Below are 144,179 nucleotides of genomic sequence, written 5' to 3'. Positions count from 1 at the left end.
AATGAAACAGAACAGATAACCCAGAAACAGACCTAAGACATTATGCTCAATTAATATTTGACAAAGGAGGCAAAAGCATACAATGGAGTCTCTTCAATAATGGTGTTGGGAAAATTTGACACATAGATGCAAAACAAAAAAAAAAGAAAAGGAAAGGAAAGGAAAGGAAAGGAAGAAAGGAAAGGAAAGGAAGAAAGGAAGGAAGAAAGGAAGGAAGAAAGAAAGAAAGAAAGAAAGAAAGAAAGAAAGAAAGAAAGAAAGAAAGAAAGAAAGAAAGAAAGAAAGAAAGAAAGAAAGAAAATTGGCCACCAACTTACACCATACACAACATACACAAGAATAAACTCAAAATGGATAAAGGACTTAAATGTAAGATGGAACACCATAAACATCCTAGGAGAAACCATAGGCAGCAAAATATCAGATATGTGACGTAGCAATATCTTTACTGATACAGCTCCTAGGACAATGGAAACTAAGGAGAAAATAAACACAAAGAAAGTTTCTTAAGTATTCTTTGCCTCAGATCTCTCATCCCCCCCGCCACCACCATTGACCATTTTTCCCTGCACCTGCCCCTCCCAAGCCTTTGCCATATTCTCATCTTTTTTAAAAATGTATTTTTATTGATTTTTAGATAGAGAGGAAGGGAGAGGGAGAGAAACATTGATTGGGGATCAGCCTGGCAACTGAACAGGTATCAAATAGGCAACCTTTGGTGCACAAGAGGATGCCCAATTAACTGAGCCACATGGGCCAGGATTCAAGTGTGTCATCTTTAAACACTTGTTTCCTACACATACAAACTCTTGCAGATTTAATCCCTAAACTGAATGACTTAAGATAAAGTACACCAAGGGCAATCACGAAACCCAGTAGAAGAATGTATGCGTGTGCATGAACTCTTTGTGCAATCAATTGGACATAACATTCTTCCTCTTTAGAAAGAAGGAAAAAGCTTATTCATCTTCATTCAGTGTAGGCCTTTAAGTTAGTGTCTGTTAGTCTAAGAATAATTTCTTTTAGGAGTAAAGCCAAAGTTATTACGCTGTAGTAGCATGTTTTAGTGTGCCTGTGTGTTTAAGTAGATACTAGTTAGCATTACAAGTGAGTTGACAAAGTTCATTTCTTCCTGTTGGTTTTAAGAAGATCCACACTCAATGAATTGTATCTATATATCATCTACTGTGTACTCTGTATTATCTGGGAATGATGTTTTACATTTCACAGGTGATCTTTCCTTCAAGATGACAGCAGTCTAGTCCAGAGGTAGGTAAATTCCTGCCCAGGGACGAAATGGAGCTCACTACCTGTTTTTATATAGCTTATAATCTAAAAATGTTTATTTTTCTCAATGCCTATGGTTTTGTTTATTAGCAATTTATTTATATAGTTATTTGTTTATTTATATATTTTTTTCCTTTTACCTGTATCTCCCTGCCCTTTAGCAATCATCAACTTATTCTCTGTACCTATGGGTCTGTTTCTATTTTGTTTAATTTTTTCCTTTATTTTTTTAGATTCCACATACAAGTGGAATAATGTGGTATTTGTCCTTCTCTATCTGATTTATTTTCCTTAGCATACCCTCTAGGTCCATCCATGTTATCACAAATGACAAGATTTCACTCTTTTTTTTATTGCTGAGTAATATTTCTTTATATATATATATTATATCTATTTACCTATCAATAGACACCTAGGTTGCTTCCATATCTTGTCTGAGAGCCATGAGAGTTCTCTGGGTTCTGCAGGAATTCTTCAGGATCAAAAACAGTGAATGCCACTGTTTACATTGGCCTCTGCCTTGATAGGGCAGGTAGGAACTCTGTCCAGTTGCTCTGATCTACCTGCAAGGCTATGGCAGCTCCTTTCCGGCCATATTGCCTGGAACCTATTTCATCTTCAAATAAAGGTGTGAGCAGGATCAGCAGGGCATTGCTACACATGATTGGCCTCCACATTCAGAGGCGCTCAGTCCTGCAGGCTGGTGCCTTACACTCCAAAGGCACCTGCTTGACTCCAACCCACCTGCCAAAACCATCTGGCACACAGTCTACACAGAGGCTGTTTTTACATAAGGCCACTTTTATAAGACTTGGAAAAATAGCTATTTTTTCTAATTTATGTTAAACATAGGAAGTCAAATAAAATGAGAAGGCATGAAACATAGGAAGTAAAATAAAATGAAGGAACATAAAAAATCCCCAGGAGAAAAACTCTAATAAAATAGAGATAAGTAATTTTCCTGATAAAGAATTCAAAATAACTATCCATAAGAATGCTCATCAAACTTGAGAGTGGAATAGAAGAAACTGGGGAGAACTTCACCAAGGAGTTAGAAAGTATAGTAAAGAATCAAGTATAACTGAAGATACAATAATGAAATGAAAAATACTCTAGAACAGGGGCAGGGAATGTCAAGCCCAGCAGTTGCCAACCTTTCAGACTCACAGACCAACAGTGGCCTGCAGACCACCGGTTGGCGACTGCTGCTCCAAAGGTTTCCTTAAACCAGTAGTTGCCAACCTTTCGGACCTCATGGACCACTGGTTGGCGACCGCTGGTCTAGCCCATAGGCTGTATAAAACCTGCAAAGTTCATTTGGTCTGGCCCTGCCAAGGCATTAGGGGTAAGTTAATTAAATAGTTTACCAACTATAGCAGGCTAATTTTTAGGTTGATAATTTTGTATGTCCCGCCAATGATATTATAAATATCCAAATGGCTCTTGGCAGTAAAAAGATTCCACACCCCTGCTCCACATCAAATTAACTAATACAGAAGAATGGATAAGCAACCTGGAAGACCGACCGTGGAAAATATAAATCAGAACAGCAAGGAAGCAAAAAGTTTTAAAAATGAAGATAGTTTAAGGGAATTTTGGGACAGCATCAAACACGTAAACATTTTTTGTTGTTGTTGCTATTAACCCTCACTGGAGGATATTTTTTCCATTGATTTTTAGAGAGAGTAGAAGGGAGGGGGAGAGGCAGAGAGAAAAACATCATTGATAGAGAGACACATCGATTGGTTGCCTCCCACATGCACCCCAGCCTCTTGACGTGAATAGACTTTTCAGTCTGTGGCTGATGATCTAACCACTGAGAAAAATGGGCTAGGGCAAGCACACAAACATTTTTACTATAGACATAGAATAAGGAGACAGAGGAGGAGGAGGAGGAGGAGACAGATGAGGAGAAAGAGGAGGAGGTGGTGGTGGTGGAGGAGGAGGAGGAGGAGGAGGAGGAGGAGGAGGAGGAGGAGAAGGAGAAGGAGAAGGAGAAGGAGAAGGAGAAGGAGAAGGAGAAGGAGAAGGAGAAGGAGAAGGAGAAGGAGAAGGAAGAGAAGGTGAAGTAGGGAGTAAAAATGTAATTCTTTTACAATATATTTGAACTTAAATGACTACCAGCTTAAAACAGATTGCTGTAGATACAGAATGATATACATAAGCCTCACAGTAACCACAAACCCAAAAGATACAAAAGATACAAAAGAATAAAGAGAAAGGAAACCAAACAAAATACTAAAGCAAACCACAAGAGAAGAGATCAAAGAAAGAGGAAAGGAACAAAGAAGAATGGTTTTGATTAAATGGGTAGAAAAAAATTTAAAGAATAATATTTTCTGACACATGAAAATTATATTAAATTAAAATTTAAGTATCCATTAAAAAAGTGTTATTGGAATACAGCCATGCTCATTCCTTTGCATATTGTCTGTTGTCATGGCTGCTTTTGTGCTACAATAGCAGAGTTGAGTAGTTGGGCAGAAATTATACAGCCTATAAAACCTGTAATATTTTGTATCTGTCCCTTTAAGGAAATCTGTCTCACCCACCCCCCGCCCCCCCACTAGCCTTAAGCTAACAAGATCATAGCCAAGATTCAACTAAGCAGAGGATAAGCTGGGATTTATCTGATGACTGTAGAATAATCTTCCGCTTCAAGACAAGAGAGAAGAAAAAGAAGACCAGTTCTTTACCAACTAAGAAACTGCACTCAAGGAATTCTCATCATAAGATTTTTCCCAACTGTCTTATAGTAGTAGTTTGATCCTAATTATACTAAGTGAAGACTTATTTTGGTTATTCCATTATAATATTATACAAGCCACAGTCAGAAATTCAGGCCGTTGAGACCAAACCCAAGCCCACCCCATAGGCAGCTGATGACTTGTTAAACATTTGCCAGGTTCACACCTCTTCTGAGGAAGTGGTGTGGAGAACTCCTCCCACGGGAGGCACTGCCATGTGGGGTATCATTGAACATTCATCAACTCACCTCCCACTCTGTTCTAGACATTGCTCTCAGTTCTGGGGAGACAGGGATGAGCAGGGAAGCAATGTCCTTGGTCTCGTGGAAATTGAAATGCAATGGAGGAGACAAGCAATAGACAAATGAATAGATAAGGAAATGCTGAAAAGTGCTACAAAAACACAAGATATCAAATACTGTATGATGCCACTTAAACGGGGTACATAGAGTAGTCAAATTCATAGAGACAAAACAAAAAAAAAAGTGGCTTCCAGGGCCAGGAGGGGCAATGGAGAGTTATTATGTAACGGATACATAGAGTTTTAGTTTTGCAAAATGAAGAGAATTCTGGGGGTGGGTGGTGGTGATGGCTGCACAACAATATGAATGTACCTAATATGACTGAACTGTATACTTAAAATAGTTAAGATGATAAATCATATGCCATTGTATTTTACCAGAATTTTTAAAATTGGGGGTGGGGGAGACCAGTAGAGATAAAGAGAATATCCTAAAAACTTCCATAGAGGGATGGGGAAAAAAACAGGTCACCTACAATCAACAACAAAGGAGCATTCAATTTCTCATCAGGAACACTGACTACTAGGAAAAAAATGAAGAAAAATGTATTCAAAATTCTGTGTTGACATTATTTTCACCTTAGACTCCTATGCTCAAACACATTTTTAACTAACCATGAAGGTAAAAAAGAGTCATTTTCAGACCAGCATACATATATACACACACACAAGGGATAGTGATGGTGATTGGCTAAGTGACGACTATTAATGTATTTTCATTTTTAAAACATATATTTTGAGTAGGTAATTAATTCATGTGGTTTAAAATCAGACTAAATAAAAATAAAAATGTTAAAGCTCCCCCTCCCATGCTCATGTCCATATTCTCAGATTGGTCTCACTGTTCCTTCTCAGAAGTAAGCACTGTTACTGGATTCTCATGTAACTTCCAGAGTATCCCTAGGCATACATAAGCGGATTTGAATATAGATTCTTTTCTTCTCTTCCCTTCCTTTAAATGGTTGGTTTAAATGGGCTGGTTAGGTCTGAGTAGCAGGAAGATTGAGCCATGTGAAGATTTAGAAGAACAGTCCATGAAGAAGAGATACTAGAGAATCCATGGCAGGAACCGATGCCATGTATGTAAGGATCAGAAGGAAGGTCAAAGTGATGGATGTAGAGTGAATGAAGGAGCATATGACAGGAGAAAAAGCAGAAAGGGAAAAGGGGGCCAGTGACTCCACATAGAATAAGAGCTGTCCAACCCTATCTTCATTGATAAACTGCCTAGTATGTTAGCCATCCCTGCCCATCCCCCATACGAACCATTACGTTAGTTTAACTTTAAAAAAAGGGTCCCTCGGACACCTGTTTGTTCCAGGAAATGGTAAGCTACAGAACACCTCCACCCCTCACACCCACACTTCTTCCTCTTTTGAAATGCCCTCAAACAGCTCACTTGCCCCCTTGAAGCCAACCAAGGAATGTGGCTTAAATCCAGAGAGGCTCTCCCACTTCCAAAACTCCACCTTAATAGAATGCTTGCCAGTCAGAGACCTTTTACTCTCTTAACTTATTCTCCTTCTTACCCTTAGAACTCCTGCTGAAATCAAAGTGATGACCAGTGGGTGCCCTTGCCCAGTATCTGAATAAACAGCCTTTGCTCATTTTGTCTCTAACACAGTTTTGCCTTTGACATTGTAAAACTGCTACACCTTTGGCCTCAGTGCAGGGCCCTACCTTACCCCAGCTCCTAAGATGGAGAGGGAATAGGGGAGAGAAAATTCAGAGATGCTTATTTTATTTTATTTTAGTATTATTCATACTTCTCCAATTCGGTCTGCTAATACTGCTTCCAAATACTTGTTTTAGCTCCAAGTTTGGGATTTAGAGGAGTTAGTCCTTGTTGTTGCTGTTGTTGTTTTATACTGAAGACCTCTATTTAGTCCAATATATGCACAGACACAACTCATGAGACTCTCCAAGCTTTGTGTAAATAGTTCTCTAATGTGGTTTCCATAAAGCAATATTATGACTCAGTGTGCATATTTAGAGAAATTATGATTTCTTTTAAAATTGTAATTATGGTTTAAATGACCTAATTGCCATTCAAAATCAGGTACAATATACACTCAATTCAATATATTTCTTTCAACTATTGCCAAGGATTAAAATAAATTCTAATGTATAGTGTATAATTTCACCTTAATTAAGTATTTCTGTGATTGGTTTCCAGATTTACTATTTATCTTTATAAATCATCTTCCTTCTTCCCAGTATTTTTGGCTTGATGGAGGGATAATGCTGAAAAGATGAGTCTCTTTAATTTTTTACATGTTTTCATTATATAAGTAATGTATACTTACAAAACTTTAAAACGGTATGAAAGGTGGTAAAGTAGGAGTTGAAATTCGTCCCTATGAAGAATTCTACTCCTATGAAGCAATCAAGATATAATATGTGTGTATTTGCATGCACATATGTGTGTATTAAAAAAACAACAACAGTAAAAAATGGATCTCTGTGAAGAGGTTAGCCAACTGCAAAATTAGAGGGCAAACAGTCCACACAAGACTTGCTGCTAGTTAATAGCCTCTGCCCTTGTGCAAAGAGTGATAGAAGAGGCCATAGCTAGAAGTATGATTAAGAGGACGGGCCTGGCAAAGATGTTCTCTAGGAAGGCAAGGGACTGTGCAAGGTCACCATAAATCCAGTCAAGGATACAGAATCCTGTAGAGCAGTGGTTCTCAACCTTCCTAATGCCGCGACCCTTTAACACAGTTCCTCATGTTGTGATGATCCCCAATTTCATTGTTACAAATTGAACATAATTAAAGCATAGTGATTAATCACAAAAACAAATTATATATGTGTTTTCCGATGGTCTTAGGCAACCCCTGTGAAAGGGTCTTTCGACCCCCAAAGGGGTCACGACCCACAGGTTGAGAACCGCTGCTGTAGAGAGTTTTTTAGAATCATGGTTTAGATCAGCAAGCCAAGTCCAATGTGTTGGGAAGTCCTAGAAAGTAGAAAATAGAGAAAAGTTCTCTAAAGTTGACAATCAAGTAGACTCCAGACTTTAAAAGCATGGAGGATTCAAAAGGCATGGAGGATTCTAAAATAGATCATAGGGATGATGCCAATTGGAATTTGACTTGAAGCACAGCTTTGCTTTGATGCTTAATTTTTTAGTTTCACTTTCTCCAACAATACAATGAGAATAGTTACCCATTGTGTTGGATTGTTGTTAGCATTATAGATATTGCATATAAAATATCTGGCACAAAATAAAAGTCAAGTATGAATTATTGTAATAATGAGACTGGTATCAACAGAGTTAAACCACTAATCTTAGGATAGATGTTTGCTCTCTGGACTGCTGGCTGCAGATGGAACATCAGACACAAGTAAGTTAGAGCCTCCAGTGGTTTAGTAGGTCCTCATTATAAGATAGAGATGTATCTTACAAAAGTTTATGAAGCAGCTTCACACTAGTTTAGGGAAATAGTCCTGGGCTTTTAAAAGAAATCTAAAATGATGTTACTCATTGGAAAGGATGACAGATGGACAGTGTGATACCCGGTAATTCCTTTTAGTTGTGGAAATAGCAGTCTATGGAGGAATTAAGCCTGTTGATGTCACACTGCCAACTGGACAGATTTCAAACTTACAAGGACAACTTGTGTGTCTGACAAAGTAGTTCAAATTTTTATGCTTTTTTCCATAAAGTCCTTTCTGCCAAACGGAGGGTAAAGATTCAAGGGCACTTGTTGGTTTGAAAAAACTTAGATTTAACTTTTAAAAATGTTTTAGTAATTACCTCACCTTTTGAGAGTAAACGAGAATTCAATCAATACCTCCATAATAAAAAAAAAAATTGGTCAATTTAAAACTACTTTTACATCATAAAGAAAGAAATTTAAAATACAACACCAAGTATTAACTATTAATCTTACAGAATGCCAATATTTTGAAATCAATTGTGCTCCATATAATGTGAAAGTGAGGGATAGGACCATCTTTTACTCCTTAAAATTCTATTTTTTATTAGTTTTGTGTACATTAATGATAAAAGTCTAACATCCTTTCCAGAAATTGTGTCTTTCTATTTAAGTAACTCAGTTGTGTTAGTGAAAGGGGGAAAAGTCTGATTTTTGGAACTCAATGTACCAAAAAAAGAAAATCAAGTCTGAACCTGTCATTTGCCTCTTGTAAAATGAAATGCACAGGCTTGGCATATAATGTGCTTTCCTTCAGGTTTTCACTGGCCCTCGACTTGGGTGGAAGTAGGTATGATGTTAACAAGAGAAATGTGACATCTACAAGGCAGATTGGGACCTAGTAATTTTAGGGAGCAGGTAACAAGGTTAGATCCTGGCCTCAAGAAATTAATAAGGATATTGACTGGACAGAGATAGGCCAATATTATGGGGGTGAGGTCCTAGTTTTCTGATTGCTTGTTTGCTTGATGAGGTGAGGATTTAGCATCAGAGCAGGAATCATTTAAACCAGTATTTCCAAAAATATAGCACTTTGTACTGGTATTAAACATATAAAGTTAGATCATATATACATGATATGCTAATATTTTTAATTACCTTGACTATAACAAGTGATACTAGTTTACATTAATGATATAGAGTTTGGTTCTACATTTATTTGGTTAAATAGAAAAGTTTTAATAAAAAATAATGGTAAAGTTTTATGAAACACTAGAGGCCCGATACACGAAATTCATACAAGAGTAAACCTTCCTTCCCCTGGCTGCTGGCACTGGCTTCCCTCTGGCACCCGGGACCTGGGCTTCCCCCGCATCCCCAGCTTCGTCCGGAGGGTTGTCCAGAAGGACGTCTGGTCTAATTAGTATATTATGCTTTTGATATTATAGATGCCAAGAATTGTGAAGGTTGTATGTGAATGATTGGTTTGTGAAACATTCATTTTAAGCAAAACAGCAGACATGTTTTTAACTGAAGCAGCCCTAATCCTGAGAGCCAGTGGCTATGTGAGTTGGCATTCTGAGACTATCTAATCCACTGGATTGGGGTGGGGGGAGGATTTTAATTGTTTCCTTTGTGTGTTTTTAATTTCAAGTCCTATAAATATAGCCTAACAGATAATAAATGAAAAAAGATACCATTTTCCCAACTTCCAGGATGAAGAGGAATAATGTGGAGAATCAGAAAATATCAGTTCCACTGTGAGAACTTTGAATGTTAGCCAGAAAAAGATATAAAAGTCAGCTATCATATGAAACACTGAAATTTTGGTGTTTGCTTGACACATATCTTATAAACTGAGAATTATACCTATAATAATACAATCCCTAATTAAAAATTATGTTTACTTTAATTATGTTCATCTTATTTGAAAGATAAATGTGATGGTTGGAGACACAAACAACAGCATAGAATTTCTAAGAGGTGGTTGAGGGCATTGACATAAAGGAAAGATATGATAAATACAGCGATGTACAACCTGTAGGCAGTGCGGTCCATGCTAGAGATGGACTGCAAAGTTGGATATGAGCTTCCTAAGAGCCAAAACAAATATAAAGGTCATTAGTTACTACAGTGGCAAACTATGGCGCTTGGGCCAAATTTAATATGCCACCTGGTTTGTAAATAAAGTTTCACTGGAGCATAGCCATGCTCATTTGTTTCTACATTGTCTGTGGCTCTTGCTTTTTAAAAAATTTATCTTTATTGCTGAAAGTATTATAGACAACCCCTTCCCCCCGCCCCGCCCCCCCCATTGACTCCTTCTAGCCCGCACCTGCCTCCTGCCCTAGGCCTTCATCACACTATTGTCTGTGTACATAGGTTATGCATATATGTATACAAGTTCTTTGGTTAAACTCTTCCCACTGTCCCTCCCTCCGTCCCCTTGTGAGACTCATCAGTCTGTTCCATGTTTCTATGTCTCTGAATCTAATTTGTTCATCAATTTATTTTGTTCTTTAGATTCCACACATGAGTGAGATCATGTGATAATTGTCTTTCACTGACTGGCTTATTTCACTTAGCATAATGCTCTCCAAGTCTTTCCATGCTGTCTCAAAGGGTAAGAGATCCTTCCTTTTTACTGTTGCATCATATTCCACGGTGTAAATGTACCACAGCTTTTTTTTTATCCACTCATCTACTGAAGGGCACTTGGTTTCTTCATTATAATGGCAGAACTGAGTAGTTGCAAAAGGGACCCTGTGGCCTGCAAAGATGAAAACATTTGCTATCTGGCCCTTTACAGAAAGAATTTGCCAAACCCTTGTGTTACAATATTACAGGATCTAAAAGACTTTTAAAAATTCACTAGCTCAGTGAATTTTAAAGAACACAACTCTTTTAAAGAATACAACTTTTTTTTAGTTTTAAAAGTTATGATTTTTAAAAAAATCCTCATCTAAGTATATGTTTATTGATTTGAGAGAGGGAGAAAAGGAAAGATACATAGAGAGAAACATCATTGTGAGAAATATGGATCAGTTGCCTCCTGTAGGCACCCCCAACCTGGGATCAAACCCACAACCTTTTGGTGTACAGGGGGATGCTCCAATCAACTGTGCCACCTGGCCAGGGCTAAAAGCTATTGATTTTGATTTAAATGTTTATCAATATTGATAGGATATTTTTGCTTTCAAGTTTATGATTCTATTCTCATCGATTAGCAGAGTAAATTACATTGTAAATTTCAGTTAGTCAAAGTGAACTCTTGTATAAATAAAATAGCATATATTCGATATCTCCTTGAATTGTAAGTCTAAAAAGTGACTCCCTCTACAAGCCCAGATCTGAAACAGGTCCATTACGGGACAGCTATTCTTTAGACAGAATTTTTAGATATAGTCTTCTGCCTTTTAAGGTGCATCACATTATCATTGATTTCAGAGGAAAAGCAATTTCTTAATAAAAGACATTTCCTTCTGCTCAGTCTTAAGTACAGGTCAACAGCAACTGTCATATACCAGTAATGGATGTAGAGCAATTCACTGAAAGAAAAAGATGAGAATGTCAGTGAAAGTTCTTTAAAAATCTCTCCTTTGCTTGGACTTCAGAGAAGGGAGGGAAAGAAAGAAAACGAAGGGAGGCAGACCTTACCGTGAGTGAAGTGTCCCTTCTAGTGTTCACTTCGAGCAGCCTAAATTTGAAGCCCACTCTTACTACCTGGCCATACCTGCTTGATCCAGCAGTGGATCTGATATAGGTTGGAAAATTAGATTCTCTCTCCAGAGAAGTGGGAAGAGGCTGGGTGTGGGCACTGAGGCCATGAATGGTGGCACCCAGAGAAGGAAGCCTCAGCAAGTAAGCATCTGAAAAGATGCTGCACATCATATATCATTAGGAAAATGCAAATTAAAATAACAATGAGCTATCACCACACACTCATTGGAATGCTGACAATAGCAAAGCTTTAGAGGAACAGAAACTCTCATTCTTTGGGTAGGAATGCAAAATGATACAACCACTTTGGAAGATAATTTTGTGGTTTCTTTCAAAACTAAATATACTTTTAAAAAATTTTTGTATTGATTTCAGAGAGAAAAAGAGGAGAGAGAGTAAGAAATATCAATGATGAGAATCATTGATCAGCTGCCTTCTGCACGCCCCACTCTGGGGATTGAGCCCACAACCCAGGCATGTGCCCTGACCAGGAATCAAACCATGACCTCCTGGTTCATAGTTCAATGCTCAACCACTGAGCCACACCGGCCAGGCAAAACTAAATATACTTTTACTCTATAATCAAGCAGTTGTGCTCCTTACCCAAAGCAAAATTCATGTTCACATAAATACCTGCACATGCATATTTATAACAGCTTTATTTACAATGATCAAAACATGGAAGAAAACAAGATGTCCTTTAGTAGGTGAATGGATAAATAAATTATGGTATATCCAGACAATGGGATATTATTTGGCACTAAAGAGAAAGCAGCTATCAAACCATGAAAAGACAGAGGAAACTGAAATGCATATCTACACTAATAAAAGAGAAACATGGTAATTGGCGTACCACCGCTACCCTTTTCATTGGCTAATCAGCGAGATATGCAAATTAACTGTCAGCCAAGATGGCGGCCGGCAGCCAGGCAGCTTGAAACTAACATGAGGCTTGGTTGCCTCAGTGACGGAGGAAACCAACATTCCCCGCCTGTGGCTGCAGGCCTCTGAGCCTGCAGTTTCAAACATTGTAACAAATACCGCCGGACTTCAGCCAGCAGGATGGCAACATTGTATGCAAAGGCCAGAAACCTACTTTCAGCCGGAGGCCTAAGAGCTGGAGCCAAGCCTCAAGCTAAAGCTGGCCCAGAATAAAAAAAAAAAAAAGGAAAAAAGAAGCGTTTGGGAGTTCAGTCACCCCCAGCCTGAAAACAGCCATCATCCCCTCACCCAGGCTGTCCAGGCACCCCAGTGGGGACCCCCACCCTGATCCAGGACACCCTTCAGGGCAAACCAGCTGGCACCCACCCATGCACCAGGCCTCTACCCTATATAGTAAAAGGGTAATATGCCTCCCGGCACCAGGATCAGCGTGACAGGGGGCAGCGCCCAAACCCCCTGATCGGCCCTGCTCTGTGTGTGACAGGGTGCGGCGCCCCAACCCCCCCCCCCTCTGGCCCCCCCACGGGCCCTGCTCTGTGTGTGACGGGGTGGAGCCATAACCTCCCCATCAGCCCTGCCCTGAGTGTGACAGTGGCGGTGCCCCAATCCCCTGATTGGCCCTGCTCTGTGGGTGATAGAGGGCGGCACCCCAACCCACTGATCCGCCCTGCTGTGTGTGACAGGGGACGGTGCCCCAACTCCCCTATCAGACCTACTCTGTGAGTGACAGGGGGGAGCTCCTCAACCCCCTGATGGGCCCTGCTCTGTGCGTGACAGGAGGGAGCTCCCCAACCCCCTGATGGGCCCTGCTCTGTGCATGACAGGGTACGGAGCCCCAACCCCCCTGATGGGCCCTGCTCTGTGTGTGACAGGGGGCAGTGCCCCAACCCCCGGATTGGCCCTGCTCTGTGCGTGACAGGGGGTCGCGCCGCAACCTCCCCATCGACCCTGCCTTGAGTGTGACAGGGGGTGGTGCCTCAATCCCCCAATCGGCCCTGCTCTGAGCCCAACCAGGGGCTGCACCTAGGGATTGGGCCTGCCCTCTGCCACCCGGGAGCAGGCCTAAGCCAGCAGGTCGTTATCTCCGGAGGGGTCCCAGACTGCTAGAGGGCACAGGCCGGGCTGAGGGACCCCCTCTTCCCCCCGAGTGCACAAATATTTGTGCACCGGGCCTCTAGTTATTAAATGAAAGAAGTCAATCTGGATCCCTGGCCAGGTAGCTCAGTTGGTATGTCCTGATACACCAAGGTTGTGGGTTCGGTCCAGGGTCAGGGAACATACAAGAATCAACCAATGAATGCATGGATGGCTGAAGCTACAAATCAATGTTTCTCTCTTTCTCCCTACCTCTATCTCAAATATATATATATATATATATATATATATATATATATATATATATATATATATATATATATATCTCAATAACAAATAAGTCAATCTGAAAGGATATATACTATATGATCCCAACCATATGACATTTTGAAAAAGGCAAAATTATGGAGACAGTAAAAAGATAAGTTTAGATTCTTTCATAAGTATTCCATTTCTGTGTTCTGTGTTGTTAAGAAAGGTAAAAAAGCAAATATAGTAAAAATAGAATTATAAATTATGTTGCAGCACATAATGAACTACTACAGACTTTTATATAATGATTTTGGAAAATACATAGTGACATAAGCAAAATATTCATGATAAGACAAATAAAAAAATAAGGATCCAGATGATACAATATGATCTAATTTTATAGTATATTTAACATGTATAAATGATGTATATTATATAGTATATAATAACTATACTTTCCTATGTTTCATTAGTCTATAAAGCTAATTGCTATTTATGTTACACATAAACATATATAATACAGTATATATACATAAATATTTCTGAATTCAAGTAATTCAAGTATATTTCATATAACATATTCAAGTTCTTATCTATATTTAAGAAATTTCAAGTATTTCTGAAATATAAACTTTTTGTATTATCCAGCCCCCTCAAAGCTGTCCCTAAGTATTTCTAAAAGTATCTAGCAGTGTACATGACTATGTTATTTAAGACACAACTATGTACTCCTTCGCCATGTTTTCTTTGCCTCTGCTCTTCTGAACATTGCAGTCTTCTGTTAAGAGTAAAAATAAGTCAAGAAGAATAAAAATTGAAAAGAGGTCATTGATAAATAGAAGGTCTTGGTACCTTTAGCAAGAAGTAGATTCTAAAGAGGGACTGGTGTGGAAATTAGATTGCAATGAATTGAGGAGAGAGTGGAAAGTAAATAGTGGTAATAAATATAGACTAGATTTTAAGAAATCTGGTTTTCAATGAAGAGAGATTATTATTTCATATGCAAATTCTCTTTGAAAAAAAAATGCTACATTAGAGGTTAATATCCTAGGTCAGTATAAAGCACTTAATCTAACGAATTGCAGAAAGTGAAGATTTATGATTAAAAATAGAGGAGAAAAATGTTGTTGCAACACTTGTAATAAAACAAAGCCAGAATAATTATATTTTAATAATAAATTGTTTTTTATGTCTTAATTGCTGATAGCTGGGGGAGATAGGTTTTATTAAAGGATTCATGAGTTGGCAGATAGTTTTTATATAAAGGTTTTGGTGTAAACATCCAGAAATTTTTAAGGTTTTCATTTTATTTCTTTGGGCATAATTTCACTTTTAAACAAATTACTGTATTTTATTTGAGTCATCTCTGTCGCTGGCATTAGTCTCATAGTTTCCAGCTGTATGTAGAGTTGTTTGGACAATAAAAACATGAGAGAGGAAGATTAAAAAAATGAAAAATGTATAAAGAAGCCAGACTCAAGATTAGTGTGGAGAAAGGCAGTCTCGGTGATTCAAAGGCATTTATTATTTTTTTAAGTACATTCATATCCAAGGTGATCAAAAAGCACAGAACTATGTGCTTTTTTTTTTTTTCCTTAAAAGGAAAAGGCAGAAAAGGCAAAATGGTGAAAAAGAAGGTAAAAGTTGCCAAGGGTCAACAGTGAAGAAAGAGTAAGAAGGAAATTTGGCAGCATTCAGCTGACCAACAAAGTAAATTAATTTTCCAGAATAGGTGAGTCCCATAAGCTCTTACTATGCTGCCCCAATAAAATACTGGACTACCTCTATTCTCTTTCTAATTCTTCTGTGAATCTAAAACTTCTACAAAATAAACTTTAAAAAGTTAATTTCAATGTTTCCATGTTCATTGTTAGATATGTAATTGACTTTCTGTTTATCTTGTATCTTATGATTTTGCTCATCTCTCTTACCAGTTCTAGACAATCTATTATCTGCAAATAGAAATAATTTAATTTCTTCCTTTCCAATCTATTTGTCTTTTATTTCTTCTTCTTGTCTTCTTTCAGTGACTAGAACTTTAGTAATATGTTGAATAAGAGTGATAAAGTAATTAATATAGGTATTAATTATGTTATAGCAAAAGAGTTAGAATTCTTGTGTTGTAGGCAGTTAGACATGAGAAGAACAAGGACTATGGGCCAGGTACAAAAGGTCACCAGGTGCCTAGCAACTGGACAATCAATTGTAGGGTGGGACCTTGCCCCCCAGGGTGACTTTTCCTCCCCAGCATATCTGTAGTCACTGGGTTTGGACCCCCTTGACCTTTCCTCCCTAGAGATAACATCTATGGCTCAGTAGTATTTCAGCTCCAGAACCAGATAAGCAACAAAAGGCTGACGTCAGGACCAGCTGTGTTGAAAAATGACCCACCCCCCTGGCACAGACCAATCAATCAGGGGAAACCACAACCCTGAAAGGACACACCTGGAAAACTGCTAAACATTCGATTGAGATCTTCCCCTGGGACCTCCCCTAAAACCTCCACCCTTAAAAGCTTTAGGACAGAGGAGAACAGTGTCCTCTCCCTCTCAGGAATGTACTGTGCCTTTCCCTTCTCCTTCCTCTCCCTGCCCCAGGCACATTACCTTTAGCTTCCTCACTCCCAAGCTCCAAGTGCCCCTCCCTTGCCTCCATAACTTGTTTTCTAAGCCCATTTCTTCTAGGAATTACTTTTCTACCTCTGTAATTTAACAAGTAAATGTTCTCTTATAGTTTGGGTCTTGGCTCTGAATTCTTTCTTAGCCAGAACCCAGGTTGCTGAACCCAGGTTTGGTCTGACCCCACCAGTGAGACACCTGGTGACATGCCCACTCCGCACCCCCCCCCCCCACGGCCCACCCCTCAATCCTGCTCCCCCCCCCTCCCCCCGCAACTCCCACCTACAACACTTGGACATCTGGGTTTATGGACTAGTGACTAAAACTGATAATATTTTAAGCCATCTCTAAATTCTGAAATCCTGTTCTCATCCATTCAAAATCCTCCAGTTTCCCACTAGATGGCGACCATTATCTGGAGTTCTTTACTTCTGGCTTGCTGCAGGATTGTTCTCCCCAGTGACCCATGGTGTCTTGTTTGCATTTGGCAGAGGTCTTTTCAGACTATTTTACTAGACTGCTACATGTTTTCTTCTTATGCAAAACTACTGGGATTTCCCCCTCTAATCTTTCCCAGGCTACCTCTGCAACAACTGAGAAAAAAGACTGAAGAATCTAGCTTCAGTTTATTTAAATTCCAGAGCAGTCACAGTAAACGTATTCATTTTACTTAATAAAAAGGTTTTTTGGACAAGGACTTTGTAGTACTTTTCTTCATATATTTCTCAGGTCTGTCTCACTTTATGCTCCCCAATCCTATTTCTCCATTAGGAGTAATATTCTATTTTAACTGAAATACTTTTAAAAGTTTTCTGTTTAGAATTGTTTGAATTTTGGACTAGAACATAAAAAAAAAAAAACAAAAAAAAAAAACAGCTATGAAGAATTCCAAAGCAACTAGAAAAAAAAACTTAAAAAAACCAAGCTTCTCAAAATGCAATTTAAAAAAGTTGAACAGTATCATATTTTTACCCTCTGTAAAAACAAAACTGAAAGAAAAGTTTCAGTTGCTTGAAGGTGAATAAGTGAGAGACTAAAAAGACTAGTGGAAAATCCTGGGAAGAAGAGAATGAAAAATAAACGCTTAAATATGTTTAATTTTTCTGGCCTGAGCCCTGGGAGAACATGCAGATGAAAGCACGGAGTGGTTGCCAACGAGCTTTCTGGAATCGTGTTGTTTCTGTGGGGTCTTGTCCTCATTGCAATCCACACAGTCTGCTGAGTCATTGTCCTGGGCAATTGATGTTACCCACAGATTCCAGTACCTGAAGGCTGTTTCCTGTTGATTCCCCAGCCATATCTACAGCCCAGAACTTACTCACCAGATACAGACATACAGACAACCTATTGTATATCTATCTCTACCTGGATGTCTCCCAAGGAACTAAAATTCAGTAGGCCCAAAGTTTGACTCTACCACCACCATCCTCATCCCCCTATAGTCCTTATTTGAACATTAACATCACCATCCACCCAAGACAGAAACCTGGGAATTTCCTTCAAATCTTCCTCTTTCTCACCTCACACACAACTAATCACCCAGTCTTGTCACTTGTATCTACTTGACATCTCTCATTTTTTCTCTGTTCCTAATATCCTTCCCCTGGTTTAAGCCCTCATCATTTCTCACTAGGCCTAATATTGCAAGCCCTATCCACTCTCCAACTCATCATCTAATGTCCCCAGATTGTTCTTTCCAAACTACAAGTGTGATCATGCAAGCAACTCTTCTGTGTAAAACCCTGTTCTGTCTCTAGAATGAAAGCCCAAACTCAGGAAGGCCCTGAGTCAGCCCCTGCAGCCTGTGAGGTCATCCACCACTGCTCCTGCCCCCAGCCTGCATCCAGTCTTCAAAACTACTTACACTCACAAAGGGGCCCTGCTCTTTCATGTCACAAACTTTTGTTAGTGCTCATATTACATCCTTTCTCTGGAATGCCCTCTTTCTCCCTTTCCCATATTCATCTGGAAAATTCCTGATCATTCTTCAAGACTCAAATCACCCTCCAAATTGGTCATTCCATCCTCTGTCCTGTCCTGGTAACCTGTATATAAACCTTCTAGCACAGGGGTTCTCAATCTGTGGGTCGCGACCCCTTTGGGGATTGAATGACCCTTTCACAGGGGTCGCCTAAGGCCATCGGAAAAACACATATATAATTACATATTGTTTTTGTGATTAATCACTATGCTTTAATTATGTTCAATTTTTAACAATGAAAATACATCCTGCATATCAGATATTTACATTACGATTCATAACAGTAGCAAAATTACAGTGATGAAGTAGCAACGAAAATAATTTTATGGTTGGGGGTCACCACAACATGAGGAACTGTATTAAAGGGTCATGGCATTAGGAAGGTTGAGAACCACTGTTCTAGAGTGTCATCATATTTTAATGCCAAGACTCTGAGTTTCCTGATAGCAGGGACTGCCTTCTCTTTTTGTGTTCTTTAGCGATAAGCACTATGCCTGCCTGGTCATACTAGTACTTAGACTAGTTCAGTGAATGAATGAAGAGGCGGGATATTAATTACCTAAATTTACTGACTGCTTAATGAGACAAATACTGTGCTAACACTTCATAAACATTATCTCATTTAATCCAACAGCCCAATGAGATAAGTTCTATAATTATTCTATTTTGAGATGTTAAGTTTCAGGAAGTTGAGGAATATATGCAATATCAATACATGCAAATAAGGGGCTCAGATTCTTAGTTGCTTTGCCTGACCAAAGCTCAATCTCAACTTCAAATTTATGCAACTTCCCCAAAGACTAGTTACAAAGAAATACTATTTTAACTTAGAAAAAAAAATATCATGGATTCTGCAAACGAATCACCTGAGGGTTTGATACTGATTCCAGGAAGAAAACAAGAGTGACTCTCAAGCATGACTCTTGTGAGCACTTAGTGAGGGGCATCTTACTAATACCCTTGGACATTACCAGGCGACAAGATGCTTTATCTAAGATCAAGCAATTTCAAACCCACTTTCTTCCCTTCTGGGAGACAGAATTACATGACAGAAAAAACAGGGAACTAGGGTAGGAGTTTGTGACTCCCCAACATCCTCAGAGACACTGCCCGACTGGGTGGCATCCATGCCATTTTGGGTGTCAACCCCATCAGGGGTGACTGCTATTAGGTCTAAGCCAGTGTTTCGACAAGCACAGGTATGTTGGATTACCATCTGCAATGCTTGACAAAAATTAATTTCCCCTTTTCATACCCAGAGGTTCTGAATCAGTAGGTCTAGGGGCCCAGGAATCCGTCCCCAGGGGAATCTGATAAAGTTGGCCAGAGCCAGACTTCAGAAACATTTGTCCAAACCCATCATGAGTGCCTTCCCTTTGCCAGAAGCCTAGTGACAGTTCCCGGTCTAGATTTAACCACAAAGGAAGCTGACTGCGGGCCACATGAGGCAGAAGAACACGCTGCCAAAGCAGAACAGTCACACCCCCTAGCTGTGCCCTGCTGGGATCCCTTCCTACTTCAATGCAGTAAAAAATGTCCTTATGGTTTGTTCCAGGATAATATAGAGTTCCACCTTGTATGCAAAAACATCCATAACCCAGTGGTCAGCAAACTGCGGCTCTTGAGCTACATGCGGCTCTTTGGCCCCTTGAGTGTGGCTCTTCCACAAAATACCACATGCGGGAGATTGAAACTTCGTGGCCCATGCACAGAAGTTGGTATTTTGTGGAAGAGCCACACTCAAGGGGCCAAAGAGCCACATGTGGCTCGCGAGCTGCAGTTTGCCGACCACTGTCCTAACCAATGCAGTTTGGCAAATCAGGATGTTAGGAAGAGATATGACAAAGTCCCTTTCAGGCAAATGAAGATGTGGACTGGAAAACAGGACATTTGGGTAAACCTGTCAATTCTGAGTGTGCACAAGGAATTCTTCTGGGTTCTGTCTTATTAAAAGTCATGGGGGAAAGTGTGTGAAAATCTGAATCAATATGTACAATATTCTTCGAAAGCTGGCACAATGGCCTCAATCTAACAAGATGAAATTTAATAGCCATAAATGCAAAGCTCTACTTTCAGGCCCAAAACAGCAATTAATTTCACAGGTACAAGATGGGAGAAACATGGCTTAAGAGCAGTGTGTGTGAAAGATTTAGGGATTTTGGTTGACTGTAAGCTCTATATAAGCCAAGGGTGTGATGTGGTTGCCAAAAATGCTAATGCAATTGTAGGCTGCCTTACTAGGAATGTAACAAAGATTTCCCTCAGGCCACCCCAGTCACAATAACCTTTTACAAAACGGAGTTTCTCTGCCTCTACATCCACCTGTGTTCTCCTGTTCAGCCCGTGGGAATTTTAGATACCCTCCCCTCCCCCCTCTCTTCCTGGACTCCTTTGGAGTCTTATTGTGAGCTTGTTCCTCTCTTCTTTCTTTTTGGAAATTATCTCAACCGTGGATTAAGCTAGCTGTCTGCTTTTCTCATTCTCATATTCAAACTACTAAAAACAGGAGAAAATCAAATAAATGACAGCACTACAAACATCACTATTTCCATCGAGGCCATCCACACCATTCAGCAATCTTTCATTATCCCACGACAGGGCTCTATCCTCTTTCCCCTTGATTTTCACGTTTCTCCTCAAGACCCACACCTCATTTCTCCCTGTGGATGACCTCACCTCTTTCTTCATGAAAATGTAATCTAAATTAGCCCTTGCCTTCATCTGCTCCCTCAAGAGCTCAGACCCATGATTTTCTAAACACCACCAAAAGGTCCACCCCAAATTGATATCTGAGACCTCTGGAGGCCAACAGGCACCTCCAGCTGGGCATCCTCTGAGGACTTCCATGTTCTTCATGAGTCCCTTTGGTGCCAGGCCTCTGTCACTGCAGTACAAGCAACCAAATCAGGTGGAGCTGTGTTTCAGCTAATGCCGTTACCTGGTGCCCGCTGGTGCCTCCATATCTCAATAAAAACAGCTCCTTCAGCCTTTGCTGATGGCTTCCTTTTAGAGGGGTTGGAAGTTATTGCCTCTTCTCATGTTTACCATCCCCACCTTCACAAATCTCCACACTATACCTGCCTTGAGCAACCAAAACATTCTTTATCATTTCACCATATAATAAACCAAATCATATAACTGCTCCACAGGATCTGTTGCTCCAATTTACTCATCATGCCTCAGCCTGGCCATGAACACAACCCAGGCCCAAGATGAGTTTTCTCCACCTGGAAACTAGACAATGGTCAGGGCATCAAATTCCCAACTTAGCACGTCTGAGCCCCTCTTCCAGCTCTCCCAACTCCTCAGATGGCTCTCTCCCTCAACTTCACCACTGCTCTGTGTCTGATACCTCTCACTCCTTCACAGCTTATTTCTGTCCATAAACTTTCCTTGGGGGCTTTTTCTCTTCTCTTCTTTTCTTTTCTTTTCTTTTCTTTTCTTTTCTTTTCTTTTCTTTTCTTTTCTTTTCTTTCCTTTCCTTTTCTTTTCTTTTCTTTTCTTTTCTTTTCTCTTCTTTTCTTTTCTTTCCTTTTCCTTTCTTTCCTTTTTGTATACATACATAATCAGGTCTTGCCAAACCCTCTAAGTAATAAGATTTTTTTTAAAAAAACTCTCTTGACCCAGTGGCATAAACTAATAAAAATGTGCCTCAGAGAAGAATCGAATGTGAAGCCTTCTCCATAAATGAGCTCACATCTGTCTTCCTTCCTTCCTTCCTTTTTTTCCTTTTCTTTTCTTCCTTTTTTTTTTTTTGAGTATTATAAGTGGAATTGGCTGAGTAACAAGTCTTTGTGGGGCATGGGAGGGGGGAATGTTGATGTGAGTAGAATAGTGAAGTGAGCAGAGTTAGATTCCAAGTATTTAGTTTCCTCCATCTCCACCTCCTTCTACTAAAGAAGTATTGCTGTTGAATTACTAAAGAAGAGAAAGTGGGGTCAGTTTTCTGAGCCTGAGGGACTGCAGCACAGGGTGGGCCTAAGCCACCAAGGTTGGACAGCCCCTTCTGTCTATTCCTGTGGTGGTTCAGTATTGACACATCTTTGTTCTCTTTAGTTCTAGATCCTGGGCCTCATCCCAGCAAGCCCCCTGATTCCCAGCCTCTTTGCCCTCAGCTTAGTTTTACCATTGTCACCACATTGTATCCCTCATTAGGTCTTGTTCAGCTTCCCAATGCCCCCATCCCTTCTCCCCTTAACCAATTTTATGTTCTACCCCTTACCCTGATCTATGGGAACCTCTCTCACTGAGGTCCCCAATGTCCACCTTAATGTTAAATTCAATTAACATTTTCCAGATCCTTTATTACTGGAATTTCCCACAATATTTTTTGTTGGTTTTTACCTATCTTTTCTTGAAAGTTTTCTTCCTTGGCTCACAGAAAATCATTTGCTTTGGACCCTCTTCTACTTCCCAGGGCATTTAATCTTAGTCTCCTTAGTTGCCATCTCTTATTTACTTAAAAATAGTGTTTTCTAAGATTTTGGTTTTTTTCCTCTGGTCTCGTCCCTCCACCCTCTGATGGTTATACTCACTCCCATGGTCTCAACTACCACTTATAGTCTGCCAACTCTCAAAACTACATCTTAATACCAATCTCTCTTCTGAGTACCTAGCCCATTTTCCCTCTAAATATATATTAAATATCCAACAAGAGACTTCAAAGTCAACATGCTCAAAATTTAACCCCAGTCCTGCCTGCCATGGCTCCATGGTTGAGCATTGACCTATGAACCAGGAGGTCATGGTTCAATTCTGGTCAGGGCACATGCCCGGGTTGCAGGCTTGGATTCCCCGTGTGGGGCATGCAGGAGGCAGCTAATCAGTGATTCTCATCATTGATATTTCTATCTCCCTCTCCCTCTCCATTCCTCTCTCTGAAATCAATAAAAAATATTTTTTTAAAAATTTAACCCCAAATCACATTCCCTCTACCAACTTTAGGCCTTCTCCTCTTCTTGGGATCTGTACCTCTATTAATGTTACTATGTTCACAGACCTGGGCACTGTCTGCAATTTCTCCCTTTCCACTACTCCTCCATGTCTCTGTAGCTTAAAAACTCATATATTCTCTAGAGGCCCAACTTCCCCTGACTTAATTTAGGCCTTTATCATTGCCTATATGAGGCCCTCCTAAAAGCTCTCCTTACCTCTGTCTAATGCCCCACCCACTTCCCACTACCTGTCTTTTCTTTAAGACTTCAAGACAAATGCCCAATCCCTTACCATGAACTACAGACTATTATTATCTGCTCTTTCCAGCCTCTTTATCAGCACTCTCCAAATCAGTCCCCACACTATAGCGACAGAGATTATCATTCTCAGAATATTCTAGTACTGTAAAATAATACATACATGAATTAAAAGGAGATAGCAAAGCCTTCCTTTCCTTAAAAATCATTAGTTTAACTCCAAGCCTCATGGTATTTCTCCCATGATGTATCTCCCAGCATTAGGTTGTGTGATCCCTGAAGGCAGTAGTGAATTTTTTTCTTCATATTTTTATCTCTAATGCTTAGTATAGTACTTGGACTACTATATTGTTCAATAAATAGATGGAAGCAAACAACTTGGAAAAAAAGGGAAAATAAATGAGAAATAGAAAAATACAAGAGAAATAAAGAAAAAAGATAATAAAGAGAGCCGGAAAGAAAAAGAAAAGTGGGAGGAAAGGCTGTTCTTAATGACACTATTTTACAGTCTCTTTCAAGTCATATTCTATTGGCCAGTCTCTGTCTTACAAACACAGGCAGCCCCTAAAGCTTACCACATAATTTTTTAATCAAGAAACCTAATAAAATAATTTTATTTGAGATACAGAGAGAATATTTACCCTAAAGCACCTAAGAATCCTGCTGGAGAGTGGGAATCTAAGCATCTGCAGACAGCTGGGGATTTTTTTGAAGAAAAGGTGAAATGTTAGGAATTGAGAAGAATTATTAACTTTGTGTCTCATTAATATTTAACCATAGGTATATCTTTAGCAAACAAGAGAGAGAATATTGAAGTTTCCTTGTCTTCTCATTGAATATTCTAAATATTCTAGACTCCCAAGTTAGGCAAAATCAGAAGCCTGAAGTAACACAGCTGCAAGATTAAATATTAGATTTCTTTCTTCCTGTTTCCTTAACTACAACTCACACCACCTTTGTCTCAATTGTTTCCCCTTTCTCCCAGCTGTTACGGGGTACCTAGGATACCCTGGGGAACGGCCCCATCAGGTGAGGCTGGACATCGGGATGGGATCTGAGTGCCCAGATGTCCAGGAAAATTTCCCAGGGCCAAAAGGACAGTCATAAGATGCCATCAGTTCATATAATGATCAGAGGGCTTTCCCAGGACAAATTCCATGGGCTAAGGTGGAAAGCTGTGGAATCAAGATAATATATACTCTCTCCCAAACAGCAGCCATATGATTTGGGAGTTCATGAGCTGATGTTGAAGGAGAAAATATTACATATTTAACCTTAAAGGCTTTGTCCGGAAATATATACTTTCAAGATGTTTGATTCATTGCCTTGCTTATCTCTGATCTGTGAAGAAGAAATAGAAAGTTCATGAATGGCTCAATAAACTCCAATCAATGTCGTGGATCATGACTGAAACTGCACGTAAGTCAAGGAGGGGAAAGGTTGGCAGGAGTCAGGGTATCTTCACTGGGATGGTGAGAAATTTTGGACTTGATTCTGTGAGGCAATGAGAACCCCTTAATGGAAAAGTTTTAATCTCAAATGTGAAACAAATCTGGCTTTAGAAGGGGGGTTCTGGCAGCAGCTAGAAGACAGAGAATGGATACGAGGAGATAGTTTAGGAGGTTTAGGCAAGAATCCAGACTATATATGGTAGAGTCCAAATTTAGGCAGCAGAAATGAAGAGTAGTGGTAAAAATATCAATGAGGGCAAGGGAGAAGCTAAGTAAGAGAAAAGGGAATGGGGTAGGAGGAGCCCTTATCCCCTTGCTCACCTGACTTCAATCAGGTCATCTGATTTACTAGCTGCTCCCTAACCTGATGATCACACAGGGTAGGACATCTTTGTTGTGTTCTCTACAAATCTGAGCATTTAAAGCAGAACCTCTCAGCAGCATTGCCCATTGCAGCACCCATGGAGCCTTTTAACATTAATGATTCCTGTGCATACCACCATACTCCCCTTGTTGCAAATTCTGTTGGGTGCTCTTCGTCAACAAAATCATTGCTTTAAAGTAAAATCTCATTGATAAGTACATGCTCTAGAAAAACACAAGCATTCCTTAACTGTTCAGAGGCCTCACCACACCATGCATTTTTAAATTGCCCCAACACAAAAGTAAGCAACGTAGTTGTCTGTTTGAATATTTGAAATGCAGTTCTTGTTTTATGGTTGTTTGTAGTGTTCTATCAGCTGCTTACAACACTTTCTTTTGGATATAATGAAATTAGGATCAGTGAAAAATAATGGAAAACATAAAGTTGCAAGATTAATAAAATAATTTGTGATAAAATAATATATATTTGTAGTCATTTTCTCACCTGATGTCATAAGAATTATATCTGGTGAGTGTTAAACATTCACCTTCTGGGATCTGCCTCTTGGAATTCTCATGCAGGAGGATTAGAGAAGGAGCCAGAAACGGAATTGTATTTAGCTTCCCCAGGTCACTGTGATATGATGTGGGTGGCCCATGGCCTATGCTTTGGGAAACAGGCACTCTCTCTTTTGCCCTAGGTTCACAGCGAATCAGTAAAACGTGTTCAACACTTGCCTCATCTACAAAGACTCCTTCACTGAATCCAGGTGTCACAACTAGTTTGGAAATCCAGATCATCAACTTATCAAGAAAAATCACTGGACATTTTACTTACCTTGGGGGAGAAAATACCTCTTTTACTGTGGGTAGGGTGTAGACCAGTTATAGATCAGGGGAGCCTGCTCTCTGGCTGCTTGAATGCTAACCTCTCCCGTGTAGGCTAGCTCTGGCATCAGCGTGCGGCGATTTAAAGGAAAAGCTCTCCAAGTTCTAAACAGGTTACAAGAGTTCAGCATTTATTGTTGGACTTAGTTCAGGACCCAAGAGGTAACAAGTTGTGATTCTTGACCAGAGTGGCTCTCAGGTCCATGGAAGAAAGTTGGATCAGGAACCAGATGAATGGTCAGATGATACAAACATTTAAAAGGGGAACCAAGCACAAGAGAGCGATAAGAGCCATGAGTGGACATGAGGATCACCTGCAGAGTGTAAACAGGAACAACAACAAATAGCTTGGTCTCATCCCAGATGAACTAAATCAGGAACTCTGGCAGGGGACCCAGGCATCGGTATTCTAAAAGCTCTCCAGGTTATTCTCTGTGAAGCCAAAGTTGAGATCCACTCCTCTACATACCTCCTTTCTCTGAAGAGTCTTGACTGATGTTCACTGGCACATTTGCAAATGAAAAAGCTCAAATTCTAGTATCTTTGGCCAATGACTATTGCTCTTTTATGTCCAATATTATGACCAGAATAATGTCTTTCCTGATCCCCATCCCAACCTCTTTCTTCCTGGTGCTCTATTGCACACTGTGTATATGTGGTTTTGTCATAGCACATGTAAATTTCATGCGATATTTGTCTTTTCCACTGGGCTTCCGGAGAGCATGATTTATGTCTTTATATCCCCATCCCTCTTGGCATATAGCCTGGCAAGTGACAGACACTCAAAAAATGTCTATTGAATCCTTAAGAACTCCATAAATATTTGTTTTTTCTTAAATACATATTTAACTACCATGTAACTTGTTTTCAACATTTATACAAGGAATCGGTTGAACTATATTGTCTCTAAATCTTAATCTCTTTGAAATCTACAATTCTGTGATGTTTTTTTCTCCCTGAACCACCCAAAAAAAAGTATATTTATGTCCTGGAAATCATGCTTTAGGCCTGTGCTTCTTAAACTTTTATATGCAAGCTGCTTACCTGGGGAATCTTATTCAAAGGCAAATTGTACTTTGGTAGGTCTGGGGTGAGGCCTGAGATTCTGGTTTTTAATAAGCTCCCAGGTCATGTTGGTGCATCTGGTGAAGGACAACCAACTGTGCTTTGAGAAGCACAATTTTAGGAGGTGGAGATTGACCCTAGCTCTCACTGAGTTCACATCAGACATTAAAAGGAGATAAGGTCTCCTTAGCAACAGACTGCCTGGGTTCAGGTTCTGGACCCTGATACTCCTGAGAGACAAGGAGTCATCTTATCATATTTGTTATCCAAGCCACTTAACACACACACACACACACACACACACACACACACACACACACGTGTGCCTCAACTTCCGCATCTGTAACAGAGGTTTTTGTGAAATAAACAAGTTAATTCAAGTGTAATCCTTCCATGAATTGTGGTTCACATATAATAAGGACAATAAATGTAAACACTCCTGTTTCACTCCTTTTTAGTCAGCTTGCTTCAGCAGTGATCAGTTTTATATACTTAAGAGCCCTGATTTATTTTTTTAAATCTTGAAATTAGCATGGAGAAGATATTTTTCCTTTCTTACATTAAGAAAGCAAATACTGGATACCTAGACCAAGAAAGGAAAAGAAGAGAGATAAAGACATTTTACTTGTCATTCTCCAGTATCATCATTCCTCTGACATTGCATCTCACCACTGCCCCCACTGCAACGCTGAAAATACCTTTCCAGAAAAAGGTAAAATGAAGGGATTAAAATGCATAATAAAAGGAAACTCTGGCCAGAGAATACAAATTGACACTCAGTACAGCATACATATCAGTACAAAAACCACAATTTCCCTTTAATAATAAAAAGCAAGGTTTAGTTCCTGACACAAAGATACCAGTTCTTTGGCAAGCCAATTGCTCTGTTGTTGCTGTTCCATCTATTTATGCATTTGTTGGTTTATTCTTGCATGTGACCTTGTTATCATTGTAATTAGCTAGTTTATTAATATTAATGACAGAAAGAGAGCAAAAGGGAGGCCATATGGTCACCTGGGAAGCTTCCCCAGGAAGCTACAGCTTCACACAGCATTGCTCCGCCAAGGGGGTTAACACCCCTCCATTCCCCACCTGGAACTGGATTACTGGGGGGAAGAAGGGGTCGCTGGGTGTATGCCTAGTGAAGTTGGGAAGGTGCTTGCCTGTCAGTCTATCCTGGGAAATAATGGATTCGCTAAGGGGAGGACCCCATCAGAAGCCCATGAAATCTTGGAGAGTTAATTGGTTAGTTTGAAAACACTCCTGGTTAAGATCCCCAAAGAGTTCCCTCTCTCTCATTTGCTCTTGTTCTCTGTTGCTCCATGACCCACACTTGCCCCGTGCACTCACCGGTTCTCTCTCCATAGCTATGTGGCCTTAAGCAGCCGCATGGCCCATGGCCATGAGGACTCCACATGCAGGATGCTGGACTGGACTGGACTTTAATATGGAGCAGAAATTCTGGGCAGTGGCCTTAATTCTGACCCTGCTGAAGACAAGATGGACAGAAATAGTACCTTGAAGGGCAAGCCCCTTAATTTTACATCAACAATAAAGCTTTCCACAAAACCCCATTCTCCTGTGCAGGCCTCAGAAAATTATTTTCTTTGCGGCACCCCCAAAATTCCACTATTACCATAACACCCTGATTGGGGATCAAACCCACAACCCTGATGTACGGGACTATGCTCTAAACAATTGAGTAACCCAGCCAGGGCAAGCCAATTGCTTGCTTTTTTAAAAAATATATTTTATTGATTTTTTACAGAGAGGAAGGGAGAGGAAGAGAGCTAGAGAGTTAGAAACATCGATGAGAGAGAAACATCGATCAGCTGCCTCCTGCACACCCCCTACTGGAGATGTGCCCTCAACCAAGGTACATGCTCTTGACTGAAATCAAACTGGGACCCTTCAGTCCTCAGGCCGATGCTCTATCTGCTGAGCCAAACTGGTTAGGGCGCCAATTGCTTTTTAATAAGAAATATCAAACACTTAGGAAGTTGTCAAAATGCAAGGAGGATTGCTCCAACCTAAAATAATTAAAGAGCAAGCACAGGACTCAGTTGCAGACAAGGAGGAAAAGATTAGAATCAAAGAGTAAAAAATAAACAAAGAAAGAAAAATCTAACATTATTAGGAGCCTTGTATTACCTTAAGAAGGAAAAGAAGAAAAAGCGGGGGTGGGGGGTGGGGGGTGGGGGTGGGAGGCTCAGAACAATCATTGAGTCCTTACTATGTGCCGAGTGCTTCAAGTATATCTGAGTTTTAAACATCCAGTAACACTCTCTGGGGACAGCATTATGAACCTCATTTTATAGATGAAGAACCTGAGAGTAGGGGGGTTGGTCTACTTGCCAGACCTAGATTAGACAGAGCTGGGATTGGAATCTACTATTAGAGACTTGACTCTATTCAATACCATCCTATCTAATAAAGAGGGAATATGCTAATTAACCCCCACACTGTCACAAAAATGGAGGCGCCCATAGCCAATAAGGAGGGAATATGCTAATTGACTGTCACACCCTCAAAGATGGCAGCACCCACAGCCAATAAGGAGGGAATATGCTAATTGACTGCCACACCCTCAAAGACTGTGGTGCCCACAGCCACAAGATGGCAGTGCCCAGTCCCCTTAGCCCCGCCGGTGCGCCTGCCTCCGGAGTCCCCCAGTCTTCTCAGCCCCCCAGCTGCCCAGGGCAGGCCCGGGGTGCAGGCAAGCCTCAGATGTTGGCTGCCCAGCCGCCCAGGGCCACCCGAGGCTCAGGTAACCAGGGCTGGCTGAGGCTTATGCTGCCAGCAGTGGCAGCAGCAGAGATGTGATGGGGCATCGCCTTCCCCTGATCCCCAGGTTGCCTCCCACTCCTGAGGACTCCCAGACTGTGAGAGGGTGCAGGCCAGGCTGAGGGACCACCCTCCAGTGCATGAATTTTCATGTACCAGGACTCTAGTCTCCTATAACAAACTTTGAAGAACTTCCAGATCTGAGCTTTCTCAAATTTAAATCAGCTTTAGGGTCATATAACAAATAACAAGCCAGGAAAAAAATAAAGTAGAAATGAATACATAAAACAGCTGTGCCAAAGTCACATTCCAACTTTTAATAGTTTTCATTGAAAGAGTAAATTCTGGGACCCAAACAAGTTAGTCGAGCTTGTTACCAGTCCTATATGGCTTACATTTCCCCTGGATTCCTGCCAGGTACAACATGGTGTGTACTAGCTGGCCCTTATTTTTTGCTGTAAGGTATATTTCAAGAAGAAGGTCTGGCCTGCTGGGTGGTGCAAAGTGCAAAACACTCACCAGTAGCTTAAATGCTGCCTCTGGCTTCTTCTTGTGTTGAAACCAAGGCTGCTTGAGTTGCCAGCCCTGCTTTGATTGGTGTAAATTCCACTGGGCCTCTGAGCCCTTGTTAAGGGGAGGAGACTAATCCCACGGGAAAAATGAATCAAGGGGCTTGAAAGATGGTTGGTTTAACACCAAGGATTTAGTTTATCCAAAGGTTGACCTATTTACTTACTCATTTCTAAGCAAAACACATAGCCAACCTGACCTATTGATTTAATCTCTATCTCATGATGTTGCAAGATTCTTTTCATATCCTGACTCATATACATTCACTGATTACATTACCTACTTTTAATGTTGAACCTAATATCTTTCACTTGGTTTGACTACAGTGAAAAACAACATCTTATACCTATTTAAATATTGATGTTTCTCTCCTTTTCTCTCTCTCTCTCAAATCAATTAAAATAATTTTCAGAGTGTCTATTTTTCTTATCCTATATAATGAAAGCCTAATATGCTAAGTGTCCAGTCATCTGGTTCAACCAATTAAAGCGTAATATGCTAATGATATGCTAAGGTCACTCAACCACTCACTATGACGTGCACTGACCACCAGGGGGCAGATAGTCGACCGGTCGACCAGTTGCTATGATGTGCACTGACCACCAGGGGCCAGACGCTCCAACCAGTAGGTTAACTTGCTGCTGGGGTTTGGCCAATCAGGACTGAGCGAGATGGGCTGGACACACCCTGGAGGACCCCCCCCGCCCCCCCCCCCCCCGTGATCCCTCCCCAGCTGACCAACCTCCCATATCCCTCCCCAGCCCCGATCATGCACCGGCAAGGTCCCTCGGCCTGGACTGCACCCTCTCACAATCCGGGCTGAGGGACTCCTCCCCCCCTCCGCCCCCCCAACCACCCAGTGCATGATTTCGTGCAGCAGGCCTCTAGTTCAATATAAGATCCCTTGTTAGAGGAATAGTTTCACTAACAATGAAACTATTTAGGGATCAAATGACTTGGCAATGTTTCTTCATTTTGGTTTTTCTTAAACAGAAAACTATCCAAATCTTTTTTATTTTAATTTTGTTTGCCACAGGATATATGAATAAAAGGAAAATAAATGTTAGTTACAATCTATAATAATGTCAGAAAATTTCAACTTGCAGTAAAGAAGTACTTGAAGTGGAAAATTAACACCAATTCTAGGTTTTAAAACAGCCTGTCAATATATAGAGGATTATTGTCTATATTGTATATTGATTACATATTTTCAAAAACATAATATTTTTAACACTGAAGTGACTTGGAAAATACAATTTAATAGTTTTTGGTAAATCAGAAGTTATTTAAAGTCTTATATATTTTCAAAGTCATCATCATAAACCGCAATTAACATAATTTAACTTGTTACTGCCAAAATATAAACGTCCTTAGTGTGTGTGTGTGTGTGTGTTCCAATAAAACTTTTTTACAAAAACAGGTAGTAGTAGGCCAGATTTGGCCCATGGACTATACTTTCCACAAATGTCATTATTAAGAGAAATGCTAGTTTAATAGAGTGACCAATATTTTGACAAATATATTTTTGACAAATAGAGTGGCAAAAATATTTTGGAAAATATATTCTCTTTGTATTTTCATTTAAAGCATATTATTAAAAAATAACAATGTTAGTGCTCATGAACCTCACACCCTATAGCTAATCAAAATGTAATTGCATGTGACTTCTTGCCCCGCTGCATGCTGTCATTACAAAAGTGGGATTTGGCATGACAAACATATTCCTCACTGAAATCCTCTGTGACATTAAGTGCTAAACAAGTTAAAAGCCACATTTCAAATACACAAAAGCAAATATAAGAGATTTAGTGTTTCCTCATAATTTTCAATGTTTTTAAGCAGAGGAAACCTCCCATTCAACTTTTAATTTTTAAGGAATTAACCAACGTTTCTATATAAACTGGAAACAAAAGTACAGAGATAGCTTTAAGACTATTTGAAGTCATTATGAGTCTTGAGAGAAATGTACTTTTGCAATAATAAAAAGGAGCCTTAACTTTCTCATTTGAGAGAATTTGGAGGATTTATCTGGTAAATAATATTGATATGTTGACGACACAGCACAGGTATTTTGTAATGGACAGCACTCATGCGATCGGTAGCAATCACTGGATGCATTAAACACTCACCAAACTTTAAAATAGAAATATTGACTAGACCATATGCATCCATTATGTTCAGAAAAAAGCAGACATATTCTTAACATTTGAGTCACAGAGAGATTTCTAAAATGTTAAATTCCTTTGTAATAAACAATAACTGGATGGGAAGCTGATGAGGGTGGAGAATAATATAGACATTCTGCATATCAAGTGGGTCAAAGGAAAAATTCTGAGAAACTACAGCTTCTTAATAAAGGAACAATGATGACAAAAATCAGAACTGGCACAGAATCATGGAAGAACTTCCCGGAACCAGTTATCTGAGAAGTGGTTTTATAACTGCGCTGTCAGCAAGGTCTTATATGTATGCTAGTTATGATTCATCACCCCATTGTCATATAAGCACATATTTTTATATTGGTTTCCTGAAGCCCACCTTTAAAATGCATCATTTATAAAGGGTGTTTATAATTTCAAAAATCATCTTCTAAGGGTATAATGATGTTTATCAATTTGAAAAGATACATTAGTTAATCAAAAGTTAAAAATAAAATATATTAATATTACCATATTCCTTATTGCCTGCTCATAGTTTTAGTTTTGAACTAGAGGCCCAATGCATGGATCCGTGCACTGGAGGGGTCCCTTGGCCTGGCCTGCAGTGATCAGGCCAAAACCAGCTCTCTGACATCCCCTGAGGGGTCCCAAATTGCAAGAGGGCCCAGGCCGAGCCGAGGAGGGTCTCCATCAATGCACGATTAGCGATGCATGATCAGGGCCTGAGAGGGACCATGGGAGGGCTCCTGGGGCATGTCCAGCTCCTCTTGCCCAGTCCTGATCTGCCAGACCCCAGCAGCAAGCCAATATACAGGTCGGAGTGTCTGCCCCTTGGTGGTCAGCGCACGTCATAGTGACTGGTCCAACGGTCAAACTAACAGTTGGACACTTAGCATATTAGGCTTTTATTATATAGGATAGGTAATTCATTCACTTAGTACAAAATTCAGAAGCTAATCATTTAAAAAACTTCTATATATGTTATTGAGAGACATGATTATGCCCCAAGAAAGTTCTAAAAATAGTAAACTTCTATTAATATCATGTGTAGCTTCTCTTCCATGTCCTGTTACAAGATTTTAGTCCTCGCATTTTAACTCTTATATGCATCTTCATTATTATGAGGCATTGTTTTACAATATACAGAATTTCACTATGACATGCTTTATAAACTGTGTAGCACTTACATTTATACTTATTGTTTTGTGCCATCTCTGTATTCTAATGCGTTACCCTTTCTAAGCACCAAAATGACTATTAAAATAAGTTACTTCTGCAACTCATATAAGGAATGTGAATAAGGAATGCAATAAAAATAGTGTAGTAGGATTCATTAAAAAAAGGTGTGATAATATTAAGGAACATACCCAGTATGTTTCTTATAACAAAAATTCTTATAACAAAAAAGTTTGCCTTTAAAGTTTTATAAGCAAAAAAATCATACTCTGAAGAAACAAATTAAAAACAAATTTACAAAGCACTAAATCCAGCATGTAGTCCAAACCCACCCTGTGATAAATGAGGGGATTTAGGCCCAGAGAAATTAAGCAGGCTGCTTAAGTTAATGTAGCTAATTAATTACAAATCTGAGATTAGAACCAAATCTCTGAACCCCCAATTCTGCGCTCATTTTTCTGTCAAATTTATTCCCTTTAATGCACATTGCCTTTGAATTTCCTGCAAAGGTGGTATATATTCAAGTTATGAATAGGGGGTTCTTCCAGATCTTTGTGGGGGAAAGTAAGCAAATAGGATTATGAAAGAATTAGATAAATTCATGGATGATAGACTTACAGTAACTTAAGGAAGGCAATTAGGTATCTTTGCAGAATAGCTTCAAAATTTCCCCCTAGATATGGCTGCTCCATGTTGTTGAAAATTAACTCTTGAGTGATGGCCTGCCTTAGTGTTCACCTCAGGGTTGACTGTCATTCAAGGCTCCACCAGGGGTGGGCAAACTTTTTGACTCGAGGGCCACAATGGGTTCTTAAACTGGACGGGAGGGCCAGAACAAAAGCATGGATGGAGTGTTTGTGTGAACTAATATAAATTGAAAGTAAACATCATTACATAAAAGGGTACGGTCTTTTTCTTTTTTAGTTTTATTCATTTCAAACAGGCCGGATCCGCGGGCCGTAGTTTGCCCACGGCTGCTCCAGACCCTACCTTCTGCAACACTACCTTGTCTGGACCATCTTTGTGATTCCCTTTCTAGCCTCACTCCCTCTCTGTTTCTGTCATTACTGCCCTTCCTTAAGGCCCTCTGCTACTCATTTGAACTTCTCTTTCACTGTTATCCATTAATTTTTACTATATTTTTCTCTGTAGATCAGTGGTTCTCAAACTTCCTAATGCCACGACCCTTTAATACAGTTCCTCATGTTGTGGTGACCCCCAACCATAAAATTATTTTCATTGGTACTTCATTACTGTAATTTTGCTACTGTTATGAATCGTATTGTAAATATCTGATATACAGGATGTATTTTCATTGTTACAAATTGAACATAATTAAAACATAGTGATGAATCACAAAAACAATATGTAATTATATATGTGTTTTCCGATGGTCTTGGGCGACCCCTGTGAAAGGGTCGTACAGCCCCCAAAGGGGTCGTGACCCACAGGTTGAGAACCACTGCTGTGGATGCTTCCCAGATTTCTATCCCCTGTTCTGTTGACCTTCATCCTGGGGCATATTTCCAACTGCCCATGGAAAAATCTCCATTTGCATGTCCTGCTTGTACCTCAAATTCATGGGAAAAGCCAGTGCCAAAGGGTTTGAGTAGAACAATAGATACTCAGTTCTGGGGCACAAATAATCTGATGGAAAACAAGCCACCTGCACAGAGGTTATGATAATACATTGTGTAAGGGTTAAAATAGAAATGAAAGCACAATACTGGGCTGGCTCCAACAGCTCTCTAACCTTCTCAAACTTGCCCTCGGGTTTATACAGTATATCTCTCAAACCTGCCCCATTAAGTTGTGGCCAAGGAATAAAATGAGGTACTAACCAAATAATTTAAACATTATTAAAAATTATAAATAGGATAAGCAAAGGAGAAGTGTATGAGGGTGCTCATAACTAAAAAAAAAACACAAACTCATCTACAATGCCAATTAAATTTAAAGTGAGACCTGAAGGGAATATAGGACAAAAGGAAATAGGGGAGAGAAGAAAGATCTAGACACAAAATAAAGAGCCTGTGCAAGGCCCTCGGGCAGGAAGACATCCAGAAAAGGCCCTGAGAAGTTCCCCAGGAGCCTGAGGCTGAGGGTGTCCCCGGCCCAATGCACAGGGGGCTCCAGTTAGAACCCAAAAGAAGTAAAAGTGAACCTGTGCCCATCGGGGAATTCCTATCAGGCCACAGAGCTGGGGACTGAGGTTTGACAAAACTTCTGTTCCTGTCTTAATGTGTTTTCAGGACTTTTTATATTCTTTCCAATGCCATAATCATTGGGAGATATGACAGAGCTAAAAGCTTCTCATTCTCTCCCTAAAAATAGGGTTTTATGAGCTGACATCTGAGGGAAATCAGTCCACTTGATTCATGCTTGAGAAGTCAGAAGTGCTATGAAATTGTGTTTAATTCTTGATTACTTGCCTTGATATTAAGATTAAACACACACACACACACACACACACACACACAAACACACACAAACACATACACACACACACCCCAGCACAAAACTGAGGGAAAGTTAGTCCTCTCCCTCAGACCCACCAGGAAACCTAAGAATAGAGTGAAAGAAAAATCAATAAATTTTCCCAACTTCTAATTAATTAAATCTGACAGGAAAAGTCACGGCAATGCTGCCACAGTTATTTACTTTTTAATTTGCGCCTTCTGCACTCACAAAATCAATGGGAAAATCTCTCACGGCTGCACTGCTGTGATCACAGCAAAAAGCAGTTTCTATTTTTGAGTTCCTGCTTCCTTTTATTCAGACACACTTTGGGATTTTCTTTTTCTCCACAACTGAAACGTTGGTTGCTGCCCTGTTACTTAGCCAACAGTGCCCGATTTTAATTGAGTGTGGCTGTATCTAGGAGGGAAAGGGCACCAACTTTGTAAAGCAAATATCATACGAGTCTGGCTCAAGCCTTGCTGTTTGTTTTCCTGGTTGAATTAAGATTTCTACAGATGTTGGAAACGGAATCATTATGGAATCAAAGTCTGCATTAAAAATGCTCTATTTGTCATGCTGAATCAATAGAATGCAGTCAGTTAATACTGGTTTCTCAACGCAATGAGTCAATGGAATATTTTAAAGTTATATATTTAATTCCTTGCTCAGTTGTAGTGTGGGTTTGTCCAACGATTGCATAACCCCTTGATTAATCTACTATTCTGGGTCCAGAACTCCTGGGATGCTCTCCAACACCGTTTTCTACCCCATCAAGATAGTTTATTACTAATAGATTATATAACCTAACAGCTTAAGTAATAATGGAAACAAATTTCTTCTCCATGGAATTTAAAGTCTAGCAGTATTTAAAATACTAATTTTTTCTCTAAAGACTGTGAAGCAATGCTAGCTATAACTCTAATACAGTTAATAGTAAAATAGTGACAAACAGACATATAGGTGTCCCAAGAAAATGTACACACACACTTTGAATAATTATAAAGGCTTATTAAAATACATTTCATGTTCAAAATTGAGCCATCAGCTGTTAAAGTGTGAATACATTTTTTGGGACACCCTGTATACTGTGCACAATTCCAGACTCTGCTATTTAAAAGCCTTTCTCTTATTCTTCTTTGCCAACAGAAACCTTTTTGGGGGGGCTGACAATGAGCCTAAAAGTACACACCTTGTCAGACTCTCTTGCATTTGGGGGAAACTGTGTGACCCAATTCTAGGCAGTTAAATATAGTGAAATTCTTGGGGCAGTTTCTAGGAAAGCTATTGTTTTCCTGAGTGGGGACAGAGAGAGGAAGAACAGGAGAAGGGAGAGCGGGAGGGAGGGAGGCAGGGAGGGAAAAAGGAAAGACTTTCCCTTCATGCCTAGAGCTCAGAAGTGGTGCTGGCTTGGCTGTGAAGCAGCCATTCTGTAACAGCAAGATGAAAACCTCCTATTACAGAGGTGAAGACAAGATCGTCTGCGTTCTTTACGATTCCTTTTGAGCAGCTGTGCATCAGTTCTGGACTGTTTACTCTTGATTTATTATAATCTGAGAAACAAGAAACCCAACACCTCTGTGTTCAAAAAGGAGTGCTCAGGAGTGAGACATGTGGCTGCAAGAGATCCTAACTGATCACATACCTCCTCTATGCATCCAGTGCAGTTGTGTTTCACACATTGAGGGAGCACCAGCTACCTGTGTCCTGTACAACCATGAGACCCTGAAGCTTTGCTAAGAGAATTCTGGGGGCTCAAAAATGAGTGAAATGCCCAGCTGGTATGGCTCAGTGGTTGAGCATCAACCCATAAACCAAGAAGTCATTGTTCGATTCCCAGTCAGGGCACATGCCCAGGTTGCGGGCTCTATCCTGGGTAGGGGGCATGCAGGAGGTGTGCAGGAGGCAGCTGATCAGTGATTCTCATCATTGATGTTTCAATTTCTCCACCCCTCTCCCTTCCTCTCTCTAAAATCAATAAAAAACATTAAAAAAAGTTTTTTTGTGTTTTTTTTAATGAGTAAACTATGGATTCTGCCTTTTAGGAGCTTACAACCTAATGAGAAATTTGTAAACAAATAGCTACAATGTAATTTATATCTGTGAAGTTCAGGGTTTCACCAAGTGTGTTCCCTGGGATAGCACGTATGTTAAAACATGGTCTGCCATCATACGTTTGGGGATCTTACTTATTACAACCTCACAATGTACTTTGGCACATTCAAGCCTCTGAGGAGTCCTGTAACAACAACAAAAAAGGCTATTTAACTTTTAAAAAATTATTTGTCTTTAAAAATGCTATTAATTTCCTACTTTATTTTATATCCTAGCACTTCTATACAGCCCATAATTCACAGTGCTGTTGTTTGCATTCAAATACCAGTTAAAATCTGAACCTTTATCCTCTGTCCCTAAGTTGGACATAGCAACTGGTATAAGATGTTATTGGGAAAAGGTACTTTTGTGATAATTTTAAATTCTCAATGAATTTTTGAAAATATGACTTACTTAACAATTACCTGTTCAATGTTTAGAAACATTGGGCATTGGCGTAACAGGAGCCAGGCTGCCACTGTATTCAATAGAGATAGCTTAGGATTTATGCTGTAGAAGCTGTCTTATCCAGCTTTCTTTCTTTTCCTTAAGAGACAACTTGACATCCCATGTAATAAAGAGGTAATATGCAAATTGACCATCACACCCTCGCACAAGATGGCCACCACAAGATGGCCGGCAGGGGAGGGCAGTTAGGGGCAACAAGGCTGGCAGGGGAGGTCAATTAGGGGTGACCAGGCCATCAGGGGAGGGCAGTTGGGGGGGACCGGGCCTGCATGGGAGGACAGTTGGTGGTGACCAGGCCGGCAGGGGAGAGCAGTTGGGAGCAATCAGGCCAGCAGGGGAGTGGTTAGGGGGTGATCAGGCTGGCAGGCAGGCAAGCAGTTGGGAGCCAGCAGTCCTGGATTGTGAGAGGGATGTCTGATTGCTGGTTTAGACCCGATCCCCACAGGGGTCCCAGATTGGAGAGGGTGCGGGCTGGGCTGAGGGACACCCCCCCCCCACAGTGCACAAATTTTGTGCACCAGGCCTCTAGTTAGAAATCATAAAAGAAGAGTTTTTAAAACCAGGAAATCCTATATAATAAAAGGCTAATATGCAAATTGACTGAATGGCAGAATGACCGGTTGCTATGTTGCTCAATGCGAAAGCAAGGCTCACGGCTGGCAAGCGCAGTGGTGGTAGCGGGAGCCTCTCTTGCCTCCACGGCAGTGCTAAGGATGTCCAATTGACGGCTTAGGCCCACTCCCATGATGAGCGGGCCTAAGCCGTCAGTCAGACATCCCCTGAGGGCTCCCGGACTGCAAGAGGGCACAGGCTGGGCTGAGGGACCCCCAAGTGCATGAATTTCGTGCACTAGGCCTCTAGTATAAATATAAAATCATTTATATTTATGTCTAATTTTCTTTAACCTACTATTTCATAAAACTATTTAATAATAAAACCCTTTCTCACCAGGCAGTACCTCTTAATATTCGGCATATCAGTGCTAAAACAAAACTTGAGAAAATGGTGTACTGAGTGATTTAATGCATTACCTGTGGAAATAATTCAGCCATAATTAAATTATTCACAATTAGTCCCCTCTCCCCCTTTTACCACTTGTTATGGATTGAACTATATCTTTCCAAAGATATGTTGATGTCCTAACCCCTGGTTACCCGTGTTTGTGACCTCATTTGGAAATAGGGCCCTTTATGAATTAAGATAAAGTCATACTGAATTAGGGGGAGCTCTAAATCCAATCCTTGGTGTCCTTATAAGAAGAACAAAGGATACATGGACATGCAGAGCAAAAAGCCAGGTAAAGACAGAGGTAGAGATGGGAGGAATCCAGCTGCAAGCTAAGGAATGCTAAGGATTACTGACCGCCTGGGAAGCTAGGAGTGGGGCTATAGTACAGATTCTTCCTCTGAGCCACCAAGAAAGAACTGACCCTGCTGACACCTTAGTTTTGGACTCTGGACTCCAGACTGTGAAAGAATAAATTTCTGTTGTCTTAAGTCATCCAGGCTGTGGTACTTTGTTACCTCCCCTATTGGTGTTACCAGGAAACGAATACACCATCTTACTCCTACTTGGCTTCTTATCAATTTTCTATGTTCTTAAAATTTTTCTTGGCACTTTCTCTCCAGTCTAGCAACTGTGGATTGGGAAAGGAGGGGTTTGAAGTCCAAAAGTGTTTGAGCCTTGACAGCCTATTTTAACTCTTTGAATTTAGGCAAGTTACCCAGATGTTCTGAGTCCCTATTTTCTCAATTATAAAATAAGGAGAGAAACGTTCATTGATTCATCCTTTCAGTGACAAGTACTGATTGAACTGTAACTATTTGCCGCACACGCCTTGTGCAGGGCACACAGACAGGTATTAAGTAGGCAGCTATTAAATCCTGCAAAGGAAAAGCAGATGCTCATAGAGGGCATAAGCTGACCATGTAAGCTACTCTTGGAGGTGGTAGTGAGGATTAAATGAGAAGACCGTCACTGTGTTTAATAATGTAGATCTCAAAAAAAGGTATTATTATAAACAGGATCAGATGGATTCATGAGAGCAAATGTCTCTGTTACCTCTGGTTAACCTGGTAATTATTAGGTTAAAAAAATTATTGGTGGGGTTTCAGAAGACTGATAGGGTAAACTGTTGGAGGGTCATTAGAGGGAACAGAAAGCTATGTGGGGTTTGTAAATTTATTCCCAAGCATTCAACAAAGTGAACTTGGTCATGCTCCTCACAAAGTTTAGCCAAAGGCCAAGCATTATGTATTGTAATTGGCTAAACTATGTTTATAATTGTTCTTTTTTCTCTCCAAAAGGAGATAAAATGGATATTTATGTTGACTCATTAAATGATACATAAAGGAAATATCAGAATATCAATAACAGGAAGGCAAAGTAGCAATTGGTGTTATATTGGCAAAATATGTACTAAAACAGAAGAGAATGAATTATCTTACATTAAATATCTCTGAAGTCATGCAGATGTCATAACTTGAAAGTTCAAGTCACTGATACCTGCATGATGAAGGTACAAAAAAATCCTCCTCAATAAATCTGCCAGGGGTGGGGGTGGTCATCATCTGATTTCTATGGAAACCACGCAGCCCTTGGAAAGACCCTTTCCTTGGCATTCTGAAGACTTGGCTTTTCCACTCCCATAAAGTAAGCAGCCAAGAGATTTTCTTGCAAGGACCAGTACTGTCCTATTAAAATCTTATGAAGTGACCTAGAGTCCTCTTCTTTCAGAGACCAGCCATGCAGCTACTCTACATTAAAATTCCCAACATGGAGGTCCAGCCTCTACATAAAGACTAGACTGGATTTCAGAAAGAGTCAGAGAGAGGGAGATCAGGAGTCAATGAACAGTCCATCTACGGCCCAACTCTTCTACTTTCTGGTTTCATGGGTCCATAACTTTCCTCCTCACTTTTTCCTCCCAAAGTAAAAAGCAATTGGCATGAAAATAAATACTGAAGTAATGATAATATGTGTTTGTGTAAATAAATACACAAAAGGATATATTTCTGCCTATTGCAAAAATGTTGGGGGCTACTTTTTAAAATATTGTTTATAATAAAAAAAAAGATATTCTGCTATTACAGGGCTTATATCAAGTCCTATAATATATTGCAGGTTTTATTAAGTAAGTTACATTTTTAATATAATACATTAAGGTTTTAACATCACAACTAACGTTTTTTCATGGTAGGAATTTAATTTTTATAAAACCAACTCAGATTGGATTTCTTTCATCTATTCAAGATTCAAAGAATGATTGCCCCAAACCTTGCCAGCAGTAGTTCCAAATTAACTACCTAATCAGCAAGAGGAGATTTGCTTCATAGACTCCGAGGTAATTCTGGCCAACAAACTTCACGGTTTACGAGCATCAAAAAATTGTGAGGAAAATATAGTGGCATAAATAGTAGTTGAGTTATAATTATATCTACCTAGAACCATCTCAATGATATTCATTAATTATTATAAAATCACCCACATTTTCAAAGCTTTCCTGCCATCATATCCTGACCTTTAAATTCCTTTTCTTTGATGCTCCATGGCAGTTCTCACAGGGTTGACTTGTCCAGCTAAAACTGGAGTGGGTCCATGTGGTTTGAATAAGCTTGAACAATAAGAGACAATTTGAGGACTATAGTTTACTCAGAGATGGCAAATGTATATGGACATTGAGAAAAATCAAAAAGAATCACAACAGGATCTAGGAGAAATTGGACACATATGCATATTCACATGCACACACATATGTCAAGGCAGTTAAGAAGAGATGTAAATATCACATCAAATTATTTGTTCCAAACACCTAACTTCAATTATAAAATGTGAGTGTTGAAAAAGGCACCAAAGAGCATCCATCTCATTTTTCTTATTCTGCAGTCATCTTAGTAATTTCTGGCTGACTTGATAAACTACCATAAATTGGGTAGTTGCGTAAACAACCCACATTTCTCACAGTCATGACGGCTGGGAGGTCCAAGATCAAGGTGCCGGCAGATTCAGTTCTGGTGAGAGTGTGTTCATCTGGTTTGCAGTCTACATCCTTCTCCCTGTGTCCTCACGTGACAAAGTGGGAAGGCTCTGGGCTCTCTATTTGTCCTTATAAGGGCACCAGCACGATTGGATTAGGGCCTCACCCTTTTGAAATGATTTAATCTCCACAAAGCACTATCTCTAGATATAGTTACAAGGGGGGCTAGGACTCAACATATGAACTTATGGGGATACAAACATTCACTCCATAACAGCAGGCATGAAACCAAAGGCAGGAGAGGCAAAATGCTTATTCAAGGTCACAGAGTGTGCAGAGTCCGTTGGAGATGGGCAAGCCAGAACCTGAAGAGACCGTAGTCAGGACAGAAACCTGGATGTGGGTGAGCTTGCAGAGGAGGAACCTGGCCTGGAAAGATTATGCTCCTGGAGAAAACCCTCCCCCTTTTCTCTTCTTTCTGTGCTCCAGGTGCTCAACAGCTTGTACATCGCCAGTCACCTAGGTGCACCTCACAGTGCTCTCACTGACTGTCAAAGGGTTCACGTTTGCTTCTATTTATTGGAAACCAGCAGATCAACAAACAGAAATTCCCAGCAATTCTTTACTCATCTGTGTACCTCCCACAGTTGTGAAGACATGCTTATTTTACTTATTTGATTGCATGATGAGAATGCAGAGTCGTTGTTTCCCCCCCACCCCCACTTATTTTAATTACTTTTTTCTCTTGTGCCTTAAAATGCTGCATTCTTCAAGGGGAAATGTAATTGAAATGTATATAAATAAACTAAAGTTTTGATGTAAATGCCACCATTAAGGATTTTTTCTATCCTCTAACCAGCGCTGTTTTCTGTGTTGTTTTTTAACTCAATATCAATATAATAAAATAAAGACAGAGGGCTGGAGTGTTTAGGGGCCCTTTGGCCTGAAAGGTGTCTTGTCTCACTACTTTTCCTCCTGAGGCCTGGGCTTTGCAGAGAACAAAGTAGATCTGGAGTTTCTCCTCCTTCCCCAGAGTCATTATTATCTGAAGAGCAAAGAAAATCAAGCAGAATATTGCTTCACCACAGCATGTCTCAATCTTTCATGCTTGTTTCATCTTGTGTGTGGCAGTGGTGGCGTCATTCCAGGCTATGGGGAAAAATGGGCTTTTACCTGGAGCGCTTAAGTAAAGAGTAACTAGTGGATACCAACACCAGTGAGTGCATAGGAACCAAAAATCAATAAATCAATAAATCAATAAATAAACCAACTAAAGGAAGAAGCCCTGTGGTGTGCTCCTAACAATAAAGTTATTACTCCCTTCAGGGCCACCCTAGGAAACATCTCTCTCAGGTGCTTGTCTCTGAAATCCCACACCTTCTACAGCTACTTCTCCCAGCCCCGGGTTACTCTTCCACGAAGCAGCCTGTCTCTGGTCAGCTACCACAGAAGATTAGAATCAGAAGCACAGAAGATGTGTTATTTCATGAACTCACATCAGACATAATTGCTCCCATTTAAAGATGATCAAATTTGAAACTGGTTTAGCTTCAGGCTGGCCATACAAAGTCAATATAAAAATGCCTGTCTGCTGACTTGTTTCCTTTCAGTCACCAAGGGGAAAGAATGAGCCCAGCTCTTTTATTTATTTTTTCTCAGATGTCAGACAATTACCCTTTTAACATTTTTTTTATTAGGATACATTTTAAGTGGAAATCTTTCTAGAGTGCATAACAAGGTTTCATGACTCTACTGATAGGGCAAACAAAGCATAATTTAATTTGTTACTGATCTCAGGATATCAAAGTGGGCCCTGGTCTTCCAGACGAAGACTTTTAAATTTTTTTTTTTTTTTTTTTTTTTTTTTTGTCAAAGAGCAACGTGGCTTCTCCTCAGTGAACTGTGGCAAGCCAGGCAGTTCCTAGGTGGAAAGGGCTCCTCTAAATCTGGGCCAGTGGTCATCAGACACTAGGCACCAGAATCTTCAACTCAGGTCCTGACATGACTGTTCTCAGAAGTTCTGGGCAAGAGTTCTATTTAACTGCTGCAGAGTAAAGACTTGGCATGCAGCACAGCTCCACCCAGGATTACAGATGGGGCTGTCTTGTGATTCTTTAGGAAGTTTGCTTCTTTCCTTGGCTTGTGCTGCACAGTGTGTCATTTTCTGCCCACAACTCGATGAAAGAGAACCTTTCTGAGCTCCTTTCTGAGCAGGTGCGTGCCATATAAAAGCAAGGCTTCCAAGTGCCAAATATAACTGGATAAAAGGATAGAGAATAAGATGATCTTTTTTTCTAAGTATATTTTGAGTAAGACAATCCAAAGACTGCATTCTACCTTCAAGCCTATAGCTATTTCAAGTAAATGTAATCATCACTATCCTTGAATAAAATGGATAATTATAGGTTATAAACATATTTTAAAATACTAAAGACTAATTCAAACTCAGTCATAGTAATGACTGTTCTATGATTTGTGCAAAGGGTTAACGTTTGAAGAATACAGATACCATAAACAATGAAAAACTAAGAAAATGGCCAATTAAAACCCCTTCACATACCCCTTCATATAATTGGCTAGAAATATGTTTTGTTGACAGATGCTGATAATGATATTTGAGGAAACATTATGAACAAGAGATTTGCAAAGGTGTCTGCATTATATACCAGCTTCAATTTTCTTTTGAAGATACTAGGAGTATTTTACAATACTTCGATCCTTTTCAAAATCCTGTTATGGCTCCCTTTCACTAATGAAGCCCATATGTATTATTTTAGTATTTTAAAATTTATCCACTCTTCAGTCCCAATTTGTCTTTTGAATTTAGTTTCTAATCCTCAATATACATGAATCAATACTTTCATATTATTAGACAGCTCATCATTCCTTGAGAAAGCTTTGCACTGTCCTTGGGCCATTTCTAATGTCCCTTCTCCATGAAACCTCTGTGAGCCCTCCAAACAAAAGAGATGGGCCCTTAATCTGATCTTGTGCAATCCTTTGTGCTTCCCATGTGGCATTCATCATGTATTGTATTATTATCTGCATATATCTTCTCTCTCTTACTAGACTTTCATGTAAGTTGAGGGCAGACTGTGTCATCTGCCCATATGGGCATCACATACAATATCTTACAGAGTGACTTGCTTACTAGTATACAAAATATAAGATAATCATATGATATTACATATATATGATTCAGGTCTCTTTCAGGAGCAAAATAACAGAAACCCAGTTCAAACTAGCTTAGCTACTAAAAGGGAAATTTATGGACTCAAATAACTGGTCTAATCAGGGATACAGCTTACCTCAAGTGTAAAAGGACTGAGGAACTCAAAGAATGTTATTAGAGTTCTCTCTCTTCATCTCTCTGCTCTTTCTACATCTTTTTGTCTTCATTTCTGAGGAAGATATTTCTCACATGGTGGTCAAGAAAGGCACCAGCAGCCTCAAGTCACATGTTCAGGGGAGACAACCATTGTTTCTGCATGGGTTTCATAAAATCACACTAGATATAGAATGAAAACAGTTTCCTAATGAAACTCAAAAGCGAATGATAAGAGTGCTTTATAGTAAACACAACTTCAAAATTACACTATGAATTATAAATTAATTTAAGAATCTTACAGATTAATATAAGGGTTAACTTTATCATTTTCAAATTTTAGTGAACATATCAAATCAAAAAGCATATATTAGATATAATACAAATGATATAAAGAGAGCCAAAGTATCAATCACTGAGGAATCATAGTCTAATTGATGGTTGATTAAATTTGATGCATGACAAATGAGTGAATATAAGACATGATATTAACCAAGAGTTAAATATTGCTGCATAGATTATAACCTTAGTAATAACTCAGAAAAGATAGGGAGATTGTGAAGTAAAAGAATCACTGAAGAATTTTTGGAGGTGGTGAAATGTTTTGTTTAATGATTGATGAATAGGTTTTGAATTGTTGGAAGACAGTACAAAGGAATGAAGTTGAAAGAAAAAAGAACAAAATGGTGCAGAGGTCGACATTCTATTTATAGAGACATAATTGTAGACAGTAGCTCACAAGCAGCAATCAGAGTGGTCTGACTCACACAGACCTATGGCATTGGCTGCTTGAAGTAGATAAGAAGCCTATTCAAATCTTACACACTTTATACCAGCAGAAAATTTGTGGGTCAAGTAGACAAAATCCTAACCTGAGTCATAAAAACAGAGTCATGGCCTTTCAACCAATTCCCAAACTTGAATCAGTTTTCAGGTACAGAACTCCTTAAATAGAGCAGAGACTGGGACCCTTTGAGGGTAGAACCATGTATACTGCCAAGAATTATACCGTTAACCTTTGTCCAAGCCTTTGCCAAAAGATCAATAGCATTTTCCCAGGGTAAGGAGATCCAAACTGTCATTTTGGTCCACCATTCAAGGAAGGGACTTATGCAAGTCAGGGAGTCTGGAAATTTTAGCTCAGGTCCCTCTCACAGTGAGCCCAGAGGTTCCTTGGATACATCTGTGGTTATTTTTCCAGTTCTTGGAATGCATAATTGGCATTGATATAATCAACAGTGAGCAGAATACACACATTGGCTCCTTAACCTGTGGAATGAGGACTATTATGGTGGGAAAGGCCAGATGGAAGCCACAAGAACTGCCTTAACTAGGAAAGTAGTAAACCAAAAGCAATGCCATATTCCTGGAGAGACTGCAGACATTAGTGCCGCCATCAAGGACTTGAAAGATGCAGAGTGGTGAGTCCCTACAACATCCCCATCCAATTCACCTATTTGTTTAGAAGACAGATAGATCTTGGATAATAGAAGCATTGTTTTTTTTGTGTGTGTTGTTTTTTTTTAGCTTAACTAGGTGGTGACTCTAGTTGTGACTTTTGTACCAGATGTGGTTTCATTGCTTGAGCAAATTAGCACAGCCCCTGGTATCTGGTGTGCAGCTATTGACCTGGCAAACGAGTTTTCCTGATACTCACTAGTGAAGACCACTGCAACCAGTGTGCTCTGCTGGAAAAGCAAGCAATACACCTTCACTGTCCTACTTCAGGGATGCATCAGCTCTCCAGCCTTATGTCCTGATTTAGTTTGTAGGGAACTTGACATCTTCCCCTTCCACAATATATCATACTGGCCCCTTACATCGATGACAATATGCTCACTGGACCTAGGAACTAGAAGTAGCAGTTTCTCCAGACTTATTAGTAAGACATTTGTGTATCAGGAGATTGAAAAACAAATCTGAGAAAGAGTCAGAAGCCTTCTATCTCAGTGAAATGTCTAGAGGTCCAGTGGTATGGGGCACATAAAGGTAAACATTCTAAGATGAAGGCTAAGTTGTTGCATCTGGCCTCCCCTACAGACAAAAAAGAGGCACAGTGTCTAGTGCAGCGGTTCTCAACCTGTGGGTCGCGACCCCTTTGGGGGTCGAATGACCCTTTCACAGGGGTCGCTTAAGACCATCGGAAAACACATATATCATTACATATTGTTTTTGTGATTCATCACTATGCTTTAATAATGTTCAATTTGTAACAATGAAAATACATCCTGCATATCAGATATTTACATTACGATTCACAACAGTAGCAAAATTACAGTTATGAAGTAGCAACGAAAATAATTTTATGGTTGGGGATCACCACAACATGAGGAACTGTATTAAAGGGTCACGGCATTAGGAAGGTTGAGAACCACTGGTCTAGTGGGTTTCTGAATTTTGAGGCCACATATTCCTCATTTGGGTGTGTTATTCTGGCTCATTAACTGAGCAACCCCCAAAGCTTCTAGTTTTAAGTGGAGCCCAGAACAAGAGAAGGCTCTGCAACAGGTCCAGGCCACTGCACAAGCTGATCTGTCACTGGGGCCATATGGCCCGGCAGACCCAATGTACCTACAGCGGCTACTGAGCAGCTGCACCCTGCCTCTGTACTCACAGCCTCACATAGCAGCAGCAGCACCCGAGCTCTCCGCTCTTGCCTCTCTGGCCTCTCCCCTCTCTCCAGCCTTTTCCTGCACACACAGTAGCTACATCCTCTTAGCCTGCCTTTTCTCCCCAGCTTCTCTTCAGAAAGGTATGGTATACGTGTGCAGTAGACCATGAACCTGTTATCCTTGCACCTGCATGTGGTATCTTAGCCTTGAACATGCTGGTTAAGATTCCCATGTTCAGAGTGGCCTTGGCTGTCCAGCGTACCATCAACAAGGCCTTTCACACTCTGAGTTACCTTGGCTATCTGGTGACTCTGACATGATTCCCACACAGACCCTTCTTTGTTCCTTCGAATCTCTATTTAAATGTAGCACTTTATATCTGTAACTTATCCCTCTCTACTAGCTCCTTTCCAAAAATTCTTAAGTCTATGCTAACCTAAATACAGAAACTAAAACAAAATCCTAAAACCAAACTTTCTCTCAATCTAGAGCAGCGGTTCTCAACCTGGGAGTGAACGACCCTTTCACAGGGGTCGCCTAAGACCATCGGAAAACACATATATAATTACATATTGTTTACAGTAGCAAAATTACAGTTATGAAGTAGCAACGAAAATAATTTTATGGTTGGGGGTCACCACAACATGAAGAACTGTATTAAAGGGTTGCGGCATTAGGAAGGTTGAGAACCACTGATCTAGAGTCTTCCTCAAGCTACACTCAATCTATTGTATTTCTCAGCCAAACATATTAAAAGCAGGGCCCACCTTTCTCCTCTTCTTCCCTTATTTACCTATTACCTATTTATTCCCCAGTCTACTGCATGCTTCCATCTCACTCCTAATCAGTTAATCCTTCAGTCTTGTTTTAAGCTTTATTTTTACTTGCCATCTCTGTAGTTCTATCAATAATACTCACCTCTCTATTCAAAGCACTCTCTTCCCCTACCTTTGATTTCCCTATTACTTCTTTCACACACCTTTTATTGATCACATACTTTTCTTTTACCTCTCTGTTGGTTTGAATGTATGGTAGAAACCCTTAACTCCAGTTAACCAACTTAGTGGAGTTAGTTAGGGGCAGCTGTTCCTCTCTCTGTAAATCAGTCCCCACCCCCACCCCTGCCACACTCAGTGTGAAAACCCTTGGCACATAAATGAACCTCTAATTGGCCTGGGCATGCCTACTGACCTGTGTGCTTTAGTAGAGACAGGTGATTTGTTCTAAAATTTGCTTTGCAATTGCACTTGATACTTTAATTATGTAATTTTTTAAAATTTCTTGATTGATTTTATTTATGCATGCATGCATTGGTTGTTTCTTTTTTTTTTAAATATATTTTATTGATTTTTTACAGAGAGGAAGGGAGAGAGATAGTTAGAAACATCGATGAGAGAGAAACATCGACCAGCTGCCTCCTGCACATCTCCTACTGGGGATATGCCCGCAACCAAGGCACATGCCCTTGACCGGAATCGAACCTGGGACCTTTCAGTCCACAGGCCGACGCTCTATCCACTGAGCCAAACCGGTTTCGGCCATTGGTTGTTTCTTTATGTGCCCTGACTGGGGATTGAACCCACAACCTCGGTGTATTAGGATGATGCTCTAACCAACTGAGCTACCCGGTCAGGGCCTAATTATGTAATTTTTAAAAATCAAATAGTGCGTAAATTGATGAACTATGAAGGTGGAAAAAGGAGTTGTTTCCATAAAAATTAAGATAAGTACTATGTAAAGGCTCCATATTGGCTGGTACTCTTAAAAAACAATTGCGGTCAAATTAGGTGAACAAGGCCAGGGGGAAAAGTTCCTCAAATCTAGACCTGTTTTTACATTGAATTACCTGTCCATGCAGGTGTCTTTAAGTTCTTGCACCATTCAACCAAGCTGAAACGGGAATCTGAATGATGCTCCTGGTGAAAAAAAAAAAAAAAAAAAAAAAAAAAAGCTGAGCTCCAACTAGGAACAGATCCACACACAAAGCAAAGACCTTGTCCTGACATCAAAAGAAAATTCAAGGAAAGTACGTTTATATGTCTTAAGGTGTCTATGCATTGCTTTTAGTTTTTATACTTGATCTTAGCCAAAAGGCCGAGAAGCGATGCTTTTAGTTTTTGTAGCCTTAACTGATGCTACAGATGAACCAATCCCAATTGCCTTGTCTATAAAGCCTCCTTCTCTAGAAGTATTTTGATTACATCATAGGGCTTCTTTCCTTGCTCTGCTCTCTCTTTGATAAAATTCATTTCCAACCAAAGCTTTAATTTAATAAACAAATAAGGATCAAATCTTTAAGCTCTTTGCAGGGAGGGTCCATGGTTCATTCCTTACCACCTCCCCCATTTCCGCTTTCCTCCTTGCATTGTGCCTTGCACACAAGTAACTACTTTAAAAAATTGTTGAGATTTAAAGCATAATAAAAACATGAGTCCATAAATTACAACTCAAGAATTAGGAATCTGGCTTGAGCAAGTATATTACAAGAAAATTCCTTTGTTTTGAAGTCATAATTTACCCCTCCCCAACAATTAAAGGAAAAAAAGCTCAATTAAAATTTATGATTGGAAAGTTATCATTTTAAATTGGGTAGCTGAAGCAAATTTAAAAACAACAACTGTAGTTTTCCAGAAATGTAAAGACAAGTTTAGGTGGACAATAACAAGTACCACTATAACGTTCAGTTGTATCCAAATGAAGTCTGAAGTTTTGCTTCTCTCTCAGATCCTGTGGGCTTATTTTCTCTAAGCTAGTCAGGACAGGTTCGATTATCTCTTCCATTTACAGGTGAGAGAATCAATGGTCCTAAGAGTTGCTGACTTACTTTGGAACTTAGAGTTTATGACTTCAGTGGGTGCTAGGTGTCTTCTGTCACCTTTTAAATGTTCCTAAGCCCCTTTACAATCAGGCAGGAGTAAAAAGTCAGACCCCTCTACCCGCAATTATCACTCATCTGTTCACTAGGTTGCCTAGGATTATGCCATTAGAGTCCAGTTTGATTTAACACATTTTGCTATAACATTCTTAGGAAGAATAATGTAGATAATTTATTCTTTAATATCTTCCTATTAATTAATATATCTACAGAATTTGCTTTTCTTTGATTAAGTGGTTACTTAAAGAAAAGGGCAGCAATTGGTGTTTTGAGGTAGGATTATTTATATTATCTTACGTTGTCTTCAAGAAGAAAAGCCCAATGTGTATGCATGTATGTAGCTGATGGACAGTGGGGGGGGGGGGGCGGTGAATCATAGATAAGGATTCTGGAAAACCAAAGAGAATTACTAGGATATTGGGTGCCAGGAGTTGAAGAGTTGAACTAGAAAATACAATGAGGAGCAGAGTAACCCTAAACAAGTGTTTCTATGTAACGATTTTAATTTGAGATGAATTTAATGGTGAGGTAACTTGATTCTTCTTATATTTTTATTTGAAAGTTTTCTCCAGTTTATTTCTAAGTAGAAATATTGATAGTCCCTTTGTTTTAACTCGAAACGTTCTGAAAACCAGAGTATAAAGAATGTTTATGAAGCAGATTATGAGATCCCTTGGGAATAGTTCTGAAACTGAATACTGAATTTCTGACCCAGGAGTTAGCATTTGTTACATCATAAATATGATCAGCCATGCCTCATGACAATTAAGTCATTATTATAAGTACCTATCATATAACCTATTAAAGTTATAATACCATTTCTACAAAATGGTTATGGATAAACCAAGCACATCTTTTATATAAAGGAATCCAATAAACTCTACATTTTTGGGGAGGGAACCATTAAAAATGTCATGTTTCATTGGCTGCTGAACTTTTCCATGGTCTCCCTGAAGGCAGGAAGCAAATAAAAAGCTGCCTGAATGAGCCAACAGAAGATTTGGGAAGTTCGCTTCACTTCTGAGTTTCACATATGGTCCTTTTCCATTCATCCTAAAATTCTAGGAAACTATTTTCTAAAATTAATATGCTAGTTATTTCATTACAGGCTAACATAATAAAGGTTAAGCAACAAATTCAAAATAATTTCGTGTGCCACCTTACAATTTGAAGCATTTTAGAATGTGCTAGATGGGCCTGTTTTAGAAAGTTGTTAAAGAAGTTTAACCAATGATAGATCCCGTTTCTTTTGTCTAGCTATACATCTTATGGTAAGTGGGGCCTTCTAAATCATTTCCCCATTACCAAAGTAGTTCACATTCAAAAGGTATTTATTAGTGATGTCTAAGGTAAGGTTTTTCTTATTGAAAAGCATTTTACAAATAAGGGCTAAACATCAACTTTCCCCTTTACTATTTAACTCCTTAATAGCTCAGTTACAAAAATGACAGTTTAGAAACGGACCAAAGTAAGGTACCAAGACACATAGAATGGGGTTCAATAACTTGTTATTCATTTAGCCAAAGGCCTGCTTTTTACTTTGTTAATCTGCTAACAATTACCACCAGATCATTAGCAAAATCTTGTGAAAAGGGAGTTTCAAAACACCTTACCCAGAATCCTCAAAAAGAGAATACTTTAATGTAGCTTCCTTTTGTGAGAAATGCTCACCTGTCTGAATTCAAATTCCAGAAAATGAGATTTTTAATACTTCTTGAAAGTGGTGTCTGCCTGCTTGTACAGGCACATCTGGGGCAGCGAGTCAGCCCCTCCTCCAATTCCTCATTGGCTGAGTACTATGGGGTCACCTGTTTCCTCTTACGTGGACTAGGTCTCGCTGTTTCCCATTGGGCCATTTAAAAAAATTGGGCTGAGGCCTTTTCTAATTGCCTCCACCTCTCCCTGTCTAGCTGAGGCAGGTGCCTCTGGGTTTTCCACCATGATGCTGGCCCACGTGCACAGTTCCTTGCTCTTAAGTCCTCTTCCCTCCTCCCTACATTCTGTTTGCCCTGGGGAAATTCAGCAACCATTTCCATCAAAAGCCAATCTTGCTGGAGATGGATCACAGAGGCCCACTTCCTACACTTTACCCATCAGCACAGGTCAGGCAAAGGTGGCAAGGAGAAGCTTGTGTGTTAATTAAGTGTTAGTAAAGGGAGAAGTGGCAAAAAAGGAGAAGTGGCAAAAAAGGCGAAGTGGCAAAAAGGCAGAGATAAAGAGTGAAGTTTCCTGAAGAGAAAAGGGGAGTTGGTTTCAGCAGTTTTCACATGAAAAGGTTAAAACTGCTTTATTAATAGTGAGACACCATTTAAAATTTTATTGATTTACTTTTAATTGAGATATAATCAACACATAACGTTATATTAGTTTCAGGTGTACAATATAGTGATGCGATATATGTATTTATTGCAAAATGATCACCAAAATAAGTCTACTTAACATCCATCACCATAGTTACAAATTATGTAAAAAATTTATTTAACATTCATCACCTTTTCTTAGATGTTGACTTCTCTTACAAATTAAAAAATATATTGAATTTAATTTGTGGTAAAGAGTTAATTGAGAAATTTCAGAAAATGAAAATTATTTACTCTAGGGTCCTGAATATTATTAATTTAAAATCACTCATTTTTACAAATTAGGTACTGGCTATATCCCTTAACCATACTTTTCTTGCTTTCCCCTATTTTGAAAATAAACAAATTTTACCAGAATGACAAATTTACTGAAACTGAAGAGAATGCTGATGTTCCCTAATGTTTCCTTAGCCCTTCTCAAATGTAAGACCTTGAATTTCTTTCATTGCTGCCTATCTTAGAAATAAAACATTAAATTGGTGATATTCTTCAGGACTTACACATTTTTAATTATATATATTATTAAATATATGGTAAATAGAAATAGAATTACATTATATTATTATTAAAATAATAAAGAAACAAAAATAAAATAGAACTAACAATGGATGTGGCAAAACTAGCATAACTAGCCCATTTATTACAAGCTCTACCCAAAAGCAATGTTATGTAAATTGAATTTATAGGCCCTGGATAGCTCCCCCCATGTTGGTTTCCCAAAAGCTCTCTATTGATATTTTCAAGAAACTAGCAGCATACTTCACCTTGGAAAAGTAATATTATAAAGACACTGCCATTAGTGATTTTATGTACTTCTACATATCCTTCTTGAATTTGAAATAATGGATAACTTTAGGTAATAATTTTTGTTCTCTTTCAAATTTTATGACTAAATATTGAGTTGTGTTTTATGGCCCACATTTATTATTTTCTGTACAGCCAGCCAGCAGCTTTAGGCAAAGAATACCTATGGAGTCTGGAATCAGATGCAAAGAAATCAGAGGTTTAAAATGAGTAATCACGTATTCCAGAAGCATAAGGATTGTCCAAAGGTTCTGAAATACAACTAAATATTGCAAACTGTATAATACATAAAAATAATTTCTCAACCCTCTGTACAATTTCTTCTCCTTTTATGACTAGTATAATTTTCTATTTAAGTATGGTCTAGGATTGTAACTATAAAACTTTATTTTCTCCAGAGTAGTTTTGGGAGGGTATTTTTTTGTTGGTTCTTTTGTTGTTGTTGTTGTTTTGTTTTTTTGAGAGAAGAGTTTAGCCAATTGTACTCTGGCAACGGTAAGGAAATTTTATTTTTCTTATTTATTTATTTTTTTAAAATATATTTTATTGATTTTTTACAGAGAGGAAGGGAGAGAGATAGAGAGCCAGAAACATCAATGAGAGAGAAACATCGATCAGCTGCCTCCTGCACATCTCCTACTGGGGATGTGCCCACAACCCAGGTACATGCCCTTGACCGGAATTGAACCTGGGACCTTTCAGTCCGCAGGCTGACGCTCTATCCACTGAGCCAAACCGGTTTCGGCATGGAAATTTTAGTTATGAAGAATTTAACAAGGTCACAGGAATGATCCAGTCTTGATTTCTAAGAGTCAAACTAAAAGAGGGAAATTTAAAGCAGCAAATTCAATAACAAGTAAGGCTGGTACCGTAGTCATTAACTAGCTAATATTAATAATAGGAAGGAAACAAAGGGAAGGCCAGACATTATAAGCATGGTCATCTGGGCAGCTTCACCAGGAAACTGCCTTTTCACACTCCCCAGAAAAACCACTGGTCCATTCCAATCACAGTGAGTGTGTGTGTTGCGGGGGGGGGCGGGGAAGGGGGGTGTAGGGGGAAAGAGTGGGTGGGGGTAAGGGGGGGTCAACAAGGAGGAAGATGGGCACATGTGCAGTGAAGTCAGGGTGATGTAGGGGAGATGCTTGCTTGTCAGTGTAACCTGGGAGCAAAGATCATTGGCTAGGAAGGTGGACCCCAATAGAAGCTTGAGAAAAGTTAGGAACACATAATCCAAAGACAAGGGAATGCTCTCTCTCTTGTTCCTTTTGCTTTGCTCTTGCTTCCTTGCACTCCCTTGTTCCATGACCCATGCTAGCCTGCCATGTGGCCCTAGAAGCCGCATGGCCCATGGCCATGCAGACCTCACACACAATGGACTGCACCTGGGAACATAAGCTAACCTAGCCAGATGCTGGGCTGTACTGGACTGTGCACACCCAGAGCAGAAACTCTGGACGATGGCTTTGACCTTAGCCCTGTTGACGAAAAAGGGGACATTTTCCATGGTGGAACAGAGGGAGATGGGGCTTTGGAAACCTAGGGGTTTAATTCCAAAGAAATACAGCTTTCCATGAGACCTCATCCTTTCATGGGGGTCTCAGGAAAATCTTATTTCTGTGGCACCCCAAGAAGTCTACTTCCACCAGCAATAGGGGGAACACAGAGAGCACCCCACTAATAACAAGGCTATATAATATTTACATGACAGAAAAAAACTCTAGAACTTTTTTAGAATTTTTACTTTTTAATTTTGGTTCTCATTTTAATGGCCCAGATACCAGTTGTTAATATAACTTGTTTAAAATAAATGAGAACCTGGCTTCTATAGGAGAAAGAAAGGGAAAAGGCAGGATTCTGACCTGGGTTCTAATCCTATGAGCTCCTAAGTCTCTGCATGACCTAGAAGATCATAGAGCTATCACAGTCACTTTGGTAAATATTGACTTATTTACCAAAATGTGAGCCTTAATACATATGGTCCTTGACTTACAATAGCCCTTGACTTACAAAGTGTTTCAACTTAAAATTGTTCGACTTATGATTTTTTGACTTTACGATGGCGTGAAAACCATAGCATAAATTACATGAGATATCTATCTATCTATCTATCTATCTATCTATCTATCTATCTATCTATCATCTATCTATCTATCCATCTATCTATCTATCTATCTATCTATCTAAAGAGCCAGGGGCCATCACAACCGAACTGGCTGAGTGGGGCGACAAGGCCGGCAGGGGGGTTAGTGAGGGATGACCAAACAATTGAGTAGCAGACTGTGTGGGGTGACCAGGCTGGCAGAGGGGGCAGTGAGGGGCAACCAGGCCGGTGGGGGGAGCAGTTGGAGGCGACCAGGTCAGCAGGGGTTGCAGTTAAGGGGGAGAGGGGGGCAGTTAGGGATGACCAGGCTGGCAGGGGTCAGTTAGGGGTGACGAGGCTAGCAGGGGGGGGCAGATGGGGGAAACCAGGCCTGGAGAGGGGGCAGTAAGGGGTGAACATGCTGGCGGGGGGGGGGGGCAGTTAGGGGCGAATAGGCCGTCAAAGGGGGGCTGTTGGGGCGACCAGGCCAGCAGGGGGGGCAATAAGGGGTGACTAGGTTGGCGGAGAAGGGAAGTTGGGGGCGACCAAGCCAGCGGGAGGGGCACTTGGGGGTGATCAGGCTGGCAGGGGGGCCAGTAGGGGCAATCAGGCAGGAAGGCAGGTGAGCAGTTAGGAGCCAGCAGTCCCAGATTGTGAGAGGGATCTCGGATTGGAGAGGTTGCAGGCTGGGCTGAGGGGATCCCCCCCACCCCCATGCATGAATTTCATGCACCAGGCCTCTAGTATTATTATAAAACTAGAGGCTCGGTGCACAAAAATTTGTGCACTGGGGGGGGGGGAAGGAAGGGTCCCTCAGCTCGGCCTGTGCCCTCTCGCAGTCTGGGACCCCTCGGGAGATAACAACCTGCTGGCTTAGGCCTGCTCCCGGGTGGCAGAGGGCAGGCCCAATCCCTAGGTGCAGCCTCTGGTTGGGCTCAGAGCAGGGCTGAATGGGGGGTTGGGGCACTGCCCCTGTCTCACTCTAGGCAGGGTCGATGGAGACGTTGCGGCGCCACCCTCTGTCACCCACAGTGCAGGGCCAATCAGGGGGTTGGGGCACTGCACCCTGTCACTCACAGAGCAGGGCCCATTAGGGGGGTTGGGGCTCCGTACCCTGTCACACACAGAGCAGGGCCCATCAGGGGGTTGGAGAGCTCCCCCCTGTTACGCACAGAGCAGGGCCGATCAGGGTGTTGAGGAGCTCCCCCCTGTCACTCACAGAGTAGGGCCGATAGGGGAGTTGGGGCACCGCCCCCTGTCACACACAGAGCAGGGCAGATAGGGAGGTTGTGGCCCTGCCCCCTGTCACACACAGAACCGCAGGGCAATCAGGGGGTTTGGGCGCTGTCCCCTGTCACACTGATCCCAGTGCTGGGAGGCATATTATCCTTTTACTATATAGGTTAGAGGCCTGGTGCATGGGTGGGGGCCAGCTGGTTTGCCCTGTAGGGTGTCCTGGATCAGGGTGGGGGTCCCCACTGGGGTGCCTGGCCAGCCTGGGTGAGGGGATGATGGCTGTTTGCAGCTGGTCACACACCCTTCAGGGTTGGGGTCCCCACTGGGGTGCCTGGGCAGTCTGGGTGAGGGGCTGAGGGCTGTTTTCAGGCTGGCGGGTGACTGAAGCTCCCAACTGCTCCTTTTTTTCTTTTTTTTATTTTTTATTCTGGGCCAGCTTTAGCTCTGGCTCCAGCTCTAAGGCCTCGGCTGCTGAAAGCAGGTATCTGGTTTGTTTGGGTTCTATAATCGAAACACTGTATCAACTCCAGCTCTGAGATCCCGGCGGGCTGAAAACAGGTTTCTGGGGTTTTGTTTAGCTTCTATATTTGTAAGAATGTTTCAAACTGCAGGCTCAGAGGCCAGCAGCGGCAGGCGGGGAACATTGGAGTCCTCGTCACTGAAGCAAGCAAGCCTCATGTTAACTTCAAGCTGCCTGGCTGCCGGCCGCCATCTTGGATGGCAGTTAATTTGCATATCTCGCTGATTAGCCAATGGGAAGGGTAGCGGACATACGCTAATTACCATGTTTCTCTTTTATTAGATAGGATAGACTTGGTGTTAGATAATTTTCCCAATTTATCTGTGATCTTTAGGCTAATGTAAGTGTTTTAAGCACATTTAAGTTAGGCTAGGCCAGTGGTCAACAAACTCATTAGTCAACAGGGCCAAATATCAACAGTACAACGATTGAAATTTCTTTTGAGAGCCAAATTTTTTAAACTTACACTATATAGGTAGGTACATTGTTATTTACTTAATTAGAGGACTACTAAGGCTTGGGAAGAGCCACACTCAAGGGGCCAAAGAGCCGCATGTGGCTCGCGAGCCGCAGTTTGCTGACCACAGGGCTAGGCTAAGCTATGATATTCTGTAGGGTAGGTGTATTAAATGCATTTTTGACTTAAGATAATTTCAATTTATGATGGGTTCATCAGGACATAATCCCAATGTAAGTTGAGGAACATCTGTACTTAATGTGTCTGTGACAAGTGAGATAATCCATCTGTACATGAAAGCATTTTGAACATTATACTGTGAGTTATTTATTAGGGAAAAGTACATACCATGTACACTTAGTTTTCATAGTAGTTTAAATTTATGTCACAGTCTAGTTAGGTTGTAAATTTATTTTATTTTTTATGGTTTTTAGTATCCTCTAACTTCAGAGCTAACCTAAAAAATCCTGCACCAGGGACTATCTTTATGTTGTATTTGGCTAAACAGATCTACCTTTTTTTTTTTTTTTTTGAGCACTCGCTGGCCATTACTGATGACTAAAATCTGGTTAGAATATCATTAAAATTATGCAGTAGGTAATAAATTCCACGACACTACTGAGGCTTTTGAGAAATAATTTACTTTCTTAGAATTCAGGTCAAGAGCCGAAAGAAAATTATTTATGCATAACCTCAATTTTCCCCTCTCAAGCACACAGAAAGAACAAATGCACTATGGATTTTCTTTGGAGAGGTTTGTGTTTATTATGTTTGTTTTACTTGTTTTTACATGGGGAACCTTTGTTGGCCTTTAAAATGTAATTTAACAAGGTAACTGATGTGGTGGGTTTCTTTTTTTGCCACCAATAAAACAAATACATATGACAAAATGAGTGTGTGCTCATTTCAGCCTGTAAGATTTGTTTTTAAATTATTCTATTTGCAGCCAGGGGGGGAAAAAAATGAGATCATTTCTTTCCCGTCTGCCAAAGACAAGCTGTTTTCCCCAACCCACGTGGACAGTTGAGCAGTCAGTCTAGCGCGCTAGAGTGCTAGTCTACCCACTAGTGCCCTGCCATCTGCGGGCACAAGTGCATTCACGCTGGTAACACTGGATGGGGCAAGCCTCAGCTTGGCATCTCCTGTTCCACCAAGAAGACTGTGCTGACAGTGTAGTTACCCCTTGTGTCTATCGCATCTGCCCCCTGGATGGGGCAAGAAAGAAAGGACACTCCATGGAGTGTAGTTGCTCTCCTCCAAGCTCTGCATTTATAGACTTTGAGCGCTGGATCTCACTCACTCACATGCACACTCACACACGTGCGCACCGGACCGCACCCAGTTTCAGGCCGGGACACGTCCGCGGCGCACCCCAACCCTCCAGCCCCAGGCTCCGCCGCCTCTCCCCACCCACCCGCGCTCCACGTGGGCGCACCCCGGCGCCAAGCCGCCTCACTGCCCACCAGCCCCTCGCTGCCCCGCCGTGGGAGGGAAGGCGCGGCCCTGGGGTCGGACGGACAAAGCGGGCGTCCAATCGAGCCCGGCACTGCCTTCCCGAAGGGAGGGAGGTGCAGCTCGGACGGGCCCAATGAGCGGGGAGCCCGAGTGGGACTTCCTCCGGGAATCCCGTTGGCCAGACTAGCGGGGCTGTGGGTGACACGTAAGTTGGGTGGGAGGCGGCGGCGGCCCAGGCTCCGCGGCCCCGTCAGTGACAGCCGCCCGCCATCCGCCAAACCGGGGCGAGCCCCCAGCCCCCACGGGTCACCCAGATCCCGCGGGCCGCGCGCGGAGGCGCCGCCCGGAGCCCGGCTCCTTTTGTTGGGCGCGCACCCCCTCCTTTTGGTGGCAACAAAGTCGCGCAGTGGGAACCGCCGCGAGGGGGCGGGGAGCGGCCAGGGCGGGACTCCGAGCGCCGCCGGGGGCAGCCGGGCCAAAAAAGTGGGGAGCAGGAAACAGGGCAGGCGCGCCCGGGGATCGGCCAGGGCACCCCGCTCAGAAGTATGCGGAGGGCCCCCTCGCGGGCCCCGGCACCCGCGGAGAGCCAGCCTCGCAAAAGTTTGGCGGCGGCCGCCCCGGCCGCGTCCATGGCTGCGCGCCCCGCGGCGCGTGGGGGCTGAGCGGGCGCCACTTCCCCCTCGGCCCCGCTTTTGTGTCTCGCGTCTCCTCCCCATGCTGCGCCCGGCCCCCTCCTGCAGCGGCCGCTGCTGAGGCGCTCGCTCGGGCGGCGGGAGGAAGGGCCGGCGGGGACGATGGGCAACGGGATGTGCTCCCGAAAGCAGAAGCGGATCTTCCAGACGCTGCTGCTGCTGACCGTGGTCTTCGGCTTCCTCTACGGCGCGATGCTCTACTACGAGCTGCAGACGCAGCTGCGCAAAGCCGAGGCGGTGGCGCAAAAGTACCAGCAGCACCAGGAGTCCCTTTCCGCTCAGCTGCAAGGTACGCTTAACGGGACTCCCGCGCGCGGCCAGCGGCCAACTTTTCCCAGCGCCTCCGCCCGGGCTGGGAAAGTGGCTTTGGAGAGCCGTTGGCATCGCGGGGGCCACCTCTGACCTGCGGGGACATCGGGGGCGAGCCCTGCGGGGTCGCTGAGCCCCGAGTGTCAGGGGAGATGACATCCCCGTCGTCCGGGTTCCCCGGGCGGTTCCCTTTGAAATGGGTAGCGCCGGCCCCTAGACCCGCTGGGCTTTGGATAGCCGGGCGCACACCGACTCCTGTCTTCCAGCGCTTAGCAAAGGCCCAGCGCTGTCGGGGCAGGCAAGCCAGCAGCCCTCGCTCCCCTACTGCCAGCCCATCCCAGAGGGGCATGGTTCCCTGGTTCTAATCTAGCCACTTGCTTTTCGTTTGACGTTGTCAGTAGCCCAAGAAATGGGGAGTTTGGCAGAGGTTTCTCAAACTGTGCTGTTTTTTCCCCAAGGGAAACTCAGCCATAACCCAGCAGCTCAAACTAATGGCCTAGTCCCGTGGAAGGCTAATTTCTGGTAACCTAGTAGGGTGGACTTTAGAGGTATTGGAAACGTCCACACTACTTCTGTTTACCATCCTGCAGGTATGTTTTTGCGGGGGGAAAAATGTTTGTTTTCCTGAATAACATTTAGTTTATCACAGAGGTAGAGGTGTGTGTGTGTGTGTGTGTGTGTGTGTGTGTGTGTGTGTGGTTTTACAGTTAGCTTTGAGAAGTCCAAGAAGAGAAATACAGTGTTTTCACTTTACCAGACGTAGCAACCACAACTTGAGCAAGACCTGCAGAAAGACTTAAAGTTTTATCCTTCTCTTTTCAGATCTCACTTAATGTAAATTTCAGAAACATAAATGATGCATGACTGTACAGTAACCACCAAGTTGTCTTCTTAAGAGCATAACCATCCTGTATGCTTTGCCCAAGTAGCGTATCTATATTTTGAAAGCTTTTACTTGTACTTGGGTTAGTTTTCAACACTTATGCAGCCCTCTCTCCAACCAAAATCATAATGAAAAGCTAGGAGTAGTGAAATGTTGACAGTCTTTGCTGATAGGGCACCTATAGCTTATTTCATATTACTGTGAGGATACGGGCCGAATAGATGTATCTGTCAGTGTGTCTGTATACAAATATAAAACAGATGGCTTTTCGTTACTTCAGCTATTTTGAGTGTTTTCTAGTAAAAAAAATTAAGATGAGTGAAAATGATACACGGCCGATTGCTTGGTCTTTTTTGCTCTTCCCAACTTAGCAGAAGGGAAAGTATTTTTAGCTTACTGAAGCTACACAGCCACAGACAGTGAAAATATGTGAGCTGGGCTTACTTCAAAAGGAAAACCTATTTTTGGTACAGTCTTAACTTAAAATTTTTTTTAATTTGTGGATGTTTATCCATGAATAATATTGTTGGTATTCAAAGTATGGGTATCTATTTACTTATTTATTTAGATGATGGCAGCGGCTTCCCTGTGAAGTTCAGTGCAGTTAGAACGAGGGGAAATTTTTCTGTCTAATGGTACAAAGGCAGGGCTGGATGTTTACAGAAGGGGCTTGTGTGGTGAACTCTGTGAAGTGGTTGCCTTGGTCTCTTACTTTAGGAGACCCATGAGAGCAGGTGCTATCAGCAGCATCCTCAGCACTGCACAGTGCCTGCCACTCAGGAGGGGGGTCCATATATATTCATTCAGTCAACTGATAAAATTATCCTGAGCCGCGGTGAGAACATTAATCCCAAGCACATTAGTCTGCTTTCTTGGGCTCCACTTCCCAGTCTCTGCTTTGGAAAAAACCAAACACATAACGGCAACAAAATATTTTGCCCCAAGTAGCGCATTTGCCTCAGCTGCCAATGTTGAAACTCATTGACCAAGACCTTGCTTTCTGAGACATGGCCTTTATTTGCAGCATTCCATTTTGAAAATCAATTTCAATGTCTTTTCTTCTTTTATATGCCTTCTTTCGGTGGCAGTGGGGGGGGGGGGGGAGTGGTCCTAAGTGGTAACACGAGACAGTTAAACTGCACAATATTTGCTTTGCTGCGGAAGAAAAGATGTAGCTAAGTTTGAATGACTTGCCTTAAAGTCCGTTTCTTAATTTTACCCTTTTGCCATTTCCTCTTGAGTTGTGGTGCTGCAATTATTATAACATGATTAAGCATGAAGAATTATTTCCCAAGCAGGCTACAGTGTATTCTTTTTAAAATGGATTCCTGATTGACTTCTGTAGCATTTATTTTGGATTTCACATCTGCAGGCCAGGTAATGAAGCTTTTCTGATGGTATGCAGGTTTGCTTCCCTTTTCCAATGACAAATGACATTTTACTCAGCAGTGCTATGTAACACCTGCATTTGTTTTTAGGGCATTAAACTCTCTAGTCTCAAGACTTGTTTAGTTTCCTGAGATCTCTTGATCTGTGTTGGATTAAGATCAGCGTTAATTATGAGTGGCCTTCTATAAAAAGTATGACTCCTGAGCCCAGCCGGCATGGTTTAGTGGTTGAGTGTCGACCTATGAACCAAGCACATGTCTGGGTTGCGGGCTCGATCCCCCGGTCAGGGTGTGCAGGAGGCAGCCAATCGATTCTCTCTCATCATTGATGTTTCTATCTCTTTCTCCCTTCCTCTCTGAAATCAATAAAAATACATTAAAAAATATATATGACTCTTGAAATGTTTACGTAGTTTGGCCTTATAATCTGAAGGTACACATTTGTTAAGTGAGCATATTTAGGATGTCTTCAGTTTAAGAATGGGTTGTACTCCAGAGTTTATTTTGAAAGGCGGTTACCTCTAACACCTAGGGTTTTTATAGTAGAACAGTTCCATAAGTAGGAGATGGTAGGGTGACATGGGGGAAGCTCCAAGACTAGGCAGCCCTCTCCCCACTAAATATAAATCTGTATGTCTGCCAGCCTATCTATGTACTGGTCTGTCTGCCATCCACACTGTACCTTAATGATGCTGAGGAGTGGGGCAGAGGTTACGTACTGCTGGCAGAGGCAGTCCTAACAACCTTTGACCAGCACAGTGTTTCCTTAACCTTCTAAACATTTTAAAACTCCTCTCAAGTGGGCCATGCACCATTCTCTGAGTCTACACACAGTGGTTCTCAGTTTTGACTGGCCATTAGAATTACCTGGGCAGCTCCCAGACCAATCAAATCACAATCCGGGGGGGTGGAGCTCCCCTGGCAATCTCCCCAGGTTATTACAACGTGCTGCCAAGTTGAGAACCACAGCTCCATAATCTTAACACTGAGCCACTTCACACAGTTACTGTACCTGCTTGGCCGCAAAGACACTTAAGGCTATTTTTTTTTTTTCTTGAGCATGTGATTCAAATTCTGGTCCTGCAACTTTTTATGTGAATGTGGGCCTCAGTTTTCTTATATACTGGAGGTTAGAATGACATATTTCATAGGGATATTGTGAGGGTAAAATAATTAATCCCTATTAAACTGGTAGCATACCTGGCACATAGTAGGTACTGCTCATTGAAGATAGGTTGTTACTATAGTCACTGTCCCTGTTAGATGTAAGATATTTTATCTCTCTTCCCAGGTTTGTCATGGGTAAAAATTTTTGAAATTCACAAAATTCGTTTTCCTAGTGAGCCACCTCCTCTTATTGTACGTAAATGAATGAACATAGAAGAAAATAGGTGAACTGTCATAAATCTGAGTACTTTACTCTGGAAAAGGGGCTTTCCTTGACAATTTAAACTTGGAATATGGTTACTGATTAACTCTCTTCTGTGTCATTTCAGATTGGGAGAGGGTGTAACTGCTAGAGGTAGGCAATAACCTTGTGCAATAAGATCTGGGAGTGAGATATAACTTCAAATGTTTTAAAAGTAGGAACAGCCCTGGTCTATGTGGCTCAGTTGGTTGGAGTGTTGTCCCATACACCCAAAAGTGGCAGGTTCCATTCCTGATCAGGGCTCATACCCAGCTTTCAGATTCAATCCCTGGTTGGGGTGTGTATGGGAGGCAACTTATTGATGTTTCTCACTCTCACATCAATGTTTTTCTCTCCCTCTCTGTCTCCATCCCTTCCTCTCTCTAAAAATCAACAACAAAAAAGTAGGAACAAAGTGTCCTTCATTCCTAAAAACACTGTATATGACATTATTGTAGTGCTCTTGGTCTTCCCAGTGATGACCTGAAGTCATCAAGGAAAGGTTTAGATAATGTTTTCTATGCTTCTGTTCCAGATAAGTCCAGGTACGTGTAGGGCAACAATTTAAAATAAAAAACCTTTAGTGCTTCTAAGGTTATATTGTTTTCTCAGTTAGGTGCCCTTTGCATTGTGTTCTCCTAACAGGCAGGATGGTCTGCTAGCCAGAGGCTGAACACATTTTATTGTAACTGGTTACTTTGTTTTCAACCTACCCCAAATCTGCTTATAAAAGGAAAAGAAAGAAAAAAAAGAAAGAAAGAAAAGAAAAAGTCTCTTTCAGCTCAGAGCCAGGCTTTTTTTATTCTTTCATCTCCAGTGCCTGGTGCTGGGCAATATAGCAGGTGCTCAGTAAATAGTAGGTCTGTGACCTTGTGGTATTTTCTCTCTGCCAATGAATGGGCTTTATATATGGTGGGCAATTAAGTGTAATGGATAAGGGCTGAGGAGTCAGCGCTTGAATTTGATTTCTTGCTCCCACCCCTAATAGCTGTGTGATCGTCTGCAAGTTACTTAACTTCTCTGTGGCTCGTTTTCATTGTATGTGGTAATCAGGATAATCTTTATATATAAAAGCCTAATATGTAAATTGTCCCGTCGGGAGATTGGCCGGGAGACTGGGAGTTTAGTTGCTCGCTATGATGTGCACTGACCACCAGGGGGTGGTGCGGAATGAAGGAAGGCCCCGGCCGGCCCTGATCGCTGGCCAGGCCTAGGGACCCTGCCCGTGCACGAATTTCATGCACTAGGCCTCTAGTAGTGCTTATAAGAGGTTATCGCAAGGATCAGTAGTGTTAGCCAGTATGAGATGCTTAGAAAGCTGTAGTCTGTACTTTGGTCTATTGGGGAACCTCAATGTACCTTAGAATGGTTCACAGACCTCAGTAATTTAAACCCACAGGGGTGGGCCGTGTGTTATAGGTTTACGCATTTTCAAGTGCAAAGTTAGTTTCTAGTAAATAAACATTTTCACTGAAGTACATCTTGCAGTTAAAAGGAGTTATTTATCAAGCTGTTTTTGTTTAATTCTATTGTATTTTAAAAAATAGAACAGGTTCTCTCTCTCCTGTTTTTTGGGGGCGAAGCAGCCTAAGTTTTGGAGGCCTTGCTTTGGCAAGGCTGAAAAAAAATAGAACAGGAATACTTTCTGGGCTCCGTAGTTTTTATTTGAATGTAAAACCTTGCCTTAAAATCCATTTCCTGAATAAAAGAGAAAAACTTCTAGGCACTTTTTGAAAAATGTCCTCAGTTACGTATTCTGTTGAATATCTGTAATGTGCAGAAATATTTGATTCCACACATTGCTTCTGCCTTAGTTATCCCTGTAAATGGGAACATGCCACTATAGGGTGACATGTAAGATCATGTAAGAAAATTGCTCATTACTGTGAGCCTTTAGCTTAAGTACCAGGTGGGCTGAAAACCGCACCTTGAAATTTAAAAAAAAAATGTCTCCTGCTGTTCCAAATGCAGTTTCTTACAGGACGGAGGCACAAGGCCAGGTTTCAGTGACTTTCGGAATGAGTGAACTGGAGTTGAGGAAATGACGACTGAAGCTGCCGTGGACCAAAATACAAAGGATTTGAGAGAAACCAGAAGAAGGGAGAGAGAGAAAAAAGGGGACTAACATCAGTTTATGATTTTCCAGGCATGGAGACATTCTTGCTCACATCTTTATGTCCTGAAAAGAAACGAGGATTAATGAGAGGAGAGTGGGTTTGGCATCGGATACAGTGTGACTGCACTTCTGGCGTTTGCCAGTAGAATGACCTTGACCTCTCTCAACTTTGGTTTCTTCATATTTAATTGGGGATAACGATGACTGTCTTGCACACTCGTATGGATTAGAAATAATATACTTAAAGTGCACAACATGAATGCCGGAGTGAATAGCAGTGACACTTAGTGGGTGATCGATAAGGAAAGGTTTAGACCAATAAGGAAGGGCTACTGTTGCTGGATTAGTATCACGCTGGTTATTTGGCCATTGTTTGCTATATCTAGTACAGCAATTTTCAACCTCTTTCATCTCATGGCGCATATAAACTGATTACTAAAATTCTGTGCACACCAAAAATATATATTTTTTGTCAGTTTGACAAAAAAATAGGTACAATTTTGATTTTCACCCTGGGAGGCTATTACTGTGTTGGCTGTTGTCAGTTTTTTATTTGACAGTCTAAGGGAAAAGAGGTCTGTGCTCCTGACTAAATAATAGTGAGGTATTGTATGTTTATTTTTAAATATTAATATTACTTTTTAGAGAAAGAGGAAGGGAGAGAGAGAGAGAGAGAGAGAAACATTCATTGGCTGCCTCCCACAAGTTCCCTACCAGGGATTGAGCCCACAACTGGGGCATGTCCCCTCACCTGGAATTGAACTGGCAACCTTTTGGTGCAAGGGACATGCCCAGCCAACTAAGCCACAGGTATTGCATGTTTTAAAAATTCTTGCGGCACACCGGTTGAAAATCGTTCTGTCTTTTCTATTGTTTTGACCCTTTTGGGGGGAAAGAAAAAGATCTGAAAACACTTTACATGGTTGCAAGTAAGAGTTGCTGTTTTCATTGTGACCACTAAATATTGTTATTTTATCATTCAGGACAAAATGTTTTTCCTTTTTTTGCTAGTCAGTGGTTTGTGGGGTTTTGGCTTTGTTAGGAGTGAAAGTTTTATATGTAATGTAACTTTATTATAAAATGGCAAACTATATTGTCCTCCTAAGCTACTGTTATTTGAAGTGACTTTATTAAGATAGATTTTAAAAGTTTATTTGAAGGAATTAAATTATTTTAAGTACATAGCATTTATCGATTGTCTACTGTGTTCAGGAACAGGCTTTTTCTCATTTAACAGTGACACAAGCACTTTAATGTGAATGAGCAATCTGAGGCTCAGAGAGGTGAACTTGCCAGGATCAAGGTCAAATCCAACGAAACAGCTTAGAACCCTAATGTGACTTCCTAGCTCATGTTCTTTCCTCAGTACTCCATTGACCTAAAAAATTATCTTAGTGTCTCATGACAGTATTACTGGTTTTGAGAAAGTAGGTTAGATGAGTCATATGAGGATTCAAGATAAAATTTAGATCAGCAGTAACTGGTGTGATTATTTGATTTCCAGAGTGTAGGACTTTTGTTTCTGTTATGAAAGATGATTTTGGGTGATACTGAGTTGATTTTAGGCGGCATGCAGATGCCACATAAAATAACATCAAATCATATAATTAAAAAAAAACCCGCCCTTTTGAATTCCCTTTCAGTGTGTTCTTGACAAATCAAGTAGAAACTCTCAATTTGATTCTAGAACCTCTACCCCAGATAGAGTTGCTCATTTGTTTTTTTCAACGAGAGCAGATTTCAGGGAGCCAACAGCCTGATAGCTAGAATTTAATAATTGTGTTATTGCACTTAACTTTTACAGTTACCATCCATGAGTGCCATGCAAGTCAGATTTTTCATTTATAATGTACTAGCATAAAGTTTCCTTTTTAGAAGTTTATTATAGGGGGGAAAGTACAGGTTTTGTGTGCCCGAAGTAAGAACTCACGTTGGGAGTACCTGCCTGAAGGTTAGGAATGCATCAACTCTTCAAGTCTGATATGAACACTGCATCTTACAGAGAAGAAAACAGTCCTGAAGCTGATGAGTCACTTACCCTGTGTCTCAAGCTAAGCGCAGAACCCGTGTATTCTGCCCTCCAGTGCAGCGTGGCACTCCGCACAGCGCTCTGCTCTCTCTGGGCAGACCAGCAGCACCCACCCCGTCAGGACAGAAGTGGGCGTTGCTATTTCTAACAATGCGGTGTCTCTCTGAATGGCATATTTGTGTTCTTTGCTTTTATTGGCCTGGGAGTGCTTATCCAGAGGACATGTCAGTCATTGCCCTTCACTAATACGCCTCACTAAATAGGCTCATCGCCTGGAGGGATGTGGGCATGAAATAAATTGCTCTTTATAACTGTACGACATTTAAAAATATGTATATTGCTTTAACAACTTTTCGTATATAAAATGTCACAATATGAGAGTGAATAGAAAAGTAACAGATATACTGTCATTCTGAAGAGTAAGACATTATAGAACATTTGAATGACACCATTTCCTTTCCTTGGAGAGTAAGTGAATTTAAGAACAATCTATAATTATTTTAAGAGAGATAAACATCCCTTTTTCCCATTTTGCATCCCATTTAAGCCCCTTTATGTGGAGCTTTGCCGGGAGCCAGTCCATCCTTGCTGTTTCAAGGGACCTGGCATATATGGCATGCAGTTCTTAATATGTTTGCTCACCTTCTTGGCGCTGTGTTTTAACCAAGGTCACCTCTCCGAGAAAGGTTGTTTCTCCAGGTAGGAATTTTTCCCTGAAGTCAGGGAGGGGATGCCTCTCCTAGAAAGGTTGTTTCCCCAGGTAGGAATTTTTCCCTGAAGTCAGGGAGGGGATGAAACTCCTTAACTAAGTGCCAGGCGGGTAGTTAATCACTACAAACAATCATGCTTAAGCTACATAATCTTTACTCCCTGGAATGGAGATAAGAAACGCCCTAACCTTTGTAATAGAGATTGATAGGATTGAATCAACTGGTATAAATACAAATGTAACAAGACAGCAAGAGACAGAACTCAGAACACAGAACTTAGAACACAGGGCTTGGAAGACAGGACCAAGAGAGACAGAGCCTAGGCACAGAACCTACACAGAACGTTCTCTAGAGACAGGAGAACTTCGCTGGAGAGAGCATGCCGGAGGATCCTGGACAGGGACTGGCCTCGGAGCCTGGAGGCGGAGCCTGGCGAGAGAGCATGGCAGGGGATCCTGGACTGAACCTGACTGCGGAGATTGGCAGGAGAGCCTGACTAGAACCTGGTGACTGAACCTGACTGGAGAACCTGGACAGAACCTCTCTGGAGATCCTAAGCAGAACCTCTCTGGAGATCCAGACCAGAACTTGGCTGGAGATCCGGGATAGAGATCCTGGCTAGGCTGCTGATTAACTGAACACTGTCTCTGTGTCCTTCCTTCTTCGCCGACTCCGTCCACACCTTTGGGGACCCCTGGACCTGCTGGGGTTGGACCCCGGCAGAGCTTTTGTTAGAAACAAACAAAAATCTACAAATTAAGATATTTCAGAGAGCTTTGATATTGCTTGGATGCTCTGGACAACAGCTTGATGCTATAATATCAATATCCTAAACATACATTAAAATTGAGTAGCTGATAATTACTTGATTATCTAGTTTGGTTAGTGTAGAACAGTTTACCAAGTTTTACATTGTTAAGATTTAATAATATGAATCTATAATTTCTATTATATCAATCTCTTAACCCCATGGTCGGGAAACTGCAGCTCTCGAGCCACATGCGGCTCTTTGGCCCCTTGAGTGTGGCTCTTCCTAAGCCTTAGGAGTACCCTAATTAAGTTAATAACAATGTACCTACCTATATAGTTTAAGTTTAAAAACTTTGGCTCTCAAAAGAAATTTCAATCGTTGTACTGTTGATATTTGGCTCTGTTGACTAATGAGTTTGCCGACCACTGTCTTAACCTATTAAAAAAGATTTCAAGGGGATTTTTAAAAGGACTTCATATCCTTTTTAAAGGTTTGATGCTATAAAACATGTTAAATTGTACCTATGTCACACATCTCTTTTATTAGAAGATGAAAAATAAATTCTCTTTGCTGTCTAGGTGAGCATCAGCTCAAAATCCAGAAGTCATCTAAGTTTGATCTGGGTGTGGGCGAAGCTCCTTGGGTTTAGTTTTTCCAGTAAGTTCCTCTTCATCTGCAGGCCTATGAAACTAAGGTGTCAAGTATTCTGACCTTGAAACAACCAACATACAACGGGGGATGGGGGGGCAGGCGTTAAGATGCCTCCATAGTTTTGTTCCTCAAAGCAGAAAATCCAAGGTATGTAGGACTCACTGGTTCATCGCAATTCCGAAATCCAACTGGGCAAATACATGGTCCTTGCATAGGTTTTTAGGCCTGGGAATAATTTTCCATGACTGTTTATTCTTCTGTTTTGGCTATTGGTTCCACTCTCTGAATCATCCTTCCTTTTTCATGGAAGGTGTTATGTGCCTGTTTCTGAGTTTTCTCAGCCTGCTTCCTGCCGGTAAAACTTGTGGGATCTATGGCCCTTTTGCATCTAGTACCCTCTCTGTCCCTTTCAGTCCAAACTGGCAGTTTCTGCTGATAAAATGCTCTTGAAACTTTTGCGGGTCTTCTGTGAAACTCCTTGGCGCTTGCTCTGTTAGACAAAAACCACACCCACACATTTCTTGAAGGTAAATCCTTCTCTCTGCCTTGGGCTTCTGCTGAGACGAAGGAGAGTCAGCGCCCTTTATCTTCCCAAAGGCCTATTGGAAGGACCTGCAGGTCACAGCCTTAAACTTTTCCTGTGGGTCCGGCTGCATCACCCTTCGAGACACCACGTTTCCAAGCTCTTAACAAGGATTTCAGAAGCCACGCTCTCCATCTCATCTTTAGATCATGTTCTTTTTTCCTGCCAGTTCCCCGGAATTGATCTTTGCTTGGAAGCTATTTCTTAATTTTAGCCTTGTTTGTAGTCTAGGGAGGCTGAAAATGCTCAAAACCAACAAGTCCTGCCTCCTTTTTGTTTAGTAGTCCTTCCTTCTCACAGTTTACTGTGAGTAACAAGAAGAAACCAGGTAGCATCTTCAACATTTTGCTGGGAAATCTTAGGTAAACCACTCAGTTCATTTTTTACTTCTCATATACCTGCAAGCGACTGCAGGTCATGTACCTATATGGAAGTGGGGGTATTGGGAAGCCTTCTGCCACAACATAAGTTCCAGCTTCCAATAAAATGTTCCTCACTTTCCTTTACGCCTTTACTGGCAATCCTTTCAGAGCCAGAATTCTGTAGACGCTGTGCTCAAGGCACTTTATCCTCTACTTGCATCCCTCGTAAGGCCCACTACACAGTCCCAGTGCTGCTCCCACCTTTGAGATACTGGTTACGACAGCACTTCACTTCCAAAACCTGTATTAGCTACCCTGTTGCACAGCAAATCATCCCCAAACTAGATTTCCTTAAAGCAACAAATGTTACCCTGCAATCTGTATGGGAAAGGAAGTTGGGCTTAGCTGGGTGATTCTCCTAAGATCTGTCATGAGTGTCACATGATGAAGCTGCAGATTAGGATTGAAATCTTCTCAAAACTCAGCTGGGATTGAAGAATCTGTTTCAGAGTTCACAAAGTGGTTGGCAGGCCTCAGAAGGCCTGCTTTCACCCCTGCTCATCTGGGCCTTTTCGTAGCACTTTCCATAGCACCAACAGGGAACTTACAACATGAGGACCCAAGATGAAAGGGAAAGTATTTTAATAACCTAGTCATCTTGAAAGGGATAAAGCGTCACTGTTTTATCATTACCAAATCCTCACAAGCTAACATTTATTGGACACTTTCTATGTACCAGGCCACTGGTCTAATCCATCATTGTCTTGGATTATGCAACCTAATGCTTTTGAAAAAATGTTTTGCTACATATTAAAATGTGATTTACCATTTACTTTGAAGTAAGAAATGGCATTTGAAATCATGGCCTCCAGAAGGAAATTGTCTAAAGCATCTTATCCTAAAGAATTAAGATTCAAAGAGTGGTCCAGGTAACTTTCTGAAGTACAATCCCAACCTGTAGGCTGTCAAGAGAAATTCCAAAGTGGAAGGTGTCATGTCCTTGGGGAGTTTCAAAATCCATTGACAAAATGTGAAAATTTCCCACTGCTACAAAGGACTGTATTTCATTGGCAAGTAGATGGGAATGCAGTGCTGTGTGTTAGTTCGTATAGTATTTTCACATGTTTCTGAATGTTCCTTCTGACTTTATGGACTGTGGTCCCTGGTGAAGACCTTGCTATTTAATAGAAGATAATTTTTTAAAAAATATATTTTATTGATTTTTTTGTACAGAGAGGAAGGGAGAGGGATAGTTAGAAACATCGATGAGAGAGAAACATCGATCAGCTGCCTCCTGCACACCTCCTACTGGGGATGTGTCTGCAACCAAGGTACATGCCCTTGACCGGAATTGAACCTGGAACCTTTCAGTCCACAGGTTGATGTTCTATCTACTGAGCCAAACCAATTAGGGCCAGAAGATAATTTTTATAGAGTTTTACTGGTCTTGGATAACAAAATCTTTTATTTAAAGAAAGTGTAAATGGAATGCCAATTTCAACTTGTTCATTCATCCCTACTTTGAAAGTCAAGTTTAAAATATTGCAGTATATGAGTATTCTTTTATGATATTGATAAAATAAAAGTAGAGCATAAAAGCATATTATAAAAAAGTCATTCATGTTTTCTGAACAATTGTAATTCCAAATTCATGGTATGACCTCACTCTTCTAAACATATTTTAGTAATTAGAAATACATGAGATAAATATTTCTATTTTCCTTTTGACTGGCCTAAACATATTTCTATAAGAGATTGGGAATTGGATAGAGAATATTTTGTCAAAAGTTTTGAGGCCATATTCCATTCAACAATTAAGGAAGAATTCTGTTCTTGTCAGTGAGAAGAGACTGTTGAATTTCTGTTGAATCAGTGATTGTCTCTCTGCCCCACTCCTATCTGTGTGGGTGCCAGGTTACTGCCATGATATCCATTGTCACTTTATGTTACTGTGGACCTCTCTTGGTGATAATCACGTGGCTATCGCAAGTCCTCTGTGACGTGTGGTCTCTGTTCTCTGTCCCAAAAACCAAAAGGGAAAATTTCCCTCCATGTTCCACACTGTAGTGCTAATGTACAGTGTGATTCTTACGGAGATTTACAGGTTAAAATTTTGTTTTTTAATAGATCTTTTATTCCCTGGATTGATTAGGGTCCAGATGGACAGAGCTAAAGGAAGCTCTTTTCTGTTGAAACTGTTCAAGGAAGCAGCAACTAGGAGTTAGCTAGAATGATGGTATTTGTGAGTAACCCTTAGAAATCTTCATCTGTGGTCCCACAGTAGCAACACTTTGAGTACAGGCTGCACCTTTAAAGAAAGACTGCTTTGTTGTATTTTTGGCCTCCAGCTGTTCCTACAACTCATTCCTAAGACCACATTGTGGGTCTTGTCTCTGACCTTCTCTTCCTTTAGGGAGGCATTTTCTATTTGGGATCCATGGGGGTCCATGAACTTCCTGAAAATATGTCACTTTTGTATATGTGCCATCTTCTAAGACAGAAGCCATAGCTTTTATCAGATTCTCAAAGCCTCAGTGACCTGAAAAAGGTTAAGAACCACACTGCTTTAGGGTAAATTCTTCTTTCTGAGGTATTTTTAAGTCCACCTTGGAATTTGACCTCCCCTGGTCCTATCCCATGAATCCTTGAAAGTAGTTGGGTTTGTAATGGGGTAGCAATAGCCATTACTATTCCGTTAAAGCTCTAACCCATTCCACCCCCTTAAATTAGAAGAATCCTAATTAGGGACCTAAATGGCATTTAATAGTTGCATTCCTTAGACTCCATTAGTAATTGCTTCATGAATAGTAAAAAGTGCCTGGCAATTACATGAGAAATTTATACTTTCCAAATTGCTTTATATTCATGATAGCATCCCCCCCCCCCCCCGAAAACTATACTATGTTATAGAATAAAGCAAAATATGCCATATTGTGACCAATTTAAATTGGGGGAAATGGATGTCCCACAGCCAGCCAGTGACACACTTGGTATTGAAGCTCACATTGCTTGAATCCTAACTCAGGGCCCGGACTAATCCTCAGTTTCCAAGGCTCCCTTGCCCTGGAACTCACTATAATGAGGTTTTAACAGTAATTACAAAACAGAGTTTCTTTCTGACTTTGCCTCATGGAGAGAACTCAACCTTTACAGATTCTGTCAAACAGTAAATATTCCCAGATGGTGACTCACCTGGATTAGAGAACTGGTCTCCTGGGAATCTAGCTGCCAGCCCCTACCTCTGCCCATCGCTGTGTCTAAGGAAGGTGCTGATGGCTGTTCAAGCTACTCCTTCCTGCTTCACCTCAACAGCTTTTTACGTCAATAGCGTGTTAACCTTGTTCCTTTTTGGATCGCACATGCCCTGGAGGATCCTGGAAGGCTCCATGGAGATTGGGTTCCAATGTATTAGACTAGTAGTCACTGTGGTGAACTTGGCTGCCCGCCCTTTCCATCCTATCTCTGTGGCACATTGTCCTTGATCCAAAAATAGGGGCTTGGTTGGTTCTTTACCTTGGGGTGATTTTTTTGGACTCCTATGCATGCGGGGTATAGACAGGGCTTAAGCTCTGGCTATTTTCACCACAGGCTGTCACCTCCTGATAGCAACTGTGGCTTCATCCTGACTCTAGAGGTGACTTTGAACCTCACCACTCAACTGATTCTCCAGCTGTGATTTTTAGTTTCCAGATGTAGAAGTCAGATCACTCCTAAATAAATCATAGATTGGTAGAGCGGGAGAGAATGTTTGTAGAACCCAGGTTGCAAAGAGCAGCATATGGTTATGTTTTGGTTTGGCCTACAGAGCACTCTGAAAAATTTCACAGTAGTTGTCTACAAGGAAAACGATATTTTATGTAAACATCCGATTCCCGACTTTGAAGTCATAAGATCCCTGGACACTCAGCTGCATTCCTGCATCATGAATGGCTCACATTTTGAACGGAACATGTGGGCTTCAGTTGGCAAAAATTCTAACTGGGGATTCTTTATCTTGATTAGCTTCTGTGGTTTATCAATGAAGAAAGCGAGCCTCAGAAAGATAGAATGACTCGACATCTGTGCTTTCCAGTGTAGCCTTGGCCATGTGTGGCAAAAGCACTCACAATGCAGCTAGTGTGATTGAGGAACTGAATTTTAAATTTTAATTAATTTAAATTTAAAAATTAAAACAGAAGTATTGTAAAATATTTTTGTGTCCAACACAACGTTATTGTTTTGGTGACACTACATTTCCGTTAACTGTTGTCTTGCAATAGATATAATTAGTGGATTACAGTGTATAGATACTTTCTACTTTTTTAAAATTTGCGACTGCTAGAAATTTAAAAATTACACAGGTGATTCACAGTGCGCTTTTGTTGGACCGTCCTGACCTGGCAGAGCCCACAGATTGCTGGTGGCAGGTGTGATGTTTGTCGGCAGATACCCACAGTTATAATCATATTTTTTCTCCATGACTAAAGTGTTACCCAACTTCTAATCCTCAAAACATTTTCATTATAATATATAATCTCATGAACTCCTGTAGAAATTTAGTTTTCCTCATTTTTATGTGGTATATGATACAGAAGTCCTTTTGTGTACAATAAAATTCAGCTTTGTGTATTATCAACTCTTATATAATACAGGTAATTTTAAAAATAAAATTAATGTTCATGATACATATGACTACTTTTAATTTTTAATACTATTAAAATAATATTGTATTTGATTTTGAAACAGATGTATAAGATATGTAGTCAAAAAAAGGTTACATATTGTAGCCTTAAAACTAGACAAAATTACTTTTAGAGCTAATATATTGTGCTCTTATATTTGACAAGATAAGAAGGAATCAAAAACTTCACAAATAAAACACTGGGCATGTGAATAGCCCAGTCAACTCTAACATTTCCTTTTTTTTGACATTTTAGTTATTGAACTAATGAATTATAACATCAACACTAATAAAAGAGAAAAATGGTAATTGGCGTACGAGCTATCCTTTTCATTGGCTAATCAGGGCTATATGCAAATTAACTGCCAACTAAGATTGGCAGTTAACTGCCAACTAAGATTGGCAGTTAACTGCCAACAAGATGGCGGTTAATTTGCGTATGTAGGCACAATGCAGGGAGGCGAAAGGGAAAGCAGGAAGAAGCCCCCTGCCACTGACAGTGATTGGAAACCCAGCGGGGAGCCTTTGCCCTGCCCCCCAGCCATGATCGGAGAATCAGGTGCCTTTGCCGCCCTGGCCAGTGATAGCAGGAAGTAGGGGTGGAGCCAGCGATGGGAGCTGGGCACGGTCGAAGCTGGCAGTCCCAGGAGCTAGGGGTCCCTTGCCTGGGCCTAAAGCGGAGCCCACGATCGCGGGGCCGCTGTAGCTGTGGGTCCCCGCTGCCCAAGCCGGACGCCTCAGCCAGAGGCCTTAGGCCTGGGCAAGGGGCCGATCCTGCGATTGGAGGGTGATGGGGATCAATGCCTGAGGGCTCCCAGTATGTGAGAGGGGGCAGGCTGGGCTGAGGGACACTCCCCCCCCCACACACACCCAGTGCACGAATTTCGTGCACCGGGCCCCTAGTATATACATAAAAGTACACAAATTGTAATCATACAGCTTGATGATTTTTGAAAATATTTGTGCACCAGGAACCTGATCAATTCACATAACAATACCAGCACCCTGAAGTTCCCTTGAACCACTTCAGTCACTGCCCCCACCTCCTAAAAACAATCACCATTGATTAATTTTGCCTGTTTTTGCACTTTACATAAAGGAAGTCAAATAATATATATTCTTGTGTCTGCCTTCTTTTGCTTAACATTGTGAGATTCACCCAAGCTGATACATGCATAGATTATTCATTTCTATTAGTATGCCATTGTGTAAGTCCATCACAATTTATCCATTCTACTATTGACGGACATTTGGGTATGTCGGTGCCTGTTGTTATGTTCTTTTGTGTGTGTGTTTCAAAGATTAGCAGTTTCTTAATGAACTTGATGACTATTTTGAGTAAGATAATACAATGTAAGGACTGTTTTGAGAGCATTTGCAAAATTGTTGCCTTATTATTGCCCCTCTCCTAGTACTAATTTAATATCCTTATCCTGTCTGTATGTGTATTATTAGTATAAATTTAAAAATATGATCCAAAATAAAAATAACTAAAACTTAATGTTCAAAACACAAGCATTGGTATCATTGTTCAGCCAATGATAAGCTGCCCCGGGGCCGGCCCAGATACGAGCTCACTTGTCTCTTCTCTCCACCGTCATTCGTGCTCATTTGATACATTATTTTTCCATTTGTATGGAAAAAAAGCGGCAATTTTTTAAAGTAATCAGTTTATCTATTTTCAAAGAAATTACAACAGGTTCAGTTACTGCCTTTTGCTAAATTTATTTCCTGAAACATGTTCCCAATCCCCCTGCTTTGGGAACACTGCCTGTTACTGGAAGGATCCAGAGTATAACTGAGTACTCAGGAGGAAAATTATGGAGTGAACGCAGCACCTGGTGGTGCTTAAGCTAGCCTTGAGAGCTCTTCTAAGTTACAATTGTGTGAGTTTAAATTCTGAGCTGCTAGCTTAAATGAACAATAGTGAAAATAAGAATTACCTTTAGTGACTCATGCTAGGCAGTTTGTTTCTACACAGTACATTTCACAGCATAGTTTTGCTTTATTGTATAGAAATGGCAAAAAGGGCAAGGTGTTCTTGGAATTGATCCATGAAAAGCTCCTAAATATTGCCTTCAAAACCTGTGATAATTGAACTTGTGTTAGGCTACAGTTTGTCTTCATACAAATTATGCTAGAAAACACTAACTAATAAAATATTTGTGTAAATAAAATTCTATCCCTTTTTACATGAACAGATTTCTAAATATTTAGGAACATAAGGAGGAAAGATAGCTTTCTAGACAAAGAATTAATGGATGGTTCTTATCTGTAGATTCAGGCAGGCCCTAAAAGCATTAGTGCTCTAAAGCAATATAGAGAACAGATTGGCAGCTCTCAGAGGGAAAGGGGCTGTGGGAATGGGTAAAAAGGTGAAAGAATTAAGCCAAAAAAAGAGAAAAACTCATAGAATAGACAATACCATGGTGATTACCAAGGGAAAGCAGGGGTTGGCGGAGGTAGAAGAGGCTATAGGGGGGATAAATAGTGATGGAAGGAAACTTGTCTTGGAGAGGTGAACACACAATATAATATACAGAGGATGTATTACAGAATTGTATACCTGAAGCCTATGCAATTTTATTACCTATGTCACTCCAATAAATCAATTAAAATTATACTTATTGAACTCTTCCTTAATTCAAGAATTTTACTAATTCCCCCTCCCAGCACTAGATAGTTCACACCTGTGAAGTTTTGAAGGGAAGCTATTTAGAAACTGCTCAAAAAAAAACCAGACAAGTGGCTTTGCATGATATCAGATATTTAAGGAGGTGCTTTACTTTTACTTCATTGGAGGACTGGTAGGTAAATTGTAGAAACATCTGAGGTGACAAAATTATAACTTGGGTTTCTTTAAATATGGCTTATTCAATATTATAGTTTATTCCTGGAAATCAGACTTTAGTCATAGAATGAATGTCTTTTTTGTGTGACTTTTTCTTTAAAAAAACCCTTTATTGAAAATATTTCTGATTCTGTTTTCTAAAATAGAGGATAGCTAAAGAAATTACTGTTAGTTTAGGACAGGTAAATCAAGAAGATGTGATTTGATGCAATTAATGTTACATGAGTAGCCTTATAAAGATACAGAGCATCAATATATTAGTTACTAGGGGCCCGGTGCACGAAATTCGTGCACTGGGTGCGTGTGGGGGGGAGTGTCCCTCAGCCCAGCCTGCCCCCTCTCACATACTGGGAGCCCTCAGGCGTTGACCCCCATCACCCTCCAATCGCAGGATCGGCCCCTTGCCCAGGCCTGACGCCTCTGGCTGAGGCGTCCGGCCCGGGCAGCGGGGACCTGCAGCTGCAGCGGCCCCGCAATCGTGGGCTTCGCTTTAGGCCCAGGCAAGGGACCCCTAGCTCCTGGGACTGCCAGCTTCGACCGTACCCAGCTCCCATCGCTGGCTCCACCCCTACTTCCTGCTATCACTGGCCAGGGCGGCAAAGGCACCTGATTCTCCGATCATGGCTGGGGGGCAGGGCAAAGGCTCCCCTCTGGGTTTCCAATCACTGTCAGTGGCAGGGGGCTTCTTCCTGCTTTCCCTTTCGCCTCCCTGCATTGTGCCTACATATGCAAATTAACCGCCATCTTGTTGGCAGTTAACTGCCAATCTTAGTTGGCAGTTAATTTGCATATAGCCCTGATTAGCCAATGAAAAGGGTAGCTCGTACGCCAATTACCATTTTTCTCTTTTATTAGTGTTGATTGCTTTGTAACAATTTTTCTAAATTTCAGTGGCTTACAGTAATAAACATACGCATGTTCACAGTCTGCAGTTGGCTGTGTCTTGGCCATTATGGACTGATCTAGTCTGGGCTTAACTTGTCTGGACCGAGGTATAGACCACAGGTTTTCAGGGTCAGGCAGACTCCGAATGCCTCCTCTCTATGACCAGTGCCAAGAGGATTTCGTCTACCTGAGGGGGCCGTTCGTTCTCAGAGTCCACCCTGAGAAGGAGCACAAGAGGGCGGTGCTATCATATGCCACCTCTTAAAGCCTTGCCTGGGAACTGGCTCACTGTCATTTTTGTCTACATCCCATTGGCCTAGCAGTCATGTTGTTAGTCCCAACATTAATGGGTTGGGATGCAGAAGGATACTCTGCCCACAACAGGAAACAACAATAGCATGAGTGACAGGGTGCGGGTGTGTGAGGGGCGAAGAATTTGGAAGTACAGCCCCATCTATCTTAGTCACTTTCAAAATTAGTACCCTGTGAGATAAACAAAGAAAGCTAATTTTACTTGAAGAATCATTTTACAGTGATTTGATAAACACTTTTAAAAAGATTGACTTAAGATGTTAGCCATGTTTGTATTGTCTTGGCAAAGGGTACGAGTTTGTAATGAACAAGCACTTGGCATAAATTGTAAACAAAGGGCAATAAGTAAACATGTCCTTTTATTCAACAAACTTTTCCTGAAGCACCTACTGTCCAGAGACTTTGTTGGGATATAAATTTTATTATATAGGCGCTGGTATCAAGAGAGAGAATTATGACTCTGCTCTTTCAGTAACAATAAGTAAAACTTCTCCATCAAAGTATTTCAACGTTCATGGTGCTGATGTTAGCAGCAAAAGTAGATGTGACAAAACGTAGGATTTATTTTTATATAATAACTTATGTGGGTAAAATAAAAAAAAAAACTAAAACAACTTAGAACGTGGGCCCGTGGATGGCTTTAGGCATTTAAAATTTGGGGTAGACTTCTTGTGGACATATATAATACTTTGCTTTTTAAAAAAAACTATTGTATAGTCACTGAGATTAAATGAAAAAATTTTTTTCCATTAGTATTTATTTGAAAGTTATAGTACCTACTATGGCAACTCTATATGCTTATATTTAAAGCCTGGGGCGGGGTTGGGGGTGGAAACTGGAAAATTGGTAGAGGCAGATATCCTGCCTATTTTTTACCAGTCTGTTTTTTTTTTTTAACTTATCTGATTTTAGGCATTTCTTTAAAACACCTTTACTTTTCAAGTTGTACATTTATTAATTCCTCCCTTTTAATGTGAGATTGTGTGTTTGTATGTGTGATTGTGCCGGGGTCCAGCCCCAGCAGGTCCAGGGGTCCCCAAAGGCGTGGACGGAGTCGGCGAAGAAGGAATGACACGGAGATAGGGTTCAGTTGATCAGCAGCCTAGCCAGGATCTCTAGCCCGGATCTCCAGAGAGGTTCTGCTTCGGATCTCCAGCGAGGTTCTGTAGCCATGTTCCCTCGCTAGGTTCTCCAGCCAGGTTCTGTCCAGGCTCTCCAGTCAGGTTCAGTGTCCAGGTTTCAGTCAGGTTCTCCTGCCAATCTCTGTAGTCAGGTTCAGTCCAGGATCCCTTGCCATGTTCTCCCGCTAGGCTCTGTCTCTAGGCTCCGAGGCCAGTCCCTGTCCAGGATCCTCCGGCATGCTCTCGCCAGCGAAGTTCTTCTGTCTCTAGAGAACGTTCTGTGTAGGATCTGTGCCTAGGCTCTGTCTCTCTTGGTCCTGTCTTCCAAGCCCTGTGTTCTCAGTTCTGTGTTCTGAGTTCTGTCTCTTGCTGTCTTCTGAATTCTGTCTGTTGTTGTCTTGTTGCATCTGCATTTATACCAGTTGATTCTAATCCTGTCAATCTCTATTACAAAGGTTAGGGCGTTTCTTATCTCCATTCCAGGGAGTAAAAGATTATGTAGCTTAAGCATGATTGTTTGTAGTTAAATTGATTAACTACCCGCCTGGCACTTAGTTAAGGAGTTTCATCCCCTCCCTAACTTCAGGGGAAAATCCCTACCTGGGGATTCAACCTTTCTCGGAGAGGTGACCTTGCTTAAAACACAGCGCCAAGAAGGTGAGCAAACATATTAAGAACCGTATGCTATATATGCCAGGTCCCTTGAAACAGCAAGGATGGACCGGCTCCCGGCATGATTGTATATGTGTGTGTGTGTGTGTGTGTGTGGCTTCGTTAGTAAGATAGTAAGTTATTATGAGCCTTCTCTAGTAAGAGAATCCTAGGTGTAATTTGTTTATATTTTCACCCTTTAAAGTATGATTCTTCATGGCTTAACTTGAGAATATCAGACATTTTTACTAAACATGGGAAGCTGAAGGCGGGTCCCTAGGTACGCAGGTCTGCCTTTGATTTGGAATTGGATATTTCCTGTGAGTTGTCCTGGCCTGCTTTTGGTGCGTAGAATGGAAGAAGCAGTGGGAAGAGGTAGTTTTGTTTTGTTTTTTTTCTCTGCCAAGTTCATTTATGTACTTTTTGTGAACAATGCCTGCTCAGAAAATTTTCAGAGTAGGAACATGTAGATTCTTGTTAAGACCTCATAGGTGAAACCAGTGAAGTCAGCCAGCTACCAGTGTAGTGTTTGTTCTCTAACTTAAGTAAATACTTCTTCTCATTAACTTGTTCCTTTGGAAATATGTTGATGTGGGAAGAAAATCCAGCTTTGGTTTCCTTGTCTCTGTTTTATTACTTATTTACTTACTTTATTTATTTTACGTTGCTATTTCATTATTTAAACACTTAAAAAAACACAGTCTGGTTGGCACCAATCAGAACAGATACCAAATAGAATATTTCTCCTGCTTAATTCTTTTATAAAGGAAAAAGCTTTTTTTTTCTAGCCCTTCCCCCCCGCCCAGCACTTAACTATAAGAGGTTATGATTTGTAGCTACCACACCTAAAATTATTTTTTGAATTTTGAGTTATGTCTCAGTAGATCATATCTAATTTCCCCTCTTTCTTGGTCTATTCTGATGTTATTCTGGTCACTCAAAAACCAGAATCTACTGGCATGCTGTAGGCTACATAGGTGTTTTTCATATACTAATAGTTGTGTTGACTCTACTTTCAAGATGTATATCCTGAAACTTACCAATCTGCACATATTTCTATTTCTAGCTTCCTAACCTGACGTACCGTAATCTCTTGACCAATGGCAGTAGGCTTCTACCTGGTTTTCCTGCTTCCACCCTTACTTCCCACAGAGTAGCCAAGTACTTTGCAAAGATTATTCTTTGTAGAATATTAATTGGGTACGTTATTTCCCACCCTCTTTGGAGGAAATTTTAACTCACTTGTTTTAATTCACTAACAAGATTCCAGCTGCGTGGGCCTTTTAGCTGTCTCCATGGTCCCCCAAGCTCACTCCTGTCTCAGAGTCTTTATACCTGCTGTGCTCTCCTTCAGGAAAGTTCTTCCCTGAGATTTCATCGCTGCTCCCTTTTATTCCTGCCTCAGCTCAGATTTCAGTTCCTAGAAAGGCAGCTGCATAACAAATGGCCCCCAGACTTAGCACTTTCAAGCAGCCAACCTATAAACATTAACTATTTTGCACAGTTTTCTGAGGATGATGAATCCAGGAGCAGCTTAGCTGGATAGTTCTGGCTCAGGGTCTCTCATGAGGCTGTAACCAAGTGGTTGGCTGGGCTGCTGTGTGGAAGGATGAAGTGGGGAGGGTGGGTTGGGGCGAGGAATCACTTCTGAGCTCAACTTATTCACATGGTTGTTGGCTGGCTCTGATGTCAGTTCCTCACTATTGGCCCAGTACCTCAGTTTCTCACTATAGAACACCCCTTGACAGATTGCCCGAGTGTCCTTATGACATGGCATCCAGCTCCCCACAGGAAGAGCCCAACACAGAAGCCACAATCTTTTATAACCTAATCTTGGAAGTGGATAGGATCAGTTGTGCTGGATGCTGTTAGTCACAAAGACCAGCCCCGGTGCAGTGTAGGAGTATGATTACCAGGAGGTGGGGATTGTAGGGTACAATCTGGAACGGTGTCCTCTTGATGTCTTAGGATCAGTACAGTTATTTTGTGCTGTAATATTGTGTTCCTTGTAGCAAGTTCAGAATGTAAGAAGGAAAGGAACCATACTTTGAACAACAAAAATCAGAAAACTATGTCTCTATAAGCAGACATGGTAAATTACTTAGTTATATATTTTTAAAGATCACGTTGCTAAAATATATATGAAATTGTGTTTCCTTATATGTGGTCCGCATATTTAGAGGAGTTTGCCCACACATTAAATAGCCTTCAATCAGTGAATCTTTGAAATTACTTCTCTGAATAGTGATTATTTTTTCAAAGCATTCTTCACTGTTATCAGCTTCTTGCCAAAGACATTCTGTCTCCCTCTTATTAAAGATGTTTCATCTAATTTTTCTGTGGACTTGACAGCCCCATAACCAAACTTTATAGAACTATGTGCAATAAAAATAAATATTATTCTGTACAAAGTTTTCTTTTTGAGTAATTAAGTTTTAAGAGAGATTTTATTTTTAGTTTAGCCCTTTGTGGCCCATTTGTGCCTCTTTTTGGTACTCACCTATGTTTTAACAACTCTTAATAGACAGGATGTTAGGTTTTTCTATTGAACTTTTGTCTCTGTTGAATATGTCATGGTTGGCTTTGAAGTCAGTCTGACTCACACGTCTGCCAGATTTTCACTTTATGTCTTGAAACAAGTTGTTGAATCTTTCTGAGCCTGATTTTTTTTAAAAAAATATCTTCCTTACAGAGTTGGTGTAAAGAATAAATTAATATGTTAAGGGCCTAGAATGTTACCTAGCATTTTCTTTCCTACGGTCCTCCTTCCCCAGTTGTTTCCCATCAGGTTGAGTGGATTTCACACTCTATCACCTAGTGCCTAATGACAAATGCCATGGACGTCCTGGCTTATCTCCAGTGATGTAGGGTGGGCTGGGAAGACCAGTCCTACCAAGCTTGGGTTTCACTGCAGACTGGTGCCAGTAACTTAGCCCTCTGGAAAACCCAGAGTCCAAAACTATCCATAAAAATACACCTACTTTCTAGGCATCCTTCAGAGATTTGATGCCTACAAGCAGGTTTAACTGCTACACGTATTTCACTTCCTGCCTGGGGTTGGCAACAGTGGAACTCAGTCAGAGGCACCTTGGAAAAGAATTAGGCTTTCGGGGTTTGGTGGGGTGGGGGTGGGGGAGGATGTTTCAATCACTGTAGATACTCTAAGTTAACAAAACATTCAGAGCAAGGAATTTTTTAATTAGAGTAAGTTCTACAACATCCATGTAATTACATTTTTCCACACCCTAACATTCTTTTTTCTCAGCTTACCCACCCTTGTGACTCATTCCGTAGCAAAACCAGCGAAATCGGCATTCTCTTGTCATCAAGCAAAAGTGGGTCATCCCCCTGCTCTCTTGACTTCTCTGGTATGCTACCCCTGAGAACCTCATTTCAGTTTGGACCTCTTCCTGCTGCCCTGTGTCCTGGTTTTCCCCATGGTCTGGTTTCTCCTGACCGTTAGGAACCTCTCACTGTGGCCAGTTCCTTTCATGGACTTAGGCTGCTTTTTTTGGAATGTTGCATTTCTTGCATTCAGTCATCATCCATGCCTTGAGAGTACTAAGACTCTGCCTTTTTCTTGCTTTAAGTTCAACGGAAATTCACCAAGAATCTCTTATGTGCCCTACATTGAAGTAGGCCCTGATACTTACATTATGGGTTAGAAGAATGAGGCTCAAAAAGATTGTGTCCAGAATGACAAACATTTTAAACTATAGAGGCCCGATACACGAAATCCGTGCAATAGTAGGCCTTCCTTCCCCCGGCTGCCGGCACCGGCTTCCCTCACAGCCTCAGCTTCATCCGGAAGGCTGTCCAGTCTAATTAGCATATGACGCTTTTATTATCATAGATGATAGAAGCAATTTAATGCAGATCTGCCAATTCCAAATTTAGCTGTTTTTCCAATTTAGCACAACTCCCCTTCAGGTATGCCAAGACATTGAGAAGCATTGATGATGTCAGCTGGAAGGCTTCATGGGTTCATGCTTGAGTCTGTGCCACTGGCCATCACCCCTCCTCCAGCTAGGGGGACTGCTGAAAGCAATGAGTGGCAGATGTGCCCCAGGTACCAGTTTCTGGCTCCACTTTGAGTCTATGATGCCCCTGGCGTGTAGGATAGAGAGAAAGCTGTCATCTTCAACATTGATAAAAAAGATTAGAAAAAAGGGTTGGTCTTAAAAGTTGATTTAGCAAGTTAGAGTAGGAAACCTCCACTCACTAAGAAGACTGAAATTATTATTAAATATAACAAAGTGTGGGGAACTCCCGACTTCATTAATTTAGAATGTGGATTTAATACTAAATCAGAAATGTGTTACATTAGAGGAGCTTTTCCTTTGACATTATAAAGCCTTATGCTCTGTCTAGAAAGGTCACTTACATTTTTTCTTTTTTTGAAAACTTTTTCAATAACCTTAATGAAAATGAAGGTAGTTTTCATTAGTTGAAAAACAGGCATTTATTGATTGATTACATTACTGGAAAAGAATATTAAAAATAAGTCATCTTGGGTTTCATAATGTGTTTTTAGAGTTTACCTTTGAAATTGTATGTCCTGAGGTTAAAGATTACTTTGGAGACTTTAACGAAGCCATTTTGTGAAGACCCAAGGCAGGAAGATGAAGAAACTGTGCACTTCCCTAAAATTTGAAATGACTGTAGACCTGGGTTTAAATATAGACTCCAGGCCCATGCTGGTAGCTCAGTTGGTTAGAGCATTGACTTATACTTGCTTTCTGGATTTATGGGTCTAATGAGAGTATCTGCACTGTGTCTAGTACCTGGTAGACATTTTGAAAAAGCCAACCACACCTACCATTTCCATTAGTTAATAAATTTTTAACTTCTAGAAAAAGAAAGTATTTATCATACTAATGGTGAGTTAGTAACTTCATTTTTCTGTACAAAAGCTTCCTAGTTGTAAACTGGCTACGTTGCATAATTGTCTTACATAACCCTAACATAGAAATTAAAAATAGAGATGACATAAAGCTCTAATGGTATCCTGTTAAGATCGCAGTTAAGGGAAGTTTAGCATATTATAAGACATGATGTTTTTAACAGGCATTTTTTATTTCTCTCATGAAGTATATTTTGGAATGATCTTTGAGAGGCTGCTGTTTGAACCGTTAATTCATTTTACTCAAAGGCTATGAACATCAAAGCGGCAAACTCAATTAAGTGAAATAGTCAGGAAATGGAATATTCTTGTGAATTTAGTTGTTAGTATTAAGTAGAAAACATTACCTTATCCACCCATATGGTTTCTGGTCTCTACTTAAGTCATTCCATTGAGTTAGAGTTTGTATAGAAAGCTCTGTGCCAAGTGTTTTCGTAGAAAATGGAAGGGAAATAAAAACATTCTTAAAATTCTTTTTGCTACAAGTTATATTACTGAAAAGCATTCCAAACTGTATTAATTGCTTTAGCTCATTGGTACGAATGTCATTGAGAACACCAATTTTCTTCCAGTTCTGAAAATGGAGATTAGATCTGAAGAAGATTCAAGGAAGTGTATAGGGTGGGGTAAAAGTGGGTTTACAGCTGTGAGTACATGAAACAGTTTGTTTTTGTATTATTATTTATTAATTATTGTATTATTTTCCATACAGACAACTGTAAATCTACTTTTGCTACACCTTGTATACAGTTCTATTTTTAACCTTTTTAAAATTTACTAAACCTTTTAAAGTTGGTATTTTGCATTGTATTCTTATTCCATTTTAAGTTTTGGACAAATTATATAAAAAAGTAGATTAAAAAAAACAGAAATGAAGTTTTCTTTTGGGGTTTGGAAATCTGTCCCTTATTCAATCAACATTGAAGTATCTTATTGTGTATACAGAAAACCTAACAGAACTTTTTAAAACTTTTTTATTCTACAAGAATTTGATATTTACTAGTAAATAGTAAATCACATACCTGTTTTCAGAATTCAGGAAAAAATGCTCTGAAAAATAGAACCATTCAAGAAGCCAAATTTTAAGGTTTTTTTTTCCTGTTTATTTTCTTACTCAGTGTCGAAGAATGAACAGTTTGAATCACAGTGATTTTTTTGTTGGGTTGCTTTCAGTTTTTTTCATCACAGTCAGGAATGTAAGCCTAACAGGAAAATGCATTCATGAATAACCAATATTTGTTTTATCTTACGTAAATTCCTGATCACTGACTTGGTAAGGGACATCTTGTGAAAGTTATTTAGCTCTATAATGAAATATTATCAGATACATATTTTCATCACATATAGATCATATATATATCAGCATTTTAAAATACTGTGCGATAAGTGAATGGCTAAAGTAAGGTTGCTAGACTTTCTAAAATTACATTTCACACTCTACACCCCCGCAGATGTAGTGCCCAGTACCTCAAAGCAGAGGGTCTTCCTGCTTAGAGCCACATGGGTTCTTCTGAACAAACCGTCAGGACAGTGTTCATTTTCTATAGCAAATATGAGGAAAGGAAAGAACACTGTATACTCTTATTGCAAAGAAGAGCTTAAAATGTCCAAAAAGTGCAAAGAGGATGCAGGATATCACTAAGAGTGCCGATCAAACTGGTGAAGAAGGTTTTAGACATCACAGTTGACTTTGTCCCAACAGTTTGTCATCTTTTTCAGTTCCCTCAGTGGTAACTTTAAGGAGTTAAGCCGTTTGGTGGCAGAGGGACAGAAAATGTCAGGGGAGTAAGCTGTGGTGGTGGAGGGTCGGCTGGGATTTAGGTCTTAGACCCATAAATGATGGTGAAATAGACCTTCCCAGCAATAATCTTCTAGCCACCAGCCACTTGGGTATTGCTTAGATTACTCTTTACCCTTCTCTGCTATGCATACATCTCTCTCAGACTTTAAACATGTCCAACACGGGAGGCATAATGGGCTCCTCACCCCATCCTCCCTGGTCCTGGGCCCACCTTTCACACAGCAGCCTATGCCAGAAATATTTGCACCATCCTTGGATCCACTTTCATAGTGCACGGTTGGACCAGTCACTCAGGCCTTTTGACTTTATGTCCTTAAACGTATTTGCTTCTGTGCATTCCCCTCCCTCTGTCAATGATGACTGCATGTGCTTAAATGTTATAGGGCAAGGTTCCCCTCATGCTGCACAATTACCCCCAGATCAGAGGAGGCCTCGTTGTAGTGGAGTCAGTACAAAGCCTCTGCTATTACTGGGTGCTTTCTCAACTGCTTCATTTTAAACAGCAGAGCACTGTGCAAGGAAGACACACGAGCCCCAAGTGACCTCACTTAATGTGGTTAGATATTTATAGAGGCCTCCTGACAAAATCCTTTTATTTTTAAAGGATGCAGTAACATTTAAAATTGCGTGGGCATTTTGTCCCTGGAATGTGTCCTCACAATTGCAAATGCAAAATGACTTGATTAAAAAACCTTTTTACAAAAACAAACCAAAAAAACCCACAAAACAAAAACACGCCCATACAATCAGGAATTAGGGCTATCGAAAGCATTAATGTGCACCTACAAGGACAGAGGAAAAGTAAGCTATCATAACTTTTACCAAATATCTGTAGTTTAGGACATTTGCAGTGATGATGGCAGTGAGGATCGGCATTGCAGACATCTTCCAGATGCAGAACTAAACACTTGACTTGAGGTGACCTGCACACGAAGGTCGGACATGCAGGGGCAGAGTTTGAATCAAATTGTTTGGGGAGATGTGGCTGGAGCAAACATATGTCTAAGTATGTTTCATGTTCTATTTCACTTATGCAGCTGGAAATAACAAATACCATGATCTCATGACACAATTGTACATTCAGAAAAGTACGTGCACCATAAGTATATGGCTCAGTGTACTTGCACAAAGCAGACAGTGTAGACTGAGAATCAGAACATCACCAGCACCCAAAATGCTCCCTTGTGCTTTCTTCCAGTCCTCGCCCGCCTGCCTGCCACTGCCATTGCCACTGCCATTGCCACTGCCACTGCCACGTGCTCTGGGACTTGTTCTCTGTCTTCTAGCACTGCCCATTAGTTCTACTTGTGTTAAACTTTTTATAAGTGGAACCATTCAGTAATTACCACTTTGTGTCTGGCTCCTTTCCTCATCATTATGTTGATGAAACTCACCCATGTTGTTACATCTAGTTTGTTCACATTGTTGAGTGGTACTTATTTTTTGAACAACCACTACTTATCCATTCTGCTATGGTAGATGCTCATCTTTCCAATTTGGGATTATTATGGATAATGCTGTTAAGTCTACCAGACCTGAGGCCCTGAACCTAACTGTCCCCTATACCTGGGCTCCTGAGCATTAAAGAGAAAAAACCAACATGATATAGAAAAATGTTCTACATGCAAACAAGTGGTTAAAATAAGATGGAACTTGGAGACATTGTAGAAAATAGGTCTACCTTTCATCTAGCGCCAATATTCCACCTTTGTGTGGAAATTACCTAAAAATCGGTACAGCGGTCTGGTAGGGTTAAGATTCTCCTGTGTGACTTCAGGTGACGAAATGTTAGGCGTTTGGTTGAGCCTAGGCCACAAGGCATTTCTTCCTCAGTGCTGGCAGATACTGTCAAACAGTTTTTCTAATGTGGTTTTACTAATTTACACATCCATCGCAAAGAGGGGAGTTCTTCCCCCACATTCTTGTTGGCTCTTGGTATTTTCTGTCTTTTTAAATTTTAGCCCTATTGTTGGAAGCTTATAGTACTGCATTATGACTTTAATTTGATTTCCCTGATGACTAATTTTGATGACCACTTTTTCATATATTTAATTTCCATTAGGATATCTTTAAATGCCTACTCATACTTTTTTCATCTCTTACTCTTTTTCACTTCCCTAAATTTTGTATATTCCGACCAGAAAAAATAACTTTTTTTATTGGATTGTCTTATTGGCAAAAGTGATATTTCCTCATATCCAGGCAATATAGAAGTTTAACTTCCCTGTTACTTTATTTTAGGTTATTCCAGTGATCTCCTGGCTAATCATCAACTTCTACTCACTCTCAGACTCTCTACCCTGCCTTCTACTCGACCCATCAAGTTACTTTTTACAGCCATGTAGATCTGATCAAGTCAAGTCCAGTCCTGTCATTCTCTCCCGACCCTGATTTATCGCATTCCTATCAACCCAGGCTAAACATAGTGTTTCCAGAACGTTCCTATAAAAGTTCACAGGGAGTGAGTACCGCACACTTGCTAAATAGTCAGATGATTAAGCTTCTTCCCTGGAAATTCTGGCTGAGTAGAGTCTGGTTGAACCCCAGGAATCTGATGGGAACAAGTACTCCAGGTTATTCTTATCTTCAGGGAGGTGTCAGGAACACCATAAACAGGTCCTTTTGTTATTGCCTCAGGGCTCTTACCGTTCTCTCTCCACTATATGGATTTTCTCTGCCCTTCCTCCATTGTCCTCATCTTTTAACATCCAAGGCAAATGTCACTTCTGTAGCTTCAGTCCTGTAGGCTGAGTACCAGTAACATTGCATTCAGCAACTACTTATTCCTGATCTTTCTCACAAACCTGTCCCACTGTGGCCTTCTCTGTCTCAGCTGACAAGAGGCACTGGTGTATCTTCAGTATAAATGCAGAAGGCCCTTTCCTGTCATGACTTCAGGCCTGATTTCTGCAGAAGCCTGCTACTAACTAGTTTCCCTGCTTGCATCTGTACCAGTCTGTCCGAGTGATCATCATTTTAAATGCCAAGTCAATGTCATGTGATCCTTCTCAGAACACTCCGGTGGCTCCCCGTTTCTCCCAGAGGAAAAGCCAGTCTTCACTAGGTCCTAGGAGGCCTGTTGCTATCTGACCCCTTCCACACTTTCACCCTTTGACCTTCCTGGCTCACTCTCCCTCAGCAACCCTGGTCTCCTGCTGTTCTTGGAACATCCCAGATATACTTGCACTTCAGGGCTTTTGCATTACCTGTTCCTTCTAGCTGGACCAGTTCCCCCAGATGTTTGTAGCACTAACTCACTTTCTTCGAGTCTTCGCACGAGCATCCTGCCTTGACCACACTATTTAAAAATTAATTCTGACCCATCCTTCCCACACCTCCAATTTCTTATGCCCTGCTCTTCCCCCTCCCACCATGACCCTCACTAGTTTCTAATATACTGTTAATTAAGCGTATTGTCATTTACATCTGTCTGCCAGAATATGAGCTCCCAGAGAAGATATTTCTTACTGTTCTGCTCATGATGTATAAAGTGAGTGATGAATATTTGTTTTATTCGTTGAATAAAATATTCGGGATGTGATATGTAAGAGAGCTTTACATACTATCTCTTTACAAGCCAGGTTTCTGTGGAACCTTTTATAAGATATGTTGCCTGTTTTCATATTTTGAAATAAAAAGTTGACTTTGGGAGTTTGGATGAAGCTGGGTTTGCTGGGTTGGTTTGAAGGAGAAGCCAATGGTAGTTCAGCTCCTTCTGCCCTGGTCATGGGTGTTCTCTGGGTTCAGGTTTATTCAATATAAAAACCTCTTAGGGATTGCTACTGAAGTACTGGATTTTAGGTTGTTTCATCTTTGCTGGCATTCCTAGATAACTTATGAAAATTAAATATCTTTTATGTTTGCTTCAAGCACATACATTATGAAAAGTATGTGCATAAATTCATAGTCCCATTATCAAACTGTGTGCTTTTGCATATTTCAGCCCTTCTCAAGGGCATTCTTATACATCCTTGCATTAATTCTGGGTGACCAGAAACCTAACCCTCTTTCTCTCTCATACTTTATTCCCTGAAATGCTGTGATGCTGTCCAGCTGAAATTTGACTACTAGGTAAGAAGAATAGTACTGTACAGGGTCTATTTATATACATCCAATTTTAGAATAATTTTTGCTTCTATTACTGTGAGTCCTTAAGTTTCTAATATACATACACATATAATTTTACATGTAATTTTTGCTTGGTGGAGTGCAGCATTTTTATGGGACCAGAGGGTATTTTTCCTCTCAGCTTACAAAGAGATTATGTTTAAAAATCTGTTGACTCAGCATGTCATTATGCCACTCCAGCTTCCCTAACCTTTGGTGATCTCTAATTGTCTTCTTACTGTTTTACCTGTTTTAGCCTCTTCCTACAACCTGAATTTATTGGTTGTAAGCTTTTCCTAAGAGTAAATCCTACACGTTAGTGTCTCCCAAGGTGCCTGGAACTCTACTGGGTTGTAATCTGGGCTGTAATGTAATAGCTCTGAGCAGCTAAGAGAAGAATCCTTTCATGAGGAGTGAATAGATTTCATCTCATAATGATGATTATTAGTGGCTCACCACTTGAAAGCATGCCAGAAAGGAGCTATATGAAGCTCTATGAGGAAATATAGCTTAAGTCAGCTAATATAATACTTGTTTCAAAAAGCCAAGTCTCAATTAGATTGTGTCACGAGGGAAAGCCTGGGTATATATAGTTTTATCCAAAATAGAAAAGGCAGTTAAGCACCCATTCAAATCATAGTTGAAATTTACATTTAAACGACTTTTACAATCAACTATATGCATAGCAAACTTAAAAATAACACTGGTGAGAACTATTATAGGAACTTCATTGTGCAATAAAAAAAAATACTTCAGTTGCCACCTCGTAGAAAAATACCTAATCAGACTGTTCTTTGGTCGCTCAGCATTCTGAGAGCTATATTTCAGGGCTACGCTTTAACTACAGCTAATCTTAATGAGCCTATACCTCAACAGATAAATTTATGTTTAATCTCTATTCTTTTATCTGTTTACTAGAGGCCCAGTGCACGAAAATGTGCGAGTGTAGGGTCCCTAGGCCTAACCTATGATCAGGGCCATCTTCCGCCCGCTCACCACTCCCCAGTCCCGCCCGGCCACCACCCGCCCCAATTCTCCATGGTTCCCCATTGGCCACCCAGCGATCGGAGTCTGTGGGCTGCGGAGAGGGACCAAGAGGTGGTCAATGCACCCCATAGTGACTGGTCGATCGGTTGTCTTGGTCATTACACTGAATGGTCGCTGGCCTTTTATTATATAGGATTCTCTGGGATATGTGATACTAATTAGTTAACAAGTGTGGAAATTCAGTTGAAAAATGCTGGGACATAAAGGATGGCAGGCAAATGAGGAAAAGAATGAAATATTTTCTGTCTTTAAAAAAATATTTTCTGTCTTTATTGTTGAAAATATTACATATGTCTCCCTTTTCCCCCATTGACCCCTTCTAGCCCACTCCTGCCCCCCGGCCCCAGACCTTCACCACCCTATTGTCTGTGTCCATGGGTTATGCATAGATGCATACAAGTCCTTTGGTTGATCTCTTCCCACCCAGCCACCCTCACCCTGCCTTCCCTCTGAGATTCCACAGTCTGTTCCATGCTTCTATGCCTCTGGATCTATTTTGTTCATCAGTTGATTTTGTTCATTAGATTCCACATATGAATGAGATCATGTGATACTTGTTTTTCTCTGACTGACTTATTTCACTTAGCATAATACTCTCTAGGTCCCTCCATGCTGTCTCAAAGGGTAAGAGAGATCCTTTTTTACTGCTGCAAAGTATGCCAGGGTTTGTATATATCCCACAGCTTTTTTTATCCACTCATCTACTGATGGGCACTTGCGTTGTTTCCAGATCTTAGCTATTGTAAATTGTGCTGCTATGAACACAAGGGTATTTCTGGTTTCTTATGCTATAGTCCTAGAAGTGGGATCACTGGGTCAAATGGCAGTTCCATATTTAATTTTTTGAGGAAACTCCATACTGTTTTCCACTATGGCTGCACCACTCTGAAATATTTTCTAAATACCCTTATTCATTTAACAAGATTATTGAATACTACTGGATATTAGGAACTGGGGAATTAGGAACTGGAGGATTGGGACTGAAGTGGTAGTGAGGTTTTGGGATATAGAAGAAAAGGAAAAAAGAGATAACCAATCCCATCCTTTAGGGCACATATATGTTCATTCATTCATCCATTATCTATTGAATGCTTGCAATTTGCTGGGGATACAGTGGTGAAATAAAACAAACCAGAAGTCCTTGCCCTCACTGAGCTTATATTCTAGTGCAGTGGTTCTCAACCTTGGCTGCACATTAGAATCACCTGGGAATCTTTTTAAAATCCGGATTTCTGGGCCTCATCTTCCAGAAATTCTGTTTCTTTGTTATGGGGTGGGGCCACAACATTAGTAACAAAGAAACAGAATTTCTGGAGGATGAGGACCAGAAATCAGGATTTTAAAAAGATTCCCAGGTGATTCTAATGTGCAGCCAAGGTTGAGAACCACTGTTCTAGTGGGATAGAAGGGCAATACGTAAGACAGATCAGTAAAAAAATATTATAGAGTGTTAAGTGCTAAGGAGATAAATAAAATAGGAAGGGAGATTGGGAGTGTGGAGGGTGGGAAGCAGGTTGCAATTTTAGATAGGTTGTCCAGGAGGAACTTGGCGAGAAGCTAAAGACCTGAAGGAGGCAAGGAGGCCAGTTGCACAGGTATCTGGAGAAGGAGCAGTGGAAGCCCCTGGAAGAGGCAGCCTGAGGTGCCGAGGCAAAAGCGGGCCTGGCTTCTGGGAGGACCACGGAGGCTGCTGGGGCTGGAACAGGATGAACACTCTGCTGAAGCCCTGAGAGGGCTAGGTCACTGGTTAATGAGAGCCATTGGAAGGTTCTGCCCCCAGGCTTGGAACGTGACTATGTAATTTAGTAAAGGGAGTGAACCATAAAAAGGCTTAATTAATAATTAAATTCAGCTATAAATTGTCAAGCAGACTGGAAAGGTTGAGTTGTTCTGGAAGATGTACAACTGGGATTGAGTGAGAAGTAAAAGCTGAATTTAAAGGTCTAGGAGTTGTGTGTGAGGGGTTATGGAGATGGGTGCTGTTGATGTGAGATGTTATGAAGATGGACTCGGAACTCAGGGAGACTTTATGGGAACAGTCGTTTGGGGAGGCACTGAAGACAGCCTCAGGGGAGCCCTGGCCAATCACAGGGCTGGAGGCAGGATCCTCCAAATGAGGTCCTCAAAATGCAATTTAGTGGGGAGGTCCTCAAAATGGTATTAGTCAACTCCCTTCTTTTGTCTTTTTCTTATTTTATGTTGGTTGTTTTCTAAGGAGATCTGTATTCCTTCTTAGACTTCTTATGAGGCAAATATGAAAGAATGAAAAAAGGATAATTGGAAAACTCTGTGATGTTGTCTTCATGCTAACGACCAACTCATGGGAAGGGGGTGGATAAGTGGCCAGCCTTCACCTCGCTTCCGGGAGTTAGAACACCACCGAAAACTGGTTTGGGACTATAATAAATAGCTACGATTTTAGGCCTACAAAACAAGACCTCAAAGTGCTATATTGATTTTAGTTTATTTTCCTTTTTGTCATCTCTCTTGCTGTCCTACTTAAAAATCTCACCCACAGTGACCAAAAGCACAAATTTGTTCATTATAATTTTTATTATATGCCACATGATAAAGTTACTTGCAAATCTTAATATTTTCACAAGTTGAATTGTGTGACTCTCATATCAAGCCTCAGGTGTTGTTGTTTTTTAAAATAAAGATAAAACCTTATGTTATTGTCAGGACTGAAAGCAAAATTCCGTGGGCTGTTGCTTCTGCCAAAGAAACATTGCTCTTTCTCTGGCTTAAGGTGTTAAAACACTTAGCAGTGTTTTCTGTCTAATTTTAGTGTTGCTTTCTAATTCTGATTTGGAGCAGTTTACCCCGAAATGTCATGGATATGTGTTTTGCCCATAAGTGAATGCATACGCTAATTTCTCTGTGACTTTCAGAGGCAAGTCAGAGTTAAAATGGAAAATTGCTGTAGGAAGCTGATGTTTTTAAACTCTTGAAGGCTTTACAATGGAATAAAACCTCTTTCCATTCTCGGCTGCACGGAAGATATTAAACTCCTTTTCAGTAAGCAGATGATGAGTAGTATGGACTTTCCTCTTTTTCCCGCGGATTCTCATGATTCAAATCCTGTCCCTGTTACAGTGTTATTCTGCACTAAGGTCTTCAGTGCCCGGATTGAACGCTGGTGTTTTTATATTTAGTTTTCCTTAAACTTGTTTGGTGCTGTGAGAATATTCACTATATACCATTTTTGTTGCAAAGGTTCTAGCAGTATTAGTTCATCTTGACTGATGCCCTTGACTTCAGAATATAAATAGAAAAATAGAGATAGGTGACAAGGATTGATTAGCCAGGCTCCTTCTAAGCGAAACTGTAAACCTGTCTGGATAAATCACTAGCTCGAAAGCCTGGAGAATGCATTTTAAAAGAATTAAGGGTAGTGTGTGTTTGTGTGTGTGTGTTTAACTGATAGGGAAATTTTCTAGAAGAGCTGCAAGGGCACAAAGATTCTGTCTGGTTTTACTGTCCTTCAATTTTTATTTAAAAAATTGGTTTGTGAGTTTTACTAAGCTATTAGAATGATTATTTACTTGATCTTTTTTTAAAGTGGAATTAAAAATTTTGTTTAAGAAAACTGAAATCAAGATCTTACGGCTTTTATACACACACACACATATATGTATGAATATACATATATATGTATATATATATTTATTTTATTTTACTTTGTTATTATTAGACTTTAATTTTAGGGCTGAGAGGGCACTTTTATTTTCTCTCAGGCACTTTTAAGCCATCACAGCAGATAAGTGAAAAAGTATTTTAGTATTTTTTGGTATTTACCCCATGCTGGGCAGTGTTCTAAGCACCTGACATATATTAACTCATTTAACCCCAACATCCATCCAAAGAGACAGGTACTGTTATTACCACCACACACCATATAAAGAAACTGAAGTACAAAGCTCAGTAACTTGCCCCTGAAGGCATGGATCTGGGATCTGAACTCAGACGCCAGAGTCTGCTCTCAACCATTATATTACCGCCTGCCTCTTTCCTTTTCCCCTTCTTTCTAGAATTTCCAATTCCAAGGATTAATTTTCCCCCTCACTGTCTTTTACCTCATGTGGATTCCTCAGCTCCCAATTTGGGGTTCCTTTTCGGCCTGTTTTTCTTTCTCTGGCCTGATGAAGAACCGCGCTTCAACTTCCCACCAGTCACTGCTGCTTTCTCACCTTCTTCCTTGGGGATCATCTCCAACTCTCAAACCATTTTTGCATTCTTAAGTCATATCACATCAGGACTAGAAGCTGATGCTACAATAATGGCTTGACCAGTTCAGAGTAAGATAATATTAATAGATAATTAACTCATGGTTTCGACATATATCCTTTATTCCTGTTTAGAACATCCCTTTTTTTTTTTTACTACATTTACAAAAACACATTCTCTTGCCTTAGTTCTTATTGTGATGCCATTTTTTTGGTATTTATGAATATGTCTCAGATGTCCCAAGACCTTTGCCTTTGGGCTGAAATCCACAAACATGGTCTCCTCTTTGTGGACATCATAGAGCATCTCCTCAGGTGATTTATGAAAGTTTATAACTGTGTATCCTAGGATCTTCTGGCTCTTGAGACACACGGCTGTTCATATGTTGAGTGTATAAATTCCCATTGAGCGTAAAACTGTCAGAGACAGTTGTGTGATTCAGGATGACAAATGGGTGCTGTGGATCAGCTCTTGGCACGTTATCTTCCTGACTGCATTGCAGGCAAGAGGATAAAGAAAGAATGGAGCACCATCTCCCACCGCCCCACACCCAGTGCCCTCACCCCATCCCCCACACCCCCTCTCTGCCTGGTGTAATCTACTCCTATTTTATGGAAGATGAAATCATACCCACGAGTTTTCTGCTTCCCAAGACAAAGATAATGATTATTACTGAGTCCCATACAGCATTGAGTTTGCAATAGTGAGCTTACACAGTAATCGCTGCTGTATATTAAACAAAGAAGAATTTTACAGGATTGAAATTTATGAATGCAGCTTCCCCCTTCTTTCCCTCCTCTTCCATGATATTTACTATAGAGAGTCTGAGGTGTCTGGGGATGGGTGGTGAGCAGTCCCTTCATATATATGTTCTTGACTATACTGCAGGTTTGTTTTGTTTTTTAATTATGGGTGTTTCTAAGCTGAAGTTGTTAGCCCCTAACAGACCTGACATCCTCAGGAGCCCCTGGATCCAGGAACCCTGGCTGCCCCTTCAGTTCCATGGAGCAAGGTCTTGACTACTTTGCTGGTTTCTTTCTCTGAAAGGAGTGCACATGCTTGCTGAAATCGTCTGTAATATGTCCAATTAGTGCACCAAAATTCCCTCTTCCCTGGCCCGTTTATGTTCTTGTGACCTTCTACCCAGAAGGAACTTTGGCCAGGGGACTGGAGTTGAGGGGGTGTGTTCCTTCTGGCTGCGGAGCTTAGGTATTCCTGTGGGACCCCATTCTTGCCTCTGTCATGTTATATCATAACAGCACTGTAATCCGTCTGTTTCCCTGTAAGTTTCCCCGACCTGACGGAAATGCTCCAAGACTATGAGCCTGCAGTTCAGGGCTTGGCTTTGGTGGTTGTTATAAAATAGCACTGATCTTCATTCTCCCTGCTTCATCCCAAACATCATACAAGAGGGACTATTGGTATCAATCCAAGGAAACTCTTGTTAATAGGATTCTAGAAATTGATGAGGAATTTAAATACAGATATGTCTGAACAAACACGATTTCTCAACAATGGACTTGCAGCCAAGCATTTTGTAGTGCAACTACCTTTAGTCTAATTTCATACCTCTGTGCCTTTCTCCCTGTGATGTGTTCCAGAAGTGCCTTTGACCTGGGCTGCTTTATCTTTCTCTTCACTCTCAAAGCAGCCAAGAGATCACACGCTTCACCCCTCTCCCATCCAGAGCTCATCCCTGTCTTTCTCGGGGTTTAAATTTACTTTTATTATGCCACATGTATTTAGCTCTGATTATTTACAAATTACCGAACCCATTTCTCGTGTTAGACTGAGCATCTTGGGGCCAAGGCCCATGTCTATTCATTTTGCATTTCTGCTGATAATGTGGTTCCAGATACATAGTAGGGGCTGAGTAAATGCGGAGTTGTGTTGGATTCCTTTATAATAGCACTGGGGTGGCGTGGTGAATAGAATAGGAACTCGGATGGAGGAAAGGATTGGCGCAGCGGTTATTGTAATGACCAGAGGAGGGCTGAGGGTGAGGAGAAAGAGGAGATTGGGGCAGGCATGCTATCAGAGATGACACCATACAAGTTTGGGTGGTTTGGATGGAGATGTCAGCAGAGGTGTGAGTAGAAGTAGGGGCTGCGGTAGTTGTAGATGGACCCCTGGGAATTGAAGGTTTATATGAGATGACAAGACGGGATGCGTGGTAGGGGGAGAAGGTGGAAGACCCAGGAGTGGATGGCCATGTTGGAGGTTGGACAGCAGTAGCTGGTAACTGGCAGCTGTGACAATGAGGAAAGGGTGGGAGGAGAGACAGGAAATTCCTTCAGCGGTAAGAGATTGTAGCAGGTGTGTGTGGGGGAGTTGCTGTGACCCCGGCAACTTTGGACGGCCAGTTGTGTTGGACAGGTGTGTACGCTGTTCATGGTCGGTCAGCGATTAATGATTAAATTTTATCTTAGGTAGTTGTGGGGAGCTAGCTCGGCACTGGTAAAAGAACCAACTGTTAGGCTTGGCTTAGCTTGCCAGGGAATGAGGTCATATGTGACCATAATGCTGAACAAACAGGAATCAAATGGCACATCCGAAATTTCATTTATCCTCTCCTTTCCCGTCATTGCCTGTTCAAACCACTCTGTGGGGTTGCATTTCAGTCCCCAGATGAAATCTCTGCCTGACTTAGTTTCTTCTTAGCTTCTCTCAGATTAAAAAAAAATCTTTCTTGTGTTATAATTGTGTAGTGTAATAAGCATTGCTACATCAGTAATCACATTACAATCTCTAAATGTATCAAAGTAACACTGCTGTGTACCTAAAACTTAACTAGTGTGACGCATCACATTCATTCAATAAAAATAAACCTTCAAGCACTTTTATCCATAGACACAGTCTAGGCTTAGTAAGTATCTGGTCTAGTCCAGTGTGACACCATATGTCATTGATGCAGAGGTGAACCCTCTCCCTCTCTAGCAGCTCCTTTTTGCTGGAGTGGGAAGCCCGTATCGGGGAAGAGAGTTCTGAGAGACGTCTTCTCCCTGGTTGTCCTCTAATACGTCTGCTCTTCCTCTCCTACTCACCAGGCAAACCCTGGTGAGTTTGCAGGAAGGGGTGAGAGTGCAGGAAGGTCACAGCATGACATCACTCTGATACTTGTTTCTTCTGGCCAAGGCAGCTGTAAGCCTGGCTTGTTCTTTTGTGGGCAGTTCTGTAGGTTCTTTGGACTGTCCTTCCCTCCTTCAGTTCTAGGGCTCTCTCACCTATGTTTTCCCTGATGTGGGGACATACACCTTCCTTCTCATTCCAGGGGTGTGCTGCTGAGGTCTTCTCACCTGCTCACAGCAGCCTTAATTCAAATTCAGGTCATGTTGGCTTGGCAATGCTTATGGATATGTAGGTAGAAACACCCTATAGCAGTGGTTCTCAACCTGTGGGTCGCGACCCCTTTGGCGGTCGAACGACCCTTTCACAGGGGTCGCCTAAGACCATCCTGCATATCAAGATATATACATTAAGAATCATAACAGTAGCACCATTACAGTTATGAAGTAGCAACGAAAATAATTTTATGGTTGGGTTATAACATGAGGAACTGTATTTAAAGGGCCAGAAGGTTGAGAACCACTGCCCCATAGGGCAGTGATGGCGAACCTTTTGAGCTCGGCGTTTCAGCATTTTGAAAAACCCTAACTTAACTCTGGTGCCGTGTCACATATAGAAATTTTTTGATATTTGCAACCATAGTAAAACAAAGATTTATATTTTTGATATTTATTTTATATATTTAAATGCCATTTAACAAAGAAAAATCAACCAAAAAAATGAGTTCGCGTGTCATAGGTTCGCCATCACTGCTGTAGGGTTTAGGAAATACTCAAATGCTTAAGAGAGAGGCAGGTTTGGAAGTACACATGTGCGGTGAATGCTATGCAGATGGTGGTTGAAGTCATGAGAGTGGACATAGTTGCCCAGGAAGAGACATGGAACCTCACAGAGATGCTCATTTTAGAAGCAGGAGAAGGAAAAGGAGCTGGCAAAGCTGGCCACAGCCTCTTCCGGAGTGCTGGTTCTATAAAGGGGCACACTACAGGGGTCAGCCCAGAATTATGTTGATTGCTGTGTTTATTTTTTACCCCAAATGTGGAAATTATACATACATACATTTTTATTTTCACGGTGAAAAGACCTTAAACTGTTTCCTGCTATCTTAATAAAAAATAGTGATATTAATTTTAAATTAGAATTCTTTTTCTTTGAAAATAAAATTTAACTCTTTTTTCCACAGTTGTGTATGAACACAGATCAAGATTAGAAAAATCCTTGCAAAAGGAAAGACTTGAACATAAGAAAGCAAAGGAGGGTAAGTAATGAAGCGTCATGTATTTGCTTTACTATTTTTTTTTTTTTTGCTAAGAAATTGATATTAACTCAAAGTCAGTTTTATAGGTAGACAGAGATGCCAAGCAATTTTCTGTGCCTTGTGCATTAAAATAATTTCTGCTCAAGACTGGATTTAGAATCTTTCAGTGTGTGCCACCTTGAGGTAGTTCATATATTGGTTATACACTGAGTGGCCAGATTATTATGACCACCCCATCAGTACAATGAAGTAAATTAGTTATGCAAGTAATAATAATAAAACCTTGAGAGTATTTGCTTAGAAAGTTTTCAATATTTAGTATTTTTGGAAGTGTCAATGAAGTACTGATGGGGTCGTCATAATAATCTGGCCACTCAGTGTATATACCATTTCAGAAATAAACAGCTTTCCATTTGAATATTATACACATATTTACTAATACCTGGAACTTTTATCTACAGACATTCAGAAAGTAACAGTATGTATTCTCCAGAATATGACAAATTTTATATATACATATGCACATACACACACACATATATATATACAAATTTATAACATAATAAATTGATCATACTGTATGATATCTTTTCAGTTATGAACCTGTTTTTATCTTGTGAGGGCTTTTATTGGACAGCTGATTGGTTCATTTAGAAAAAAAATAACATTTAGCACAGATATTAGGCAAATGCTATGATTTTTATCAGAATTTTGGTATAAAGCATTGGCTTTATACAGCTTGTGATTTAAAGTTACCTGCATTTTTATGTTTATTCACCTTTTGTGATAAATCTTGAGATTTAAATTTGGTGTTCTGGATAATTAACTGGGTGGGTAGAAGGAGGGAGAACACTGGAGGGCAGTATTGATTAGGATGTTTTGCTGACCCTTGGATTAAGCCTGTGCGAAGAATAGGAGTTTAACAGCATTCAGATGCTTTGATCGGATTTGGATTTTTCTTGTCTTCAAATGCAGAGTGATTTTACAGGGCCATCTAGTGGATAATATGCTTTAGGAGCGTAAAGGATGGTATTCTCTTCAGGGCCTGAGTGATTTCAGTGCCATCTAGTGGGCAGCAATAAATCTTCCCTGTCTTTAGGTGTGCTGCTTGTGTTTTTCCACTTTAATTTAAAGGCTGGTTAATCACCGAGTGTGCATTCTAAATGCACTTTTAATCAGTTGGTTGTAATGTAGATATTGTTGGTGCAAGATTTATGGCTTTAAGGTAAAGAGGAAAAATATATAATAGTTTTTCAACTTTTTCTAAAGTATGGAGAGGCAAAAGAAAGTATATATAACCCACCAAGTAGATTGTTTTAAACCTGGGACTTTTTTTTTTGTTAATCTGAGTAAAGTTCGCCTTTATTCTTTTAGATGTTTAAAAATTTCGCAAAGAATGAACTTGCTCTCTATTTCTTCCATTTTGTATTTTCTAGATTTTCTTGTTTATAAGTTAGAAGCACAAGAAACACTAAATAAAGGAAGGGTAAGTTGTCTTTTTAGTTTTTATTTCATGAAATTTAGGAGAGGAAATTGTTGCAAAAGCGTTTTCTCTGTTGATCTTTAGTATTGTAGGGCTGAAATACATTTTTTTTTTTTTGTCCAACAAGCATATTTAAGAAGGAGACTTTAAAACTTGTTCTTTTAAAACCTATCTTTGCTTATCGCAGTATTTATGATAGCAATGCATTGGGAATAGCTTAATCTTCAATAATAAAAAACATTATTTTTATTCATTTATTTGTTCATTTGTTTCGAATCTTTCTTTCCTATAGAACAGCGGTTCTCAACCTGTGGGTTGCGACCCCTTTAGCAGTCAAACGACCCTTTCACAGGGGTCGCCTAAGACCATCCTGCATATCAGATATTTACATTACGATTCATAACAGTAGCAACATTACAGTTATGAAATAGCAACGAAAATAATTTTATGGTTGGGTCACAACATGAGGAACTGTATTTAAAGGGCCAGAAGGTTGAGAATCACTGCTATAGAATGTAATATTTATTTTGGTTTGCGTTTGCATAGACATTACTGTGTAGTATCTGACACAGTACTGTGGGGCTCCTGTGTACCCACGTGCTCTTCACTCTCAAAGCCAGACAGGAGATCACCACCTCCGAGAGAAGTCTTCCCTCACCTCTCCCATTCAGAGCTCATGCAAACACATTTGTCGAATGCATAAATGAATAAAAATGATATTGGCCTTAAAAAGTTTTCAAGTCCTAATTAACTGGAGGAAAACTAATCTTTCTCTTACTCTAAAAAAAAAAAAAAAAGCTTTAGTTGAGTAAAACATTCGTGTTTTGAGGTCTTAAAACTGAGAAGAGTCAGTTCATTGGGTAGCTGGGTGGCTATTACTTGCTTTAAAAGCTCTGACCCAAACTGTGTGCATTCTGTTGTGCATTTTATAATGTAACTTAGAATAAACTAGTAAAGCAATGAAATAAAATGAGAAAGCAAAAATGCAGTTCATTTTAGAAGCTGTAAAAACTCAACTGGGAAATGATTGAGAGCGCGTCCTTGTGCTGGCCATGCAGTAAGCCAGGGGTGTGGCGTGCGAGGTACGACACAGCGTGGGAGAGAAAACCCTCAGATGTCTTGCGTGCTGACTGGTCATGGCTCCCAGGATGGTGGACATGTGTGAGACCGTATGTGAAGGTGTCCCGCAGGGATCCAGTGATCTGTTCCTGGAACATGGATCCGCCATAAGCTCAGGCTCACGTTTCAGCCCTGGCTCTGCTCCTGAAGGAAATGTTGGCCCTTGGTCTGCTCCTTAGCCTTTCTAATTCTCACTCTGCAATGGAGTCTCACCGGGATGTAGCGGAGGATGTAGAACTTCTTGCCCACTGAAGCTCAGGGAAGGAAAGCAGCTTTTCCCTCCCCTCCCGTGAGCCAAGCGAAGCTTCTGAGACCTGGTCCTGGTTGGTTCAGCACCACCTGCCCTTGGAGCCCTGGCACAACGTCTGATGATCTGTCTCGGGACAAGCTCCTGCGTACACCTGGGCCTCAGCTCTTCCGAGTGAGAGAGTGGAAGTCTTCTCCAAGCTGCTATTTTATGGTTCCATGGGAATTTCCTCTTTGTCATGACTAAAATCTAGCAAACTTATGGAGTGTTAAAACATTATTTCTGCTATTATATAAGGAGATGGCCTCAGAGACATCCTGGTTCAAGTGTAAATTCATTTTAGCTTACACAAGTGAAATAAATGAAATTCTTCCATTAAGACTTTTAAGCTGTGTTTAGTAAAAGAGCCAGATTTTTAAAATCTTTGTGTTAACTATTTTCTTTCCAATTTACAGCAAGATTCCAATAGTAGATACAGTGCGTTGAATGTGCAGCATCAGATGTTGAAAGTGAGTAATTTAATGTTGTTCTTCGGGAATGAGTGAAAGGATTAAGTAACTTAAGTGATTAAGGACAGTTACAGAAAGTTGATTTCTATTATAATACTAGAGGCTCAGTGCACGAAATTCGTGCACTGGGGGTGGGGTTCCCTCAGCCCAGCCTGCCCCTCTCACAGTCCGGGAGCCCTCAGTGGATGTCCTACTGATGGCCACAGTCTGGCAGCAGAGGCTTGGAGCAGGCATCCCGTGTGTGTGTGTGTGTGTGTGTGTGTCTGTTGGGGCCTGCCCCCAGCCACGCCACGTAGGCCCAAAGCAGTTGCTGTGTGTGTGTGTGTGTCCCCACTGGGGGTCTTCCCCCAGCCACATTGGAGGCTCAGAGCAGGCACTGTGTGTGTGTGTTTGTGTGTGTGTGTGTGTGTGTGTGTGTCTGCTGGGGGCCTGCCCACAGCCACACCATGGAGGCTTGGAGCAGGAGCTCCTCTGTGTTGATCTCTCAGGCTCCTGGCCTCCACTGCATGTTGTACTCTCCCTTGAGCTATGGCCAGGATGGGGGTGCTGCTTGCAAGCCGGGCTTTCCTGCTCCCGGATTGCCATGGCAACCAGGGAGCAGGCCCAGCTGGGGGCTGCCCACAGGCTGGGTTTTCCTGCTCCCAGGTCTCCATGGCAACCGGGAGCAGGCCCAGCTTGGAGCTGCCCGCAGGCCGGGCTTTCCTGCTCCTGTATCAGGCCCAGCTAGGGCTGCCCACAGGCCAGGTTTGTTTTCCTGCTCCCAGATCACCATGGCGACCGGGGAGCAGGGAAAGTTTGGGGCTGCCCGCAGGCCAGGCTTACTTTCCTGCTCCCAGATCCTCATGGCGACCTGGAAGAAGGAGCCGCTGGGGGCTGCCCGCAGGCCGGGCTTGCTTTCCTGCTCCCAGATCACCATGGCAACTGGGGAGCAGGCAAAGTTTGGGGCTGCCTGCAGGCTGGGCTTGCTTTCCTGCTCCCGGATCAGGTGCAGCTGGGGGCTCCCTACAGGCCGCACTTTTCTACTTACCGATGGCCGGATCACCACAGCGACCCAGGGCCCAGCAGCACTTTTCTGCTCTCCAATAGTCATAGGGTCCCGGCTGGGGGTGGGGCTTAGCAGTGCAGGGCTTAGGCTGCACGGAGGTCCTAGCTGGGGGCTCAGGTGGCACACAAGGGTCCCGGCTGGGGGCGGTGCTTATGCCCCACTGCCCAGGGCTGCACATGGGGCCCAGATGGCAGCTCGCGCTGTCCTTCCCTGCCTGTAGTATAGGATAGAGGCCTGGTGCACGGGTGGGGGCCGGCTGGTTTTCCCTGAAGGGTGTCCCGGATCAGGGTGGGGGGTCCCACTTGGGTGCCTGGCCAGCCTGGATGACGGGCTGATGGCTGTTTGCAGCTGGTCACACCCCCTTCAGGGTGGGGGTCCCCACTGGGGTGCCTGGCCAGTCTGGGTGAGGGTCTGAGAGCCGTTTTTGGGCTGGAGGGCAACTTAAGCTCCCAGCCTCTCCTTTTTTTCTTTCTTTTTTTAAATTCTGGGATTTATTTACCTTCTATGGCTGTCACTGGAGCTGAGAGCTGGCTCCAGCTCTGAGGGCTGAAAGCAGGCTTCTGGGTCTGTTTGGCTTCTATAATTGAAACTCTGTTGCCATCACAGCAGCTCTAAGCTCTGAGGCCGAAGCTGGCTGAAAGCAGGCTTCTGGGTCTGTTTGGCTTCTATAATTGAAACTCTGCTGCCATCACTGCAGCTCTAAGCTCTGAGGCCAAAGCTGGCTGAAAGCAGGTCTCTGGAGCTTGTTTAGCTTCTATAATTGCAACATAGTTGCTTAGAGTGCAGCTCAGAGGCTGGCATTGGCAGGCAGGGAATGTTGGCTTCCTCCATCACTGGAGTAAGCAAGCCTCCTGTTTGCTTCAGCTGCATGGCTGCCGGCCGCCATCTTGGTTGGCAGTTAATTTGCATATCACCCTGATTAGCCAATGGGAAGGGTGTCAGGGTTATGGTCAATTTGCATGTTTCTCTTTTATTATATAGGATGGTATATTAAAGTTATATTTGGGTCAAAATGATATGTAAGTATAATGCCCCATCATATTTTTACCTTTTTACAAATAGCATATTTAATTTATTATACATTTCCTTATAAATCAGACTCTCTGGTCAACTACTATTTTTGTTTTTCTCTTTATTCTTTAAGGATTTTTGTTTGTTTAATTTTTATGGTGATTTCTCTTAGATATTTTCTTTATTTAGACACACTGCAGACAGTAAACTATTCAAATGCCTCCTTTGTGCCACTAATACTTAAAAAGTCTTTTTACAGACCACTTTGAGAGAGAGAGAGAGAGAAACATCGATTGGCTGCCACCCATATGTACCTGGACCAGGGATTGAACCGCAAACTAGATATGTGTCCTAACAGCCTTTTTGGTGTATGGGACTTTGCTCCAACAACTGAGCCACCCAGGCTGGGCAGTAGGGCAAGTACTTTTTATTGAAATCAGAATCTTTTCTATTATCAAGAAAGTAGTACCTGAATTAGCAGATAACCTTTCACATGAAGCATGTGGAGACTGTAGAATTTATCTAGATTGTCATTATAGCATAATATTATAATCAGGAGTAAGATAAATAAGAATAATTCAGTATACAATCTGCTTCCCCAAAAGGGAAGAATCTTTTTTTCCCCCCTTCTTTAAACTGGCTTACCAGGAAGGCTGAAAATCAAAGAAGGGAAATAAAAAAAAATAGTTTTAGGAAAACAACAGATTGAAAGAGGAAGTCTAGACTATTCACAGAGGGTTAGTTTTTCCATTAGCTTTACCTTGCTTCCAGAGTAATTTGAGTGCCTGGGAATTTTCCCAGATCCCTCCCTTTTCCATCTCTCATGCTAACTTTTAACTTCTTATTGTTTCCATTGATGTTAAAAATTGGGAAGAATATTATTTTTGGCCATGATCCTAAACCTGTTATTTGAGATGTAAGGGAAATGGAGGTGAGCTGCACAAATTAAAAGCAACCTGAGGAACATGAAACCTCCTCCTTCATTCGTTCTTACCTTCTTACAAGAGAAAGACTACATTGTTGGGAAATAGACTCTGACTATAATTTAGATAATCTACATTTTTATTCAAAGTCTCATTTTTGCAGAGTCAGCATGAGGAGCTAAAGAAACAGCACAGCGACTTGGAAGAGGAACACCGCAAGCAGGGAGAAGACTTCAGTAGGACGTTTAATGACCATAAGCAGAAATACCTGCAGCTGCAGCAGGAGAAAGAGCAGGAACTTTCTAAGCTGAAAGGTATTTGGGAACCTGCTTAGCCCGTTCATATGGAAACAAGTGCGCATAGTAATGTTTCAATAGAAGAACATACTTTTGATTTATTTGTTGTTTGCATGGTGGTTGGTTTAGCTGTATTACATGGTCCTTTCCTAGCCACTTACTTCTTTATAACATTCCACATTAATCCTTATCTCTTTGGTTTGTTTAAGGAAGCGGAGAATAGTTAGTGTTTTTCAGTGGGCACATTGGCCAGATTGGGTAAGACAGTTCTTGCCTGTATGTGTTGCAAGACATTTGGCATCTCTGACCTCAACCCACAAACTGCCATCCACCCATGTTCCCCAGTCCTTGCGATGATCAAAAATTGTGATGGTGAAGCATTTCTTAAAATCTTCAAGGGGAAGAAAGACTTCTGAGTGGTGGCTCATAGTGGCTTGCCATAGCTCAGGCTCTTAGAGTCTGCCTGCCCTGGTGAGTCTTGGCCTCTTCAATCACTAGCTGTGTGACCACGGGCCAGTTGTGAAATCACCACCAGCTTCATTGTCCTCATCTGTAAAACTGGGATGTTCATACACAGCATCAGCCTCGTAGGGCTGATGTGAGGATTAAATAACTTATGAAAAGCACCTAGAACAGCTGTTGGTCTGTGGTAAACCGTCAGTACATTTAATTGCCATCAACATCAGCATCAGGTATTTTCGTAGTAATGTGGAACAAAAGGTGTCACTTCTCAAAGTGCCTGTGAGTTTTGGAAATGAGAAGTAGCACATTCTACAATTCCTATTCAGTGATTTAATAAATATTAAATAATATTAAATTTAAATAAACTATTTAAATAAGTTCAAAGTGTGAAAAATGGTTTAAAAAATACATGGTGTCTCCAAAAACAGTGGTGAAATCTGAGTAAGGTCTATAGTCTAGTTAATTGTACTTGTGCCAAACAACTTCCTGGTGTTTGGAGTAGTATACTACATTTAAATACAGGGTGATCATTGAGAGAACGTGGGTGATGGATACCTTGGACCTCTCTGTGTTTTTTTTTTAAAATATTTTTTATTTCAGAGAGGAAGGGAGAGGGAAAGAGAGAGACAGAAACATCAATGATCAGAGAGAATCATTGATTGGCTGACTCCTGCACACCCCACACTGGGGATCAAACCTACAACCCAGGCATGTGCCCTGATGGGGAATTGAACCGTGACCTTTTGGTTCATAGGTCAATGCTCAACCACTGAGCTACGCTGATAGGGCAAACCTCTCTGTGTTTTGTGTTTTTATGCAACATTTTGTCTGTAAGTATTTCAATAAGTTACAACAAAAAGGCTCGTAGGAGGAATTAAGTAGCCACTGAGGCAAATTACAAAGGGTTGAGGTGGGCTTGACAGTTGGGCTGGGTGTCAGCAGATGATTCCCTCGAGGTGTAGACATGTAGGAGCTTTGGCTTGTTGGTGATGTGACCGGTGGTGAGGGGTTATTAAGATAACAAAACAGCAATGCATCTATTTGACAGACCTGGAGCAGTTACTGTCTGTTGCTACGGTTACAGTGCAGATGCAAGAAAAAAGGGTCCTCGCGCTTTCTGTCTGTCTGATTGTGGCAGCCAAGATTGAATGGGGGAATACAAAACAATGATGATGATAATAATCTATATATATAAAAGGCTAATATATGCAAAGTGTCCCCACGGGAGTTCGACCGGGAGACTGGGAGTTCTATCACTTGCTATAACATGCGCTGACGACCAGGGGACGGTGATCACCGGCCAGACCTAGGGCCTACCCATGCATAAATTTCATGCACCGGGCCTCTAGTAATAATAATAATAATAACCAAATGAAGGAAGAAAGACTGAGTACAGAAGCCCTCACAGAAATAGTGTAAAGCAAGCATGTCAAACTCAAAGGCTAACGGCCAAATAAACGAGGTTTAAGTTTATGTGGGCCACAAAACACAAAAACTTCAATTTTCATAGAAACATAGGTTTATTTTGATTGAGACATGCTGAATACAAAGGGCTGAAATAAATAATTGTTAACATAAAATAATAGAACATTTTAATAAAAAATAATATTTTTTTCTTGCACTTTAACTTACCAGACACTGAATAACTGCACAAATTAATAAGCAGAATGCAAATATTCGCTGCTGGTATTAGTGGAGAGAAATGGTGCGACTGAGCGTAAGGCGCATAAGGGAAATGAATGCAACACGATTATAGTAATCAGTCATTAGCAAACGTTAGTTCGTTATTAATAACTAGAGGCCCGGTGCACAAAAATTTGTGCACTGGCTGGGGGGGAGGGGAGGGTGTCCCTCAGCCCCACTTGTGCCCTCTCACAGTCTGGGACCCCTCGGGAGATAACGACCTGCTGGCTTAGGTCCGCTCCCTGGGTGGCAGATGGCAGGCCTGATCCCTTGGTGCCTGCCCCGCCTCCCTGGGTCGAGCACACGGCAGGGCCGATCCGGGGGTTGGGGCGCCGCCCCGGGTCGGGTTGCACACGGGATGCCCGGGCGGGCCAGCAGATAGATCACTGCTGCCCTGCCCGGCCGCCCCGGGTCAGGTCGCACACGGACGCCCGCCGCCCCGGGTCGCAGATAGCAGGCCCAGATGGCTGCGGGGCAGGCGGGATGGCGCTGTCCTTCCCTGTCTGCGGTATGCAAATTAGCCGCCATCTTTGTTGGTGGTTAATTTGCATATCGTGCTGATTAGCCAGTGGGAGGTGTAGCGAAGGTATGGTCAATTACCATGTTTGTCTATTATTAGATAGGATTATATATAACAGGATATTGTAAAAATTAAGTTATGAAATTTTTATTAAAAGGTTTCTTACATACCATTGGTGGGCCGCAAAAATATTTGTTGTGGGCCGCATGGTTGGACTCCCTGTCAGAAAGCACTTTCCCCGCCCTGGGAAGCCATACCTTTCAGTGTTGAGGGAAGAGACTTTGGCATAGTGGATACACTGAGCTAAGCTGAGTAAATATATTAAATTACACTGATAATAAATAAGTAGATTCTTTAAGAAAAAAGAAATAAAATTTCATAGGTGCCTGACCTGTGCTTGGCACACTTTACATAACTGTTCATATAATTTTAGCAGTATCCCTAAAGGGCAGGTTTTCTTATGTCTACTCTGTATTTACCTCTTTCTTTGAAACAAAATCCATGTGTAGTACAATTTTAACAAATTATATATAGAAGTAAGAAATAAGAACCATGGAAAATAGGCAGACACGTATGTGAGTTCTGCCTACTAAGATAATTGGAGCCTGAACTTTCTGGCACCTAGGACAATAGGGGAAATATGGAAAGTTATAGAGGTTCTTGCTAGAAAGAGAGAATATCCTGATACCTTGGGGTTGGGGAGCCACAGAGACAAAGTGAGAGCACGAGAAGGGGGGGGGAGAGAGAGGGAGAGAGGGAGAGAGAGAGAGAGAGAGAGAGAGAGAGAGAGAGAGAGAGAGAGAAAGAAACATTCTGCTACCAATTAATTTTTGGGAAAAATTTCTCAAAGAGATCTTAACCAACAGAATGTGACAACACCCTGATGACACTTTTGTAAGTAATTTTCACACCAGCAGTTTTGTTTGATTATGATCTTTGATAAAGCTTGGGATAGTAAGTTAAAGGGATAGATGCAGCTCAGTAGTGGCAAACTAAGGTGTGTAGTCAAATGGTCTTTGTAGTCTAGAGGAGAGAATTTGGAATTCCTGGGGAGATGAGCTGATAGCATATAAGCTTAGATAATTATTCTTTTCATTTGCATCATCATAATAGCTGTCACTCAACAGATGTTTACCATGTGCGGGAACCAAGGTGAGACGCTTCATGCAGTTATCTTATTTAATTCTCATAACAACCTGTGAGGCAGGCATCGTGTTGAGCCTAATTTAACAAATGAAGAAGTTGAGGCTGGCTAATACAGCAGAAGCATGGGCGCCCCTGCCACTGAGTTTATAGTCTGTAAGTGCTTTAAAATCTAGCAAAGTGTGGGTACTTCAAGTGTGTGTGTTCCTATGTGTGTAGACTGAAGTCCCATCCAGCCAGGGACACATTTATGGTCCCCTTGGATCACCAGTGGTCCTTGAGAAAATCCATTATTCCATGTAGATCAGTGGTTCTCAACCTTCTCGCCCTTTAAATACAGTTCCTTATGTTGTGACCCAACCATAAAATTATTTTCGTTGCTACTTCATAACTGTAATGTTGCTACTGTTATGAATCATAATGTAAATATCTGATATGCAGGATGGTCTTAGGCGACCCCTGTGAAAGGGTCGTTCGACTGCCAAAGGGGTCGCGACCCACAGGTTGAGAACTGCTGATGTAGACGGACAAACCAATCCCTGGCCACATTCCCCACCTTGTTGTCGATCTCTCCCCCAAACCAGTCACAAATCCAATGCGCAGGAGACAGCAGGGACTCCTAAGGAGTGAAGATGGACAGAAAAGGTGTTGAATGCTGGTGACTGGCACTTCTCTTCAGTGCCACGTGCCACATGGGAGAGTCAGGGTTTGTCTGCAGGCGGGTGGCTGCCACTGAGGGGCAGTTTGCTAAGGATAGTCCAGTTGGCGTCTGCTGTCCCAGTGTCTCCGCTTGGAACATGAATTATATGGTCAGCCTCCCACTGCCCAGCTTTCACCGAGCATTGCACGTGCGAATCGGCCTAGTGTTGCAGGTTTTTTTAGACCCAAAGTCTTGATTTTGTAAATAGTAATGACTATTCAGATGTGGGCGATATATAAGCCAGCATTGCAGCGGCAAAAAAATAATAGTCATTGTGGCTGCCAATTTATAACATCTAATGTCCAGATACAGGATGTGAGAGAATTGCCAAGGAGGTAAGAGCAGTAGGTCTAGAGACTCTGTAAGTTGCTAAGGCTGTATCCTGAATATTAGGGCATAAGATTGGGGATGTTTTAGGACTTCACTATGATTGCTATTGTCTCACCCTGGGAAAAACTTCCCTGGAACAGAGAATTTGGATCAGTCAAGTACTCAATGGTAGGAGAACAAAAATGTACTTAGAATTTTCAACAGGTAAGTGAAAATTTCTCTGTCTCTTATTTCTTGAGTTCCCTTTATGTTGAAATGCCTTTTGGGATAATAGAAATGATTCATGCTCTGAGAAATAGGGTTTGTGCTTTTGATAACTGTGTCCTAAATTTCTAAAGAGACTACCCCTGCCCATCACATTTTATTCCTAAGGGCTTGCTTATTAACAGAAATATTTTATTTTTAACTCTCGAGTAATCAAAAATTCTTTACTTCTACAGTGTATAACCTCTTTACACGTATTTAAACTACTGAAGCAGATTGTATTGGGATAGCCAACTGAATCCATGCCCTAACAGTATCATTTCTGTTGACTTGGAATATTATATTGTTAAAGTTCAAAATAAATCTTAAAACAAGTTATGTAAAGCTTTAGATATGAAAATAGTAGAATTAAAAGCCTAAAAATTCTCAGGCTTTATGCGTGATTTTTCTTTTTCTAAAATAGAGACTGTGTACAATTTGCGAGAAGAGAATAGACAACTAAGGAAAGCACACCAGGACATACATACACAGCTTCAAGATGTCAAGGTAAACATCTAACCGTGCATTTGACAGTTTAGTGTCTGCCTGATTTACTTTTGGGATGATTTAAAAGTCATTCCATGATTGACCTGCTCTACAAATCCACACTGTTTAATTGGGGCTTTGCATAAACTGGAGTGTGCCCAATACTTTCACCACTTCTGCATCGTAAGCTAAAAAAAGATGGTCTGAAAATCCAAACATTTTCATCGGTAATGAAATGATTCTTTTGCTACATGGTTGCATTTTAATACGCTTTTTTTTTTAATCAACAAAGGTTTATTAATATCGAAAGATTTGTTCCTTCAGTTTTGATTTCCTTGTAAATGATTATGATATTTGGGTAGCACATTCTAGATTTTGGAATAGTGCCTTAATCATAGTCGTCTCTCTACAGCGATTTTGAAACTTAACAAATGCTGCGACAACAAACAAAGAAATAAACACATAGGCAAGCAAGCAATGTTTGGGTGGTCATCCCACTGTCAGCCAAAAAAGAATTTGCCTTAGAATGTTAAAACTCAACATGTAAAATTCTTTTTTGTGTAGCAACAGCATAAGAATTTACTCACCGAGCATGAACATCTTGTAGTGACTTTGGAAGACCACAAGAGTGCACTAGCGGCTGCACAGGTTAGAAGAGTAGCAGCCTCTTTCGGTTCTTTTTTTCAAGTCTGCTTAACATTTCCGAATTCCTCTGTGCATGTAGTCTCCTAAAAGCCAATCTTCAGCGAGTTCCTTAGGACCAAGCTATCCTAACCCTGAAGATCATGCATGCTTTCAAAATTCAATCAAGAGAATATTAAATAAACCTTTGACTATTTTTTGCACTGATTTTGTAGCTCACATGACTGTTTCTACCCTGCGTCAGCTCTTCCATTCTCATTGTTTAAATCATAGAAGTTATTCCGTACATATGGTCTCTTGCCACTGTCTGACCTGTGTTGACTCCTGCTTTAGAATTTATAGGATTTTGAGAATATGAGCTACCTAAATAAATTATTGTCAGACTATTTCATTCCTCCCTTCCTTGCTGCCAGCATATCAGTCTACACACACTCCTTTTGGGACTGGGCTGATGTGTTGTTGGTGAAATGACAGAAATAAGAGATCTCATGTCAATAGAGAAGGAAAAACAAGAGTTGTAAGTTGCATTTGTTCAGAGCCTGGAGCAGTCCCCGGCACACGGCAGACCCTCTCAGATGTTATTGAATGAACAAATAGACAAGCACTGGTGTTGGACAGCTTATTAAGGCAACGCCATACGGAGCGGTTCACTAGCAGAAGTGAATGGGTTTGGCTGGTTCAGTCATTATGGCTTTTCAATCATGAGGTCTTCACTTTTCTTTTCCTGGAAGAATTAAGAGGAAAGGGCAAAGGAAAACCAGCCCTCTCCACTTACTAGGAGACCATATATTATTTTTTCTCTTTATAAAATTATTACAAGTATAGTATGGTGTGTCCCGGAGCCTGCACTTTTAACCTGACCCTCCCATGAGCCCTAATGCACATTAGTGTTTGAGAACCACAGCATTAGTGCCATCAAAAATTACATATTTAGGAGGAAGAGAAGGAAGAAAGGCTAGAATGAAGGTTTGTGTAGCCCTCCATATTTACCTTAAAATATTAAAAGTATCTCTATGTGGACGTTGCTTGTTTTGTTCTTTGACCTACAAAGTTGGTTGGCAAGGGTTGTGGTAGATTTCTGGGCTGAGGGCGCCTGTTAGCCGAATGGCACACCTTTGTACAAATGACAAAGAAGCACTCCGGTGAGACAGACTTAGGAGGCAGACTTCTTCACCTCATTTCATTTTATCTGTAGTTTCCCCATCACCATTTGCCCCTCTGTGCCCCTGTCCCCTTTGTGTGAATTAGAGAGAGGCAGAAAGGCGCCTCCTCCCTGGGGTGGAAGCACCATGCAGATACTTTGGCAACGCGAGCACCAGGGCTTCTCGTCTCCAGCGCCCACTCTGCTGTGCACCCTGAGCGAGGCGGCCCCGTCTGGGAGGCTTGTTCAGAAAAAGATGTCTGTGTTTTGTGTGTCTGTACATGTGTGTTTGGACACACCGCCTTTCTGTTTTAGGGTAACAGTGTTGGTGCATAGGATGAGCTAAGTATAAATAGTATCTATTCGTTTTCTTAGTTAAGATGTGATATTTTTTCTGCCATTTTAGCTCCTTCTATTAAAAATAATTGTGCACATATATACCCCACCACATATACACACAAATATATCTAAAAGGTATATTCTTTTTTATATCTGCATTTGTGCGTTTATCAGTTTATTTAAAAGAAAAATACATTCAGAATTGAGGAATAAAAATCCAGCCTCACTTCATATTTGTGCTGTTTCTTTCCAAAGACCGCAGAGCACAATACATAATACTGGAAGTGTTTTGGCGAGTATGGGACCCTATTTGAGCAAAAAGAGGGTGGCCTGAGTGATTATATATATATATATATATATACACATTAGTATATTCAGTTACTTATCTTAAACTTATTCCTTTCCACTGAAAAATGTTACTTGGAAAATATATCTGCACCTGTGTTTATACTTATGTGAATTTTTAATAGATTTTTAGATGCTATAAAACTGATTGCATATGTGTCTTCTAATAATGATATTTATACTAGGAAATTATAAAAATTCTGACTTTGTTTAATGTTGCATGGGAAACTAACATCTATCTTTGATATTTTTTTCTCTGTTCCCTGTAACTCTAATTCTAATTTGCATGTGCTTTAAAAGGGTTAAGCATGTACAAATAAGAATAGCTAATGCATGGAAACAACCTTCATATTTTTTCCAACTTGTATTTAGGTATAATATTTTGGTCGAGTCTTCCAGTGAACCCTAGTGCCCATCCGCGAGTGATATCTTTTTGCTCTCTTCCAATTGTGCAATTGCTATGCAGACTCAAGTTGCAGAATATAAACAGCTGAAGGACACTCTGAATAGGATTCCCAGCTTTCGAAGAGCAGAACCGGCAGAGCAGCCAAGTGTTACTCAGGTGGCACATTCCCCACAAGGTGACACCACAGCACGGGAGCATCCAGCCCGGGAGCCACAGGAGGTAAGGGGCTGGTAAGCCAAGGTCAGGCCCCTGTCCCTGTCAGGCTGTTACCAGGTGAACTGCGCTTCCTGCACAGCAGTGGTTCTCAGATCACAGTGTATGTCAGAGCCCCCAGCAGGGCTGTTAATACACTGGTGGCTGGGCCCAGGCCAGGGTTCAGATTCAGGTAATTGAGAGTGAGGCCTGAGGATTTGCATTTTTTCTCCTCCTCCTCCTCCTCCTCCTCCTCCTCTTCCTCCTCATTTCAGAAAGGAAGAGAGAGGGACAGAAAGATAGAAACATCAATGATGACAGAGAATCATTGATTGGCTGCCCCCTGCATGCACCACACTGGGGATCTAGCCCACAACCCGGGCACGTGCCCTGACCAGGAATCGAACCACGACCTCCTGGTTCATAGGTCAATGCTCAACCACTGAGCCACACTGAGGAATTGCTGGGCTGGGAGAAAACTTTGAGAACGACTGCAATGCTTTCTGGGAAAGACACAGTGGCTCTGCCTTTCTTCATGTGGGTTTATTTGTTTGAAAGGAGCTGCCATGGCCTGAGAATTTAAGGTTTCTCATTTTTGGAAATGACCAAGGGTATGAGTGCTAGTGTCAGGATCGGCTTTTTTGTCTTCTGGCTCTTCAGGAAAACTAAGCCTTGCTTAAAATGATCTTCCAACCAGGACCTCAAAAGTAGTGTCACCCTAATCATTAAATCTTACAAGTTGACTTTGCAGTCACAGGTGTGACCAGAAGGGACAGGGTGGTGATCTTTCTCTGGACACAGCTGCTAACAGTGAGTGTTTGAGCAGGCTCGCCCGCATTCCCATCTTAGAGGAGTAACTGAGAGATGGGTCTGCAGTCCCTGTGTCCTCCTGGACCCTTGTTCTCTGTCTGCGTCTCAGGTTACTACTAATTTATGAAAACATGACCAGATCCCTGGCCTGGGAATCGGTTTTATTCTCGACCCTAGTTTGGCTCACAGTCTATCAGATGAATCTTTTAACGACTCAGAGCTTCTGTGTTCCCACCTGTGGATTGAAGATAGCTGTTTTCTGCTCAAACCTTTCTCACAGGAATAGTGTGGAGATAGATGACTAAGCATTTGAGAGCACTTAGTGTTCTTGAGAGAAATAAAACTAGGGCAGTAGTACATCACCCTTGTCAGATGAGTTGGTAAAATGCACATCTCCAAATGTTGCCCTCAGATGTCCAAGAAATGACTTTTCTCCCAGGATTGTTTATTTATTTATTCATTCAAACAACCCAGTTTTCCACTTATATTCCTGCTACTTTATGAAGAGGCCTTCACATGTATTTCAGTTATGGGAGAGCAATCTCACCAAAGAAGTTATTTTTTTCTGGTAAAGAAAGAGGCGAGGAGAGGAGTGACAGATGCTCCTATTGATGTTCTATCATCTCCATTTCACCCTCTGCTCTAAGTAATGAAGATCATATAGAAATTTTTGAAACGTGCAGGGAAAACAGATTTAAATAAATTACTTTTAGAAGAGGGGTACTATTTAGACTTGTTGTTGTTATTCAGAGTTTTCTGTATTAACAGTGCAAAATGCAAAAGCCTTCCTCTGGTTTACAAAGAGACACCACTTAATACATTAAAAAGGTTATATTGTTTCTGGTGTGATGGGCACTGTTTTTAGCTAGCATGGATGCCCATGAGTAAAGGCATTCTCTTTTTCTATTAGCTAATACAAAATAAACCCAGCTCATCCTCTACTTGATCTCATCCTTTTCTTTTCAAATCCTTACTTAAGACAAAATTTACATGGGAGAGAAGTATGTCCACATTTCATCCCTTGAAGTTCCCTCCCTCCCCCCCCCCCGTTTTTTTTTTAAGGGAAAACGGAGGCTAGATTGCCGCTGAGATGCGGTCACTTACAGAGTGTCCTTTCAGGTTATCTGCTCTGTTCTTCCCCAGATGAAATTTGCTTCTCATCTATTTTATAGGTGAGCTTACGCAGTGAGGAGAGTTCACTGCAGCCATACTTTTGAGTCAGGACTGTGTATGTCTAGACTCCAGGATTGTGCCCATGTTGTAACCCCATAGACATGGTTATAAAGAAATAATGTCACTCCTTTCGAAAGAGAAGAGTGTCATTTCCAGGGTTGTGCTTGGCCTAGGTGTCTCGAAACAGTGATGCGTGGCAGAATCATGGGGCCGTGGCTGGAAGAACAGAGGAAACAGAACATGATGCTCCCTCTCAGAAGGAGGCCGAACTTCAGGCAGCGGAGCGCCCCCAGCCACAGGCGGAAGCCAGGGAGCCCGAGGGGCACCAGGTGGAAGAGGAACAAAGGAAGGCCCTGGAGGAGGAGGCGATGGAGCAGGTGGGGCAGGCGGAACGTCTGGAGGAGGAACACGACCCATCCCCAGAGGAGCAGGACCGGGAGTGGAAGGAACAGCGGGAACAGAGAGAAGATGGCAGGGAAGGGCACGCTCACGCAGAGGTAGGAGCGCCTCCACTGCAGGTGGGCACCCATTAGGTTTGCCTGCCCAGGATGGGGGCGTGGCTTTGATTTTAAAGAAAAAAGCTTCCATATATGGCAGTCTCTAAAATAAAAATGTGACTTGACTCAGTGCTACATGCATATACTTAACTTATCCTTCGTAATGTTAAAGCAAAGCTACTTACACACCTAAGAAAAGAGATAGAGCTGCTGGTCTATGTCTGTGCTGTGTGTCCACAGTACAGGAAACATGCGCTCATGTCCCTTTTACAGAGCCTCAGAGATGAGCACCTGCCTGGGCACCTTCCCAGTATGTGCTCAAGTCCTGTGGTCATCTTGATTTGCTATGATCAAAGGTCTCTTCTCCCTGCTTATGCACTCCCAAGTGTATGCTGGCTTTAGCCCATTCACCTTAAGTCAGTGGTTCTCAACCTTGGCTGCACATTAGAATCACCTGGGAATCTTTTTAAAATCCTGATTTTTGGGCCCCAATCTTCCAGAAATTCTGTTTCTTTGTTATGGGGTGGGGGCCACAACATTAGTAACAAAGAAACAGAATTTCCGGAGGACGGGGCCCAGAAATCAGGATTTTAAAAAGATTCCCAGGTGATTCTTATGTGCAGCCAAGGTTGAGAACCACTGCCTTAAGTGATCAAAACACTAATCACTTAAGGATACTCCCCTAGGTGAGCATCTTTAACCTCTGCTCAGACTCCCCCTACTGAGCACTCCCCTCTCCCTTAAGTGAGATTTAGACACATCATTCATTATTTTTATAAGTAGTACTTTAAAAGAACTTTAAAGCAACACTGAATGCAGCTAGGTCCCTTTCTTCTGCTGTCTCAGCTGATCCTCAACAATAGGCTACCTGGTCTTAGCATAGAGACCGGCGGCCACCTTTTATTTATAACTGAACCAGTGCTTGGCCTTGAACTCTCCAAGCCTTCAGGCTGCTGGAGACATTGGGCTGAGTGGGTGTGCCAGCCTCTGTGGCCGGGCTCTGGTAATGTTGCCAAATTAGCCGTAAGAAGCCTCCCCCAGTGTTGTGTCCTCCGTGGCTTACTTCCAAAGCAGTTCTGCTCTGTGTATTGTCTCCTTGGGGATGGAGGAGAGAGGTGGAGCTCTCAGTGGGAGTGGAGTTTAAGGATTCCTGCCTCACTTGTTCCTTTGATCAGAAGGTACTGTCTTCTCACCCATTCTTTGTTTCTTGGAATAAAACTGGTTCTCTGCCTTTGCACCCTAATCTGAAATTTCATTTATTTTTGCTGCTGTTGAGCCTGTGATTGGTCTAGACATTGCTAGAGTTAATTAGCATCCCTAGGTCTTTAGCCTCAAGCTCACAAATCGCCCCAATTAGCGTGAGGTCGCCAAGTTTCCGCTTATAGCAGAGCCTTTGAACATAAGTTTAATTAAGGTTCAACACTGGTTTCTCCTGGTTGTCCTCTCCCATTTGAGAGGGAGCACGTTGAAAATTGGCCTTAATGTCAGTAAGTCGGACGGAGCAGTGGCTAAGCAGCCAAAGGTGACTCACAGGGAGTTGGGAAATAAGAGTCCTGGTGCTGGGTGACCTTGGATGTCATGTGTCGTCGCTGTTCACCAGACAGACAGGCATTAACGCACCAACCCGACCTCCCGAGTTTGTCATGAGAAACAAATGAAGGGAGAGTTCAGAGGACCCGACTGCTTTTGCTCAACTCCAACTCGTTTCCCCCAGGTGCGTCCTTCAGCAGAGCCCGTTACCAAATTCCGATCTCCGTATGAGGAGCAGCTGGAACAGCAGAGACTGGCGGTGAGGCGCGCAGAGGAGGCCCAGCGGCTGAGACAGCACCAGGAGGCCCTGCACCAGCAGAGGCTGCAGGGACACTTGCTGAGGCAGCAGCAGCAGCAGCAGCAGCAGCAGCAGCAGCAGCAGCAGCAGCTTCTGGCACAAGAGATGGCCCGGCAGAGGCAGGCCCGGCATGAGGAGGGGCGGCCACAGCGCCCCGAGCAGCTACGGTAGCCTTCTGATGGGTGTGGACAAGCCCTCCTCTGGTTTTCAGAAGCAGATTAAAAACAGCTTCGTGCATTTGTTATCCGTGCACTTGAAGGGCTTCTATTGTTCCTGTAGCTGAGGCAGAATTAAATTCCAAATATTGAATTTTTAAAATAACCAACATTTTTTTTTTCTGCTTTAAAATGACAGTTTCGGTCTCAGAATAATCTGGCAGGTTTTGTGCTGAATTTATTTTATCATTTGAAAGGTAGTTTATTGTTTTTAAGGTGTCCTTTGAAAGTATACCTGGCAACCTAATTGCATGAGCTTTTTAAAGAAATTTATATGGCTTTTTTAAAAAGTTGAAAAATTAGTTTATTACTGTCCTTAAAGATAAATGACTTACGTCAAACTGTGCTACTTAATTTGTGTTGCTGAGTTCATAATGTTTGTGCCCTTGCAGGCAGCAAGCTCATTATGATGCTATGGATAATGATATTGTTCAGGGACCAGAGGACCAGGGCATCCAAGAAGAAGAAGGAGGTGGTAAGACTTCTTAGATGATGAATGTTTTAATAAAAGCACTTGGTAATATATATCAACTCAGAGTTCTATGCATCTCTGAGTACATGCAAAGGAGACCTGTGTTCTGTGTATCTTTTTATTAATCCTTCCTGTATTTTTCGTAATCCTTCCTGAGTTTTTCTTAAACCTCCTAAATAGTGCACATTCGTAGCCAGAATTGCCCGGGGTAACGCTTCCTCTGCAACATTGCAGCGTAGGAAATAAATTGTAGTCCGAGGTTTTGCATACTAAACCGTTATTTCTGACACATTATCATAAGACCAGGATGCTCTGGGAAACGTCTTCATTTTCTCCTTACCTTGGAGGCTTTTGGATCATGGCCTGAAAAGTTTTCAAAAATTAAGTCAATAGTAGTTTTCCTTTATAGCGTGCCCCTAGTATGTAATTTATCCAATATTGCTCTCCCCGACAATAGAACTGGAAAGTAACGGCCTCTCTGAAAACACTAGCACTTAGATATGTATCCTTTCTAAAGCCTAAAGGAAGGTGATTACCCAGACTCCCTCTATAGCCTATTCTCATAGTTTATAGCCCTTATACTTAGGAAATTTTTTTCCTTCTGTCAGCACTTTAAGCTTTTTTTGTTGTTCTATTATCAGTAAGACTAGAGAATGGTTTGTTCACTTCTTTATTTAATGAGTCCTTGGGTGCACTTGACACCAGATGGTAAGTTATCCTGCATCTTTATTTCCTATAGGTCAAATGCTCTCCATATACTTAACCTTTCCTCTTATAGCTTACTTAAAAAGTTATTTGTGCCCTAGCTGGTTTGGCTCAGTGGACAGAGCATCAGCCTGCAGACTGAATGGTTCCAGGTTCGATTCCAGTCAAGGGCACATGCCTGGGTTGCAGGCTCAATCCCCAGTAGAGGGTGTGCAGGAGGCAGCTGGTCAAAGATTCTCACTTATTCCCATCTCCCTTCCTGTCTGAAATCATTAAAAATAAATAAATAAAAAAGTTATTAGTTCTCGTTATGCTCTTATCTAAATTCTCTTTATCAAAACACTGTCTTCAAAGAGCAGCAAGTAAATGTCTGTGTAAGCATAATGTGGACGTATCTGTGTTATGGCGTGGCGTCAGAAAGCACAGGATGGGCAGTGTTTGTTTTTTCCTTCCACACATGGGTTGTGTTTTCCTTTACTTCCTGAAACAGTGTCAATTTCTACTTTTGGTACCTTGACATTTCCCCTGATATTAACCAAAATTAGTTGGTAATTTTAGCAATGTCTAGTTGACTGCGCTTTCTTTGAGAGAGTTTTTATTATTGTTTTTTTTTTTTTTTCCAAAATGGGATGGGGGTGGGAAATTGCAGTTTCTGTTATACACATTTGTATCAGAGACTTAGAATGGTGCCACTCACCCACATGATCTGCTTAGACACACAGTCTGGGAAAAGGACATGGCGTTATCAGAAAAGCTGGGAAGTACGTCTTACTTTGTTTCTTTTTTTAAAAAATATATTTTTATTGATTTCAGAGAGGAAGGGAGAGAGGGAGAGATAGAAACATCAGTGATGAGAGAGAATCATTGATGGGCTGCCTCCTACTGCCCCACATTGGGGATTGAATCCATAACCTGGGCATGTGCCCTCACCGGGAATCGAACCATCATAGGTTCATAGGTCAATGCTCAACCATTGAGCCAGGCCAATGAGAAGTACCCCTTACTTTGAGTTAAACTCACAGGAGGAAGAGATTGGGTGGAGTGGTCTCTGGAAAAGCCTCCTGGTGGCTTTTGTTTAGTGAAAGTAAAGCATCCTGTCTGATTCATCTTGGCTCATGGTAGTTCCTTTGGTTTGCTAGCCTATGAGAGAGACAACCAGCACCAAGATGAGGCAGAGGAAGACCCAGGGAACGGCCGCAAGCCTCGAGGACAGGGGCTCCAGGAAGCGGACCCAGACTCTGAGGCAGACGTAAGTGACCTCTCTTCTGGGCATGACACTTGGAAACCCACAGGCAGAAAGGGAGCTGGCAGGTTTGCCGCACACCCGGCCTTTGGCTCCAGATACGCCTGTTATTCCATCAGCACAGGAGGAAGGTGGCTTGCATCATAGGATGTGAGCAGAGTTGTTAACTGTACACCATGGAGGGGGTGTGTGTGTGATGAGAATGGGTTCAAGTTTTCATCTGGGAAAACACCAAAGGATTCTTTCCCTGATGAATAAATGAAAATTAAAAGAAAAAATAACAGCAAAATTGAAAGGCATTGAAAGATGTAGTAATCTTGAAGGATGGGAAAAAAAAGTCAAGTGTGGGAGTTGGAGAGGGAACCAGAGAAAGGAAGATCACTATCATTGAGATTGATGAGCAATCTGCTAGGGTGGTGTGTATGTCAGTGACCATTTTCATAAATACATGGATAAGAATGTGTGATTTGAGAAGTGAAAACGTTGCTCAAGTACCATGGTGCTATATCGCATTTACCAAAAGAGGACCAAGACTCCCAGTTCAGGTTGTTGCCTGAGGCCTTGGCCTTGCCTGTGGGTACAGAGACAAATGCTGGAGGTGCGTGTTCTTGTGCTTATGTGTAGGTGTTTTTTACAACTTACTGCAGCTTTTGTCCTCTTGCTAGTAAACCAGCCACCGTGTTTATAAAATTTAGCCTGTGCTGTCCCATGGGCCCTGTTTATATTGACCCCGTGGATTAAAAAAAGGCTGCCCATGCTTCCTTGGTTATTGTCGAGAAAGTCGTCCTCCCGATGGCTGCCTAAAGCCACTGTGATGGAAATGGCTTTCCCACTCAACTTGCATGGAGAGATGGCAAAACACATTTGCCTGCCAGCCCTGGAATTAGCATTTTGAAAGAATGCCCCAGGAAACCCTAGTCCTGAAATATTTTCAGGAAAGAGCAAGAGCTGGAGAGAGTGTTGAGTCTGAGAGAGCAGGAGAGTCTGAGAGAGCAGGAATGTGAAAGAGCAAGGGAGTGATTGTGCAGAAGCCGAGAGTGTGCCTAAGAGGGATGAGGGGGAAGCAGGGGGGAGTATCCAGTTAGTGACATCCAGAGGATGTTGAGTGCTTTGGTGACTTACAGTCTTTTGCTGTTGTCATCAGTTTGTTCTGAAGAACACACAGGAAACATTGGCCTCTCTTCTCCACCATGCCTTCTTTAAATCAGAAATTGTTAGTCTCCTTGTCCCTCTTTTTGTCTTATCTATTTCATTTATTTTTTTCTTTAATGCTTTTTATTTTTAAATTACATTTGACACACAATATTATATTAGTTTCAGGTATTCAACATGGTGATTAGACATTTACATAACTTATGAAGTGATCACCCTGGTAAATCTAATACCCATTTGACACCATACATAGGTATTACAATACTAGAGGTCCGGTGGACGAAATTTGTGCACTCGGAGTGTGTGGGGGGGGGGGGGGGCGGCGTTCTTCAGCCTGGCCTGTGCCCTCTCGCGGTCCAGAAGCCCTCAGGGGATGTCTGACTGCCACAGAGATGGGAGAGGCTCCTACCACTGCCACTGCGCTCGCCAGCCGTGGGCCTGGCTTCTGGTTGAGTGGTGCTCCCCCTGTGGGAGCACACTGACCACCAGGGGCCAGCTCCTGCATTGAGTGTCTGCCCCCTGGTGGTCAGTGCATGTCATAGAGACTGGTTGACTGTCTGGCCCCTGGTGGTCAGTGCTCCTCATAGAGTGTGGTTGAGTGCCCTTAGCATATCATTAGCATATTATGTTTTGATTGGTTGAATGGATGACTGGACGACCAGACACATAGCATATTAGACTTTTATTATATAGGATTATTATCTATATTCCCCATGCTGTACTTTACTTCCCCACTGCCATTCTGTAACTACCAATTTATACTTCTTAATTCCTTTGCCTTTTTCCATCTTTAGGGAGGTGTAATTGATCATCTAGTTATTTTATTAGGATACTAGAGGCCCAGTGCACAAAATTCATGCAAGAGTAGGCCTTCCTTCCCCTGGCTGCCGGCACCTACTTCCCTCTGGCACCCGGGACCTGGGCTTCCCTCACAGCCACTGGCAGGCACCCAGAACCCAGGCTTCCCTCTCAGCCCGGCTTCGTCCAGAAGGTTGTCCGGAAGGACATCCAGTCTAATTAGCATATTATGCTTTTATTATTATAGATAACAACCAGGCCTGCTCAACCTTACTCATTACTTGAGCAGAGTTGAAGCTAGTGTGTATGCTCTTATTAACTTTTGCAAAAGGTTTGCTATTTCTTTCTGAAGAGAATGTGTGTCACTTTTTTCTATTTCCACATGAATTATTGGTCATGCACAAAAAGAAACCCATATGACAAGAGATGGTGCAGTACCTGGAGTTGAGTGTGCAGGTGGTGATCTCTCCGTCTCTATCTTCCCAAGAAGAGTGTCATTTGCACTTGAATAAAGTGTATAGCCGGGATGTACAGATGATAGGGCAGCAGAGGCTACAGTGAGCTCTCCAACATGCCCAGGGCTCTGAAGTGGATTGAAGTAGAGCCTGTCTGGAGAATGCCACTAGAGAGGAAATTCTACTGTGGGGCATCTCCACCTCCAGAGCATTTGCTGCTTCGGTCAAGTGTCCTACTGATGACACTGGAGTGATGGGGAAGCACACACGCATCGCCTTTCTGCCCAGCCCAGGCTCTAAAATCGGAATCTTTATGAGGCCATGTATTATTTTGAAAGGCTCTTCGGGAACTTAAGTGGAAAACCAAGATAATTTTAAAGCTGGTAATATGAAGGGGATTTGTTGAACACAGGAACTGAGAACTACTTGGGAGGCAGGGTGGGTTGGGGGAGATATTTTTCAAAACATATTGCCAAGGATGGGTTAGATGGTTCTCGTTGTACTGTCACCGGCCAGCGTATATCTCTCAGGATCCTGACAGTGTTCATTGTAAAGAAATGTCATCTGTACTGGAAACTGATCATTGACTTTTAAAATATATATATATGTATATTTTAAAAAATCTTTATTGTTGAAAGTATTACAGATGTCCCCTTCTCTTCCTCATTGACCTCTTCCAGCCTGCCCCTACCCCCAACCCCAGGCCTTTACCACACGATTGTCTGTGTCCCTGGGTTATGCACAGATGCATACAAGTTCATTGGTTGATCTCTTTGATCATACTAGGGGCGATCATTTACTTTTGAACTAGCCCCCTTCCTGCCTTCTCTGTAGTCTCTTCTTGGGGCCTTTCCGGGTGGGCCTTCTTTCTCTTCAGCTGCTTTTTCACCCACTTACCTGGAAAAAGTTGCTCTGAAGGAAAGCTTGTCTGTATAAAAATCAGCACACCAGTGACTGAAATTACCGTTTGCCCATCTAAACCTTCCATGTTAATTATTTCTCCTACTTGGTCTTTGGGTTTTTAGTGACTGTTTTTCTGGTGCCTATTTTGTGATGCCCCCATTACTTGTGATAGGGAAGTGTTGAGGATCAATTTGGAATCCCTTAGAGAAGAGAAGTGCCAATCATATTTCATTCAGATTCCTCAGCCTCTGACAGACAACGCAGGAGTTTTATCTTCTGACGGTGGGGTGCGTACTTGTGCGTCTTGGCGCGGGTAGACCTGAGCGATCCTCTGAAGGACCATTTCATTTTCTGCCCGCATGCAGCCTTTCAAATGAAATTAAACTTGATCCCGGGTTTTGAAGTGGTGGTTGCTTTTCATTAAAATTTTACAGAGGGCAGCTGTGGAGGACATCAACCCCGCGGACGACCCTAACAATCAAGGCGAAGACGAATTTGAGGAGGCCGAGCAAGCGAGAGAGGAAAATCTGCCAGATGAAAATGAAGAGCAAAAACAAAGGCATCAAAAGCAAGGGAACACGGAAATGGAGGAGCATTTGGTAGTAAGCAAAGGCCATTCTGGGGGGGGGGGGGGGGGGGCGGGGAGGGGTTGGTGGTTGCTCCTCGGTATTTGAATAAATGCCTCATTTATGCAAAAGATGAGTCATGACCTACGTTGGCAGAAAGTTCACCTCTTTGGCTGGTTTTCAGGCCGAAATGATGTGTCTGCACTCAGAGAGGGGGGTGACGGATGGCCTGGGCTTTGTGTGGGGAACGATTACTCATGATTTCCTGGCCACTGATGCAGGGAAAGCACGCTGCTCATGGCAGCATGCTCGTTCTTTGTCCCAGAGTATTGTCAAGCACAGCCCTGACGTTCAGTAACCTGAGCCTCCCCTTTGTGTCCTAGATGGCGGGAAACCCAGATCAGCAGGAGGATAATGTGGACGAGCAGTACCAGGAGGAGGGCGAGGAGGAGGTAGGAAGGCGGAATGCAGGGGACTGACTGTACTCGCCCTCACCAGCCTCAGCAGCACTGGTGTTGAGATACCTTTTTTTCGGAAATGTTTATGGAAAGACTTGGGCTGGACAAGAAAGGGGGTTTCTAGAGTAAATAGAGCGTGGCAGCGGACACACTGGTTAGAAGGTAACGACAGCAGGAGAATAGAATCCCTTCTCCCTGGCTCTCAGATAACATCTGGCCTTCCAGGAATAGTGGACTTGGGGATAGATGGTCTCTATAAGGCTGTTTCCTGCTGATTCTGTCACTCATGAAAGAGAGAAGAGCAACGTTCCGCACACTGAGGGAGTCTGACTAACCCCGCTGCTCTCTCTGTGGTCATTGCACAGTGCCTGCCGCACGGGTGCCCCACAGTGTCTGTCGGAATAGGCTTCACACCCTGCAGACATTTACAAGAAATGTATGGGCTCTGCCTCTCCTCTTAGCTTTTTCCCTCCCAAGAATTTGGTATTAGTTACATTTAAACAATAAAGAAAAGGAAAATTACGAAAGGAACTTAGTTGAGTAAAATGTATTTGGGTAGAAAGTCTTCACCCTTCGTTTCAGTTTGCTTTTTTATTGTACATTCCTGGCACATCGTTGTGAGGTTTAGAGCACCGTGGGGCCACGTTGTGTCACTGACTGACGAGTGCTGCCGGTTGTCGCCGCTTTGTCACAGCACCTTACTGTCTGGACACCGGACGCTCTGTATGTGGGAACATGGTATGGCTGAGGCCGAGGTCCCGTGTGCAGTCTCTCCGGACAGTGACGTGTCTCTCAGTCAGGGGCCTAGCTAATGTGTGGCTTTGGCCAAAAGGGGATGAGAGGATGGACAAGTGGCAGCCCCAGCAATCCCCTCCCCCCCGCCCCCGACCTGCTCAGAACACCTGTGCTGCTGCCCTCAGTGCACCGTTACCCCTGAGACCCTGCTCCGAACATCTGTCCTGATGCCCTCAGTGCACATTAATCCGAGACCCTGCTCAGAACATCTGTTCTGCTGCCCTCAGTACACCGTTACCCCTGAGACCCTGCTCCGAACATCTGTCCTGCAGCCCTCAGTGCACATTTATCCCTGAGACCCTGCTCAGAACATCTGTCCTGCTGCCCTCAGTGCACATTAATCCGAGACCCTGCTCAGAACATCTGTCCTGCTGCCCTCAGTGCACATTTATCCCTGAGACCCTGCTCAGAACATCTGTCCTGCTGCCCTCAGTGCACATTAATCCGAGACCCTGCTCAGAACATCTGTCCTGCTGCCCTCAGTGCACATTTATCCCTGAGACCCTGCTCCGAACATCTGTCCTGCTGCCCTCAGTACACCGTTACCCCTGAGACCCTGCTCAGAACATCTGTCCTGCTGCCCTCAGTGCACATTTATCCCTGAGACCCTGCTCCGAACATCTGTCCTGCTGCCCTCAGTACACCGTTACCCCTGAGACCCTACTCAGAACATCTGTCCTGCTGCCCTCAGTGCACATTAATCCAAGACCCTGCTCAGAACATCTGTCCTGCTGCCCTCAGTGCACATTTATCCCTGAGACCCTGCTCCGAACATCTTTCCTGCTGCCCTCAGTGCACATTAATCCGAGACCCTGCTCAGAACATCTGTCCTGCTGCCCTCAGTACACTGTTACCCCTGAGACCCTGCTCAGAACATCTGTCCTGCTGGCCTCAGTGCACCGTTATCCCTGAGACCCTGCCCAGAACATCTGTCCTGCAGCCCTCAGTGCACATTTATCCCTGAGACCCTGCTCCGAACATCTGTCCTGCAGCCCTCAGTCCACATTTATCCCTGAGACCCTGCTCAGAACATCTGTCCTGCTGCCCTCAGTGCACATTAATCCGAGACCCTGCTCAGAACATCTGTCTTGCTACCCTCAGTACACCGTTACCCCTGAGACCCTGCTCAGAACATCTGTCCTGCTGCCCTCAGTACACCGTTACCCCTGAGACCCTGCTCCGAACATCTGTCCTGCTGCCCTCAGTGCACTGTTACCCCTGAGACCCTGCTCAGAACATCTGTCCTGCTGCCCTCAGTACACCGTTACCCCTGAGACCCTGCTCAGAACATCTGTCCTGCTACCCTCAGTGCACATTTATCCGAGACCCTGTTCCGAACATCTGTCCTGCAGCCCTCAGTGCACATTTATCCGAAACCCTGCTCAGAACATCTGTCCTGCTGCCCTCAGTGCACATTTATCCGAGACCCTGCTCAGAACATCTGTCCTGCTACCCTCAGTGCACATTAATCCGAGACCCTGCTCAGAACATCTGTCCTGCTGCCCTCAGTGCACATTAATCCGAGACCCTGCTCAGAACATCTGTCCTGCTGCCCTCAGTGCACATTTATCCGAGACCCTGCTCAGAACATCTGTCCTGCTGCCCTCAGTGCACATTTATCCGAGACCCTGCTCAGAACATCTGTCCTGCTGCCCTCAGTGCACATATATCCCTGAGACCCTGCTCAGAACATCTGTCCTGCAGCCCTCAGTGCACATTTATCCCTGAGACCCTGATCAGAACATCTGTCCTGCTGCCCTCAGTGCACATTTATCCCTGAGACCCTGCTCAGAACATCTGTCCTGCAGCCCTCAGTGCACATTTATCCGAAACCCTGCTCAGAACATCTGTCCTGCTGCCCTCAGTGCACATTTATCCGAGACCCTGCTCAGAACATCTGTCCTGCTGCCCTCAGTGCACATATATCCCTGAGACCCTGCTCAGAACATCTGTCCTGCAGCCCTCAGTGCACATTTATCCCTGAGACCCTGATCAGAACATCTGTCCTGCTGCCCTCAGTGCACATTTATCCCTGAGACCCTGCTCAGAACATCTGTCCTGCAGCCCTCAGTGCACATTTATCCGAAACCCTGCTCAGAACATCTGTCCTGCTGCCCTCAGTGCACATTTATCCCTGAGACCCTGCTCAGGACATCTGTCCTGCTGCCTTCAGTACACCGTTACCCCTGAGACTCTGCTCCGAACATCTGTCCTGCTGCCCTCAGTGCACATTAATCCCTGAGACCCTGCTCAGAACATCTGTCCTGCTGCCCTCAGTGCACATTTATCCCTGAGACCCTGCTCCGAACATCTGTCCTGCTGCCCTCAGTGCACATTAATCCGAGACCCTGCTCAGAACATCTGTCCTGCTGCCCCCAGTGCACATTTATCCCTGAGACCCTGCTCCGAACATCTGTCCTGCTGCCCTCAGTGCACATTTATCCCTGAGACCCTGCTCAGAACATCTGTCCTGCTGCCCTCAGTACACCGTTACCCCTGAGACCCTGCTCCGAACATCTGTCCTGCTGCCCTCAGTGCACATTTATCCCTGAGACCCTGCTCAGAACATCTGTCCTGCTGCCCTCAGTACACCGTTACCCCTGAGACCCTGCTCTGAACATCTGTCCTGCTGCCCTCAGTGCACATTTATCCCTGAGACCCTGCTCAGAACATCTGTCCTGCTGCCCTCAGTGCACATTAATCCAAGACCCTGCTCAGAACATCTGTCCTGCTGCCCTCAGTGCACATTTATCCCTGAGACCCTGCTCAGAACATCTGTCCTGCTGCCCTCAGTGCACATATATCCCTGAGACTCTGCTCAGGACATCTGTCCTGCTGCCCTCAGTGCACATTTATCCCTGAGACCCTGCTCCGAACATCTGTCCTGCTGCCCTCAGTGCACATTTATCCCTGAGACCCTGCTCCGAACATCTGTCCTGCTGCCCTCAGTGCACATTAATCCGAGACCCTGCTCAGAACATCTGTCCTGCTGCCCTCAGTGCACATTTATCCCTGAGACCCTGCTCCGAACATCAGTCCTGCTGCCCTCAGTGCACATTTATCCCTGAGACCCTGCTCCGAACATCTGTCCTGCTGCCCTCAGTGCACATTTATCCCTGAGACCCTTCTCCGAACATCTGTCCTGCTGCCCTCAGTGCACATTAATCCGAGACCCTGCTCAGGACATCTGTCCTGCTGCCCTCAGTACACCGTTACCCCTGATACCATTCTCCGAACATCTGTCCTGCTGCCCTCAGTGCACATTAATCCGAGACCCTGCTCAGAACATCTGTCCTGCTGCCCTCAGTGCACATTTATCCCTGAGACCCTGCTCAGGACATCTGTCCTGCTGCCCTCAGTACACCGTTACCCCTGAGTCCCTGCTCCGAACATCTGTCCTGCTGCCCTCAGTGCACATTTATCCCTGAGACCCTGCTCCGAACATCTGTCCTGCTGCCCTCAGTACACCGTTACCCCTGAGACCCTGCTCCGAACATCTGTCCTGCTGCCCTCAGTGCACATTTATCCCTGAGACCCTGCTCAGAACATCTGTCCTGCTGCCCTCAGTGCACATTAATCCAAGACCCTGCTCAGAACATCTGTCCTGCTGCCCTCAGTGCACATTTATCCGAGACCCTGCTCAGAACATCTGTCCTGCTGCCCTCAGTGCACATTTATCCCTGAGACCCTGCTCAGAACATCTGTCCTGCTGCCCTCAGTGCACATTTATCCCTGAGACCCTGCTCCGAACATCTGTCCTGCTGCCCTCAGTGCACATTTATCCCTGAGACCCTGCTCCGAACATCTGTCCTGCTGCCCTCAGTGCACATTAATCCGAGACCCTGCTCAGAACATCTGTCCTGCTGCCCTCAGTGCACATTAATCCCTGAGACCCTGCTCAGAACATCTGTCCTGCTGCCCTCAGTGCACATTTATCCCTGAGACCCTGCTCTGAACATCTGTCCTGCTGCCCTCAGTGCACATTAATCCCTGAGACCCTGCTCAGAACATCTGTCCTGCTGCCCTCAGTGCACATTTATCCCTGAGACCCTGCTCAGAACATCTGTCCTGCTGCCCTCAGTGCACATTAATCCCTGAGACCCTGCTCAGAACATCTGTCCTGCTGCCCTCAGTGCACATTAATCCCTGAGACCCTGCTCAGAACATCTGTCCTGCTGCCCTCAGTGCACATTTATCCCTGAAACCCTGCTCCGAACATCTGTCCTGCTGCCCTCAGTGCACATTTATCCCTGAGACCCTGCTCCGAACATCTGTCCTGCTGCCCTCAGTGCACATTAATCCGAGACCCTGCTCAGAACATCTGTCCTGCTGCCCTCAGTGCACATTTATCCCTGAGACCCTGCTCCGAACATCTGTCCTGCTGCCCTCAGTGCACATTAATCCGAGACCCTGCTCAGAACATCTGTCCTGCTGCCCTCAGTGCACATTTATCCCTGAGTCCCTGCTCAGAATATCTGTCCTGCTGCCCTCAGTGCACATTAATCCGAGACCCTGCTCAGAACATCTGTCCTGCTGCCCTCAGTGCACATTTATCCCTGAGACCCTGCTCAGAACATCTGTCCTGCTGCCCTCAGTGCACATTTATCCCTGAGACCCTGCTCCGAACATCTGTCCTGCTGCCCTCAGTGCACATTAATCCGAGATCCTGCTCAGAACATCTGTCCTGCTGCCCTCAGTGCACATTTATCCCTGAGACCCTGCTCCGAACATCTGTCCTGCTGCCCTCAGTGCACATTAATCCGAGACCCTGCTCAGAACATCTGTCCTGCTGCCCTCAGTGCACATTTATCCCTGAGACCCTGCTCAGAACATCTGTCCTGCTGCCCTCAGTGCACATTTATCCCTGAGACCCTGCTCAGAACATCTTTCCTGCTGCCCTCAGTGCACATTAATCCGAGACCCTGCTCAGAACATCTGTCCTGCTGCCCTCAGTGCACATTTATCCCTGAGACCCTGCTCAGAACATCTGTCCTGCTGCCCTCAGTACACCGTTACCCCTGAGACCCTGCTCTGAACATCTGTCCTGCTGCCCTCAGTGCACATTAATCCCTGAGACCCTGCTCAGGACATCTGTCCTGCTTCCCTCAGTGCACCGTTACCCCTGAGACCCTGCTCCGAACATCTGTCCTGCTGCCCTTGGTGCACATTAATCCCTGAGACCCTGCTCAGAACATCTGTCCTTCTGCCCTCAGGTACACAGTTCCCTTGACTAAGTCTCCTTTCTCAGGTTTGTTCCATTTGTCACCTTTTAGAGCTAATGCTAAAATTTGGGCTTATGCCAGGAAAACAAAAGGATGTCGCTCTATAGCTGTTGGCAACATACAATGTAACTGGAAATGGATTGATCTGAGCACTCACAAGAGAGCAAGCACAAGGTTATGTGGTGCCTTTAGTGGCGGACTGTGAGCCACCACATCAAGAAGCCGCCCATCCGGCAGAAATGCTTCTGTTAAATATACTGAGCAAGCAGTGGTGCCCATCACTATGGCTGACATTGCTGAAGGCTTTTCTTTGGTCACATTCCATCCACTTGTTTGGATCCTAGCATTCTTGACTACTTACGGTTCAGCCTTCTGATTCCTTGCTCATCCCATAACATCTTTGATGTGTAAAAGAAAGGCATTAATACATCCAGGGACAGGGTCAGGGTAGCTAACCAAAACCCACTTTAGACTCAGCAGACTTGCTTTTTTTAAAAACTTAATTTTTTTTTAAAGATTTTTAAAATTGATTTTTGGAGAGGGAGGAAGGGAGACGGAGAGAGAGAAACATTGATCAGCTGCCTCCTGCACGCCCCCTACCAGGGATCAAGGCCTCCACCTAGGAAATGGAACTGGCAACCTTTTGGTACACAGAACCACACCCAACCAACTGAGCCCCACCGGCCAGGGCAGTCGACCTGTTTGTTTTGGCTATTGATTAAACTTTGCCACATCACATAGGGACCATTTCTAAAATGCTTAAAACACCAGAGTCCAGTGAACAAAAATGAGGAATGAGGAGCAGCATTGGGAAATCTCCAACAAAACGTTTGCATCAGCTTTAACAGGATGCTAAAGAGGGCCTAATGTGGAAGACATAATTGGTGTGTCCACATGCATGTAAAAAGGTACTAACATTGGCTTCTGGTTATTAGTCTAAGCATATTTTAAAATTAGAAACTCTATATCATTTTTTTTTCTTTTTCAGTAATGCTGCTAAGATTAATTTGAATTACTTTTGCCCCAAACATAAAGAATATATTACTAGGATAATAGGGTGTATCTATAAAATCTGAAAAATTATAAAATTTTCATTTGTGGGCTCCCTAAATTAAAGACTAATTTTATTCTGTACTTCCCTCCTCATATTATATTGACATATGGTAAACAGCCTACATTTCTACAACATCTCAAGAGAAGAGAAGAAAGAACTTATAAAAAGGGTGTTTATCAGCCAGAGACATTCTAGCCCAGTGGTTCTCAACCTGTGGGTCGCGGCCCCTTTGGTGGTTGAACGACTCTTTCACAGGGGTCACCTAAGACCATCCTGCATATCAGATATTTACATTACGATTCATAACAGTAGCAACATTACAGTTATGAAGTAGCAATGAAAATAATTTTATGGTTGGGTCACAACATGAGGAACTGTATTTAAAGGGCCAGAAGGTTGAGAACCACTGTTCTAGCCAGTATTCATGTCACTCAAGCGAGTGGCTCTTAGTCTTTGCTGTGGCTAAGAATCACCTTGGAGAGTATGTGAAAAACAGAAATACTGGGTCAGACCTTACCCTTGGAGATTTTGATCATATCTATGGTACATCCTAGAAGGCAGAGTGGTACACGAGCCCCGGCTGATGCTGATTCAGCGGCACACTATTTAGAGCCACAGTCCTAGGACAGATGGCTGCAGGTAGACTGGGAAGTCTGAACCTCCTGAAACTATGCAAAATGATGTATATCTATACCCATTTGCTAACAACTTTCATACCAAAGTCTTAGAAGGATCCAAGACTCCCCTTACCTCACACACAATAAAAAATGACAAAGATTTTATCCAACTTTTTTATTTTACAGATAAGCAATTTGAGCTTCAGAGAGGGTAGCTAAATTTTTGAAGGTCACACAGTTTGTTATTGTTAGAACCATGATTAGAACACACTGATTTTAAAGGCTACCATAATTAAGTATACCCAGCATGCAATTACGCAGGAAACTAAAATTGAGATGGCCAAGTTTTTCTTTATAGAAGTCAGTGAATACAGAATAATGACAGAATTATAAAGTCACCATTTCTGTAAGCCCTAATTAAAACAATTTATTTAAGACCAGTCATCAATGGATGATATCACTAGATGAATGAAAATCCAGGAATTTTACCATGAAGGGATCAGGCTGTCACCATTGGGCTCACTGAACAATCTTAGCCTCACTGAAAGTGGGACAAATGTTAGGTACCTCCTGATGTGATGCAAATAGGAATTCTACAGCGTCCCTCTGAAAAACACTTGCTTTGCAAATTGAATCTGAATTCATTCAAGCCTTAAGCTAACTTGCTTTTATAAGAAATGTCAGGGCTAAAGGGATGAGTTAAGTATTGCCTTAAAGAAGCAAATAAGTCCAGAACATGGGTCTTTCTATAGAACAAGGAATCAGTAACATTGAGGAAAAAAGGGGAATAGCATCTAGGTGACCTGTGGCCTTTGTTTGGATGATGACTAGAACAAACCAACTGTTAATAGACATTTGTAAGACAATCAGGAAAACGTAAGTAAAGACTAGACAGTAGATGATACCATACAATCATTTATCAGGTGGAATTTTTTTGGGGGGGGTAATATTCACTCGAGGATATTTTTCCATTGATTTTTAGAGAGAGTGGAAGGGAGAGAGAGGGATACAGAGAAACATCGATGTAAGAGAGACACCTCTTGACCAGAATCAAAGACGGGACTCTTCAGTCCACAGGCCAACGCTCTAGCCACTGGACCAAATGGGCTAGCAGGTGTTTTAAAGGCATTATGGTTATATAAGAAAAGTCCATTGTTTTTAGAGATGTATATTGTGATGGGTAGGGGTGAAATTATCTGATGTCCAAAATGTTGAAGAATAATTCATCACAAAATAAAGAAAAGCAATAGGTGATGCAAATGTGGCAACATTGTGATGACTTTTGAACCATGATGATGACTATTAATAGTTCATGAAATTTTCTTTGCATGTGCTTGAACATTTTTATAATAAAGACAAATGACCTCATTGTTTATACAGCCAGGAGAGTTTCAAAAACAAGGTTTTTGTCCAGGTTTGTCTGACTCCACAGTCTGTGTTAGGGGTTGGCAAACTACTGGCCTCAGCCTGTTTTGTAAATGAGGTCTTGTGGGAACTTGATTTTTTATTTGCTTATTGTCAGAGGCTGCCTCTGCACTACACTGGTAGAGCTGGGTAGTTGCTACACTGTATGGCCGAGAAAGCTGAATATTTACTCTCTGGACCTTTACAGAAAAAGTGTGCCAACTCTGATTTACATATTCTTTCCACCATAATGTAGTTTCCTCCCGATCCCAACTAAGCCATGTTATTTTTCACTAGTATATTTTCATTATTATGGCTATAGAAGACATATATCTAATCACTGAAATTGACCAGGACATTTTAGCAATTTAACGATGTTTCAATTAGTGAGACCTTAATGTAATCTGAAATAGGTGCTTCATCGTTTTCATCCCATTGTCCTGGGGAATGTTGTTATGAGGTTCTGTGACTAAGGGCAGAACAATGTCAGGGACCATCGATAGAGCCTGCTGGTGCAATGTGTATCTTCTCTCTAGCTCACCCCACCAAGACATGTGACTATAAAAGATGTTTTATGCCTCTGTCCCCATAATAAATTTATTTTGTACCAGTGTGAATCCAGATGGTGTTAGGCTGGTAAGAAAGGTTCGTGAAGGCTGAACTCTGTCTAGGGCAGTGGTCGGCAAACTGCAGCTCACGAGCCACATGCGGCTCTTTGACCCCTTGAGTGTGGCTAGTCACAAAATATCACGTGCGGGCACGCATGTACAGTGCGATTGAAACTTCGTGGCCCATGCGCAGAAGTCAGTATTTTGTGGAAGAGCCACACTCAAGGGGCCAAAGAGCCGCATGTGGCTCGCGAGCCGCATTTTGCTGACCACTGGTCTAGGGCATCCTTGAAGAATCATCTTTGTAGGCCCCTAACAGACCAGTTTCACGCCAAAGCTTGGCTGGTAGGTTGGGGTTTACTCCTGTTGCACCTGGGCTGAGCACCTTGGGACAGCCCTTACTTTCTTGCTCCTTAATTAGAACACCTGCATACTTCCTTCCCTTGCTCATTTCTGGGATTTTGAACACATCCCCCCTCTGCACCAAAAGAAATATTTTAAAAAATCAGGTCATTTTATGTGTTATTCTAGAAGACTCACTCTATAACACTGTCCTTGGAGAGGCTGGGTTTTCTTTTGGTACCAGGGACAGAACAGGATGCTTAATTGATGATCAGCAATTGTTTGAAATGTATTCAAATGATTCAAACCTTTTGGCATACATATGGATTTCGAAACAGTTCAGTTAGAAAATATTTTCTAACACATTTTCCAACTCCTATATTTTGTGGAATGTGATCATGAAATAGATATTATTTAGCAAAAAATATTTGGATGATTTCTTTGATGTGCATTTTGAAAAACAGTGGGGATCAATGACATGAAATAGTGGTGATAGTGTACATTACAGAAAACTATGTAAAACAGAAGTGTCATGTTAGAACACCGAAGAGATGTAGGGATTTGAGGCAGTTTAATAGCTATTTTATGAAGAAATTGAAATTATTGTGTTCTGTGCTCTGTATATTTTAGACAGAAAAGTTTGTTCTTAATTATAGAAAAATTTCTCCTATCTTATATGGAAGTCAGAAGGTCTGTTTTCTGTGCCTTTACAGAGCAGATATTTTTGCATTGATTCATTTATCCATTCATTCAACAGCATTTATTAAGCAATTACAGTGTGCCAGGTATGCATCTAGGTACAGAAGACAGTTGAGTAAGATTTTTTTATAGTAGGTATATTATACACTTCTTCATAGGTAATAGACAAGTCAAATCTTTGACTTTTATCTTTTTTCAAATTTAGTTTTAGTTTAATTTTGTTGCTGCTGCTTTAAATGAACTCGTTAGAAATCAGAATATGTTGTTTCAAGTGCTTAAGTGATAAAAGCGTCACCCAGTATCTTGGATTTGTTTTAGGTTCAGGAAGATTTGACTGAAGAGAAAAAAAGGGAATTGGAACATAATGCAGAAGAGACCTATGGTGAAAACGATGAAAATGTACGTGTAGGATGTGCATTTCTATTGCGCATGTTTGCACATGTGTAGGAGATACGTGTATATATAGTTGGATAGATACCAGTCAGTACGTCTAAGGTGCCACAGAGTTTAACAGGCTAACCTGGGCCCTGGAAAATTTGTGACAATATGAAGATTAAGAAAGACTGTAGCACTGTTGCTTCTTGGAACATTTTTCTTCACTTACTTCCTTCTTCCAAAAATAACTTCTCACCATTTTTAAATTTATTTATTTATTAATCCTCATCTAAGGATATTTTTTCCATTGATTTTTAGACAGAGTGGAAGGGAGGGGGAGAGACACAGAGAGAGAAACATCGATGTGAGAGAGACACATCGATTGGTTGCCTCCTGTTACACGCTCTGACCGGGGCGGGGATCGAGCCTGCAAACGAGGTACATGCGCTTGACCGGAATTGAACCCAGACCCTACAGTCTGCAGGCTGATGCTTATCCACTGAGCCAAACTGGCTAGAGCATCACCTTTTTTTTTTTTTTTTAAGAGGGAATTATTTATCTTATTAACTCTATGCCCTATCTCTTAGGTGTTGTTTTTTTCTTTTCATTTTAAGGCTGATGAGAAAAACAATGACGGAGAGGAACAAGAAGTTCGAGATGACAACCACCCCAAAGGCCGAGAGGAACATTATGAGGAGGAGGAGGAGGAGGAGGACGGGGCGGCTGGTGCTGAGAAATCACAGCAAAGAGCTGAAATGTAGCTGCGCCGCCCCCCTCTCCCCCCCATTTCTTAGCGCTCGGCGGACAGATTCCTTCAGAAGCTGCTCGGAAATAAACCTGCCTACTGAACTCTAGGATATTTAATTACAGAAACTAAGAATTTAGACTTTTTTTAAACTTTTGTATTAGAAATGCACATACATTTATATAAATATATTTTAATAACTTAGGTTAGAGCTTCTTTTATATTCAAGCTAAACCCAAGCAAGAAAGAAAAATTTAGGCTCCGAATCTCTTTTTGTTTCCCAACGATTATGTGATGTTGGAAAGGACATCAATTTTGTATATGTTTCAACTTGTTACTTTTCTATCTCCTAGTTTCCAGGTGTTGTATGTTGTTTGCCTTTGATAAAATACAGGATTTCAAAATAAGAAATACTGCAAAAATGCTGTTAGGAATTTACGGAGAATGGCCCGTTTACTAACTGCTCCCTTTTCGAGGTTCTAGTGTATATATAAAATCTGATAGACTTTTCACCCGTCTTTGTGTTGCTGGGATAAGATCCATGTACAGAGTGACATTGTTTTCCAGACTTGTCACATCAGTTAGAAAAATATTTGGCTTTACTTAAAATCACAGCCCTTCTTCTTGACATGGATTAAATTTAAAAGTGAGATAGTACTAAATTCATATGACAGTATTCAAACAAGGTATGGCACCTTAGTGTATTAACCTTTTTGAAGGACTGACATGTTGTTTAATAACTAATTGACTGTGTATGGGTAGTGTTTTCTACATGAGCACCCATTCTATTATTTTTCCGAAGCGACCTAGCGAAATTCTTGTTTCATTATCTAGTTCCCTACAGTAATAGATATTTCCCCTGTAAGCTCTATGCCTCAATAAGTAATCTCTGATGACAAGTATTTATAAAGGCATACCAAAATGTATAATTGAATAGGATTATTTTTTAAAAACTCTATGGTGAGATACACATGGTGGTAGGATAGACTCTGATGACTTTTCTGCTTGCTGAGGTTGGGTCTGCATTAGGCCCACAGAGAGGCATTTTAATGATGATAAATTATAAAAATTCCTTACAATCAAGAAGCTAAAAATAAAAATTCCCTTGGGATAGAAACATTTCAATCTTAAGCATAAAGATTTTTAGATATATAAAATCACATTATGTAATTCATGTGTGTGGTTTTGTAATAATAAAAACATTTCAGTTTCTACTATTGTATGAATGTAAATTTATTTTTTAGTAACCACACTCATGTATGGTTCTGATTGTCCCAATTGAGTGATTGCGTATATATGCCTAGGAATGTTTGTTCAGATGTATTTTGGATTTTCAGTAATCATAAATCAAATTTTACCTTTATGTATAAAAACCCTTTATGTAATGTAAAATGTATAATATTGTACATAATATTCAGAATACAATTATTTTGGTAAATTAGTTTGTATTTTTAATGTCCCGGTTCCAGTATTTAATTATTTGAAACATTGAAACTTGGTGATAGTCAATAAAGCTATAAGAAGAAAGCGATCAATCGCTTAAAGTATGTGAGTTTTTAATAATTTTTTATTTTAAGCATTCTTTTTCCTAAAAGGAAAAATTTAAGTGGAACCAAGATACATGAATGAATTATACAGTGCCTTTCCCAACCTGTTATTTTCCGTGTCTCTTCCTCTGCTTAATTGGTGTGTGGTTTTTCCCTCCCTCTGTCCTAAAGAAAAAGCTAAGAATTTTTATTTTCTTTGAGCTAGTTCTGGGGAAGAAAAAAGAAACAGAGAAACATATGAGTGTCGTGTGTGCATGCCCACACACATAATAAACAACAACAAAACCCTGTCATATCCCCGCTAAGAAGCAATAATCACAAACCATACTACTCTCAGGATGGCACAAGTTATAGGGCCATTTTAGCTAATGTTTGGAAGAGAACTAATCAGCCAGAGTTAATCTACATTAATGAGATGAGCAGAAATAAATTGTCACTTGTATTTATCTTGCCAATTAATCTGTGATTTCTGGTGCAACCAATAAGTCAAAGGACTTGGTACCAGTAATCTAATCAGGGGGGGGAGGGGACACTTTTATTAGGGGCAAGTACAATGCAGCACAAAAAAGCTACATTAGTACAAATACAATGACTGGATAGCTGTAAGAGTGATCGAAAAGATCTAGGAGTAAGGGTATGGTCTGGCCACATACAAGTCACAGTGACACTTACTGAATGTCGTAGTACCAGGACCACTGTATCCCACAGTGCTCCTTTAAGGTTGATGGAGTTCCTCCCTCCCCACCCAACTGAAGAAGTTTGTTCTG

At 41.8% G+C, this 144,179-nt stretch overlaps 1 protein-coding gene and 1 non-coding gene across 9 annotated transcripts; both read left to right on the top strand.

Moving 5' to 3' along the window:
* Positions 1-60,897: 60,897 nt before the first annotated feature.
* Positions 60,898-143,396, top strand: GOLIM4 (golgi integral membrane protein 4). 8 transcript variants are annotated; one of them, XM_059686953.1, is made up of 16 exons: positions 60,898-61,674; positions 103,390-103,464; positions 104,901-104,950; positions 106,769-106,822; positions 109,965-110,115; positions 115,603-115,685; positions 116,229-116,312; positions 118,598-118,756; positions 120,886-121,209; positions 122,924-123,204; positions 123,645-123,724; positions 125,569-125,678; positions 129,415-129,582; positions 129,930-129,998; positions 141,064-141,144; positions 141,735-143,396. In XM_059686953.1, exons 1-16 carry the CDS (start codon positions 61,488-61,490, stop codon positions 141,879-141,881), a joined length of 2,103 nt encoding a protein of 700 aa, XP_059542936.1. In that variant the 5' UTR covers positions 60,898-61,487; the 3' UTR covers positions 141,882-143,396. The 8 variants fall into 8 exon arrangements, with proteins under 8 accessions (XP_059542936.1, XP_059542937.1, XP_059542935.1 ...); XM_059686954.1 differs by having other exon boundaries at positions 123,645-123,727; positions 129,415-129,579; XM_059686952.1 differs by having other exon boundaries at positions 123,645-123,727.
* On the top strand, positions 111,591-111,723 carry LOC132232163 (small nucleolar RNA SNORA31). The gene has a single exon (XR_009452306.1). It is a non-coding gene; the product is annotated as a small nucleolar RNA SNORA31 (small nucleolar RNA).
* Positions 143,397-144,179: the final 783 nt, after the last annotated feature.

The sequence above is a fragment of the Myotis daubentonii genome, chromosome 3 (assembly GCF_963259705.1).
Source record: "Myotis daubentonii chromosome 3, mMyoDau2.1, whole genome shotgun sequence".
Lineage (NCBI taxonomy): Eukaryota > Metazoa > Chordata > Mammalia > Chiroptera > Vespertilionidae > Myotis > Myotis daubentonii.
The sequence above is the reverse complement of the archived record's forward strand: the minus strand, read 5'-3'. Positions and strand labels throughout refer to the sequence as shown.

Excerpts from the sequence above, each read along its gene's own strand:
- GOLIM4 (XM_059686952.1), top strand. The coding sequence starts at position 61,488 with ATGGGCAACGGGATGTGCTCCCGAAAGCAGAAGCGGATCTTCCAGACG. Across the intron at positions 106,823-109,964 it reads TGCAGCATCAGATGTTGAAA|AGTCAGCATGAGGAGCTAAA; the intron begins GTGAGTAATTTA and ends TCATTTTTGCAG. Across the intron at positions 123,205-123,644 it reads CAGCGCCCCGAGCAGCTACG|GCAGCAAGCTCATTATGATG; the intron begins GTAGCCTTCTGA and ends GTGCCCTTGCAG.